Genomic DNA, 104,255 nt, shown 5'->3' with positions numbered 1-104,255 from the left:
CTCGTGGCTGCGCAGGAGAGATGAGGCGAGGGCGCGGGAGAAGGGAGGTGAGGGCGCGCGGCGGAGGAGGAGAGGGGAGGCAGTGGGGCGCGGCGGGGGCGGAGAGGGGAGGCGGGGTCGGCGGCGGGGGAGAGGGTAGCCGGGGCCGGCGGCGGGGGAGAGAGAGGTGTGGCTAGGGAGAGGGTTCGGGTGGACAGTGCGCGCGAGAGAGAGAGAGAGAGAGAGAGCGCGCGCGCGGGGTGGGGAGTTTTAGGGTTAGTGGAGTAAAAAGAAGAACTACGCGTGGGCTCAGACATGTCTGAGGCCGTGCGTGGCTTCCTGGACTGCGATGTCTGTGTATATTCCTTGGGTTTAATTTATAACTCACAGGAAAACAAAAACAAAATGAAGTATTACATTTTTTTTAATAAAGACCATGTAGAATATTATTTCATATATATATGATTAAATCAAACTAATCCTTGCTAGTACCTTGATTCATAATTTTTGAAATAATATTTTTGGTAATTCATTTATACACTACTTCCATTAAATAGATAAAAAAAACCAAAAACACATTATTTTGTCCAAATGGTATCAAATGAAAATTACATTTAGAACCTTCTATGTGATTCTTATGTTACAATGTAGAGCAAAATCATATTATATCCAACAATGAAAAATATGCCGAGAGTTACTGGACAGAAGAGATGAACTCCAAGTTCTGACTTACCTTGAACAATTCAAGCAAGGTACGATCATATCACACATTTAATGTTCATATTTTGATTCCAAGCTTGTTAGGGTGTAACATGAGTCCTCGATCGACCTCGCCTAATTTGGAGCTCATTTGGTAAGTCAAAAGTTTCAAAAGGATATTCAATTCCTATTCCTGTCGTTGTCAACCCACGGGAAAATACATATTCCCGTCGGCCAGAAAAAAATCCTGACAGGAATAGAAGTTTTCCCTGTCAGCCCGAGGAGAAAACTGACAGGAGGAAATTATATTCCTGTCGGTGTACACTTGACCGACAGGAAAATATGTTTATTCCCGTGTGTGGGCATCTAAACCGACAGGAAAATGTGTATTCCTGTGTGTTTAAAGCCGACCGACAGGAAAATATTTTGTTCTCCTGTGTGCCACGTAGTTCCTGACAGGAAATACCTATATTCCTTTCGGCCAGCTGCGGGCCCGACAGGAATATATGTTGGCCGACAGAGATATATCGGTTTGTGGCAGTGATATGTACGTACGTAAGTATACCCGTACGTAGATAGGTGTTGTAAACTACCAATATGGTCCTGCACCTACATGGACCATCTAGAGCGACAAAGAGAGGGAGAGGCACGGCGAGGCACAGTCGACCAGTGGGCACCAAAACAGCAAATGCATCACCACTGTTCGTCTATCTATCTATCTATCTCGATCTCTGGCCGACCGATCGACCAAGATCGATCAATCAACTCTGGCCGTCCGATCGTCTCAACAAGGTTTTGATTAATTAACGTGCCGAACAGCTAGATATAGTACAGTACTAGAGGTACTGCACCTGCCAATCACTGATCTGCTCCACCGATCCATATAGCTATAGCCGGCCAGGTACGTACGTACGATATGTACGTGCCTGCCTGCATGCATGCATGAATGTCGCCGGTCGCTAGCTAAGCTCGTTAGGTCAATTTGGCGGCATGCGTGCATGTGCCATGCATGCACATATGCAGTACAGTGCATGCATGAAAATATGTGCATGCATGCATGATGAGATCAGTTATAGCTTGTGTGTGGCACGTAAGAATACAGACCGGATGATTGCATCAAGACATTCATGGTATCCAAAGAGAGATGTTGTATATATGTTTGTGTGTGCATATGCATGGTCCCCTGGAAATTATTTTCTCCATGCCAATCATGTGCATTGGATATATATCGCCGAGCGGCTTGTCCTTAAATTAATCACACGCCCGTACTTGGGGATCGATACAGAACTACTGTACACATGCGTATGTATAACGACGTATGTGCTTCACTTGGCCGGATGTGCAAAGGGACTCGGTCAGTTGGAGTTTATACTTAGCGCAGAAGAGTGTATACTTGCACGAGACATTCTAGACCTTGGTGGCCCAGTTAATTGGGTGGAGAAATTAATGGCAGTCGTACACTCCTACTCTTTCCTTCTTTTTTGACAAGCAGCAGCGCTGCTTTTCATTAAGAGAAGAACAAAGTTATTTACAAGCGGGCAACATCAGGAGAAAAGGAAAGGTATAGGGAGGACCGGAATTAATGGGATGATTTATTAGAGAGGCCAAAACATAAAAAATATGAGGCTTATATGATGAAATTGCAAAGGCTATACGGGTACTAAAGTAAAAATTCCAAATCATAGGGGGGGCCAGGGCCAGGGCTGGCCTGGTCCCTGCCTCCGCCACTGAGGAAAACAATTTTCATTCGTGAGGGCAAACACTTTGGTGTCAACATTGCTCAATCCTCTAAAAGAGGCGACCGCTTTGCATCCGCGGCTTGCCAAACCCGGAGCTCGTCCAAAGCAAGATCACAGAGAGCGTACAGTTCTTTGCTTCGATTGGAAGACCCTTAGGTCACGCTCGAGCCATACATGCCACCAACCAAGCATGATGATCGCACCTAGGCGCACACGCTAACTGTGGATGCGGTAATGGGAACCATAGAGAGATGCGGCTAAGTGTGGATGCACACATTGGCTTTCAACGAGAGAGAAATCCTACTCTTTCTCTCTTTGTCTAAAGAGTTTCATGCACCGAACCCATTCACTCAAAAGTCCAAACTGATGAAAAGAGACACTATCTCCTAATGCATGTGTGTGTTGTAAGAGAGAGTTTAGAGATAAGTTCTGGTTGTTAGGTGAAGGATCATGATGCAATTTGGGTCTAGCCATTTGAAAAAAATTACCAGCCGTCGGTGAAATCTAGACTACACATTTCCCACAATTAATTTCCAGATGCACGTATGTCCTAGCTTGTAACTCTAGCTCCAAGTTGTTTCATCTTACTCAATCTAGGTACTGCATGCATGCTCATCAAGTTGGATTACTGTAGTGTGTGTAGCGGAATTAATGACGGTTTTTGGGAGAGAACTATATATCAGTGGCCACAGCCCTAGGCGGTCGGCTGGTCGGTCAAAAGCCCACTGCATGTGTGGACCAAGCTGCAGCTGTAGCTAGTTAAAGGACTTAAGGTTGTGCACGTACGTACCTGCAGTCATTTCATCGATGCAAATATTGTGAGTGTGAGTGGCTATACTTTAACACTCGATCTTCCTCACATGTGTGTCATTATCAGATTTAAACATAGAGTAAAAAATGGGCACACGCCTAGTTTTGTTGACCGTTGAGCGTTGACACATGCAAGCATATATGCTTTATCAAAACCAAATTTCATCTCTATGATGTACATTCATGCATGCAGACCAAGCTACAATATGTCAATGAGTTGATCGATCGATACAAAAACATGAGTAGTTAAATTTGTGATGCATATGCATGGGTGCATTAGTGCCATATGTATGAGTTGAGAGTTTATGAGAGACCAAATTTAAAGGGACCATATATATGCAAAATCTAGAACCGAACGTACAAGAGGCAAATTAAAGGGATCGATCCAATGGGTAAAGATCATGCATTGACGCAGATCCGAGTGAGAATTAACGAGAGAGATCATCAGGGGCTGAATTAAAAGAGGCCGGCCGGTTGGGGCGGCATGAATGCACGCAGCTTGCTAGCTATGGCCTTTTCCTTCCTTCCTAGCCTTCCTTTTCTCCCTCTTTATCGATCATATGGTGCTTCGAATGGAAGCAAGCTTGAAGAAAGGGGAAAAGGGGAAAAAAACCAGTACACACTACCTACCCAGATGATGAATAATGGATCGAGAGCCCGGCAGGGAAAGATTTTCACCTCGCCGCTCGCCAGAGACTAGAAGGCACAGTTCTCGGATTTCTCCTGGCCACCCCTCGCGCGGATCTCAAAGCAACAACAGCTGCTTTTCTCCTCTCTCATCTTTAAAAAAAACGGTCAGCCCAAATTTTAACAAACTGCCCGATTCGTCTAACTCTGAATTAACCAGATGGTGCATGATTTCAACTTCCGATCGATCCATGGCGTCGACGTTTCAAAATTTAAATTTCGAGAAGTGGGGGCATGCAACAACTTGTAGTCTGAAATTTTGAATCAGTTGTGCAGTATGAAAGTAACCTATGAATGTACATGTGCTCCACAAATCAACGGAGTAGAGGACAGGAACACAATTCATAACATATTACTAGATCCTATAGCAGGCACAACAGCGTCTGACAATGCGCCTAATGCATCACACATGCTAGCTGGTTTAGCCTAAGAGCATCTCTCACAATCCCTCGTTGGGGTCTTTAGTTAGCAAGCTTCACTGATGGTGGCCTGCTTACCGGCCATAGGTTTACACTCTCCTGGCTGTTCTTGAGATGAAAAAAAGAGAGTTAAGCAAACCAAATCTGCTATTAAAATTCAGAATAAATTGCAGACCATTAATTAGTAATTACTAGAGCATCTTTCCATCTTCTTGTAAAAAACCCCAAATAAAGAATGAGCAAGTGCGGGTCGGATGAAATGGACGACAGAGCTGGAGGTCAAAAGTACGACGACAGGTCAAACAGGAAACTGCATGTATCCTACTTTCTGACTTCTGAGCCGCTGGATCTGCTGACACTGTCGGCAGGCCAAATCAAGTGTTTAATCGCGTCCCTCAGGCCTGAGCTAGCTTAATTCCAATGGCGCCAACGGCGAGGGGACAAGGCCTGTCTTATTAAGGCTAGGCCGTTAATATTGATAATGAGCAATGAGGTTGCACAGAAAAACAGCTAGCTTTGTTTGCATGCGGATTGCCTATTTGTCTTGATGCGTTTGGTTTGTGTGTGTAATGATATGTCAGTGTATGTGTGTGTAGTAATATGTCAGTGTATGTGTGTGACAGCAGCGAGTGGTCACCAGCCGAATGAATGAATATTACTACCTGCGTAACTGCGTTATGAATATATAAGAGTAGTCAGGGATCAAGCTTGTTAATTCTGATCCCACCACAAAAATGGACAGTCAGCAAAGTCGTCCTTATATATACAACTATACACTTTGCTCCAAACACTAGGAAAGGGAATTTTAATTGATTACCGACTAACTTTTTTTTTTGAGCGAGATTACTGACTTACTATATGAACAATGTTCCACTATATATTACCTGCAAAAATAAAATGTTCCACTATATATATACCAGAGCAAACAGGCCCAATCCCATAGCCCAGGTGTGTTGTCGATGGATCCAATATGGGTGGCCCAAACCACCATTCACGCTCCAGCCTCCATTGTTATTCCTTCAGTTCCTTTTCTTCTCCTAGAAAGAAAACATATTTTTTTTCTCCATCAAAAAAACTAAGTACATTTTTAGCCTATTTCAGCTTCTTCGACCTCGGCTCGTCAACAGCGCTACTGTACTACTCATTTACAGTTTACATGTAACAGAATCATCTCTGAAGGTGAGAGGAAGTGACCCTGCGCCACGCCGGCAGGAGCAGCTCAGTCAAAGCCGCTCCTGCCGGCGGCGGCCAGCAACAGCCCACAGCGGCGAGGGTACTGTTCTCTGATTCTGACAGCCCTAAATTAAGGAGGATTTGCGTGCCAATTTCCCGTACTTGTTCAGTCCATCCCCCCTCCCCCATCCTGCCATCCATGACAGATTCAGGAACTAATTCCCCACCAAGCATCAAAGCATCTTCTTCTTCTTTTATCTCAAGGGACATGCATTATTAAGAGAAACTAGCACATTGGCGTGCAGTTGGTCAACCCGATGCGTAAGATCAAACTTCAAAACTCGATTCCGTGTCAGATCAAACTTAACATTGATTCAGCAAACATTCAGGATTTGGGTAATCAAAATTCAAAATTTAAGAATGATCACAGTTGGTCTTCACCAGGTCAGTGTAAGATCACACTTAACATTGATTCAGAGAACATTGAGGATTAGGGTGATCACATTCACTCTACACATAGGAATGGTATCATGTACAAATGGAGCATAAAATTACACTGCGTTCTTCAACTTCTAGTGTTTTCTTTCTCTATGCTTAAGTTCATACACAAAAAATGAAAAAGGAATGAACTTAGAGCTGTTCAGCAGCATCAGCAATTCATTTTCTCTACTGCCCCGTCAGGATTAAGTCAGAGCGCTAGAACCGATCCAGCAGCGGGACTGAATGTCACTGTACAGAAGAGATCTCCTGTCTCTGCTCTCGAAAGCATTCCGTGTATGTTGAGAGGTTATGGTTGTGTGTAAAAGAGCAAAATTTTGGTTACAGCTGTCATGACAATCTCTTGCGTATCGCTACGATGATATGGTTGGACATCTCGGTGCCCCGCAGAATGAGATACAACACAAATGAGGCGTAGGCAAGTACCGCTACACAGAGAAGTGAGCCGTACAACAGACCTCGTACTTCAGACGAGAAGAAATCCAACAAGAGATAGCCGTTGATTGTGATCAATAGTGCTGCCACTGTCCAGGTAACAGCCTGCATATAAATACAACTTGGTGAGAACATGGTCATATTTCAAAATGCAAAATTAAATCAACAGGTAGTCATTTTAGAACAATATTGCTCAATTGATCAAATTACGAGCTCGACGAAATGCAAATTATAAAATAACCCAGACAAACACAGATGAAATATCTACCCTACAGGATCAGTGGCTTATGAATTTGGCGCAGAAGGGTTTTGTCAAAGCATACACACAATTGCGTAGCAAAATCTAGAATCACGAACCAGAAGAACACAATAGGCTCTACAATTGCCATTTGAGAACGCTGACTACACTTCCACAATTATTTGCAAACCAGTGTGCAAGCATTTTTAACCATAAAACATACCTGCAACCAGAATAATCTTAAAATATACATATTGTTAGGATTAATCTTGAGTTTGAGTCTAATTAGGTTTTGTTGTTTCCTAGTTCTATTCGGGGCTTGCTGCCGTGTATACGAGTCCGTGTAGGTCTTCGTTAGTCCTAATCCATGTGGTATTGTGTAGCTAGCTTGGTTCTGTGTATATATATACAGACCAAGGCAGTACCTTGTAATCAGACCGTGGGATTTGAGATATAAGAGAAATAAAGAAAAGAGAGGCACGACAGGTGCCTCTAGCCAAACAAAATTCCAATCGCGTGCGTCTTCATGTGATTGATCTTTGGGAAAACCTAACATTTGGTATCAGAGCGAGGTTAAAGATTTGAAGACGTGCTTGCCCCGAGGAGGCGATGTGCTAGCGCCTCAGGGCGGGCAACGACGGTGGAGCGGTGTCCGCGGATAAGAGCGGGCAAAAGGTGGCAGTGCGCGAAGAGGTGTTTAGCGGATTGGATCAGGCAATCGGTGGCTGTGCAGTGGAGTGACGTTCAGCAGATCAGATAGGACTATCGTCGCAGTGGACCGATCTCCTAGTAACGGGAGATCATCCTGATCGTCGGAAAGTACTCGACATCGGGTCAAGCTGCGTATGTACGTCCAGGTCAGCGTCTGTGAGTCGTGGTTGTGTCCAAGTGCTCGTCTGTGTGGGACTCTGTTGCAGCGAAAGTGCGTCATGGTCGAAGGGCTGTCCAGAGAGGTGTATCACTGAGGGCGAAGACGTGCGTGCAGACAAGATGGCGGGTGTCATCTGTGTGTCTCGACGAGAAGACGGAAGCTCAAGCGTATAGTGGGGCGGTGTACCAGTGAAGGTGAGTCTCTTCAATGAGGACATGTCTCTGCGTGGAGCTATGGGTTTAGCTAGCACGTATTGCGCTAGGTGTGGATGGTGTAGTCCATGCAGGAGCTAGCGTGACTGGGAGTCTGGATCATACGTTGAGTGTAGTCGACGAGTCCTGAAGTTGCGGAGAGTCGAGATCAAGGGAGCACAAAAGACATGTCAAGATTAGGGGGAGATTGTTAGGATTAATCTTGAGTTTGAGTCTAATTAGGTTTCGTTGTTTCCTAGTTCTATTCGTTAGGGCTTGCTGCCGTGTATACGAGTCCGTGTAGGTCTTTGTTAGTCCTAATCCATGTGGTATTGTGTAGCTAGCTTGGTTCTGTGTATATATATACAGACCGACCAAGGCAGTACCTTGTAATCAGACCGTGGGATTTGAGATATAAGAGAAATAAAGAAAAGAGAGGCACGACAGGTGCCTCTGGCCAAACAAAATTCCGATCGCGTGCGTCTTCATGTGATTGATCGTTGGGCAAACCTAACACATATGTCATGGTTGAGTGCATAGCTTTCACCGGAAGATCTAACCATGCCACCAAATACAGGGTGCAAAATTATGAAGTTAAAAAAGCAGAATGATTGATCTTTGGGCAAACCTAACACATATGTCATGGTTGAGTGCATAGCTTTCACCGGAAGATCTAGCCATGCCACCAAATACAGGGTGCAAAATTATGAAGTTAAAAAAGCAGAATGGTTCGATCTGAGGTTAAGGATAACTTACTTGCATTTTACGGCCTATTTTAAAGACTCCCATGACTTCCTCCTTGGATACCAAGGTTATCAGTGGAATAAGTGCAAAAGGGATCTGAATTGATTGAAGCACATTGAGCCACTCATTCAGAACATCAAGTGCATCAGATGAATCGAAAAATAGAGCCACGATTATAGTCGGCACAATTGCAAAGCTTCTGGTGATCAGTGACCTGATCCATTTCTTTAACCTCAAATTAAGAAATCCACCCATTATGAACTGTCCCGCATAAGTTCCTGTTATTGTGCTACTCTGCCCGGCCGCTAATAGCCCAATCCCCCAAATGTAGAGGATAGGTAAAAACCCTCCACCAAACTTCTCTTGTAGATACTGCCCAGCATTTTCTAGGCCAATACTGCCAGCTTCTTTAGTGCCATAAAATCCTTTAGCAAAAACCGTTGTGACAAAGAGATTTATCATGAAGGATATAGCCAATGCTATCGTTGACTCTATTGAGTAGTATCTCAATGCTTCACGGACTCGGTATTCCTTGCTTGGATCTACTTTTCTTGACTGCACTAGTGCTGAATGGAGGAATACGTTGTGGGGCATAATAACACAGCCAACAACCCCAACAGCTTGTCTTATTGTCTTAGAGCTCAGTTTTGGAACCAAAATACCTGTTGATGAAATAATCTATGATCAGTGGACAGGATTTGCATGGGGCAAGTTGAAGCATCAAAAGCTAATTGATGAGATCCTTACCAATTAGCAGGTCCTTCCCGTTGGGCTTCGTATCAGTGAACATCCATGCAAAGGAGACGGCCATCGTTGCAATCAAAACTGCAAATACGGCTTCCAGTTTCCTCACCCCATAGTTCTCAAGAGAAAGGAAAATGAAGCTGACAAAAAGAGATACTGGGTAAATTGATGATTCAAGATAGCTACAGATATTTTTATCTTTGAATATAACTGGGCATACTAAACGCATGTAACTAATTGCAGTGATGTTAGCCCCATCCAGGTGCAAAGTGAAGGCATAAATTCATTAACAGTTCTTCTAGTATTATAAACAAATGGGTACTTAATTGTAAGTTTGTGACCATTTCGACAAAGTGTACGTCAGTTCATATTATAAGCAACGCAATCATCCAGAGAACTCCGGGATGAGAGAGAGAGATTCCCCCCCCCCCCCCCCCGCCCCCCCTTAATATCACAAGAGCATCTCCAACTTTTGTCAAAAGCAACAAAGTAACATAACAAAAATGCAGGAATTTTAAGCAGTGGCTGAGAAGCATCCATTTGGAAACAAGGTTGCTGACCTCTAAATCTTGTGAAATAAAATATCTTATCTTTGTATATGTCAGCAGCATTAATTCAGCATGCAAAAGACAGCGAGAAGGCCAGAAATCAATTGACATGGCAAATTTATCTGATATTTGCTCCTTAATGGTTCAGAACATTCAAATTTTCTACCAGCAATGCAAAAAAAGAATTCGTATCCAAATTTTGAACTTGCACTTAAAATGTTGTGAATTCTTGTGTCAGACCAAATGTCTGTCACCCTCATAGCTCATAGGGCAGCGTGAATTAAAAGTACAGTAAATGTACAGATCAATTATCACTTGTTATACTCCCTCAGTTTCTAAATTCTTGTCATGGTTTTAGTTCAAATTTGAACTAAAACCACGACAAAAAATTAGGAACGGAGGGAGTATCTGATAGTACAACCTGTGAGAAATAAGACGGGCAGGTGCCCAGGTTTACAGTCAAATCTACAGCAAACAAGCATCTAACTTTGTAGGGGTTCCCCAGATTAAAGTCAATAACTAACAGAGATCTAACGCCAAAACCTCGTTGAGATGTCAGTACTAACAGCTAGCTAGACCAAAAGGCTGACCTTTCCCTTTCCTTGGCTTTACAGACAAAAAATCCACCAATGGAGAAATCTCCAATGCTGGTTAGAAAAATTGCAACTTCTTTTGGAACTATCCCATGATTCAGCTACTACGCAATCAAACTACATCGATTGCTAAGCCAAAATTCAAGAACCGGAACCAGACAAGACAAGGACCAATTAAAAAAGAGAGGAACTGACCAATCGAGGGCGGTGATGACGACGCCGGCCCAGAGCGGCAGGTACCCCTTGCTGAGGATCTTGATGGCGATCGCGCTGCCGATGACCTCCTGTATGTCGGCGCCGACCATGGCGACCTCGGCCATGAGCCAGAGCGCGCGGCGGGCCCAGTCCGGGTACTCGTCGCGGCAGAGCTCGGCGAGGTGGCGGCCCGTGGCGACCCCGAGGCGCGCGGCGAGGAGCTGCACGAGGAGACCCATGGCCGTGGCCCACATGAGCAGCCAGAGCAGCGTGTCCCCGGCCGCGGCGCCGGCCTGGAGGTCCCCCTCGAGGTTGCCCGGGTCCAGGAACGCGATGCTCATCAGGAACCCTGGCCCCGTGAAGAGCCAGAGCTTCCGCCACGAGAAGGGCGGGGACGCCGACGACGTGGAGAGCTGCCCCTCCAGGTCGTCGTCGTCTTCGCCGTCCGGGTCGTCGGAGAGCGACACGATGACCTTCTCCGACGCCTCGAACGCGCGCTCCTCCAGGTCCTCCTCTTGCTCCTCCCCCTTGCCGCCGCCGCCGGCCGCGTCGGAGGCGGGCGTGGAGGCCGGGAGCAGGGCGCGCGCCTCGTCTTCAGCTCCGGCCCCATCGGAGGGCAGCGCGGCGGCGCCCGCGCCGTTGCCGGGGCCGGCGGACATCGAGATGCGTTGCGCGAGGTGAGGAGGTTGCGGACGATTTTGTGAAGCACGTGGTGAGCACGTGCCCGTGCTCGGCAGCACAAACAACCGGATGCTCTTTTTGCGACTCCGCTTGTCTTTCTCTTTTTGGTCCTTTATATATGTAGATTTTAGAATAGAAGGTCAGTACGGTTTAAGCCTGGTGATTACTCTTTGCTTAGTCACGGTGTTGATAATTAGGTTTTGTGTCAAAAGAAAAACATGTGCTAATTATGCTCTGCGTATACGCGACCTCGATCTCGATCTGATTATGATATCCCTTCGTTCAGAAATAATTAACTTGGATTTGTATTTCGTCCGAGGGTGTATGTGTACTCATGAAGTGGACGGCTCGAAACACCTGCTCTAGTCATTACTCCCTCAGTTGCTAAATACTTGTCGTGATTTTAGTTTTAGTGCAACAAGTATTTAGAAACGGAGAGAGTAAAATGGAGTGTAGCGCATTAAAACATACTAATACGTATAGATGTCAAAAATAATTTGAAAAAATCATTACACTACGTTAATGTTCAAGCTCCTTCAATAAATCATATTGTTTTTTAAGTACCGATGTTAATTTGTCGTGAAGAAGAAACACAATAATTCAGTGCTTAAAAGACCACTTTTAAGTCACATACTGACATGGCAGGAGGCTGGTATTTTTCCCAATCACGATTTACAACAAATACATAGAGAACCCAAACATTCCTCTGTTTTGCGGGAAGGACTACAAGATTCATGATAAGAGGTGTTTTTCCTAATTTTGTTGGCATTGAACAAAATAAAAATTTAGTACTGTACTACTACTACTATACAGGGACGTTTTGCTTTCTTTTCCACAAAATCTTTTCTGAAACAAAGTTCTTGACAACATAGTTCGTGTGGTGGAACCCCCAGCCTAAAGTCGCTTACGCATTGAGATCATCAACATGCTTTTTACATGTGGCTTGTAGGCACCATGCATTGTGTATGAGCTTATCTAGACGGTTTATGGACCGTTGTGTTTTTCCCCTTTTTATTTGATAAACATATGTCCTCCAACCGCATGATTGCACTTATAAAGACCGGGAAAATAATAGATTTATATTCCTTCCGTCCCACATTAAGTGACGAAACATTACATATACATAGACATTTTTTAGGTATAGATACATCCATATTTGAGCAAATTTAAATCACTTAAGACGGAGGAAATAGTAGGTACAATTGTTAGAATTTCTAAAAAATTTAGAACAACGATCTGACTTTATTTATTCAACAAGTAGTATTCTGGAGAAAAAAAAATCTATTAGTCTGCCAGTGAGATCATGGTTTGACAAAACCGTGTTTGAACTCTGAACAAACCTAGCTACCATCATCTAAAAAAAATCTTAGAAATCCAAACCAGAAGACAGCACAGCACAAAAGAGCTTACAAACAAATTCGTACGTGAATAGAGAGACAGCCTCCATAGAGAATCCCATTGCTAAGGTGTTGTAGCTTCATAGGAAAAATAAAATAATGGCATCTTCCGTCTGTTAAACGTCGCTGGCCTACACTTTTAGGAAACAAAAGCACCGAATGGTTAGACCTGATGATGACGAGGATGAGAGGGAATTTGGAATAAATTATGCCATTTAAACTACTCCTATACAGAATATCAGGACTGTTAGCCGGATCGACCAAGTATGATTGGCCTGGCCGGAGCTACGCATGTGGCAACACAAGAACACGCTTGATACACCCAGAAAATAAGGGCGTTTTAAGAAGAAGAAAAAGTAATATTATTAGCTTGGTATAGACCTAGAACCACGCAGACAGTTAATCCTTAGTTTTAATTATACATCTAGGAGTAGCTTTCCCCAAAAGCCAAATGGCTTCCGCTCACTTCGTGCATGCACGGGCCGGGTGACAACTGACCGGAGATCCCCATATATCCCATCCTATACTACTTGAAGCAGTGGTACCGCTACAGATTGGTATCCAGATCTGGTCCAAATCTGCATGATTTCAGCAAAGGGAATCGTCATCGTCCTGGTGGGCTGCCTGGCTTGTTTCGGGCAAATCGATGCTCTGCGGGTTTTGACATGCATGGTAAAACCGTGGCCTTTATTTCCCCCCAATCTCAACGGATGGCTGTGCCCTGTTTGACTGATCAGTTTCTAGATCAGGGACAGACAAACCCTTGCGACAACTGCTTTCGGTTTGGGATTTTGATGATCGCCGCCTGTCTGTCCAGGTGAATTTCCTGTCAGGTTTGTCAATCAGGAGAAGATCATACCATTCCTACGTGCTCTCTTATTTCAACCATGAAGTACCGTACGTACGACGAAATTTCGTCAGACTCACGTACGACACTACGTGACAAACATGGGTTGGGTATTAACATACATGGGCTGGACCTTGAGCACGGGGTTCAGCGCAGAGAAACAAACGAACGCAGCAAAAAAAAACGTCATACGTGAGGCAGTTTCGTTAGGATTTACTGTGTATCTCTCCGTCTCTGCAACCAGACAAACTCCTGGCGGAATACTGCATGTTTGATTTGCTGGGTTACGCCTGACTATATAATAAATAAGCTGGTCTTCGACGGATTTTAGTCATGGACTAAGCATTCATTCGTTGACGAAACCAGTATGACACTTCCTAAAGAAAAAAAAAACGGTATGACACTCAAACACATGCTGAAATCGTTGACAAAACCAATACGTGCCACACACACAAACATGCTGCGTACAACTTAATTTGTTTCAATTAGCTTTGTGGTTAATTTGTTTCTCATGTAAGACGCTCGACCACGAGTTTGTGTCTTTGTGATGATGTTTTCTTTTTCCTTTTTCCTTTCTGCTTTGCAGAGGGTGACTGCTTTGTAAGTGTCATAACTCACTCGCTCCTTTCCAAAATGTATAAGACAATCATGTGTGCAGTTAACGTTTTAAATTTTTGACCATTATTACTCTCTTCGTCCCAAAAACTTTTAGAGCGTTGACTGCAACGCAATTACGTGTCCTATATTTTGGACAGAAGGGAGCAAGCAATCAACCAAGTTGTCGGGTTCACTAGTTTTCTTTTGAAAGTTATCAATGGGATTGTGCATCGTGGTTGAGGGATCATGAGGGATCATGGAAGGAGTATGACCGAGATTCGAACGGAACACTTATTATGCTCTTAAGGCAATACGAATCAATGCTCACTCGGCTCCAAAATATAGAATGGTGTATGCTTCTCCTTCTTTTTGTCTTTAAGGCATTTGAAGAAAACTCGTATTACTTGTCTCAAATTTATCCAAATATGGATCTCTGTTTAAAAGTCTAGATACATGTAAAACTTGCATGGTATCAAATAAATACGCAATGAAGCCATGTTGCTATAGCTTTTTACAAACTTTGAAAAAGTTTTGACTTGAGAACAAAGATAAGACAGCATATTATGATTTGAAACAGAAGAGTAGTTTGCAAATCGTGTATTGCGTGACATCTTTAGCATGTACTCTTTTCGTTTCGCCGAAACGACGGAGTTTTTATTTTCGAGCCATTGGTTCTCAGTCAGTCCCCCCCGTTGTTTTCCTTTCCTTTTGCTGAAAAAGGACATTGGAGAGTTGTGTCGATCCATCGTCCCAGAACCCACGGGTCAGCAAAAATCGAGCCACAAGAGTTTCGCGAATTATTCCCGTGCAAATTCCGAAACACCACGAGAACGGCAGAGAGAAAATGACAATACTCGCTCTATCCTGCGGTACACGACACCGCGGGAGTGGTGAGACGGCGACGCGACGGTGCACGCGAGGCCACATGTCCCGATGTGGTGTTTACGCGGGGTCCCAAAAAGGGGGCCCACATGGCAGCGTGACACCAGCGTGGCGCTTATCCTGGGTCCAGCTAAGCGCCGACGAACCACCCCCACCAACCAAAGAAGACACCAGAGACCACCAGACCCGCCCCGGCACAGGGGGGAAGGGGGGAGACGGGAACAATAATCCAGCCTCCTCGTCGCCGGCGACGGCCGCCGACCGCCCGACCCATGCCGATCTCCGCCGGAATCATCCGCGCGCCGCCGCCGTACGCGTCCTCCTTCCGCTGGAGGCGCCTCCGCGTCCCTCCTCCTCCACAGCCTGCCGTGTCCGCGGCGGCGGCGGGCGGCCTCCGGCGCAGGAGGCTCGCGGGGGTGGTGGTGGCGGCGGCGTCCGCGGCCTCCGCCGGGTCGCCCGACGAGCTCCACGCGCGCGGGAGGCATCTCCACGGCTTCCCCGAGGTAGTCAGACGCCAACGATGCGATGCTCCCCCGAGAACCCGGTTTTTGTCTTGTCCGGTCCGTCCATTCGTGCTAGTAGGAAAAATAATAGACCTGCGCCTTTGTTCGAGTAGTAGCAATAATAACCTGCTGATTGATTCTGTGTGCGAGTAAAGCTCTGCGACTGTGCGATATAGTTTTACAGAAAGCCATGTAGATGTCAGCTGAAACGGAAAGTAGCCTCCCTAGAAGCAGTTAACTGTAAATTCGGTGTCTGCAGAGAGGTCTTAGGAGGTTAATTTTACCTCTCATCGACAAAGAATCGAATTCTTGTGAGCTCCCACTGGGTAACCTTGTATCTGTCTTATCTAGATAAGCATCAGCATCTCGTGGTGATGTTTGAGTCGCTACTGTTATATTACTGCCACTGTTCGTTACCACGACTGACCGCGATCGTATTCGTTTCCTGCCAGAAATCATCGCTCTGGGACTTGATACAGGACGTGGAACCTTTGGACCTAAGTGTCGTCCAGAAAGATGTCCCTCCTGAAACAGTGGACGCGATGAAGAGGACCGTCTCGGGGATGCTGGGCCTGCTTCCGTCCGATCAGTTCCGTGTCGTCGTGGAGGCACTTTGGGATCCCTTCTTCAAGCTCGTCATATCTTCGATTATGACAGGGTAATAATGCTTTCTTCCTGAACCATGCCTTTTTCGTGTTCGTCCACTGTTTGTTGGTGTCTAGTTGAATTTTGAGTTTGGTTGGTCAATAACAAGTCACATTTTGGCATGCTCACCTTTTGCAATTTCGTGCATATAAAAGTTGCGAATTACTGCTGGAGAACCACACCACTGTTAGTTGTAGGCTGGTAGCTTGCTGTAGCATTGCTCTAGTCTGTATATCAGATATGCTTTATGGAATATAAATTCATTTTTACTTTAATTCGGGCACATGTCAGGTTAGTTTGCTGCACTTTTATTTATACATGTGATACCAAAGTGCGTTTTCAGGCTGTGTACTATGAAATCCATTTTTTTTTCTTGCATAATTTCCTTGCTTGAACGCACGCCTAGCAGCCAGGCCGTACCTGTCATTTTGGAGTCCCTGGCTCCCTGCGCAAGATATTGAAATTCAGTCCACACACTTATGTGTCCCATGGAGCATTAATATAATTGCTTTTCTAAGCACCACTCAGAAACACATTTGTGAACTAGTATCCCAACTTTACCCGAATGATTTGGTATTTGTACTCTTTGGAACAATTTATCTTCACAAGTAGTCATTTTGAATTGTAAATAAATAAATTTTCAATTGAATCAGTATGATCATTCTGGAGTGAGTATATTGCAGAGTTTAAGAACTTCAATATATGCGTAAGCTTATTTTTCTGCATGCAAGAATATTCAACAATATACTATGCAACCATTGTACTATTATAAAACAAGTTAGCCGTCTTAGAGACTGTTCATTATCAGAGAAAGAATTTTCAAGCATGATGAAATTTTACAATAACATTGTAGTAAAACAACACAAAGGGAGAAAGGGTTACAACACAATAGTATTTCCTATTTCTTAGTATTATCAATATAACTATTAATTAACATACACTAATTAATGAGTAGGCCCCTAATTTTTGGGGGCCCTGTGCAGCTGCTCATGCTGCACATGTGTGCCATACGGGCCTGCTAGCAGTGATTCTCATTCCTCATATTCAGTTTTCCTCTTTAGCTACATTTGTTGTTAAAGGACTACATTTATTTTCATTATTTTGAAAAACAGCAGACGCAAGCAAATTGCTAGCTGCCTGCTTGACAGCCATATAAAGTACACTTGATTCTTCAGACTTCAACTTGAAACACTGATCTTTGTGACAATTAACGTCCTTTCACGTGATAATATTGGTTACTGTAACTAAAAGGGGGCACTACCATTTAGCGGTCCATATTGTAAAGTCTTTATTAATTCTCCTAACTTCAATATTACAGAAAAACTGAACTAGTTCTTGCCTCCTGGTAGTGTTAGTCCACTTAAATGTGCATTTGGTTAGCATTGCCTACTCACGGATACATACCTGATCCTGAAGTCACTCTGTCTCTCTTTCAGGTACACTCTATGTAATGCTGAATACAGGCTCTCTCTTGAAAGAAATCTAGAGTTGTCTGAAGATGAAACCGAATGCCAAGGAGACAGCACAAAACATAGTCACAATGACTTCGATTTTGGAGCACCTATGGCAAATTTCAGATTACCAGAAGATGATGAATTGACCCATGAACCAGAAAAGATCGATGGAAAAAATTTATCTGAAAATATGGCTGGACTAGATAACTTAAATACTCAAGCAAAAGAACACATTCTCCAATTGCAGTCTCACTTGGAGTCCATGGAAAAGGTAACATCTATCTCATACCTGATTTGGGAACCCAGATGTATGCTCTAATTTTATGAACTGCCCTGTCGATTCTATGCTTAAGAGTCATGATGCACTGTTAATAAATTTCTTCTGTTAGATGTCTGTTCTAATTTTATGAACTACCCTGTCGATTAGCTGTCAAAGTTGACATACCTACTATGCTTAGAGTCATGATGCACTTTTAGCACAGTTACCCTTTTTTTTTTACTAGAATGTCTCTTGATGCAGAGTTGGCTAGTTTCTGTAGTATTCAAGGTCATCTTACTCTATAACAAAAATTAGTTCCATTGTTATTTATAACCTTCCTGTCTTAAGCTTTCACTTGCCAATTGTTGCTGCAGAATTTTAATTGGACGCCTTTTCTATTTTCAAACTTGTAGGAGCTACGTGAACTCAAGAGGAAAAATTCCTCCCTGCAAATGCAACAATTTGCTGGAGAAGAAAAGAATGAGTTACTGAACTACTTGAGATCGTTGTCACCTGACACGGTTTGTTCTATCTTCCACCTTTTCATCCAGCGGTTATATGTTTCCTCTTGTTTCTGTATGTGCTAACTAACTATTTTGACAGGTTATCAAACTCTCAGAGCCCTCCTGCCCTGGTGTGCAAGAAGCTATTCATTCCGTGGTACATGGCCTGCTAGCAACTCTTTCCCCCAAAATGCATACAAAGCTCCCTCCATCTGAGAACATGACCTCTGGGACCCTAAATTTTGGAAAGGGGGATGATGACCGTGCTGAGCTTGTGGAGGATGTGTCGCTCCCATTTCAGCCCCTGATATCGATTCCCAGGGATCATCTCGCACGCCTCTTATTCTGGTAATTACAAACGGATCGATAGGTTTCCTTTCAGGTGTTGCTCTTTGAGACGTTGGAACACTCTGATCACCCGTGCCTGCAATTGTTGTTCAGGTGCATGTTGCTGGGCCACTACATTCGAGGCCTGGAGCGCCGGTTAGAGCTGTCGCAGCTCCTGGCAGCCTCTAGTGATGTGTGGTCTTGATTTCTCCGGTGACAATGGTCAAGCTTTTGCCCTTCGTTTGGGGTTCGTCTACCTGACAGCACAGAACAGTCTAGTGGTTCTGTATAATCTAAAACCAGATATACTGGAAAGAGGAGGGACGCGGACCCAAGAACCCGGCTCCTGCTCGCTGTTGTCGTGAAGCTTGAAATGGTGGAGTTACCTGCCTGTGAAGTCCCCGAATGATTGGCATGATCGTTTCATGGTTCTTCCCGCTTCCTCGTGTTTTCGTGCTGTGCATATGTTCTGGTAGTTTGACAGGTTGACATTAGTAATCAACCTCTTTGACCCTTTTGTCATTTGTAAAGTCTGGTCATTTATAATTCTGTTGCTGTATCTTAATGTATAGAGTTGAACCTTAAAGATGCACCCAGGAGCACAGTTCTCCAAAGGTCAACAATTTCGACAAACAACTAGCAATGGTAAATGACGTGGTTAATTACAGTTCTGCACATAAAAAAGCTCTACTCGGAAATTGCCTTCATGTTGAGATCAAAGATCCATTGATCTTACTAATAACACGTCAATTTCTCCCTTTTAGAAGAGCAGGACTGAGAACATACGATTTCAAATTGTGCGGCATGTCTACATACAGTAGAGTAGAATACGTACAGTATGTTCTTGTTTCAAATACTCCTAGCGATTGAATATACCAGCTGAACATTTTCTCAAGCTGTCAAAAAAATAATATTCGCGGATTCCGTATTCGTTCCAAGCTTCGGAAGACACCCTATGGTTCATGGGATATTTTTTCTTCACAAAAAAGAAGATTGGGTCTGTAGGAGGCCGAAAGAATACTGATCTTCCATGATTGTTCCTTCATAAACAACATCAATCTATCGTAAAAGCTGTAACTTTTTAAGCAATTATTGACATCGATTCTTTATAAAAGAACGTAGGAATGGGATCACGTGTAAGACTGGAAAAAGGGAACGAGAGGCATGTGGAAATGGCCTAAAAGTTGTCGGTCGGATGGTTCTGCATCATTCACGAAATTTATACTACTCGCTCGACTCCAAAACATTATTAGTCCTGCAAAAATTTGGCGAAAATTGGAGGTTCCAACATCTCCGTAAAAAATTTCAATTCATATATTCGAGACCTTCTTCTGCTCACGTTTTTTTTTGTGAAAATAGAATATTATTTTATTCCTTTGGCAATACTCCCTATCTCAAGGGGAAGTCAAATCCTCATTCCTTGAAAGAGAAATGTCCAGAGCCACGAATCATTTGATTGAAATGAATTCAGTAAGAAATCAAAACGAGCGCTTAAAATATACTCATTCCGTCCGGTAAGTGTCTAGATACGCATGCATCTAGACGCGTTTCAACATGTAGATACATGCATGCGTATCTAGAAAAGTCTGTAAAAAGTAATATGGATCAGGTGGAGTAATGTTTTAAGCAGTAATTGTTTTTTTCTTGCTAAAGGAGCATAATTGTATTCTTTTTGAGGAAATTTTACAAGCACACAGTATTGTAATTTATTTATAATTTTATACATGTAATTTATTTATAATTGTTGAAGAGGAAATTGCATGGCGGGTCCTTAAACTTGGCAGGTATATTAAGTTTCATCCATTAACTTGCAAACTTGAAAAACGAGACTTTAAACTTGGCACGCCGATTCATTTTAGTCCAATCAACGAATTCGGGCTAAATTCGGCCATGTTGGCGGCTAATGTGGACATGGTTGGCTCAGGCGGGTTCTTTCGTGAATTTTTGGACGACGAAATCTTCCATTTTAACCTCTTTGGAAGAGCTAGATCTTGAACCCATGGTCTAGCCCTCGTTTGGAGGAGGTGATAACTGCGATATTTTCACAAAATACCCTTCCTCATCCTCTGACTATTCTCCCTGTGGCCACGATATGCTCTCATCCTCTAGGGCCAAGTGATAGAGTCGCCTCTCTCGCCAGTGAACCCACTTCGGCCCTACATCGGCGGCGTTCTCGTGATCGGTGGCGGCCAAGGGAACGGGGGAGGCGACGGGGGCGGTGGTGTTGACTGCTATACGACGAAGCAGCTGACGGCGCTTCTGAACCATCGGTTCAAGACTTTGAATGATTTGGCTTTGTGGACCGGGTACGAGACCTAACTCTTCATGGGGTTAAACGGAATACTCCATCGCCTGAAAATTTGCAAAAAAGACCCCTTATGCCGGCCATGTCTACGTTAGTTGCCAGCGTAGCCGAATTAATCATGAATTCGTTGATTTGGACTAAAATGAACCAATTTGTCAAGTTTAAGGTTTCGTTTTTAAAGTTTGCAAGTTAATGGATAAAACTGAACATGCCTGCCAAGTTTGAGGATCTGGCATGCAATTTCCTCATTGTTGAAGGACACATGAGCATTTATACATGTACTCTCTCTATCCAGCAAAGGATGTCTTAACTTTGTCCAAATTTGAATGCATCTATATATTAAATTATGTGTAGATATATCCAAATTTTGACAAGCTTGAGACATTTTTTTGTTGGACGGAGAGAGTAATTCATTTGAGTATAATTTTATTGATGGATGAATGCGCCTTTCCGTGAAACCCGCCTCTAATCAAGGAACACAGTACGTGCATGTTCCCGGGTCCAGTCCACCTGAAGAGATCCGTGGGCTCTTCATTCTCGAACCCGCAGAACCGAAAAAAAAGGCCCGGTAAATAATTTTCGGAGAGCCGTGAGCGCGGGCGGGATCCACGTTGCAGGAATTTCGGATTATTTTAAAAACTTTTTACCGCCCGCTGGCCCGCCTGTTATTACCACGTGTGTTCCCTTCCAAATCCGAGATTCCCCAATCGAGCGAGGCAGAAACCCTCGAATTCAGAAGCCCAAGCAAGCGCGGCATTCTCCTCCCCACCTCCGGTTCGAATTCGCGTTTTGGCGGCCAATCGCGGCATTCTCCTCCCCCCGTTCCTCCAATCTCCTTGCATAAATCAGCCGCGTTCCTTCCTCGCCGCCACCCAAATCCCCCAAACCCTACCTGCCTTCCTACCTACCTACCGCGTTCGGGGAGCAGGAGCAGGAGCAGGAGCCCGTCGACAATGTCTGACAAGGAGAATGTGCTCCCAGCGGCGGCGGCGGCGGCGGCGGCGGGGCCCCGGGTAACCCGTGCCGCGGCCAAGCGCGCCGCGAGTTCCGGGGCTTCGTCGTCCGGTGCGGCGGCGAAGCGGAAGCGGGTGGCGCTCGGCGAGCTCCCCACCCTCTGCAACGCCGCGGCCGTGCCCGGCCAGCCGTCGCGCCCCGTCAAGCCCGCCAAGCCCGCGGCCGCCGTCGAGGAGGAGGCGCACGTGGACGAGGGTATGTGCGCGCCCACTACTCCACCCGCCGCCTCGGAGGAGGCCAGCGGCGGCGGGGACCCCCAGCTCTGCGGGACCTACGCCTCCGACATCTACACCTACCTCCGCTCCATGGAGGTACGGCTCTACTCCGAATCCCGATCCCCGTTTCTCGCCGCTGTCTGGCTCGATCCGTCGGTGCTTCGGGTGGGAGCGCGTTTTTGATCTGATGACTGATGGGGTCTCGGATGGGGGTACTGTAGGTGGAGCCGGCGCGGCGGCCGGCGGCGAATTACATCGAGACGGTGCAGACGGACGTGACGGCCAACATGCGCTCCATCCTCGTCGACTGGCTCGTCGAGGTCGTCGAGGAGTACAAGCTCGTGGCCGACACGCTCTACCTAACCGTCTCCTACGTTGACCGCTTTCTCTCTGCCAACCCTCTCGGCCGCAACAGGCTGCAGCTCCTCGGGGTCGCCGCAATGCTCATTGCTGCGTAAGTGCAGTCTCCCTCCCGTTCCAATGCGTTGAAGGGTTTAGGAAGATTTTGAGGATTAGGGTGACCTCGGTTTCCGGTGGTTGCAGGAAGTACGAGGAGATCACACCACCGCATGTGGAGGACTTCTGCTATATCACCGACAACACGTACACCAAGCAGGAGCTTGTCAAGATGGAGAGCGACATACTGAAGCTGCTCGACTTTGAGATGGGCAATCCTACCATCAAGACCTTCCTGAGGTAGCATACTGACCCAAATAGTTCATAATCTCTGCCCATCCTGGATTGTTGCTAACTGAATCTTTGTGCGTTTCACCATTGTCTCACTAATTTCAGGCGGTTCATGAAATCTGGCCCAGAAGACAAAAAGGTGACTACCTATCCTTAAAATTTCATTATACTCAGATTGCATCTGTTTAATTGTCCATTTCATCCTATGTGTATAAGTGTATTGTGGCCTAATGTTAATCTTGTGTGCTTGTTGCAGCGGTCCAGCTTGTTACTGGAATTCCTGGGTAGCTATCTTGCTGAGCTGAGTCTTGTGGACTACAGCTGTCTCCAGTTCTTGCCATCTGTTGTTGCTGCTTCAGCTGTTTTTCTTGCTAGGTTGACCATTGCTCCAGACTGTAATCCTTGGGTAAGAGTGGACAAAGTAGATTCAGGAAGCTTGGAACATTTGTAATTCAAGTTCTCAAGGCTAAAACTATCATGTATCTTCATATTGTTACAGAGCAAGGAGATGCAAAAACTGACAGGCTACAAGGCATCAGAACTGAAGGATTGCATCAGAGCCATACATGACTTGCAGCTCAATAGAAAGGGTCTATCACTAACGGCAATTCGAGACAAGTATAAGCAACACAGGGTACGCAGAACTCATACAGTTATGTAATCCTCCTCTAATATTGTTATTAATTGTAGTGTTGGTCTAATTCTACTATCATTTTGGAACAGTTCAAGTGTGTATCAACATTGCTTCCTCCTGTTGAGATACCTGCATCTTATTTTCAAGACTCAGAGTAGCTGTTCTTGAAGTGCTCCAGTGTAAAGCTAACCACTCTGAGCTTTCCTCAAGCTCCTGGAGTTGAGAGAGAATTACAGTTGCAGAGCAGGTCCTCAGTCAAGTTAGGGTGCTGGAAGCTATTTAGACGCAGGATTTGTTAAAGCCTAAGCAGGAGCTGTTTGAGTTCATTTAGGAGCTAGTCAATCACAAGTAGGAGACCAGGAATCCATGTTTTGTAGATTGTACTTCTGTATTATATCTTAGAATATTTTGCTTTGCTTGGTTTGTCCACAGAATTGTAATGTTTGATATATGCTGATCCATTGCCTGTGTTGATTCTTATTTTTTTTGTTATCAGTCAGTGCACTTACAGTACCTAATTTTCTATCAAAGGGTAAACTTAGAAATGGCCTCCATAAAGATAATAGCTTGCATGGATGATTATACTTGTTTTATTTGCTATTTAGTGTGATCATCTCTATTGCCTCGTAGGGTAACAGTCTTTGTTGCAAGAAAATTTGTTTGGGCCATTGCCAATTAATGATCAAAACATTTACTGCCCATATTATGGGTGAGAGATTATAACTGTGATGTCAAAGTTACCATCATACACACTGAGTTAACAAAATGCAAACCAGATATTGATGTCAGGGGAATTTGTTGGTTCTCTTCAGCCTGCTGCACAGAATTACCCTCTAATTGTAATTTTAAATTGACCATTGATGTAATTTGTTGTGTCTGCTAGTTGGTCATGTTGCCCAAATGAACGCATTTTGACTAAATAATTAACTTAAAGCACTGTCTATTGAATGGTTGCCTGAGAATAAGATTTTGCTATAGACATACTATTGTGCTTCAGGAATTGGCATAGTCTACTTCTGGACCTTTGTCTCAGCAATTGTGTGGTGGAGATATTTCAACGATTCAGTTGTCAATGACATTTTTGTGTATGTATGTGAAGTTTTGAATATGATATTTACCATATGCATCTAAATTCTGGACTAACAGTAGCCACAGTGCAACATTTGCAAGACACCTTAATTCTTCTTTGATCGCAACTGATGGAGCTGATCTGACTTCCTGGTATTGTTCTTCCTTTGTTATAAATGATTATACATGACTATTCTTGCTAGTGACATTCTTATGAGCAGTACTGTACTGTAAACTACTCCCTCTGTTTGGAATATAAGACTCATTTCTTGTTTGTAAATATAGGGCTTATTTCATATATTGTTGCAAAATAAGTGTGTTGTTCCTCTATACCCCTGATAAATAAAGCAATACTATACTGTCCTGTGAGCAGTACTGTACTGTAAACTACTCCCTTTGTTTGGAACTTTATTGTTTTCTACCGCTCTTTGGAGCTTCAGGTTCCTCTGCGTATTTGCACCTTTGAAATAATAAATGAAGCAAATCTTCGCTGAGCTATGTGGTACTCCATCCGTTCCATAATTCTTGTCTCAAATTTGCCCAAAAATGGATGTATCTATTCCTAAAAAGCGTCTAGATACATGTAATATTTTGACAAGAATTACGGAACGGAGGGAGTACTTTGCACCTTTTTCTTGAATTGGTTTTCTTGACCCCGTGTTATTTTGACCTGCTTGAGAATTGATATTATCTCTGCCCAGCTATTGTACTCATGCAGGCTAGGTTATGAAAACAAGAGCTGACTAAACTTGTAACATGGGTATGTGACTTATGAGACATCATATATGCTGCTTGTAGGAAGTGCAAACAAAAAAAATCCCTGGATTCCACACTGGTTTCAATGAGACTAAATATGATCATATTAATTATCTGGCTACAAAAATATTGCAGCAATGTTACCATGAATTCAGAAAGAACAATAATATCTTCAGAATCCAGTACCACCATATGCTTTGATTTGATTCTGATGGTGAACTGAACTTAATTGATCACTTCTTCATACCAATTTATTCAGAAGGACAAACTTGATGAGGACACTGTACTGGTCAAAGTTGATACATCAGCCTATCAAAGCCTGAGATTCAAGTCCATCTTACTTTGTTCTGATGGTTGGTCTGAAGGTTGTGTTCTTGATCTGAAGCTTCCTGGCCATGTTGAATTCGGTACCTCCTCGCAGGCAATTGTCGCCCAGGTCATGCCACCTTCATGAAACCTTGGTGCCGTCCTGATCTGCGCTTGCTGGCTTGACTTCTGAATCACCGAACTCTGGTTAATTCTCAGGGACTGCACAAAGGCGGCGTGCGCTTCGAGAGGTAGCCCCATCACCATCCTCTGTGCATGGTAGGAGCGCTTGGCGGCGCTGCGCTCCCGTTTGTGCGCGTTCTGGTGGCCACCCAACGCCTGTGAACTGAAGAACTTTCTCATGCAGAAGTTACATGAGAAAACCTTGTGTGGGGCAGAAGGCTTGGGCTCAGGATCAGGCTCCGAGCAGTTTGCTTCCTCCTCTGGCGATCCATTCACGCCTAGTGTGAGGCTCAGCCATGTGGCGCCGCCGTCCTGGTCGACGGTAAGCTGCTCTGGGCTCTCCTTGTTCACTGATGATGCTTCGTCTGCTTGCTCCATCTCCTATCATGAAATTGTCTCTTGGTTCTCCCTCTAGGTTTGTTTGCAGCTCAGGTGTGGTGCATCTCTTCCAGTTTTTAGTTTGCCTTATAAAGGGGGACGAGGTAGGAAGGTGCAGGGAATTTTTTGGGCTAATAATTGAGGCTTGTGGGGTGTGTCTTTGTGAGGAATCAGGAGGTAAAGAACTTTGTCCTGGGTTAGTGGATATCTTTCTTTGTTTTCTTATCGCTTCTTTCTTTCCAACCTGTCCCATGCATATATTATAGTGGAGCTTCATATCTCAGGAGCAAGGCAATGTCTGCTTCTGTCATCTTTTCCTGCACTTGACATAATGATTTGATATCTAGTTTCACACCATATATTAAGTTGTGTGCTCCTACTCTTTTTCTAAAAGAGAACAAGAATCACATTACAAGTCATGAAGTTTCCATGGCAAGCTTTCTTCCATTTGCAAGCATGCCTCATACAGGTGCCATTTGACTATTCAGCAGGCGGGGTGATGAAAGCGATTTTACATTAATAACAAAGTCGTGAATCTTGTTAGGGTTGTGGTGGAGTATAATCAGGAAAGCCCACAGTTTCAGGCTCTAGAATGGTGATTAGGTTAGGCCATAAGAAGCAATCCTATATTCTTGTCCCCTGAACAGTGTTGACAGATAATGTTGAAATAGTCGTGTACAATCTTTTCATTCACCCCCTATCTGTACCATATCTACCCTTTTTGCAAATTAACTGCTTGTACTGAAAGCATGATGGTTAGGTCAGAACTCACAATAAGCAAATATCAGTAGGCAATAGCGCCCAACAGCTGATTTCACCACTGTTCTCTAGAGTATTTTTCAAAACTAGTGCTGGTAAAATCATACATCCTTTCTGCGTCTGTGTTATCATTTATCAATATTATAACTATCCAATCTGGAAAGAGAGAACTAACATAAGAACTAGAGTTACAACAGTGAGGGCAGTTTTATTGTTTTATTCATCCAGTTATCTCTGCAGGAACCAATAATTGAGTTATATATGTATACCGTGGAAACTTTTATGGCCATATGCTGTTAACTTGTTAGGCATCATCACATTTGTGTGCTTTAGTGGGAGACTGTTGCTGTCACAAGTGCATTGAGAGAGGACCAGCTGTACTTTTTAGGTAGTCTTTTGTGGGGAGATGGAAGCTGAGTTCTTGCCATCTTGCTTTCCTCTGTTTGCGCAAGTGTGGTGATGATGATGTTAGCATTGGTATGCTTTTATTGGGATGGATAGAGCTTACATTTGATACTGAGTCAACTTGATCAAGATAGAAAAGGAGAGGCACCTAGTTTCCTTCCACATAGTTAACCATATCTGCAGGGGGCAGTACCAACATGTGTCGCTTTCAGTCAGATATGAAGATCTATCATATGTGCATTTCCAAGCACAATTTATCAGGGCCCCATTGGTATCTAGTTCCTTTCTTTGTCCACTCTCCCTGTTCTGTTTGATCATCACTACGGTGGAAGGTGTGGTTTCCTAGCCTTTGTTCCTGATCACTGCTTTTTCTCTGGCCTAAACAGGAACACATCGCTTGTTTGCAGCTGTTGCAAGTGCTTTGCTGATGTCATTCCAGGTACCCAATAGTACACAATCTGAATATGATGGCAAGAAATCCTATTTATTCAGATATTCTTCTCTTCAGAGGGAAGACAACTGGGTGCCCAAGCTTCCCAAACTGATTAGGCATGTGCATATTGGCAGCCAGCTCATACCCATCTGATAAATTAGCACAAGCTTCCCTAACAGGGGGAAAAGATTCAAATATATTCCTTTTCCTTGGAGTTCCCTGTGATGTTTGATCTCTCTTGTCTTCCATTTCATCTAGTACTGGATTCATGACTCATCATACATTGCACTGATGATGGTGATAGCAGAGATGCATGTAGCCATGGAAAAAAAGGGTTCCTACTTTTGATCATGTTTGGCCACAATAGCACCTAGGGCAAGCCCCGAATGATACCTCATGTAGGTCTAGAGCCAAGTGAAAGAAGGCGAGGAAAGAAGCATCACGTAGTGAGCAGTGACGTGTGCAGGTGTGCTCCTTGCTGCCAAACAGCCAAAGTACAGACTACAGAGAGTGGTTGGCATGAGTGCAAATTTATTTTGGAATTATCAGGCCTGCTACCTGTGGAAGTACATTGATACTAACTCAATCCTGTGTCCATATTACCTGGTAAGAGATTGACGTTAACGTCTTAGCTGAGAAGTCTCTTGTCTTGGTCTAGCAGGATAGAATGGATGCTTTTCATATGCAGATCTCCTGGCTAATCTCCACCCTAGAGTTCTGAATGGAGATAAGCTGGTGGCCTGGGCAACTGATTGTGGAATTGATGGCTGGGGAGGGATGTTTTCACAGTTCACACTTCAGAGAAACGGTTGTAGAAGTTAAGTTCTTTTACCCTTTTTCTTTCTTAAATATCATCCTAAGTACTTCAACACAGTGCAAGATCCACAAACATACTAGCACTCGTGTTAAAGTAGTAGTATGAAGTCATACAGTATTATTTTTTGTATGAATGTATCTGCTGACAAGGCAATTTAATAACATTTGCTCATTTAACATCAAAACAACACTGGGGGCAGTGGACTTGTGTATCATGTTCAGGCTATAGCGATGAAAAAAAGGCGAATGGATGCTGGAGAGGGGAATCTCCTTTTCGGTATGTTCTTTTCAGTCTTCCCAACGCTTTAACAAGCAGAGAAGTAGAATAATTAACGGTAATACGGAATAATGATACTAAAATATCGTTCGCAAAAGAGAGATGATATTAAAAGATCCACTGTAGAGAAGGGGTTAGCCATAAGATCGATCTCTGAATATTTAGAAGGCTATTTCTCTTTTTTTGTGTGGGTAAGAAGGCTAATGTTAACCATCACTACCAGATCAATCTCTGAATCAGAGAACATTATTAACCACCGCCAGAAGCATTTCTCATTCTCTGAATCAGAATGCTAATGTTAACCAGCATTAGATTAATCTCTGAGCCATCACCATTAGATTAATCACCATTAGCATATATCTGCAGTTGGGAACTGAAGTCCTAGATGATCTCACTTAGGAATTTAGCACTTGCCAAGCCTGGTGTTGTAGAGAACTTACCTTGGATAACAACTGTATGATTGTTGGGGTCAATTTTACATACAGCGAGGTGGTTTGAAATAAACGTACTTCGTCCGTCCAACAAAAAATGTCTCAAGTTTATCAAAATTTGGATGTATCTAAACATGACTTAGTGTATTGATGCATTCAAGTTTGGTCAAAGTTGAGACATCCTTTGTTAGACGGAGAGAGTATAAAACTTTCCTTTGTAAAATTTGACTGCTGATTCCGCTAGCCTTTTTCCTTGAACTCTTCAAAGGTGCTGCTCTACATCATTCTTTTTGTACTCTTTCATCTTTCTGGTTTTAGTTCCATAGAGATGCATAGTAGAGATCTGAATACTTCAAGAAATGAAAAATTTACTGTTTTTGGCCATCACTGAAATGGATTAACACTATTGAGATCTTGCAATGTACCGCGTCGTGAACTACATCTCGCGGCAAGTACTCACTCCGTTTCATAAATCTTGTCTCAAATTTGTCAAAAAATGGATGCATCTATTACTTAAAAACGTCTGGATACATGTAAGATTTCGACAAGAATTATGAAAAGGGGGGAATATTATATTCTTAACAACCACAGGTCTCATTGCAACACTACTAGACAAGCCAAATCCAGGTTTTGGTTCAGAAACTGTGTTCAGCACATCTACCGGAAGCAGAAAGCACACGCTCGACAAACTCCCGGGGACGGCAGACTGCAGCCAACGGCGTCGCCATTGGCATCGTCAACCCAGCACCTTCAGCCATATCCACAGCCCCGACAACATCCCCACTCAAAGCACTGCACGAGTGCTGCCAATGTCAAGCTGACAACGCGCATCGCCAGACCTTCCCCGGGGAGCATGGGGGCAGTGACCATATCCGTGTCCGAGAACCGCTCCGGACTGAACTCCCCCGACATGTCCCACACATCGGCATCACGCTGGATCGCCCACGCGTTCACGAGGGTCATGGTGCCAGGACGGACGCGAAAGCCACCGACGATGCAGTCCTCCATGCCCTCGTGCGCCGGGATGACCGGGCCGACGGGGCAGAGCCGGAGTGTCTCCTTGACAACGCATTGCAGGTAAGGGAGGTTCGGGATGTCCGGCTCCTCCACCAGCCGGCCCGTGCCGATGCTGGCCTCAATCTCGGCCCTCGCCTTCCTCATCGCCTCCGTGTCAGTTCCTTCAGTGAGCAGTGCCTGAATGACAGAATGCACACGTGTTGTCACGTTGCAAAAGAGGCTGCCCGTTTGATCTAAAAAAAAAAGTCTGCTCAGCTCAGTACTACTACTGCTCACCAAGACGATGCCTTTGATGATGGTGTCAGTGTATTGTTCAGGATCAGCTTCTTGCTGCTCCAGGAGAACGTCAATGACACCCTTCTTCATCTCGACATCTCGGCCAGCCATCCGGCGGTGCAGCGGCGCCTGGGAGAGCGTGGCCAGCGAGCGGTGCAGCGGCGGCTTCTGGAGCAGGTGGAGGTGGACCAGCAGCGGGAGCGACGACGGCGGGCTCGGCGGCGCGTCGGCATCCCCCTGCCGCCGCATCATCAACCGGGCGAATACGGCGGCCGCCAGGAGGAGGAGTAGTAGTACAACGGCGCTGGCCATCCACCCCGTGACCGCGTCCATGGCTGGCATCGGCATTGCCACTATGGGGTTACTCGGGAGTGGGAAGCTCTGTCGCCGGCATACTATGATATCCATGGTATGAATCGATGGCCTGCCCTCAAGGAGAGCCATGAATTTGGGGATCTCGTGATCATAAGAAAGAGACTTGACGGAGAAGTGAAAGAAGAGTACAGGGGACACCGAGTTTGCTTCGTCCATCTCCCAATCAATGGCGGCCCTCAAGGCGAGCCAGGAATTTGGGGATATCGTGGACAGAAAGAGACTTTTTTTTTTTTGAAACTATGGACAGAAAGAGACTTCACGGAGAAGAGGAAGAAGAATACAGGGGAGACGGAGCAGCCTTAGCTTGTCTTCGTCCATCTCCCAATCGTCACATCGTAATCTGAAATCACACGGCCCACGGCCCAATACGGCGACCACACACGCCGCTTACACGTCCAGGCCTTTTACAACACAAACTTCGCTAAAAAAAAAACACAAAACACACCCCCTAAAATAAAACACACACACGCACGGTCCTTGCTAAGCCACGTAACTCGTCACTGTAGCGCAGTTCAAAAATGAAAGAAACTGGTCACTGACTCACTGTAGCGGTCGGGAGATGTGCGTTGCCGGAGTAGTGCGTACATGCGCCGCGACTTGCTTTGGTCCGATTGATCCTTGGAAATGGATTGTCTTTTTGAAGGAATGGAGATGGATTGTCAGTCAATATTTCTTCTGCTCTGCAGGTTCTCCGTCACAGCCACCGAGGGCACACTGTTGTGCGCACGGGGTTAAGCTGCAGATGATGGCCGCACGTTGTTGCGAAAGTTTTTAGTAAATATATGTAAATGAAAATTGAATAGAACGTCAGCGTATTTAAAATTAAAAACATATAATGAAATTGTAGATTTTTCACTTAGTGGGAATAGTTTGATGGAAACTACCATGCATGCATGTGCAAAAAATATGAGTTTTTTTTTAAATAGGTGTAAACAAATTAATAATTGATGATGTGGCATGCTTGCATGTTGAGAGAAATCATATAGTGGGTTTATCCTATTTAGATATAGAAGATTTGTGTGGCGTGATTCGCTTTATGCACACGGGGTTAAGGTTATTTGATTTTGCGGGCACCGTAGACTCGTCGTCCAAAAGCGGCGAAATTACCGGCACCGTCACCAGAGCCGTTCGCTCGCGAGTTGAGATTTGCGTTTGCGTTCACCAAAACATCAAGGATTGTCTGACTCAGGCTGGCTTGACGGTCAATCAATCCCGCGTTAAGCCATGACAGGAAAGAAAGGCCTGTGTATGCGTGTTCTTAGAAAGTGTGTGTTTGGGTGGGGAAAATAATAGCTACAACACGTGGCTATCCAGTGAGGGAAACCAGCGTTCCCAGTCCTGATCGGGATCACTGCTTTACCGGTACGACAAACAGGTCTAGGCTTGAAATTGACCGGGATCAGCAACTACAGGGTGCCAATTTCAAAAGTTGAGAGGTCAACGGCTCCAACCCACGCTCAACTCTTCCCCGCCCTTCCCAAGCCTCTCCCGGCTAGACCAAGTCGCCCACCGGCCGGATCCTGCGGTCTAGTCGACGGATACGGGCTCTGCAAGGTCTGAATCGGGAGGGGCTCCTCCTGCCGCCCGTCCGCCTCGCGGTTGCCGGCGGCGTTAGCCCAATGGATCTCCGCGTTCGTCTGCTGGTGTGCCTCTCCGTGCCGTGCTGTCTTGGGACCCCAACCCTTGGCCGTGGGGAGCACCACCTACTGCTTCCGGCTCCCCACTGTTCCCCTCCATCTCTGCCTCCGGGCGGCCACGACCGCCCCCATTCCACCTGCCATCCCATGCCAGCCCCTCGCAGCCATGTCCTCTCCACCCTCCCCCTCAGATCCAATGAAATACAACCCGGTGTTACATGCTGATTTGGGAGATGATTGCTCTTCTATTTTGTCCTCATCCCTCCCTCCGTCTGGTGTGGCATTGTCATGCTCCTCGGTAATCATAGTATGCAGTAGGCAGCTGTGGTGACGGCACCGCCTAACGGCTGGTGCCGTGGTTTGGATTTGAAAGTCTATACACCATGTGATGATGTATTTCAGGATCCATGGTCTTGCAGATGACGACAATGGAGGTGGCATCCTCCAACCGGAGTTGGCCGTGATAGAGTGTGTGTGCCAGTTAAGTTTTTCAAATCTGAGAATCTGACCTTCCACCTTTCGACCCCCATTCATATGTTAGCTCTTCCACAATCTCCATCTTGCTGCTTTCAGGTAGCTGTTGCCTCCATCAACTAGGTGTTGTATGGTATACTTCATCTATACTCAACGAGGGCCTAAAACCATCCCTCTGTGAGATAATATCTTTAGTGATACCCTTTGATATCATGTCATTGTGTGCCTTCTTCTCCCCATCTTCCTTGGGAAACGACCGCCTTTTTGGTGGAGTTTTTTTGTTCTACTCGTCTTCCTTATATTTTTCAGATGCTCTCCCAATCTCCCGGGACTATGCCGTCCTTCCGGTGGTGAGTACTTGGAAACGTGAATGTGACGAAAGTGCAACTCTTGGTTCAATGCTTGGTGGTGGCTGTCCTTAGTTGCTGGTCACGTTTGCTATAGAGCTCTCATATTTTCCTGTATTTTTTTTATCTTGCTGCTGCAAGATGTAATAGTTATCGGCCAAGGATGGCTGATTAAAAGGTAGCTATCTTTTGAGTAATATAATTCAGGTGGAGAGACTCCTCTCGAAATTTAAAATGGATTTTACTCCCTTGTAATAGTATTTTCTTCTCGTCCGGTATGAAGTGACTTTGTTTGAATGAGCATGTATCTAAACGACAAAATACCGGACCGAGGGAGTGGCAAAATCCAGCTAAAATCCATCTCCATCGATCAATCCAATGAAACGAATTCCCAAGACGTAACACATTCCGTGAAAGGTATCAACAAGATTGTCCAGGCATACCCACAGGAATCTCTTCTACTAGCATGCAACGGATCCCTCTACAGTCCAATACGTACTGCCGTGCTGCCACTAGGCACTACAATACGTCGCCGCACGTGTCCTTTGGCCACTAGCATACGTGTCATATACGATTACCACTACATAGGAGTACCTCTTTGCAATCGAGCACGCTGACAGAACTTCAATTCCCAGGCGGCCGGTGGCAATGCCGATGCCGATGCCGCCTGAAGCCATGGACGCGGCCACGGCCGGCATCAGCGGCGTCCTTCTCCTGCTACTCCTCCTCTTAGCCGGCGCGCTCGCCGTCTTTGCCCGGCTGAGCCTCGGCAGCAGAAGCAGCAGCAGCAGCGCGCCGAGCCCGGCATCGTCGCTGCCGGTCCTCGGCCACCTCCATCTCCTCAAGAAGCCGCTGCACCGCTCCCTCGCCGCGCTCGCTGCCCAGGCGCCGCCGATGCCGCTCGCGTCGCTGCGTCTCGGCGCGCGGCGTGCGCTGCTGGTGTCGACGCACGCCGCGGCAGAGGAGTGCTTCACGGGGGCCCGCGACGCCGCGCTGGCGGGCCGGCCGAGGCTGCTGGCCGGCAAGCACCTGGGCTACGGCCACAGCACCGTCGTCTGGGCCTCCCACGGCGCCCACTGGCGCGGCCTCCGCCGGTTCCTCGCCACGGAGCTCTTCTCCGCCTCCCGCCTCGCCGCGCTCGCCGCCGGCCGCCAAGCCGAGGCCGCGGCCCTCGTCCGTAACCTCCTCCTCGACTCCTCCGCCGCCGCCGCCGGAGCCGGAGGCGGAGACGGGGAAGAGATCTGTGCTGCTGTCGCGCTCCGGCCCAGGCTGTTCGAGCTCGTGCTCAATGTCATGCTGCGCGCGGTCACCGGGCACGCCGGAGGCGTCGGCATCGGGGACGACGGCTGCGTGCGGCGGCGACGCGTGGCGTTCCAGGAGATCGTGGAGGAGTCGTTCGCGGTTAGCGGCGCGCCGAGCTTCGGGGACTTCTTTCCGGCGCTGCGGTGGGTCGACCGTCTCCGCGGCGTCGAGGCCGCGCTCGCGGGCCTGCAGAGGAAGCGCGACGCCTTCGTCGCCGGCCTCATCGATGAACACCGCCGGATTCCTGGCCGAGACGTCGACGAGAAGAAGAAGAAGGGTGTCATTGACGTCCTCCTGGAGCAGCAAGAGGCCGATCCTGAACAATACACCGACACCATCATCAAAGGCATCGTCTTGGTGAGTACTAACAATTCGAAAATTATCCTCTTAATTTGTTGAGCACAACGAGAATTATATATCCTCTTTAATTTGCTAGCATTGATTCTATTCAGGTGCTGCTCTCTGCCGGGACAGACACGTCGGCACTGACCACAGAATGGGCCATGGCGCTGCTGCTGACACACCCGGAGGCGATGGAGAAGGCCAGAGCCGAGATCGACGGCAACATCGGCACGGGCCGGCTAGTGGAAGAACCCGACATCAGTAACCTCCCTTACCTGCAATGCGTCGTCAAGGAGACCCTCCGTCTCTGCCCCGTGGCGCCGGTCGTCCCGGCGCACGAGGCCATGGAGGACTGCGTCGTGGGCGGCTTCCGCGTCCGCCGCGGCACCATCGTCCTCGTGAACGCGTGGGCGATCCACCGGGACGCCGACGTCTGGGACGCGCCGGGGGAGTTCAGGCCGGAGCGGTTCTTGGACGATGCCGACATCGGCATGGGCAATGCCGCGCCCATGCTGCCGTTCGGGCTGGGCCGGAGGCGGTGCCCCGGGGAAGGTCTGGCGGTGCGGCTTGTGAGCTTGGCGTTGGCGGCCATGGTGCAGTGCTTTGAGTGGGATGTTGTTGGGGATGTGGATATGGCTGAAGGTGCTGGGTTGACGATGCCGATGGCGACGCCGTTGGCCGCAGTCTGCCGTCCCCGGGCGTTTGTCGAGAGTTTGCTCTCCGCTGCCGGTTGATTGAGTCAAAGAGACTGGATTTGGGTTGTTCTGTACAACGTAACATGCTTGTGGCGAGTGGCGACCGATTTGCTCTGCAGCAATGTCTCTTTTCCAGATACGAACGTCTCCGTTTTGTAAAAAAGGCATCTTGGTTTTGTCCCAAGTCGATATTTTTAAAGTTTGACTATGTTTATGATAATATAAACATTTACCCATGGAGATCGATCCAGAGCCTACATAAACACCAAGACAGTAATCGTTGAACTCCATAGCGCCACCATCGATCAAGGCCATGGAGATCCCGCTCCCATACTACGCCTTGCTCTTCTTGCTGTCTCCTCTCCTTCCTCTCTTCCTCCTGCACTTGCTCTCCTCCCGTGGCAATTCCAGCAATGGCGGCAATCCGAAGCCCAAGCCCATCCCGAGCCCGCCGGGCCTCCCAATCTTCGGCCACCTCCACCTCCTCAAGAAACCCCTCCACCGCTCCCTGGCCGCCCTCGCCGCGCGCCACGGCGGCGACACGGGCCTCCTCCTCCTCCGCTTCGGCAAAAAGCCCGTGGTCCTCGTCTCGTCCCCGGCCGTCGCCGAGGAGTGCTTCACGGCCCACGACGTGGCCCTCGCGGACCGGCCCGGGCTCGCGTCGGGCCGCCTGCTCACGGCCGGCTGCCCCAGCATCGCCATGGCCCGCTACGGCCCGCTCTGGCGCGCCCTCCGCCGCGCCGCCACCGTGCACGCGCTCTGCCCGCGCCGCCTCGCGCTCTCGGCCCCCGCGCGCGACGCCGAGGCGCGCGCCATGGCCACCAAGCTCTGGAGGCTCGCCACTGCAGGCACCGGCGCCATGGTCGGCGTGAAGGCGGCGGCGAACGAGTTCGTGGTGAACGCGATCGTGGCCATGGCCGCTGGAGGGAGGCGGATGGGGGAAGGCGAGGTGCGGAGGTTCGTGGAGATGACGGAGGCCGGGATGGCGGCGGCGGGCGCGGCGAACCGGCAGGATTTCTTGCCGGCGCTGAGGGCGGTGGACTTCGGGAGGACGGCCAGGAGGCTCGCGGGGCTCGCCGAGGAGCGCCTCGCGTTCGGCCAGCGGATCATCGACGAGTACAAGCAGAGCGGAGCCGCCGGGAGCTTGTCGGAGCCGAGGAGGAGGACGCTGATCGGCGACCTGCTCCGGCAGCAGGAGCAGGAGCCGGAGTCGTGCGGCGACGCCGTCATCCGCGGCACCTTGCTGGTGAGTTTTGAGTGAGCTAAATCCGCATTCGTCAGAACGAAGATGACACGGCCGTTGACTCAGGATCTGACGGCGCATGATCGATCGATTCCTCTAGTCTTGGTTTTGTTTCTTTCACACTACTCCTGCTGCAGTGTTAGGTGACAGAGAGCACATGCTTAAGTACCAAATGACAACAGCTAATTAACCTGATGTGTACCTGCTGACAATAACCAAGTACTACTGATTAAGCAAGTAAATTAATTCATGTTGATGGTAACATAGGATCTACGTGTACAGCTATAGTACCTAGTAGTTGCACAAATAGGTGACCCTCGGGTATTCTTTGACCCTCTTTAGTTCAAACAAATGAACTAGTTTTTCAAAAAATTGTGTCATTTTAAATTTTTAGTTCATTTGGTTGAACTAAGAAGTATCAATGGGTACCCTGAGGGTCGCAAACTTACAGCTCTATGCACAAAGACCAGGTCAGCACAGGTCACCATTTTTGCTGATCTATGTCATTAAGCAAGTTAATTGATTAATACTCTACCTATGCAAAGCTATATATGAGCCCATATAGTACTCCCTCGGTCCCACTATATGAGACACGCACGTGACACAAGATCGTCAATTTAACTACCAAAATATAAATTACATGACGTAAAAAATATATCATTAGAAAGTTCATTTGATTACGAATCTAATGATATAGTTTGTATGAAATATAATTTACATTTTTCTAGTTAAATTTGTAATCTTGGGATGCGTGCCTCATATATTGGGACGGAGGGAGTACGGTACTTCTACAAATACCAGGTAACCATAGTTTGTTAATCTATCTATCTATCTATCTATCTATCTATCTATCTATCTATCTATCTATCTATCTATCTATCTATCAGAGTCTAGAGCAGGGCATTGTGAACCAGGCCACAAATATTGCTTGGCCTAGTAATTTTTTTGTACTTTTGTGAAGTTTATAAATGAGATTAACTGATCCTCTTTCAACATTAAAATGTGCAGAGCATGCTGCAAGCAGGGACGGACACGTCATCCAGCGCGATCGAGTGGGCCATGGCGCTCCTCCTCAACAACCCGACATCGCTCGCAAAAGCCACGGCCGAGATCGACACCGTCGTGGGCGCATCCCGTTTGCTCCAGGAACGTGACCTTGCCGTGCTCCCTTACCTCCGAGGAGTCGTCGCCGAGACCCTCCGGTTGTACCCTGCCGCCCCGAACCTCGTCCCGCACGAGGCGTCGAGCGACTGCGGCATCGCCGGAGGGAAGCACGTCATCCCACGCGGCACCATGGTGTTGGTCGACGTGTACTCGATGCAGCGTGACCCCGCCTCGTGGGAGGACCCGGAAAAGTTCATGCCGGAGAGGTTCGCCGGCGGAGAGTTTGACGATGTCGATGCCGGCGGGGACGGGAGGCGAATGATGATGATGATGCCATTTGGGATGGGTCGGCGGAAGTGCCCCGGGGAGGTGCTCGCGTGGAGGACGGTGGGAGTGGCGCTAGGAGTGATGTTGCAGTGCTTGGAATGGGGAAGGGTGGGGGATGAGAAGGTGGACATGAGCGAGGAGTCGGGTCTCACCATGCACATGGCCGTGCCTCTTGTGGCCATGTGCCGACCCCGTCAAGAGATGGGTGCCGTGCTTCGGAGTCTCCAGACGGTTTAGATGAAACTCGCCTCCCCTGTTTCAGCATTGATTCTCCTTTGCTCATACCCAACCAAGTGCAGCTGAAGCAACGAGCAATTTCCTTGGGCTTCTCTTTGTTTTAGCAACACTAGCGAGGAGCCCGTGCGATGCCACGGAACAACAAAAGCTGAGGTAACACGTGTCAAGATCTAATAGGCCAAGAGGGGGTGAAGTGTTTAACATGTGATCGGCCAACATGTTAAATTTGAAACATTATGCAATATTTAAAAGCTGAAGCCAATTTCTTATTTAATATAAAATAATAGTTTGTTTCTCATTTGCCATTTCATACCAAATATTACATATATCATACACCCAAATAACCCCCAATGCTACAATACTAAATCCCCATGTACCAAAATCACAAACATAGATTCTCAAATACTCCCTCCGTTGAACTAAAACAACAACAACAATTTAGGATCGTTGGGAGTAACTGCATGGATGTTTTCTTTCTTATAGCCGACTTGTCATCAAAGCTAATATGCTCCTTCTCTGCTGAACCTCTTCCAAGTTAGATGACATATCAACCTGACATCATGCAAATAAGAAATGGATACGAATTAACAAAGTTCAGACAACAAATACTATTACCATGTAAAAAACATTTTAAAAAAAGAACTTGAGCCTTCTATCTTGTTACAGTTGTAATCTGAATACTGCTAACTGCTAAGACTTTGTGATCCAAAATCCTCAAAACAGTGAACATGTACATGAAGCTCTATGCTATAGCTGCTTACAATGACAGAGTAAAGATTTATATAGTTTGCACAGAAAAGAGATTCATAAGACAAACCTTCCCTTATTCATAAGACACACCAACAGTCCAAGGTGATGGAAGATTTTGAAGGAACTTACACTGCAGCTCTACCGGTGCATGTTCTCTTGGGCCCTATTTAGAAGAGAGTATAAAATAGCTCATTCCCATTTACTCTGTTGCAGGATCATTAGTTCAACTTGTGATCTTATCAATTTTGTTAGAATCATAGAAAGATTGCCAAATGATCTAACAATGAACCAAAGCTATTAGGAATCACAACCACATAGAAGTATTAGGATTAAAACCAATTGCCGAGCTCACAGCTGCATATCAACGAATATGTCATGTGCAAGATAGTGGGATGTATCAGATTAGAATAGTTAAAGTAATCACACAAAAATTGGACAAAAACATTATTTTACATAGAGAATGGATACATTTTCTGTACCAAATGGGTCTAGCACAGAAAAAAAATAGTTTTTCGTCAGTCTTTTGTTCTAGTACTAATATGATTGAGATTTACATAATGGTCAGAGGGATTACCACAAAAAAAATAGTTTTCCTTGAGCCTTTTGTTCTAGTACTGATATGATTCGGGTTTACATAATGGTCAAGTTTACACATTGGAGTTGGTTACACATATAGTCTATAATGTAATGCCGTATGTCCATACTAAATAGATACTGCAATCTAACAGCTATCGTCACTGTACATATGATCAAAACCGAACTAAGAAGGATCAGACCATGTAAAATTCAAGTTATTGCAGAAGCAATCTGCTGTCATTGTACTTATCGGAACAGAAAATCTTCAAACTCGTGATAATTCAAGTTAATATAGAGACATAATACAGGACAAATTAGATCAAACCCGTCAGATAATTTATATCAATTGGACAAAAACTCATGCTTTGAGTGCATAAAAAGCATAGAGTACCAAACCAATGCAAGTAATGCAACAATCAACTCCAATTAGTTTGGGTTCTAACACCCAGATTTGAGCAACAAATGCAGGCTTGCAGCTCTGCTCACCCAGGATCCAATTTTGGCTCCAAGAATCCTACCATACCATAGAAGGCCCAAATCAAATCTATCGTCTGCAGCTAAATTAAATTGGCACGCGATGCAAGGAGCACCACCACCGGAATCAGCATCAGCAGCATAGTTGGGTTGGGTTTGGTTCAGTAGGGCAGCATGAGGTGGGAGATCTTGCCCTCCTCGCCGGGCGTGGTCGCCATTCGGTCGGTGGAGCGGAGCCAGATGCAGACTGCGAAGAAGCTAAGGATGAACGGGCGTGGGGGTTGACGAAAGGTTGGACGAATGAAGACGGACGAACGGCAGCACCGCCTCGCCCCCGAGCACCAGTTCACCGCCGCCGTCAACAACGCCGTTGTCGCGCTCCTCTAGCTCGCCTTGCAGTCGGCACCGGTGGCGACCCATGGGCGTGGGCATGAGGGATTTGGGATCGAGGTGGAGGGGAGTTGTTTTTCTCTGTTACGTATGTGATTAGTGTGCGTCGGACAGACTCGAGCGAGGGAAGAGCCAAGCGAGGAGGGGGCACGACATACGGCCAACGCGCAGTAGAGGTGACTGGTGGGGGTGGATGCGGCACAGAGGGCGGAGCCCACGGCCGTCGCGAGGGGTGAGGGGAGACAGTGGTCGTGACAGCCGATGGGAGGAGCGGGAGAGCCAGAGAGGAAGTGGCGCGGGTGCAGGGGTGGAAGGCAGGAAGGGGAGGACGGCAGTTATTCTTCTTTGGTGGCGGGGTGTTTCCTTCGTTCGCTGTGCGGCTGTAATTTGAACATCGGTGTAGTTAGATCGGACGGTTCACGGTGAGTGGATGGTGAGCTAGGGTAAACTGTGTGTTTATAGTAGCAGAGATAGAGATTGGGCCTCATCGACAAGTTGCAGGGGGTAGAGGCGCAGAGGACACATATATATTAAGGCCAGTTTGACCAACCGATCTGGCCCACCTGCCTTAATCTGTAGAAGCGTTCTAAATTACTAGGAAAAAAACTACCATTAGAATTTTCCAACAAGATGAGATGATGCCAGACAGCATAATTTCTGCCAGCAAACAAAGGATGCATCATATCAGTATGTTGACATTGATTATCAATAGCCAGATGCAAGTATTGGCCAGAGCCACTGGTGTCCATTTTGTTTCAGCCAGAAAAAAACACAAGGAATGTTCAACCCTTGCCTGCAACATTTGTGCTCCAAAAGATGGTATCACAACACCACTATATGATTTCTTGCAGTTACTCCGTCGACATGTCACTTGTGTGATAAAAATCATAACCATAAACAAGTATTTTTGAATTCAAAAGCAATGATATCTACTTTATTTCACACAAAAATTTTTATCAATGGACTAATTGTTGATGTTACTCTAAAAACCTAACTGCGATCAAAGTGTCAGTCAAAGAAAACAAATTAATTCTTATTTTTAAGAACAGAGTGAGTACGCAGACTAGTTCAGTATATACAGCCTACCAGCTATTATCCCAGCCTATTGTGAGCATCTTGTAACAAAATGCAGACAAAGCCTGACCAGCTTTGAGATGCAGGCAAACGTTACTCACAGCGATATCGTAAACCAATGCATGCCAGAAAATTCATAAACATCGCTGGCCCGGTAATTAACAAGGTACTGTCATTTAGCAATTTTTCCCAAGAACATACACCCAGATATAGGACTCTACATCACGATGTCATGTAACCAACAAATGCTTAACCCAAACGGCAGGAAAAAAAAAAGTAAAACAGAAGTCCTAAACTTTCTTGTACCATATCCCGCTAAGTCGAACCTGTGACAGCGCCAATTACTAAAGATCACAGGAGTAAGGCTAACAAGAACAAAGGATTTACATGCTCAGCGGCACAAGGTAACAGCAAAGCCCCCTCCAGAATCAGTGAAAGCGGCTCGGGATCAAACTATGCACCCTGATCGGGTACTTGTAGAACTCCTCGTTTCTAGGATCCGAGTACCCTTTCCGACGCCGCAGGAATGGCATGAACCATGAGAGCCCTCGGTCGGACTCGTGGCCCCTGACCTCCAGTGTGTTATCCAGAAGAGATGCAACCATCAGCGCCACCGTTGGGCCAGAAGCAAACACCGTGTTTATGATGTCATTGAACTGCGATAATAAGAACATAGAATGGATGTAGAAATCAGAATCCACGTGCAAGGAATTCAAGACCCGACCTGGCATAATTAAACACTCAAGTGAAAGGATCGGAGAATATACCCATCCTGCATTTGTTCGGGCAGGTCCGCTGCCAGCAGATGCGGTATATTCAGAGAAGTACTGAGGGATCGAGATGCCAAGGAACAAGGATAGTCCAATTATGTAGATGTTCCTCATGGAGTTTTTGTTTACAAATTGTCCGTAAGAGATTCCCACGGCAGCTGGAATTAACAGAATACACTTATTAGGCAGTACTGTAATAAAAACCATACATGACCGCCAAAAAGAAAGTTCTGACTCACCTACAATACCAAATAAGATGCAGTAAATTGCTGCAAAGATTGGCAATGGAATTGATGCAAAGAACGCACCAAACTTTCCTGCAAAAATGGAAGTTCCCAAATATGAGCAAGAATTGTTTTCTCTTTCCTTTGGTAATAGAAGATGATAACAAAGTAGTACCAAATATGGAGAAGAATATCATAAATCCAGTTGATATCTGGATCACTCTCCTACTTCCAACTTTGGTTAATCCAAGAAGCCCAATGTTTTCCCTGTATTATATAGAAACACAAGTGGAATGCTTTCAGCTGACAAGACAATAGCATAAATAGTTGTACATGAAGATTTTGTCTTCAGAAAGACTGACTATTTTAGGGTGCAACGTGGTAAAAGTGCATAAGTAAAGTAATTGTATACTCCAACTTGAAATCCCTAGCCATATCTATGTGTACTTGTCCGCAAACTTTACCAGTGGGTGCATGGGCCACTGTCAGGATTGCACCACCGTTATCAAGTTATCACTAGATGAACAGTAGTTGCCAATTAGCTGTGCCACATGGAGCCTACAGATCCACTACAATGGAAAGTTAAGCGACCTAGATCTGAAGTCAACAGCTAGCGAAGACTCTTCAGAGAACTTAGTGGGCAATTTGGGCAACTTTGCATAGTCATCGAGAGGGCGATAGAAGGGTAAAGAGGAGATAGCAACCAAGGCAAGCGTAAGCAATAGCGGCGACACATTCTGCTCCGATTTCTTTATCATTGCTGATTTACTTCAATGTTGGGCCGGCCCAGCTAGCGCAGAGGTGGGGTATTAGGTTTTCGCTCTCCTTATAAAGCCACCACACAGAAAGAAGGGATATTAGGTTTTCACTCCTCTCCCTATAGAGCCGCCGCACACAATTCATCCATCATAGAGCTTCGTCGATAGAGAAGACGACGGATCGTCGTCACCTATGACCTACCTACCTCGACTGAGGTGCCACAAGGATTTGCAGACAGCAAGGCGCTTGTGTTACCCACCCAAGAAGCAGATCTAGATGGGGGTGAATCCACCGACCAGTTAGTCTCTCGCCTCCTTTCTCTGTTTTGCTACTTGGTCTATGGGTGTGTTTGGATGGTGGTCAAATAGCACCATACCAATATTTTGTCCATGGCCAAAAAATTGGTCTTTTTTCTCGAGAAAATGCAAAGTTTGCGTCTCGATGCATTGATAGAAGAGAAAGTTATGCACAGGCCCAAGAAAGGGCAAACACCCCCAGATACAACACAAGGCACTACTCGCCCGGGGTCTCTAGAAGAACCACCCCCGCATGGATCCAAAGCCTAGCTTCTGATTTGACGGTCGAGAGTAGACACACCAAGTTAGGACGCACGTTGTCGAAGACGACCACATTGCGCTGTTTCCAAACCCACCAGGCAGTCAGGGCGACCAGGGAGGCGGTGCCCTTGCGGGCTGCCCGAGGAGTGGAAAGCGAAGCTACCCTCCACCAGTCCACACATGTTGCCAAATTTTTTGGCAAGCCAATGCCTCTTTGCCAAACGTAGTTCATTTTTCTTGCCAACGTTGGCCAACTCTTCTGCAAACAAAACCATGACCAAATTTTGGCAAGCCAATTTTTTGGTAGGGTAAACTTGGGATCCACCATGCAGCCAGGGTGACCAAGGAGGCGGTGCCCTTGCAGGCCGTCCGAGGGGCGAGGAGTGGAAAGCGAAGCGACCATCCACTAGTCCACACAAAAATTGGTCTTTGTTTACTTTGTTGCCAAAATTTTGGCAAGCCAATGCCTGTTTGCCAAATCTAGTTGATTTTTCTTTCCAACATTGGCCAACTCTTCGGCCATCAAAACCATGACCAAAATTTGGCTAGCCAATTTTTTTGGTAAGGGTAAACTTGGGATAGAAAACACACCAAAGATCTCGATCCAGGTCTTCTCTTTGTTTTGCTACTCTTTATCTCCTCCACTACTATTTCTTTCTCAAATTCGAACATTCGATTCCAAAGTTGATTTTTGAGTTGGAAGTTTTGGATTTCAAATTGAAACATTTTGTGGTTTTGAGTTAGAAGTCAGTTACGGCAAGGCGACTAGGGCTCTCCGATCAAGCTTGTGCTCTTCCTCACAGATCTTGTCTCCTCTGCCATGCCCAGCCTTTTCCATCACCAGATCCATCGAGGCCCTGTCACCATCAAGCACCTGATTGAGTTGATTCAAGTCCTCGCTGAGCTCTCATCAATAGATCCAGAGGCAACACGGGGAGGTGAAGCGGTGAAGGTGGGGGTGCAGAGGGGCAGTAGTCGGAGAAGAAAAGGAAAACATTATGGGAGAAGAGGTGGCGGAGTTGGAGAGTCTGGCGCTAGGGTTGGATGCTCTGGCACTAATGCACCAGATCAGGTACCTATACTTCTGACAAGGAGAAGCCTTTCCCACTCTTTTTCCCCCTTGCATCCTCTTTCTCTTCTTCATTATGTGGGTTTGCTGCCTTACTAGAATGTTTGAACAGTAAATCTTCACCACAAATTTACATGAAACTGTTGCAGAATAATAGCTACATGAGATCCCTTACACTGATACAGATGAACCACACGGAGCGGCAAAGATTCCTTCCAGGAACATCCCAATGCCCTGCATTTAGACACACAAATATCAGCCCATGAGAATTTGCACGAGTCAAAGCAAACATGGCACAAAAATAGTTACATCATACTGTAACAACTCACACTAGAAACACTCTAGCAGTTCCATCAAGTCAAAGCACTTTTTAAAGTAACAAAAGAAATTCATTCATAAATCAGAATATTTACGAATAAACCTACTTCATGTCTCATTAACTTGTTTGAAAGATTAATTAGCAGAAATGTTCCTCCTAAGTTCATTTCAAATACACATCTTACTTTTAGTACTGGATCAATGTGGGGCAACACTGGCCTTTATAAGAGAAATTATGAAATAAAGTCACCTGCAAACCAATACTTCGACTAAGAACATGAGCTGGGGGTGGTGTAGCACCAGCTAGACGTGCAGTTGCGAAGTGTGCACCAGTTGACTACACAAGAACACAATTAGACACCAGAAACAGAATACACCAAAAGAAGATGTAACTAAGAGAAGAGCCATTTGATAATTAGTATTGGGCCATAGTCTTAACCTCAAAGGCTGAAACAAGTACAGCACCCATCATTCCGAATGAATGACCTGGAGTGAAGATAGGCGTGCCCCATTGAAAGGGTAATGGAATTTTGATCCTAAAAGCACATGCATGTAAAGAATGGGTTATGGCTGCTTGCAACGTTTACAGTTCTTAACATTAGATCATAAGAAACATCCTTCGGAGTTATACCATGGTGCAGATGACATAAGGTAAGACTTGTCAGTGCGGCAGTGCTGCTGTGTCTTGAGTGAAACATGGTTGTATGCACCGGCAGCAGTAATGATAGCTGCAAAGGCCCACACAATGGTGATACAAAGAAGCAACGAATACCTCTCGAACAAGAATGTTGTTCGCTCATGGAAATGCCTGAAGTAATGTGGCACATACTGCAAACAGCAAATTAAATAGTTGGTTTTCTAGGTAGGTTCATAGATCATAACATAACTAAACAGAAAGTAACAGATATTAATCAAAATATACTACTCCGTGTAAGGGACTAAGGCACTACCTGTTGCACAACGACTGCAAGAATTAGCATTGGCAACCCGATCTCCACACATTTTCCAACCTATAATGGAAACTTAACATTATACATTATATGTTCAATTCCTTTTTATGCTATTTAGTCTTGATGCAAAAGTAAGGAAGAATACCTGGGGAAAGCCAAGTTGAAATAGTCCAAGACCGACCACACAAACAACAGGGGTCATAATTACAGGACTGAATTTTCTGGAACAAAAATCATGTGAAATAAAATAGCTTAACAAATCTAGAATGAAAGGAATTTTATTTAAGTTTGAGAACAAGGACTACAAGGTGCGTACTTCGCATATGCCCCCCATACTGTGCTGTATCCAAGAATCATGTTGAGGACAGAAGCAACAATTAGCGCCCCTTGAGCTGTTCTTATTGTGTGAACAAATCTCTGCAAATGCATTGATAGTTAGAAGCGCTCATATTACAATGTCCTAGATAATCAATCGATCCTAAAGAAATGAAGAGACCCCAAATAACATTTTCCAGAACCCAACGAAGAGCATGGAAACATCGATTTAGAGAAAAGTAACTGACAAAATTCAGCCAAAGAGCACCACACTACCTGTTGATTACTTGGGAAATCTTGTTGACCTACTTCTCTGGCTATAGACAGCACAGGGACAACAAACGCGAAGGACGCGTTCATGACGGTTGGAAGCCGTGTTCCAATGAGTGTCTGGAGCAGTGTGTTGATACCACCCATAAACAGGAACGACTGAATCACACGAGCTTTGTCCCCCTATCAGTAACAAGAACAAAAGCCCGGTGGGTGGGGTGGGGGGGGGGGGGGGGGGATCAACACTAAATCTTCAAAACAAAATAAATATAATTCTACTTGTTACAAAACAAATTGATATACTTACAGGAGAGCCACCCATTGCTGGAACAATAATTGATGCCAGCATGACGGTTGAGCCCAGCATCACTAAATAGTGGAGGAATGCAAGTGCGGCAACCTGAACTGAAAATGAAGGTATAAAATCAACTTAGCACAAGCTTTACACATGCTAATCATATCTAGGATCCACACAAGGAGTTCAATATCCAGCAGTACAGGAAATACATAATATCTAGGGCCGTGTCTTTTATTTCAAAGGAGTAACCTGGAAAGTTCTACAGCAGATGCAGCTTCTAACGGCAAGGTACAAATTGTGGAATCACTCATTGCAGAGGCCGGGGGTCACACGACCTTTTAGAAAGAAAAATAAGGGGGGTGATTAGTGGTGTCATTCCACACTTGGTGGGTGACGGTCTCGAGATCCTTCAATGTGCCGATGACATGATCCTACTTATGGATCACGATTTTGATAAGACAACAAATCTAAAATTCATCGTTTCTGTTTTCAAACAACTTTTTAGGGCTCAAGATTAATTTTCATAAATGCGAGCTTTACTGTTTCGGCCAAGTGAAAGATTTTGAAGGGGAATACACTAGGCTGTTTGACTGTGAGGTGGGATCATTCCCTTTTAAATATCTGGGCATTCCAATTCACTGTCGCAGACTTCGCAATCGAGATTGGAAGAATACGGATCATCGTTTTGAAAAGCGGTTGAAAATCTTTTTTATGAAGGTTGCTTAGAACTGATTAATTCAGCATTGAGCAGCCTTCCAATCTTTAATGATGTCCTTGGAGATTCCGAAGGGGGTCAGAAAGTGGTTAGATTTCTACAGGACGTGCTTTTTTGGCAATCTGACCAACATAAGAAGAAATATCGGTTGGCTAAATGGTTAAAAATAAATGTCCCCTAAGTTAATGGCTTCATAAGTTTCTAACTAAAAGTCAACCCATGGATTCTCATTTTTGGACGGGTCATATGCGGGTCAAGGAGACTTCCTCCAATTTGGTGAGTTTCCAATTGGTAACGGCAAAATAGATCATTTTTTGGACAAGTGGTGTGGGCCTGTGGGGATACGACGTTATGTGATAAATTCCCACGGTTATTCAAAATTGCGCGGAATAAACATTTAACGGTGGTGCCAGGCTTGGAATGAAATTATTGAAAACGTAGCAACGGTTCAATTCTCTCCTGCACTGGACTCTTCTCGGCAGAGGCAGAGCCTCCTTCCCGCAAGGAATTTTACGGTTAAATTGATGTATTCAGCGCTTATGGATACTTTGTTTCGACTTAAATCAAAAATGTTTTGCCACTTAAAGCTTCTGCTCAAAATCAAGGACTTCTTTGGTTAATTTGTTGAGTAATCATCCTGACAAAAGATAATTTGGTCAGGCGTAGATGCAAAGGTGACACTCGATGCACTTTCTGATTTGAACAGGAGACTATTCAAGGTCTCTTTTCGATTTTCCGATGGTGAGGACAGCAGTCCACTTAGCTTTCAACGTTATCCCACCCAACAACATATTTTTGGTGATTGTTGCGCGGGTTGGATAAGACCTTGCGTTCCCTCATTTTAGTGGGGGTCGTGGCTGTTTTTGGTCTATTTGGCTATGCCAAAATGACACTGTTTTTGATAATTAAAAGAATCAATCATGCATGCCGGTGTTGCTCTTATGTACCAACTGGCTGCGATTGTGGGCATTGTTACAGAAGGCACAACACAAGGGACTGATGGAGTCTGGCGCCAAGCGTCCAAAGTGGATCACCAAGGAGTTACATGCCGGTTTGGGTGGTGTGTTAGCGTGAGGTTGCTTAGTTTGTAGGTCAGTTCATTGTGTGGCCTATCACAATTTTTTATTTGGTCACTTATTTTGTGTTTTTGGCGAATAATGTAAGACTTTAGGCTACATGCATCTCGTGTGCAGAGGCCAAGGGTAAGAAAGATTCCATTGTCTAAAAAAGGGGAGTTTTCTTTCCGATATACTTAATGTGGCAAATAAAAATATTGCCGCTTACTACTCCATCGAAGAATTGGTTGATGGGAAACTTCAGCCAGACCCTAATAATCATACTCCAGTTATTCAACATCAGGGACAAGGGACCGTAATAAGGCAGATGGAACTGATGCATGGTTTCGGTTCTTTTATTTGGTATTGGTCCCTTCTCTTATCGGCACGGGTTCCTAATTTCTCTTGTGCCGACGAGGGACTGTCCCTATCCGCAAAAAAAATACGAGGGACAATCCTTTGCCGTTCGATGGTTGCCAACTTGCCATGCATACTGAAATCCATCTTAACCTCCATCTCGGAGCCCATGTTGTGACGTTGTGGTCTTTGGACTCACAGCTGGCAGCTATGATCAGCGGCAGCGCTCTGTTACTGTGGTGGAGCAATCAGGCCATTCATGGGGCATTGTTATATCGACTATTGCCCAGTGGATGCACGACCTCAACGTTCTCAGGCACTGGCGAACCGTTCAACCTCCAAAGTCCCAGCCCTTTGGTGTATCAAAGGGAGGCCTGAAGTTCTACTGCTCTTCCTCCTTGCTGGTGGCAGCCGGTAGCATCATCTTGCCAGCAATAACAGGTGGTTCTCCGGCCAGTGGTGGAAACAAGCTGTCGACATGTCTACAACAATGTGGAAAATAGATGGGATGCGTAGCCACACTGCAAACAAAATTACTACAACAATGTGGCCAGTTTGTAACTTTGCTACTTTACGGCTTTTTCATGTGGATTGTAACTTCCTGTGGGATGAGATCTCAACTTGAGATAATATAAGCAGGATTCTTTCAAAAAAGAAATCTACAGCAGATGCAGCTTCTAAGTTTTAACGGCATGGTAGAAATCGCAGAATTGCATTGTCAAATTTCTTCAGAAGTTAGGAATTTAAAATCCATTAGGCTTCATGCATCATTCAATGCAAAGGCCGGGGTCATACCTCCATTTAGAAGGACAGAAAAGAATTTAACATCCATGGAGTTTTCTTTCCCATACTTCAATGTGGCAAATAACAATATTGCCGCTTATCATTTCCATTAAAAAATAATTGCCTCTTATAGCACTTGATATAAATTGTTGTGTCTAGGTGCGTCCCAGATTCAGATCTGGACTCGTAGGTACAGCTCTTCAGAAATTAACAAAGTATGCAATTACAAACGACAAGATTTCTACATCAATAGGGGGTTTTACAAGACAGATACATCAACGAAGTCAACTACTCAACTGTATCTGGGAACTTAAACAAAAACAGGAATGAACTGAACAGAAAACTGAGATAAGAAATCATTTGCAAAACAAATCTGACATGCTAAAACTACCCCACTGAACTACTAAATATCGATCTATATATTATCTCCAGAGAACATCTACAAGAATTGTGGAAAACAGAAAATTTCATGAACCCGAACTGTTGCAAGGAACATACGATTCCTCGCTCAGATACACCTCACATAGAAAATAACTAGAGCAGAAGAGTTAAAACGGAGAAAGGATTTCTTACCCCAGGAAGGATTCGAGTGGACACAGTAAGCAAGATGGTGGAACTGCTCGTGCGGCGGGTGCATGGCGCCGGCGCCGACAGGCGGGTTCATCATGGGCTGCATCCCCATCGGCGGCGGCACGCCCACGGGCGGTGGCGGCGGCTGGTTCATCTCACCCATTTCAGCAACGAAGACTCAAGAACTTCCTCTCTGTATCTAACTGTCTCCTTGGACCAGACTGCTGCAAGCAAGAAACAATCAGGATAAGTTCTTCACGCCTCCCCCTCTTTATCCTCTCCACATTGAGCGCACAGTCTAGGTTGTTCGCACCAGTGGGGGAAAAGGAAAGAAATTTATGCAATTAATGAGTAGAGAAGCCAGAGAAGAAACAGATGGCAAGGAGTAAAAGCACTCCAAGATTGCAAATTTCTCTTCCGATTGGGGAAAAAACGGCAACAAGTTTTAGTAAAAGATTGAGCTTTGGTATTTCTTGTATACTTTCCTAATCCTCGACAAATAGACCCAAGACTCCATGAAAAGGAATCACAGGCACAGATGCAGAAAATCTTGGTGTGGGGGCGAAAGACCAAGACCCATGTTGATCCATCCCCCATAGTGTTATCCTACAATCTGGCCAAGAAAGGGACAGAACAAACACAGAGAAGAAAGTGAAGCATCAACAGATGGGCCGTCGACGAGAGCTTCACTTCACTGATTTCTGCAAGTTTGTCCCAAGAAAGAATCTCCAAAGAAATGCAGTGAAAAGGATGCAAGAATTCAGAGAAAAAGCAAAAGAGACTCCACATCAACAACAACATTAAAATAAGAGAGGCAAGTAGCACTAGCACACACACAGAAAGCGAATCAAGCACTGGAACGAAAAGAAAAGCAGAGGCAAAGAAAGAACTCACGGATTTCAGAAGCCCTGGATTCTCGTCCCGCACACCTCCAGGAAAGCGCAAAGATTTTTTCCAGGGGGGGGAGCGCAGAGAAAGGATAATCAATCGGTACTCCGGATACCAAAAGCCTTGACCCTTTATTTATTTCTTTCTCTTTCCGTTTCTACTTATCTGCTTTCTACGGCCTCTCTGGAGTCGCGAGGAGCGCCAGCGGCAGCGGCGGCAACAGGACAAACACAAGGTTTTGTAATCTTGCGGCAAAGAAGGAGGAGAGAAAAGGCTTGTGCAAGCTTGGAGAATTGACAACCTTTATTATGGCCACGCTAATTTCTTCCTCAGCACTCCACTAAATCATTCACACTGACTTGGGGAGAGACAGGGATAGAAAGAACTTGTGAAAACGATGGGTGTGTGTGGCCACTGAGGCACCGACTGGAGCTTGGAGGTTTGGATGGATCTAGGTAGATGGGGAGGGAGGATGGCATTGAAAAATCATCGGTTTTTGAGAGTCGTATTGAATGGAGAAACAGATTCCGAGGATGGGGAAGGGTGTCTCAGCAGCAGAGCAGCAGCATTAAAACTGGTGACGTGTGATGAGGCTCTTCTGCGCCGCTGTTTGCTACAGGCAGGGTCGTCGGTCCCGTTTGGAAGTGAGTGATCTTTGGTCAACTATTTTGTTGAGAGGAGTAAATAATAATAAGTGTCGCTTATTTATTATGAACAGGAAGGAAGGAGTATCATCCGTGGCCGTTGACTTGATCTTGAACGGCACGCGCATTTCACTTCGAAAGTGGTGCCTAAACTTTTCTTCAGGGATTGTGTGGTGCCTAAACTTGCTCATGTTTACTTGACATGGCGAAGGGTGGAATTATTTCGGACAATTTTTGAATCAAACAGCTCTGGCAACTGACGATGGGCAGCAGAAGATGGATCACAAGGGCAGCATTAGCATTTCCTGACAAGTTAAGCATGAGCTTCCGGGGCAGGGCACCCCTCTCCCACTGCTCAATCATTTCTTTAGCGTATTTGACCAACAGTACGTGCTTAAAAACGGTTTGACCGACGCCTTGCTTTACACTGCTCAGAGTCAGATGGTTTTGCTTCACAAACAAACAAATTTGTATGCTACTCTACTACAACTAGAGTAAATTGATTAATCAAATTGGGTAAGTAAAGACCCCCATGATCCTGCCACTACGCTGCTCCAGACTTGTGGAGTGATTTTGAATTTTAAATCCTGGTAACGGTTTGATTACTAACGGACCTTGTGCTGACCAGATCACATGAGTTGTAAAACTTTGTCCATTTGCCCAATGGCGCATGGTAGAGGCTAGAGGCTTTGGATGGAAAGAAAAAGGAGCATGAGCCAAGGTACATACAGCCCAGCGCATCAGACCAGACAGTGGCATGTTCCATCTTAGCTACTGCTACTGCACAGTTTATACTGTTCTTTCCTTCGCTTAAACATATTTTGGTCTTAGAAAAGATTCTCGGGAAAAAGTAACTCATATTTTGCTCTCGGAAAAGGACTACTTGGCGGAGTTAATTTATTTTGACAGCAAAGTCCATCTTTGGGTTGTTGGAAAAAAGTTTTTTTGTCTTGCTTTACTATTTATTCCGTAAATTTTTTGTTTAATTTCCAACTTATAATTTTGCCTTTTCATTTGAAGAAAAAAATTAGAACTTTTAATTTTTTGCTTTTAACTGAAAAATAAAACTCACCTGATTCGTGGCGGCGTTGACTCCTCCAACGGCTCGTAGACTTGCGCCGCCTCCCGCCGATGAGCAACGAGCGCGTTGACAGGACGGCTAGATCCGACCATGGGAGGACGAGTCGGCAAGGCCGCCAGATCCGGCGATGGGAGGACACGTCGGTGAAGACTCCACGAGCGGGGCGTAGACTTGCGCCGCCTCCCGCCGTCGAGCAACGAGCGCGTCGGCAGGACTGCCATATCCGACCATGGGAAGACACGTTGGTGGAGACTCCTCCAGCGGTGCGTAGACTTGCACCGCCTCCCGTCGGCGAGCAACAAGCGCGTCGGCAGGGCCGCCAAATCTGACCATGTGAGGACGAGTCGGCGGGATCGCCAGATCTGACGATGGCTCTAGCGGCGCGTAGACTTGCACCGCCTCCCGCCGGCGGGCAACGAGCGCGTTGGCAGGGCCACCAGATCCGAGCATGGGAGGACGAGTCGGCGGCGCCGCCAGATCCGACCACGGGAGGAAGCGTCAGCGGGGCCCCCAGATCCAAGGATGGGAGGACGCGTTGGCGGGGCCGCCAGATCCGACCATGGGAGGACTCGACAGCCCGAATCCAAACCACATGAAGGCTCGACAACTCAGATCCAGGTCGTATGAAGGCCCGACAGCGCAGATCCAAGCCGTAGGGAGGCTCGGCGGCACAGATCGAAGCCGTAGGGAGCTCTGGGGGCGCATATCCAACCTCCCTCTAGCAGCAACGTGGCCGCTACTCGGAGATCGTGGTGGCCCAAGGAAGGACGGCGGCGGCACAAGGAAAGGAAGTCGTGGCAGCGCGACGCCAGGAGAGCGGGGCAACAACATCGACAATGAGATGAGGGAAGAGGGGAATACAACACGATAAAAGAGGTGGGGTGCATGTTGGCGAGAGAGAAAATGAGGAGAGAGAAAATGAGGACGAGACAGGAGAATTGAGGTAGGAATTAATGAGAAATGGAGAAGGGCCAGAGGGAGAGTGAAGGAGGAGGTGGACGCATGTCGGATGGGGTGGACAACTGCGAAAGAGGCAAGTCCATGAATTACTAGAAACCACGTAAAAAAATAAAAAATCATTATTTCAAAAATGGTATAAGAAATGTTTATGTAGCAGTACTGCCTAATTGCTTTTATTTGCAGGATGGACAAGTCGGCACCGACCTGGCAGGCAGGAACTTGACTGCACATGCATTTTGGTCTTTTGGACTCCGGGCTGCACATGCATTCTTGCTGAGAAGTGAGTTGTTTTCGTAAACTGAGTTTCGTTAAGAAGCCCGTCGTACATCGGAAATGTCGTTTTCGTCGCACATAGGATACATACATCATATCGAACTATAGAAAGTATACGCTCTCATAGAACGACAGGGAGTATGGAAAGGTACACAAGTACGTGTCACATGGGCCGTATCTGTTTACAAAATGTACCGTATTGCTAGTACTCCTATGCTATTCTGCCGGTCCTTCCGATTTGGTAGTACACTATATGAAAAGGAAGATCTACATTAGAAAGCATGCATTACTCAAACGGCCGCTTTGTTTCATGAAGACATTACTAAAGGACATGTGTGTTGTCTGCATTTATATTTCGTAAAATATTACTTCCTCCAATTCCGTGTAATAATAAATGTTTTAGACTTAATACTCCCTCTGTATGAAAATCGTTTATTTCGAGACAAAGGAAGTAGTAAATTTGTATTAAATCCAAAACATTTATTATGCAACCGAACGAGCGTGTGCAGATAATATTGTCGTTGCCACTGTGTACAGCCATACAGGGTTTCCAAAGGAGACAGATGCTGAAATCAAATGGGCGATCGATGTTGCCGTGTCAAACATTGGCATGTGGTGCTGATCAATCAAAGAGAGGAGGGCAAGAGAGTGTGAAACTTGCGATGGGTGTTACGTGTGCCAAATCTTTAGACAAGCTAAGATAGGTGTCATTTGGGATAAGATTAGGATTAGCTCCGGCAAGGAAAGGCAAAATGAGACATCGCCTTTTTTGCGAGTGCCCGAGTGGTGACGACCACCAGACACCAAGCTTTTTAGAGCCATCAGCGTCAGCTTTTCTTTCTGCTGCTGCCTTTGGCAAACGTCCTTGTCTTATGTGACCTGGAAGTTATTTGGAAAGAAAAAGGGTAGTAGCTCTTTTTCTAGCCAGGGTAATCTGGTAGCTGAAATATACTACTGAAGCACCGTGCTGCCAGGATCTTTTGGGCCTAATTCCAACAGGGTTGCTAATTCGGGCCCGGAGACAAGCTACTTTGCTGACGTATCAGGTGCAACGTTCCCTGCTAAATAAATAAACCGTATCAGGTGCAACCTAGAAAACGACTCATACGTGGACTGCAGAGACAGAGAAAAGAGTAAATTAAAAAACCCCACCGTGGATAGAGTTTTAATTCGGTACCGTTTACGTTTTAGTTATTAAAAATCATCGGATTACACTAAGCGTTCGATTGCTAGCGAGTAACCCAAAACTGACGAGACGGATCCACGTGTCGGGTCCTAGTTGGCGCAACGTCAGCTGTTGGGTTATTTGACTGACCGAATCGTCTCCTACGCACGATTTCGCCGCTCTGCAGCCCCGCGCGAGCCGCCGCCTTCGCCTCCGCACGCGCACGCGGCCGCCGCTATGCAGCTCTAGCTTATTGGTTCCAATCAGCTTCCATCGTTGTCGGACACGGCGGAGTCCCCGGAAATCAATCCAGCTTCATGTCCACGAACAGGGGAAATCAATCCAGCTTCATGGTTCCAATCCCGCAGAACATGGGAAATCAATCGTGGAACAGAACAAGGGAATCACGGAGCAGTTCCCGGACACGGCGGGAGTCATCACGTCCATTGTTGTCGACCCGGACGTGGTGTCGTTGGACGGGAGGAGGGACGCCATTGAGACGGAAGCCGAGGTGAAGGAGGACGGGAAGATTCATGTCACCATGCGCCGCTCCAGCGCATCGCGCCCGGACGTCTGCTCGAGGATATCCATGGGGTTCTTCCCGGCCGAGTAATTTGACATGCCCGTATACCCGCACCTAGGTCGCCCGCCTAGTTACATAAGCCCATTAAATCTTGCCTAAGGTCCAATCCAATATACTGTATTTGGTATATAAATCCGGATGCCCTAACCCCACTGACCTAACCCTAATCCCCAAACTCCCCATCCTGTCCGCCGCCAGACGCCTGCCCTCCACGGCTCCACCGAGCGGTCGCGCCTGCTCCTGGCCGCCTCTCCTCCATTTCCGCTGCTGCCTCGCTTCCTCCCCGAGCCTCCTCGCTCCGCCAGTCCTGCGCCTCCGCACCTCCACCGCCTAGCTCATCCCTTGTCCCCCCCCTCCCCCCCCCTCACGCGCCTCTAATTTCTCCCCAAGTCCGAACCGAAGCCACCCGCAGGCCACAACAACTCCTGTCGCCCCCGCTCTCTCCTCCCGACGCGGCGCAAGGGACCGCCCGACCCGCCGGCCTCGCCTCCCTGGAGGCGGCCGAGCTCCAGGATTCTGTGGGCGACCACCAGAAGGCCCTGGACCTCGTCCTCAAGGCGCTCGGCCCCCTGCAGGAGTCCCACGGCGGCTGATCACTCCCCCTCGCGCGCGCTCTGCGTCTCCGGCGCCCTGGCCACCGCTCAAATGCTGTTTTTTTTTGGGCGCTCCAATGCTCTTGTTGAATGCTTCCGTTAAACGTTCGATGCTAGTTAAAACGTCTTTGAGTGCTGAAATAATGGTGTTTAAAGGTTTCAACGGGTCGGGTAAAAATACCCACGGGTAACCCGTACCCGTGGCGGGTGGTGGGTATGGTAAAATTTCATACCTGACCACGGGTACGGGTAACGGTTAAGGGTCGGGTCCTCGGGTACGGGTATGGGTATGGTAAAACCATACCCGTACCCGAACCCAACGGGTGCCATCCGGATGGAGAAACGTCAACATACAAAAGAGAGATTTATAATTCTTGATTTAGAAGTGTCATGTATCCATTTGTTGTCATTTCTTATATGAATCAACGAAGACACATCGTTGTTCTAAGAAATGTGTTAGGTGCAACTAGACTTTTGTACCTAAATCTTAGTGCCGCCCGAGCATGCGCTTCAAAACATCCAGCTAAAACTTGTTTAAAAATCTAAATGCAATCGAGTATATGTCTTTAGGACAATAAAACTGAACCCTCCCGGACACGTCTCTAGAATTTTCGACCGTCGAATGGCTACCTCTAGCCATTTCTGACCCTCCGAGCATCCATACCGGGTATGTTGTCGTATGGTTAATTGCTGCTAGTGAAGAATTGTTTTTTTTAGAGGTGCTAGTGAAGAAAAATGTGAAGCTTCTAGTTGATTAGGCCAATTTCATTCAGTTTGACGGCCCATTGGCTAATCACTCACACAAAAGCTAATCACTCCCAGCCCCTCTCGTTTCTGGACCAGCGCAAACCCGTACAAACATACAATCGAGTACTCCTACGTATTTTTTAGGGGAACAATCGAGTATATATTATTTTTTTGAGGCAACAATCGAGTATATGAACACGACACTCGTCTATCAGGCTTGAGTTGAACAGGCCCATTTAATATAAGAAAGCACAGGCGCCCTCTGGGCTTTAGGCCCACAGCGAGCCCGAGTTCTCCTGACATGGCCACCGGAAGGAGACGAAAGGAGGTTCAGGTTTCTCGACACGAAAAGACAATCCGGTACTACTACTACTACTACACCGTGTGCAACTCAAGTAAAGAAAGATTAATTAACTTGAGTTTGCTGCCTGCAAAAAGGGGAAAAGGTTGGGTTAAGCTAGCATTAGCCAGTAGCCACAACACGTGCCGATCGGCAGTACGAGTCTGCAGGCCGTTTCTGGAAAGCTTCCCTTCCTGGTGTGCTGTGGCTTGCCGTTACAGGGCACTTCCGGCCACGAGTTTCAGGTGGCAAAATTATTAACGCCACGGAAGCATATATTGAGACGACGTCAGCGTTTTTCCAAGCGTCCGGTCACAGGCGTGGCCACGCTGCACGGCCTGCAGGCTCACTCCGCGTGGCTGAGCGCAGCGCATAGCTTCATTTTGTTCAAGTTTCTCTTTCCGTTTAGAGATTACCTCATTGTAATTCACGAAAGAAAAATCTTTCGCAAACTATAGGTCCATCTACCGTCAGCCATGTCCTAAGTTTGCAAAGTCAAATAAATAGGCGCGTTAATTTGACCGCTTGTTTGTTTACACGATTGTGCCGGTACATGATAACATTGTAGGCACATTTTAGTAGTAGTAGAGTGGAGTATGTGTGTCTAGCTTGAATTATGGAAGCATAAATGTGTGCGCCAAATCTAATTACTTTCTCTGTCCCATAATTCTTGTCGAAATATTACATGTATCTAAACGTTTTTTAAGTAATAGATACATCCATTTTTGGTAAATTTGAGACAAGAATTATGGGACGGAAGAAGTACTGCTAATTGGGTCGAGATTACCTGATTTATCCCGCAGAAAATTTAAGAGATTAGTAGTCCCTAAGATTTAATCATGTTGGTAGACGTCGACACACACACACACATCCATATCCGTCTGGAGTTGGCGCCGCAGGGTCTTCTTTCTCCACACCATTCCACGCCTAATTTCCCATGACGTCGTGGACTACTCTGGGGTCTGGACCAAGCTCTACATAAATGGCGATACATATATCCATCTATCCAAAGTGTTTGACCCAAACCAAAAGGCTCCCCCATCTCCTTTTCTGAATTGATCAACAGCTAGCCACGTAGTACGTGCAAACTAGTACTCCAACCGTCCAACGCCTTCCCGTCTATGTATAAAACTAACCCAGTCCGGTTCGCTGCTCACTATACTCACTGCTCTGATCTCTTCCTCATTTTGCTTCCACTTTGGTTGCTCTGCAGTTGTTCAGGAGTGCAAGGAAGAGCTAGCTACGTACGCACACGTACCCTTGGCCATGGCCGTGGAGCCGGTCCTCGAAGCGGCGGCGCCCGTGCTGCCGTCGCCGTCGCCCGCCACATCGGCGTCGAAGCGGAAGCGGTCGAGGCAGATCATGGCGCCAAGCGAGGAGGAGCAGCTAGCGCTGTGGCTGCTCATGCTGGCGCGCGGCCACCGCGACCAGGAGCGGCTGCACGGGTGCGCCTTGTGCGGCAAGGCGTTCCCCTCCTACCAGGCCCTCGGCGGCCACAAGGCCAGCCACCGCAAACCACCTTCCCTTCCGGCTCCGGCGTCGGGCGCAGACGAGCAGCAGCAGCCGCAGGCGACGGCGGCCTCGTCGGGGTATGTGTCCGGCGGCGGCAAGCTTAAGGCGCACGAGTGCAACGTGTGCGGGAATGCGTTCGCGACGGGGCAGGCGCTGGGCGGCCACAAGAGGAGGCACTACGACGGCACCATCGGCAGCGCCAAGGGCGCCTCCATGGCGACAGCAGTGAACCGAACCCGGCCGGGGTTCGACCTGAACCTGCCGGCGCTGCCGGAGGCGGTCGTCGTGGCGGATCATCGTCAGGACAAGTTGCTCAGCCGGGGTTCAACCTCCTCCTTGGAGAAGAAGCCCAGGCTCATCCTCACCGCGTGAACACAACAATTGACTTGGCAAAATGGCAATTGCTTGGTTGACTGTGCATAAATCATAATACTTTGTCAAAATTACTCAACCCGTAAGATATAGATTTATAGGTTAGCGTCTGTTGATTATTTAGTTGTTGCGGACAGACAGATAGCTGGTTGGGTGGTGACTATTCATAATTCGTTCATTGATTAATTACAACGTTTGTGTTGTGTACATAACGTTTGTGATTATAGGAAATGTACTGCTCACTACTTCATCCATTGTTCATATTGTAGGTTTAGCTAGCTGATCAGCCACGTACAATTCGGAGTACATTGTTTCTTTCATTGGCTTGATCGGATGATATTTGGTTATGTTCGTATCGATCTGTCCATTCTATGGATGCATGATGCACGTACGTGTATCGTAAAAATTGATCGAGACAGACAAGTGACACACAAGTCTATTTGTTGCTTGCCGTGTCTGCTGTAGCTAGCTTGCTAACGAGGATGAGAGTTGATTCCGTCAAATGACCGTACGTGTCCGTAACAGCAAACCGAGATGTTCAGCTGGTTGCCGGAAGCTTAATGCGTGCTGACGTACCGTCCGTTCGTCAGAAACCGAACTACGCTAGCTCTTCTTCTTCAAATACACCGATTATATCTATTGTAGACGTACGCACAACTTCATGCACACGTAACTTGTAATTAGCTTGTGTTGGAGTGTGTGTGTCTCTCTCTCTCTATGTGTGTGTGTGTGTTTGATCAATTACTCTGTGTTCCAGTTTGGCATTTGTGACAAGTTGATAGATAAAAAAAAACTCCATTTCCTCAAAATGTATCTTTTAATGTTAGTTCTGCACGTATGTGTCACTGAAAATTTACGAAATTTCGTGGCAAATTTTAAACAAAATTAAGAACTTTCATGCTAAATTTCGTGTCTGAATTTTCACCTAACTTCGGTTTCGATTTCCTATTAACTAGCATGTGTACCTAATTACTCCTCCCGTTCCGTAATTTTTGTCGAAATATTACATGTATTTAGATACTTTTTCAAAATAGATACATCCATTTTTGATAAATTTGAGACAAGAATTATGAAAAGGAGAAAGTACTAAGTAATGAATTATATGAATTAGTCAGAGCAGAATCAAAGTCGAACACGCATCGAAGTCTCGTGCGTGCATATTTATGTATGGGTAGCGAGAAAAGCGTGAACTCATGAGTTTCTCGTCAGATCGCCACGTTTTCCATAGAAAAGAAGTTTCTCGCCGGCACGCGCGCGTGTAACAAATTTCTCGATGCTCAGCGATCTAAGTCATCAAGCTTGGCTTGTGAGAAAATGGGGGCTTGTACAGTGTCAGTGTCTGGCGACTAGAGTAGAGCTAGACTGGGAGTACTGTGTCCACTGTCGACTGACTAGGGACTAGGGGATGCATCGAGTCTACTACAGTATAATCTCGCAGCTTTAGGATTGTTCCAAACTGATGGGCTATACATAGAGCAGATTATATACAGTACTCCGTATTTTTTTTTTCGAGCGGACGCAGATTTTATATATGGAACGTTAGTTATGCGCTAAAAGCTGGCCCATGGGAAGTCCTAATGCAAGCAGAGTTAGCCCTCTAACAATAGCCACCAGGCCCACTACCAGAAAACTGGCCTGACGGGACCGAGTCATCAACTTAAGTCCAGTTAACCTGAAGGATTGTCTCTCCAGAAGGAAGAGCCGCCACCCGCCAGGGAGAAACCGAGCGAGTCCTTTTTTTTTCTTACACGGGCACGAATCATTAGCATGGAGATGGAGAGAACCTGAAGGGGCAAATAAGGTGCCGAGATTTCGGAGCTGTTTGGTTTAAGTCCACGAATGACTTGCTACAAATTTGGTTGAGGTTTTTTTTGAGAGGTGACGATTTGGTTGAGGTTTTGTTTGCTCATGAATTGGCAACTTTAACAAAAAAATTTTACTAAAGTTAGCAGTGGGACATTGGCTTGGCAGAAAAATTGACTTTCATTTAAACAAGAGTCAAATTTTGGTCAATGATGACCAAAACTTTGGTGGGTGAAGTTTGGTAATCATCCCAAACATACGCTTCGGTCACGGCCGGGGGATTGATATGAAGAATAGAAGAGTTAAAGGCTTAATTAACTGCAAGTCTTTTTTGCGAGTAGAATTAACTACGAGTGTTAGAACACATCTCTGATCCAGGCCATAGGTGTGATACTCTATTGGTTGTATCGTTTGATATAGCTTGAGATCAATAAAAAATTCAATTCGAAAAAGAACACATCTCTGAAAAAACCGCCAATTAAGAGCAAAGTTGGCAAGTGTTTAATTACTTAGTGAGAATTTGTAGAACGATGATTTGCTGGATCGACCGACCTTTTGTGCAGATCTGGCTCCTTCACTCACTGCAATATATTCCCGGCATCCGGCAGCGGCGGTCGGCGGGTCACATGATGTCAACTGCAAACGGAGTACTAGTATATGGCATCACAAGCAGAAGCAGGGTTATATAAGTGATTAACTATATACTATATTATCAGCTTTGGGTTTGTTTATGCAGACATGCCATGCTAGCTCGACCAACATAGTCTTTCTTCTTTCAAGCCCATCTCCTTTAGGTGCCCATTGGATGCTCCTCTTTTCGGATTTTAAAGTATTGCTGCGATTGTACTTACAGTTAAAGTTAGTTGTGGTTATCGATCGGCAGCAGTTAACCGTTCCAGAAATGGGGTTTAATCTTTTGCAGAATCTACAATGCACGTGGGTTGGTTAGCCATATTAGCAGCCAAGAGATAAGGAAAGGAATTAATGGATGGATGGATGAATTCAGCTAGCTCTCCTACAGCTACATGCATGTATATATGGCAGGACCAGAGAAAATTGGAGCTAGCCACACACATACATGCATGCATCTAGGTTCAAGATCAAGTTTTTTTTGCTCTGGGGAATGACGATGACCAAATCTAGATGAGATTGATTAACTGGCTAACTGACTGCTAGCTAGCTTTGCTTGCTTCGAGAAACCTCAGGGAAAAATCCAATCAAATCTAGCTGAGATTGATTAACTGGCTAACGGCTAGCTTTGCTTGCTTCAAGAAACCTCAGGGGGAAAAATCCAATCTTTTGGCACTGTCCTCAACTGGGCAGGGCTCTTGGAAAGATCCATTTTTTGTGAACATGCATGCACAGTGTGTGTGTGTGCTTGCTTGCTTGTCCAGACTCTGCATGCAGAGTAGTGAGACATATACCAGACACATCTTGCAGAGAGGAGGAGATCATGTGAGATGGAAGATTTGGTGTAATTTGGATCTTACTTCGTGTCCCTAGCTAGCAGCTAGACACCATGTCCATCTGGCATGTATGTAAACATGATGAGTTGATGACTAGCTATGACTGTAACAGAAGCTCTGTTAATTAGATCAATTAGACTAGTGTGGCAAAAGCTCTGCTATTATACTGATTGTCTGATTAAGTAAGTACTCCGTACTAGTTAGTGCCAAATTAAGTGCCAGGCATCTCTGCATGTAAGTATGAGATAGCAAAGAAGATATATATAGTACAAACATAGATTAGACACTGTAGTTCAATGCATGCACTGGATGAGGGAGGAAGTGTGTGTCTGTACATATTATACACACACATGGCTGCCAACTTGTTGCCAACAAGTCGTGCATGGGCGATGGTGATCAGTTGATATATATATTCCTCCCTTTTAAGCTGCAAGCATCATGCATGTGAGCCGGCCAGTGACAACTACTCAGTTAACATTCAGAAAATTTTAAGAAAGGAAAAACATTTTTAGTTAAGAAAAAATAATCGAAAAATCGCAAGAAGACACTATTATCTAAGTTAGCATCTGGCTGCAACAAAAACAACAACTAGGACGAAACCAAGTAGGTGAAGAAAGAAGTAATCAGTGGTGCTCCAGGCCAAACCAGAGAATGCACAAGCACAATGCCAATGGACACAATGACAGGGAGAGGGATCCAAATCTCACTTTGACTTTTAAGGCTACCGAATGATGCATGCCAATGTCCTGTCAGTTGGCCACACACTGTACCACAATGACATGACAGTGGATGGTTAACCTGCTCAGACCAGTCTTGCTTTTGGAGGACAAATCTGATTGATGAGCCATGGATGGATGGCATGGACACTGAAAAGTGGGTAGGGCATGGCTGCCATGCTGAACATGGACACATCCTTCTGTGGATGCACAACCATGGAAGAGAAGAGTGCTGCTCTGTACAGAGTCTCCAGGCCATGCATGCAATTGTGTAGGTAGGTCTCACTGCTTTCCCCCTCATAGGACACCCTCATTTGCTGGCTTTGTTCCCATTTTTTATATATAATGGGTGGATCATTGCTTATCTGCAAAATATAGATGCTCATGGATCTAGAGATGTATGAGTTGATGCCTGTGCAGGGCAGATCACAAAATATAGGCTTGGGTCCATTGGGACTTGTGAGTCAATCTTGCAGAATGGTTTGCAAGAATCAATCCTAGATCTCACCAATACAATGGACCTAACAATACTCACACATGTGTACCTGTACAGCTCATCTCCAAACCTTACAACGAAAAGGAGATGGAAAGAGAGGGGCAAATGTGTAATGAAGAAGAAGGGTAGTACAATGGCATGCCCTCATAACAATGGACAGATTCCTGATCATAGGCAATGGACACCATGTGTCAAGCAAGGTCCGTAGTGTGACAGACTGAAAGTTGCTGCCTACCATAACATACAGAAAAGCTTTGTACTTTGTGTTTGTTTGGCTTCATCATTGCCACTACTACCTCTCATCTGAATCTAAGCTTATGATATTTCTAAAGTTTAGGTGCAATTAACAATGCGTTTGGGTTTTTTAAGGATTTGGCAAAGTAAGAATGCAAGAGAGAGAAAAAAGTAGATTAGATTTTGGGAGGGGACCAAGAAGTGAAGTGAGTGAGATAGCCCCAGGTGGTAAGAGTAGACCACGAGGGCAATATATACTTAACAAAAGGGAGCACCATCATTGGGAAGCGGTTAGGAGAAAGGTGTGAATGAAATCTTCTAAGAACCATAATGGTTAGCTGTAATTGAAAATTAAATTGCTTTTCTACCAGAAGATTCAGTCTGGTACATTAATTTCTAGTCAAATCTAGACACTGAGAGAGGCTAAAGAAGAGAGGCCGGTGCTCAAATTAATGGCCATGGTAAAGATCCGATCCATGGAGATGGAGGATGTAAACAAGTATAGGTTGGTCAAAGGAGTGAAGAGAGGTGATACACCATGATATATATTTCACCGAAAGCTTCTTTAACATTGCATCAGGTGGTTTCACCAATATCTTATGTTTCACCTTCAATCACAATATCTCTGAAATTGGATACTATTTGTGATAGTAGTGTTTGGAGATCTCATTTTGAGCATCACGAATTGAGCCCGCCCAGGCCCGACCCAGCCCGGCCCGGGGTCTTATTCAAGGGTGAGCAAGATCACCATCAAGGAAGTTAAGCCCTCCATTTGCGATGTTTATCTGCATACATAATTGCATGAGTTGATATGATGGTCAAAAATGCATGCACCGATCGAGTTGGCCTAATTTGGGTCCCAACGTTGATAATTAATTAGAGCGGCAATGCCGGCAATCTTGACAACTGATTAGCATGGCAGGGTTCATTACACACTTGAAGGCGATACCCGACAGGAAATGTCATAGGTCGCAGCATGGGCTTTTCTCTGAAAGGAATTGATGCATTATGATCACCTTTTCAAAACGAAATATGCCTTTTATTTTTCTTCCTAAGAACTATTAGTCTTAAAGGCTTTTTCTTAGGTGTCTTATTCTTTCCTCGGAGAATGATCTGGCTACAAAGAGTATATGCTGCCGTCAGCTGCCAATGGAACCTAAATAGGAAGCATCAACTTTCACTGGTAAACAAAAACGGCCAGAAGGCAGAGAGAGATAACAAAAGTCAGTATGTTCCACTTTGCATCAGAAATTTTGTCGTTGGAATAAAATATTCTCGTTATACACTAAATCAGATTGTAAGCACCATAATTCAAGGTTGAACTAGATACAATATGTGGAACCCATATATATTAGCACATCAGGCCCAAATGTAAGGGTTTAGGGTTCCACAACAATTGACGGCGAAGCCATTCTACCCGAGAGCGGGAACATGATCGTCATAAGCACGAGGAAAGGTGAAGGATGTATGCAACTTAGCTGAAGCATATCTTAATGTAGGGTTATATGTTCTCAAATTTATGTGTAACTTGTTAGCGATTGCATGTCGTGATGAGTTTACTCGATGCGATTTTGTATTGCTGTAAACTTGGGTGTATAAAAGATCTTATTTGATTATATATAGTTCTCGAATAAGAAAATACACGAAAGCATGATAACATCTTCTTGTTCCACGTTACATATATTTATGCTACATGTCTTGGCCGCTGATGTAAGATACCTAGGTGGAAGCTCATACGACGACAAAAAATCACTTGACATAAAGTAAAAATTTGTAATCATACTTCTCTTAATCCTCCTTCGGCACTCAACAAATTCAAGAGGCTTGATGGGGTTTCAGAGGGATTGGGGGAAAATGACAGGGTGCAAATTTTTTTTTCTTCCCTCCAAAGCCCTGTAAAAAAAACTTGTCGGTGTGTGTGAATGTAATTAAGTAATTATATAGGGACTGAAACGTATAAGTGACTATAGAATAGAAGCATAAAGTCCCGGAAATTTTGCCGAGCTCATGACTCCCGTTGCTCTCCAACTCCAAAAATCAGAAATTGAGTGCTCCCAGAAGTTCCTCATATCCATCGAGAAGGCGGCTCCAAAATCTATCTACAAGCTACAGCTGCCCGCCTCAAATCCCCGCCCCCACACACGGCGAGCTAGCTCACCCGCGTCGCCGCTCCCGTTCTTCCTCGCCGGGACATCGCGTTCCTGCCGTCTCCGCCCATTTGGTTTCCAGGTATGCGGTTGTTTTCGTCCGGGGATTTAACATCCGATCCGCCCCTGCTTGGAATGTGATTTTCCCTCGAGCGAAAAAGGTTCATATTTCTGTGTCGGTATTCCTCGCATTGATAACTTTGCGCATTGTTTTTCTCAGTTCGCGAATATGTAGGTTTGAGGCTTTTTGAGCCTGCTCTGTTTCTCGAAACAAATCCCAGCTTTCTTATACACTTTGTGGTAGATTCAGCTCTAAGTATGCAGTTCATACTCTAGTCCAATTTCTTCAATTTTCTACGCAGTTGTTTATTTTCTCTTGTTATTTCTCCCAATCTTGTTTTGGTCCAACAGGAGCAACTGTTTGTACAAGCCTGTTGTGATCTGTTGTATTCTGCAGTTCTTTGTTTATTCCCTGATTGACTACCTTCATGTGCAAATTCCTTAAAAAAAGTCCAACTTTGAATTATTTATTTTGTGTATGTGCCATTCATGTGGGTTTCTGCACTGCAACCTGATAAGATTCCAGCCTCACTAGTGCTTGTTCCCATGGTCTCCCTACACCCCATCCCCCATTGCCTCAGCAATTATTCCCACTGTCCCCTCACCCCCAAGGTGCTTTGCAGGTGCTGCTGCTTGCTGATCCAGCTTTGGAGGAGTTCTTGGATTCCTGACATTGTGCCTTCTTGGGCCCAGAGCTTGATAAGATTTGTTGAATAGTTTGGCAATCTAGAGAGGGGGAGAGAGAGAGAAAGCCTACTTGGCTACTTGGTGTCTTGGCCGGGGCTTTGCCATGGAGCAAGGGGGACACCAGGACCTAGATCTTTACAGCTAATAATTGCTTTTTAGTTTTAGGGGTCTTGTCACTTGGTGCTTCTTGGTGCTAATCTGCGGTGATTGCTGAGGAGAAAACGAAAGGAAAAAGGGTGAGAGCAGTGAGAAGAAGAGTAAAGGAGAAAGGGGATTCAGCTTATTCTCAGTGTGTCAAGATGAAGTATATGAAGCTTGGATCAAAGCCAGACGTCTTTCAGACAGAGGGGAATATCAGGTGAATTAATTCTTCAATGATTGTTGTTCACAATTTTTAAGATCATCTCATTTAACAATTTTTTGATTGATTTGATCACTTGTGCTCTAGCTTTTATTTTGTGAAATCAGTATTCCATGAGTTTTAGTGAATTTGTGTTGAGATGATCTGATCCATTTGTGCACATAAAAACGGATGCACAACCATATTCCTGATTGAACTCTAATGTCACTCTAGTTCTCTATTTGGTCAAAGTTAGCAGGGATCTGCTTCTCTCATTTGTGTACGTGAATCATTTATTTATTTATTCATTCATTGAGATAATCCCTTGTTATTTATTTTATTATTATCATTATCAGAAACCAACACAACAGGTACATGTCCTAAAAAAACACATGGTAAAAAAAAAAACTAAATACTGCCAACATCGGACAAAGATACCAGAAACTATGATCTCTTTAAGAGTTTTAATACAACAAAAACCAGTTCAACTTTATGTTGTTAGTCCGTAATCTATGCTGCGGTGGGATTGTTAGTGAACTTCAAAATTGAGGACAGTAACAATTTTTGTTTGTCTTCCAAATATTCTCAGTACTTAGCTTCAAACTGGACTAAAAAGTATGATTGCGGATTTTGTTCGAGGAAGATCCTTATACTACATATGTCAGAATTTTTTTAAGCTTGATCTTATTAAAGCTTATGTAGTTTTTGATTGTGCGATATCATGTAACTGGGTCGACTCTAAAAACATTTGCAGTGAAATTTGCATTATTATTATTGCCCTATTGTTCATTTGACAATGATTGGCACCAAAAAGTTCTTTGTGAAAGGTGGTGTTTATTGTGTTAAGCAGTGGGTTTCATGATCGCGCTCAAAAGGCTCTCGATTCAATTGATCTCCTTTATAGATACATCATCTGTGATTCTTGTCCAGTGCCAACTGTTCTTAAACTTTCTGCATACTTCAGAGCATGTGCCAATTCCCCCGTATCATTTTTTATAGCATGTTTACTACTCATGGGTTGGTTGGTTGGTGGCAATGTGGTCCATTTTGAAAATTAAATTCTTTAATTTCTATAAACTGTTGCAAAATCAATTGGTTGTCAAATCATTTTCCTTGGACCACTTAGCAGTCCGATTAGTTATACCTGTCATATACACAGGCTACTTTTTCTTCACTTTATAGCGTTGCCCTTCGTACTTTATTTAGCCCCACATTCTATCATTCCTTTTCTTACCCTTAGTTGATTCAGCGGGTGGATGAGTTTGTCATGTCATTTCAACTTATTGTTCGGATTCCAGGGACCTTCTTTTTCATGTCCGTTCTTTCTTGTTCATGTTTCCAAAACAAGACTTTTACCCTTTATTGTGGGTGGTGATTTGTCCTCACAATTATTGTGGTTCCGATTCTATGAACCACACAGTTAATTCATCATCACCTTTTGCTGTTTCTGATGTAGCTTTGCTGGTGCAGCATTACTTACCTCAGTAGTTACTGGGTACTCAATTTTATCAATCAAATAAATTAAGACCACTCAACATTTCTGTGTCAGAAAATCATTAAGATGCCCATGTCACAAATGATGTTTGTCTATGATGCTGTTGTTATTGAAGAATATTCGTGCAAAGGCATCTACAGAAGATCAATACTTTAGATGTTGAGCTTTCGGTTTTCATTTTGCTTACTTCTATGTTGTGTTTTCTGTTCCCTTCTCGATTTGTATTGTATGATTCAAATGTTGAAATGTCTTTTTCAGGTTTGTGGCAACTGAGCTGGCGACGGACATTGTTATCACTGTAGGAGATGTCAAGTTTTATCTTCACAAGGTACAAATTCTCTTTTGATCCATATTGATCGCAGTTTTTTCCTTGGTTAAAGAAATCTCATTTAGCTTGTCAACTAGCATGTCACTGAGAAAAGCACTCACATTCTTGTTCGAAATGTGTGCACAGTTCCCACTTTTATCGAAGAGTTCCCGCTTGCAAACGTTGGTAGCCTCTACAAACGATGAAGGCAACGATGAAGTAGACATTTCTGACATCCCCGGTGGACCTTCAGGATTTGAAATATGTGCCAAGTTCTGCTACGGTATGACCGTCACGCTCAACGCTTACAACGTCCTCGCAGCCCGCTGCGCAGCCGAGTTTCTGGAAATGTTCGAGACGATTGACAAAGGGAACCTCATCTACAAGATTGATGTGTTCCTGTCGGCGAGCATATTCCGTACCTGGAAGGATTCGATAATTGTGCTGCAGACAACGAAGTCGCTCCTGCCCTGGTCAGAGAACCTGAAGGTGATCAACCACTGCGTCGATTCCATTGCGTCCAAGGCTTCCATCGACCCGTCAGAGGTCGAGTGGTCATACACCTACAACAGGAAGAAGCTTCCGTCGGAGAGCGGCTCCGACTCGCATTGGAACGGCGTGAGGAAGCAGCCGATGGTGCCCAGGGACTGGTGGGTGGAGGACATCTGCGACCTTGAGATGGGCTTGTACAAGAAGGTGATCCTGGCGATCAAGGCGAAGGGGAGGATCGCTGCCGAGGTGGTCGGAGAAGCGCTGCGAGCCTACGCATACCGAAGGCTGTTCAGCTCCCTGGACAATGCTGTCAACAATGGGCTTGACTGCACAAGGCACTGTGCAGCCCTTGAGACCATCATCTCTCTGCTGCCTGCTGAGAGAGGTTCAGTCTCATGTGGTTTCCTGCTGAAGCTGCTGAGAGCTGCATGCCTGCTTGGGTCCGACGAGACCCTCCGTGGCGACCTGGTCAGGAGGATCGGCTCGCAGCTCGACGGAGCTTCGGTCTCGGATCTTCTGATACCTGCGAGCTCCGGCGAAAATGCCATGTACAATGTCGACCTGGTCTTGGCGATACTGGAGGAGTTCATGGCGCAGCGCCACGGTGGTGGCGATGAGGAATTACAGGACGACGACGACGAAGAAGAAGTCACCATGGATGGCGAGAACCACCGCCACCTGGTCTCTTCCGTCTCCGGCGACTCAGATCTTGCGCTGGCAAGGCTGATCGACGGGTATCTTGCTGAGATCGCGAAAGACCCCAGCCTTCCTCTCCCAAAGTTCATCGCTATCGCTGAAACGGCGCCCCTCGCTGCTCGGCCAACGCACGATGCGCTCTACCGCGCCATTGACATGTACCTCAAGGTACAGTACAATTTGTGTCCTTCTTTTGACACACAAAATGGATCTTATACTCAGATTCGTGTTGACTGAAATGTTTGTTTGCTGATGATGCAGGAGCATCCGGGTTTGTCGAAGAGCGAGAAGAAGAGGCTGTGCGCGCTGATGGACTGCAAGAAGCTGAGCGCCGAGGCGAGCGCGCACGCCGTGCAGAACGAGCGCCTCCCGCTGCGCGTCGTCGTGCAGGTCCTCTTCTTCGAGCAGCTCCGGCAATCATCGGCAGCCGCCGCCGAGCTCCCGTCCTCTGCTCTGCGCTCCCTCCTGCCCAGGGAGAGCGGCAACTCCTACGGCAGCTCCAGGTCAGCCGCCACGACGGCGACGACGGCCGAGGACGACCAATGGGGCACTGGAGCCGGCGATGCCGGATCGTTCCGGTCGGCGGGCGGCGGCGCCATGGCCACGAACAAGAGCGGCGGCGGCGGCGATGGGGGCAGCAGCAAGAACGGCGGTAAGGCGGGGAAGGGGATGATGCCGAGGAAGATGCTGAGCAAGCTGTGGTCCGGCAAGGCGAGCAGCGGCGGGGAGCACAGCGGCGGTTCCGACACGTCCGAGAGCCCCGGCTCCGCCGCCCACCTCGACGCCATGGCCGCCGGTGATGCCAAGTCCACGCATTCGCGGAGCACCAGGCATTCCGTCTCGTAGCTTTAATTTGTTGCTTGCTGTCTTTTCTTTTCTTCGTTTGATTGTGTTTGTTTTCTCTGGGGCGGAGCCATGGATCGAGGCCGAGCTTGTAAATTCGCCTGGTTTCGCCTCAAGAAGACGACGATGATTTTAGTTGATGTGTACTTATTTTGGTCGCAGTATACAAAGCAAAATCTGAATTCAAAGATTTAGTCGCGCGTTCTTAATCTTCCGAGTTGACGGCACAGTCACCTGTCTCATCAGCTTGACAGTGAGGCCAAACCAGCCTGAATTGCGAAAAATTGCTACAGTAAAAAATATGGTAAACATTGACATGATGCAACAAGTTAGAGGGACAATATGCCACAATGTTTTAAATGGGGTAAACACTATCACTAATTTACAAATAGCTGTACTATAAGAAACTCAGACATTTCACAAATTCCTTGCAATAGGAAGCGCGGGCGCACACACAACACATGACGATCGATACATAATCCATGACATGCTGATAAACCCCAAAACCAAATGTTGACCGGTCGATCGACACACACACTTTGCACGACAGGCTACATCCGAGCGACGCAGATCAGATGACCTCCACCCCGGACAAGCCGAATCCCAGCTCCTCCGGCGAGACCCAGAGGAGAAAGCACAAGTTCCTCCCTCCCTCCCCCCCATGGCAAGCCGGCGCGGAAGCCGCTGCGCCCTGGCGTGCAGGGCTTCTTCTTCACCTGCGACGGCGGCAGCGAATCCGTCTGCCTTTTTTTCTGCATAAATTTTGCACCCTGTATTTGGTGGTATGGTTAGTTTTTCTGGTGAAAGCATGCTCTCAGCCATGACATATTTCTGGAGGGGCGTATGTTTTGAGATTACACTTTTTAGGAATAGATACATCCATTTTTGGGCAAATTTGAGACAAGAATTATGAAACGGAGGGAGTAATTCATTTCACATACCCAAGGTTGTGACATTGGCACAGATTCTCCGCTTAAGTGAAAAAAAGTGTCTCGGAGCATTTTAGATAGTTCTGAACTTCTGATGCTCAGTGCATACCTTACATAACCTGAACACAAACTGTAAAGTCTAAGCAGTTATACAGTAGACGCGGTACATGTCATTACATGCTTCTTCTCCTGAAAATTATATCCAAACAGTCGATTTCTTGCAAGAATAGTCTAAATATATTGTTCTGTGCAATTATTTTCTGGACACAATAGTCCAAATCGCTAAGATAAGTAATTGGCTTGGTAAGCTACTCATCAAGATAATTTATTGCAGGTTCTAACTTTTAAAACTAGCAAATGCAATAAGGCATCTTTTTAGGCAATTAAGTGTTCCTCTTTTTTTTCAAACAAGCTGGATTCTCAACCCATCTTTTAGTACAACAAACCAGAAGAGAACCTGGTTGAATTTCCAACATTATTTGCTATTTTTATCCATAATTCCATATCCAGGTGATCAAGATTCTTTCCAGTGTATATGCAGAGAAGCACCAAAAGCTCTTATATAACTTCAAGATGGCTTCTGCAAGCTCTGGGAGAGAGTTACAGGTCCCAAAGAAGTTGCTTACTGTTGCTGATTTTCTTTTTGAGTCTCTCTTTCTAAGATCACTTCCCCTCTCATTAGCATCTTGGTTTTACAGATTGCGGAATGTTCGTCGCCTTGAAGAGCACGCTCGTCTATGTAAGATGCACTTGGACTACCGAGAAACTTTGGCACTCGTATAGATCACTAACTTCTACAGAAATGAATTTCACTGCAGTTTGATCGTTCTGATGTTGATGGAAATGCTCAAAATGGACCTATTGTCAGGTTGTCTTTTGTGTCGTTGATTGATGCTCTTGGGCTCTTGGCACGTAAGTACCACATCATCATGCTAATTCATGTATACCCTCATATTGTTATTTACTAAATTCATGCAATGAATACAAGTACGATTGTTCCTTTTCCCCCACAAACATTATAGCCAACATATCACAACCTGATAGCTACCCTGAATTAGATGAATAACTAAGAAAAGGTATTGCCCTGAATTCACATTATCAGGTTAATTAGAGGAGCAGAGGCTTAGAGCATGGTGCAGTCTGCGGTCTGGAAGGAGAAGCGGCCCCTGCGGAGGTCATAGAGCAGGTGCATGTCCTGCTGTTGGAAGTTGCCGATGATGCTGTCGTACCCTCCTTCCAGGATCATCATGCACGCTGCCGCCTTGTCCACGGGCGCCCAATAGCTTGCCGCCGGCACCGCCATGTCCGCACCGCCACCGAAGTGGAACACCAGGGCCGGCACCACCTTCTGGAACCCCTCTCGCGCCACGCAGAGCTCCAGCCCGCTGTCCTCCGGCGCCGGCACCAGGCTGCCGTTGCCCAGCTGCGCGGCCACCTCCTCCTTCAGCGCCTCGTAGGCGTGGCTGGCGAGCTGGGTCAGCGGGCTGCCGGTGTCGATGATGACGCCGCCCGCCCAGTATCCCTTGAACAGCTGCCGGAGCTGGAACGTTGTGCTGTTGACCGCCGGCAGCCGAGTCTTCCCCACGGTGATGCCCTCCAGCGGGAGGTAGTAGAACGTGCTGTAGGGGTAGTCCTTGGGGCTCTTCACGAACGGCATGGAAGCACCGCCGCCGCCCAGGCTCGCCGATGCTCCGACGAACAGGTGGCTGGACGCGCCGCTGCTGTGGAAGTAGGGGGTGAGGCAGTAGGAGAACCTGGTGGCGCCTATCTGGGACACCAGTGACAGGCGGCCGCGGCCAAGCCCGATGAGCCCTGACGCATCGTTGAGGGCTCCGGACGTGATGCGCGTCAGGGAGACGCAGCCGAAGGCGAGGCTGGTGGTGCCGGACTCGAAGGCGAAGGACTCCGTGCCGAGGGAGCCGATGACGCGGCCGGCGCCGTAGCTGGCGATGAAGGTGCAGCTACCGTCCAGGCCGCAGAGGTGCACGCCGTTGGCCGCGCAGAACCCTGCCTTGTCGGCGCACGGCACCGGCACGAAGGTGGAGGATTGGGAGAGGTTGTAGTACGGGAGGCCCTGCTTGGCGCAGCTCTTGGGGAGGCAGGTGGTGGCGCACTGCGTCCAGATGAGGTCGCTGCCGGTGTCGATCAGCGCCTCGGTCCGCTGCGGCGGTGAGCCGATGAGGTACGACGCGATGTACTGCCGCGTCGCGCGGTGCACCTGTGCGCTCACGTCGTCCTCTGCACCGGCCATCAGCCGCTGCTGCTGCTGCTGGCGGCTGACGGCGACGGCGCGCAGCACGCGCTCCTCCGTGGTGTAGCCGCCCTTGTCGTCGACATGGGCGAGCTTCATGCGGAGCCCTGCTTCTGCTTCATTGCTGCTGCTGCAGGCGACAAGGGTAGCAGTAGCGCTGCAGCTCAGGAGCACGAGCAAGAACACGAGACTTGGCGCCATTCTTCTTTTTTGCTTCTCGTTTTGAGATGTATCCAGTACGGCAATCCGATTGTCTCGGTATACGTATGTATTTATGTAGGAATGTATGTGGAATTTTGTTTGATTGATGGCAGAACAAATTGTGGAGGATGGGTCGTGGATGTGTAGAGGATGGAGAATGGGTGGCGACGGACCAACAGGTGAACTTACAAGCTTACAACTCACTCTCAAGATGCTGACACATGGTGGCGTTTGCAGTGTTGTCAATTGCGTGCCAATCGTACCTGCAGTCCGTGGGGTTCAACAGCTTTATATGTTTTTAATACAGCTTTAACAAATTTTTGTGTAAATTCCAGCAAGTTTTGGGGGGTTGTTTGTTTGGTGCCATTCCTGTTTGTTTAATGGGCCACTCAACCAACTATGTTTAAACTGCAAGTGTGCATCTTGGTATTATGCAGAGGCCGGAGTTTAATCTTGTGTGGGTGTATCTGCTTAATATGACAGCTGAGTACCAATAAAACCTTTTTATTTTTGGAAATAATGTTTCTAGGAAATAGCAGAACGGAGAATGGATCTACATTTTGAACGTTTGCTCTCCGGTCTTGGAAGCCAACGCGTTGTGTGGAGAAAAACAAGGAGTGACATCTACGATAAACACGTCAGAGAAAGAAAATCACTGGCCAAGTGGCCAGAGTCATTTACATTACGAGAAGCATACACAAATGCCGGCGTCAGCCCGTCGCCAACTTGAATTGGACTGGAGCAAAGTGCCTGCGTAGACCCTAGCTAGCTAGCTGCAGCAATAGGCAAGAGCCTGTGTGCAACAACACAAATGTAGTACTGCAGCAACAAGCTGCCGGCAACTGTCCTGGTCCAGAGCAAGCAACGTCGACGTAGTAGCAAGTCTCCAGGGCGAGTCAACCTGCCCGGCTCGTACGTTGCCGGTAACACCTTACACCACCCATTTCTTAGCCGACTCAGCTGTCAGCAAATATATTTTCTTTAGGGAAGGACTGGGTCAAAGCTCCAGTAATGGTTTGTAAAAGGACTTTTTTGGTTTTGTTGCCCTGTCGGATTATTATTGCCGTTCACTGGGCCTGACCATAATTGTACTCCCTCCGTTCGAAAATAAGTGAAATAGATTTGTATAAATTTGTATAAATTGTTATACAAATCCACGTCATTTATTTTGGAACGAAATAAAAATGATAAATTGTATTTCAAGATATCCAGAAAAAAAAAACGTCGCGATGTTGCTCTTCTTACATGGAAGTCCTCGCTGGTCTCATCTCAGCAAACTTGCCTTCATTTTATTGAGAACGACTTTATTTGTTAGTAAAAAAATAATGGATCAACACAATCGAAACGAACAGAAACAAAGCGGTGTGGCAGCTTCCGTCGCATGGGTTTTCTTGACACTTTTTTTTTGGAGAATGGTTTTTTTTTGTTGAGAAACTGGAGAATGGTTTTCTTGACACCTGGATCAAATACAATCGGCTTTCTTCGATAGTAGGCCCAAGAATTTTCGTTCTATAGGACACAATCCCAATTTGGGCCCAAAACCCGGCCCATGGGCCTCCCCGACCAAATACCCAGAACCCCAAAGCCTGCCACGGTCACCAACTCTTCTCGTGCGCCGATCGAGAGAGCTTGGCGTCGCATCCATCCATCCATGGCGATCCTGGCCTGCCTCCTCACCGTCGTCCCCACGATCCTCGGACTCGCCATCCGGCGGCTCCGGATCCTCCTGCGCTTCCCTTCTCCCCATGCCGCGGCGGGGTTCTTCCACCCGTACACCAACGACGGCGGCGGCGGGGAGCGCGTGCTCTGGTGCGCCGTCCGCGCCGTCCAGGACCTCTGCCCCGGCCTCCCCTGCGCCGTATTCACCGGAGACGCCGACGCGTCGCCCGACGGCCTCGCCGCCCGCGCGCTCGACCGGTTCGGCGTCCGTCTCCTCCGCCCGCCGCAGGTACGGCACGGCTCCGATCGCGTGCGGTTTCTTCTGTAGTCAAAACTGGATCTTGTGGGCGCGTCCTAGCTGCTTGCTTGCATTCTTGCAAGTTTTTTTTTAGCTTGCTGTTGTTCAAACGATGTGGCGGTACTGAATCGTCGATTATTGTGAAATTTGATCTGGATTACCTCCCGGTTAGTCTGAGTGTTCGACACTGCATTTTGTTGCCGTGAAGTTCAGTCAGGGTAGGACAATGCTGCTGTTAGTTTAATCTATGATGCATAATCACTTGCTCCTGGTAGAGTTTAATATTTAGTGAGAGTGCAGCTTCGAAGTGGGAAAAAAATGCAGGCTACTGCTGTGCAATTTCATGTATAAGGATATATTATTGTAGTTACCTTTTCCATTCTGAAAATTGTTGAACACAAATATGGCGTACTGGCAGTAGCATAAAACTTTTGAGCTGCATTTTCAGGTTGTCCACTTGAACAAGAGAAAATGGATCGAAGCAAGCACGTATCCCCACTTCACGATGATAGGGCAAAGTCTTGGCTCAGTATATCTTGCATGGGAGGCTCTTAATAAGTTCGCCCCACAATTTTACTTCGATACAAGTGGCTATGCTTTTACATATCCATTGGCTCGGCTATTTGGTTGCGAGGTCATCTGCTACACTCACTATCCCACTATCAGTTCTGATATGGTTGAACGTGTTAAGCAGCGCAATTCCATGTACAATAACAACTCTCGGATCTCTGGAAGGTATGCGAAGAACTTAACTTCAGTTCTTCCGTATTGCAGTGTCAATGTGTATAATTCAGAAAATAGTGGTGCATTCTTTTATCTGGGAATTCAAAATCTTACCTTGCATGATTAAAAGGGTGTCTGAAAATGTTAGTTAAACATATATGTTGTCTACTTCTCTTGCTCCAATCTACTGTATGCTCTTTCTCAAAATACGTTTCTTTGTGGTTAGGGTATAATCTGGATTGATAGGATTTTGCAACTTGTTAATAATATTTTGCAGACTTCTTTCTTAATAATGATATTTAATAACATGAGTGAACTTAATTTAGTTTTGGTAACCAAAAAGTTCTTTGTAGTGCCGTAGTTGCATATTTGTTTTACCTGTCTGCCATAACCTACATACAATTAATTGATATTTGTTGTCTCCATGCAATTATCACCAATGAAAAACTAACTCGGTATTCTTTGCCGCAGCATTTGGTTGTCTAGGTGCAAAATACTCTACTATACCATATTCAGTTGGTTATATGGTTTAGTTGGTTCCTGTGCACATCTTGTGATGGTGAATTCCTCATGGACAAGATCCCATATTGTAAACATATGGAAGATTCCTGAGTGTACAAAGAGGGTATACCCTCCATGTGACACTTCTGCCCTGCAGGTATGTCCAGATTCCAGCCATGTACGTTCCTATATTTTTCTCATCAATCCCAATCAATCAGTTGTGTGTTGTGATCATGTGATCACATTATGAAAGTAAGTCATCGCATAAAATTACTTAGGCATTCTTTATCATGTCAGTGGAAATGATTTGGTTGGTAATCATAAGATACATTTGTTGTATACAGCAGATGCTTCCCCTGGAACGATCAACGATGCCTCCTATTCTTATATCAGTTGCACAGTTCCGCCCGGAAAAGGTGTCTCAACATACAATTCATGAAAGTCTTACCGTTCACTTGCTAAAGAACACTGACCCTTTTGCTCTCTGCTCCCTTCAGGCCCATGGTCTTCAGTTGGAGGCATTTGCACTTGCTCTTCAAAGGCTAGATCCGGACTCCATTAAGCCAAAGCTTCAATTTGTTGGTAGTTGCCGGAATAAGGAGGATCTTGAAAGATTACAAAAGCTTGAGGACAGATCCGTGGAGCTTCGCATAGATGAGCTTGTGGAGTTCCACAAGGATATCTCTTACAGGTCTTGTTTTCAAACTAGTACTAAGAACGTTTCTTCATCTAGTAGTTAACAGGTATATTTTTGGATGTAACAGGGACTTGGTACAGCTTCTAGGTGGCGCCATTGCTGGACTCCATTCAATGACAGATGAGCATTTTGGAATAAGTGTTGTTGAGTACATGGCAGCTGGTGCTATTCCAATTGGTAAGTGACTGCATGAGTGACTATTTAAATTTAGTTAATGTCCTTTGCTTCATTTTGCGCCGCTTTGCATGGCTGCTGGTGCTATTCCAGTTGTCTAGTTCAAGGGTTTAGCTTGTAATTGCAATTATTTCGAAAGTGCCACAGTTTTGTTTTCTTGAACAACAAATCCATCTTTGAATGCACTTCACATTCCGAATTTTGGGGGTAAAAAGTAAGATAAAGATGGATATCTAAAGCCATGAAAAGCACCACTGCACTTGGATCTAGTCCTGCAGAAGGCTTGTAACAATCTCTACTTTCTGCAGCCCATAAGTCTGCAGGACCAATGATGGATATTGTGCTAGAGGAGGACGGCCATCAGACAGGATTTCTTGCCTCCGATAAGGAAGAATTCACCGAGGCAATCCTCAAGGTTTTGAGGATGCCAGAGACAGGTAGGCAAGAAATGGCGGCAGCAGCACGAAAGCGCGCACAAAGGTTTTCAGAGAAGAGGTTTCATGAAGATTTCACCGACGCGGTTCGCCCAATTCTATCAGCAACTGAAGGTCGACACGTACAGATGTCTCCTCTGATAGAGTAATAGTCTGGAAATACTGACAAGTTCCACATGTAGTGATTCTTAGCTTTTCTAGATTATCACTAATGATTGTGTTATGTGCACCATATATATAGAGGAACAGATGAATGATGTGAAACAGCGCTGACTATTTTGGGTGCTGTACCATTTTTTCTTCCTTTTTCTTATGATCAAAGGCCCTATAGCCCAGAGAACTGACTTGATTCATTCATTCATCATAGAACTTGAAGAATTCAAAGTCCAAGCTAGAAAACACATGAAAGAACACGGAACCATATGTGAACAGGTTGGCAACCTTAGAAGGCATTAGCCGGTATCAGAATGAGTTCTCCATTATACTTGAACTCTGAATGTTCTGAAACTTCCCAACGGAGAAATCCTCGCAAAAATTTCTGCTGCTTGCTGACCGACTGGCATGTGGGCCCAGAGGGCCATGAAAGTTTGCTTCTGCCGTTATTAAGCTGTTTTCTCAAAATAAATTGGTAATCAAGCAAGTCATGGCCAGGGGGGCTTCTCATATGAGCCATCTGCCATGCATGTAGTAACATACAACGAATACCACACACAACCTAAGCTGCAAATAACCATGAACCTCAGCAACAATTCAAGGTGATCAGAATCAAAATAAACCTATGTCATGTAGCAGATTGGTGCCAGATCCAGGGAGCTCCACAGCAGCACATCGCCGTCGCCGCCGTTTTCCTCTGTCGACGACGATGAGCTCGCCGCCTCTGGCGCGCTATTGCTGCTGCTGCTGCCTGAATACTCCTCTTGGCCTGAAGCTTTACCATCATCCTCTGCAGCAGCAGCAGGAGCAGCTGGTTCTTGCACCGCCAGTTGCTGCTTCTTCCGGCACGCCTCCCGGAGGCCGGAGAGCTGCTCACGCGCGGCGGCGACGCCGGTGCCGGTGCCAAGGCGCATCCTGAGGCACTCGGGCACGCCGCTGAGCGCGTAGAGCGACGCGGAGATCTTCCTCTCGTAGTCCATCCTCCTCATCGCCTCCTGCACCGCCGACACTGGCTCGCCGTCACAGCCGCCGTCGCCATGGCCGTGGCCGTCATGGTCAGCCGCCTCCACCGGCACCGTGCCACCGAGCATCTCGAAAGGGGAGCAGAGATCGCTGTCAGCCGCCGCCGCCGTCGACGACAGAGATGGGGCGTCCATGAACTGAAAGTCTAGCTCTTCCTCTTCTTCTTCTTCATCTTCTCCTTCTTCCTCCATTTCCGGCGAGTCGTTGTTGCACTCGTCGCTCAAGAAGTCGTCCACGTGGAAGCCGCCGTACTCCTCGTCGCGTCCGCCATGGCCATAAGCTTCCTGCTTCTGCTGCTGGTGATGCAGCGGCGGCGCGGTGGAGGCGTCGAGGAGGAGCTGCTGCTGCTGCTGGTTGTTGCGGGCCTTGAGGCGGAGGAGGAGCAGGTTGGAGACCTTGGACGGCAACGCCGGCGCCATGGCCGGCGCCGGCTGCTGCTGCTGCTGGACCTGAAGCTGCTGCACGGCGGCGATGGGCGGCGGCGAGGGGCGTGGCCAGAAGTTGGTGCGCGTGTTGGCGCCACGGAGGAGGCAGGCGGCCTCGTCGTAGGCCCTGGCGGCCTCCTCGGCGGTGTCGAAGGTGCCGAGCCACACGCGGATCTTCTGGATCGTGTCCTTGATCTCCGCCACCCACCGCCCCGAAGGCCGCTGCCGGACGCCGACGAACCGCTTCCGGCCCCTCTGCTGCTGCTGCTGCTGCCTAGCTGACGATGTCGTCCAGGCGTCCACCGTCGATGACGGTGGCGGTGGTAAAGGGAGAGGGAGAAGCGGCGGTGACCGGTTATTATTATTTGAGATCACGGCGGCGATGTCGATGTCGGCGTCGGAGGCCTTGCGCTTCCTCGCCATGGATGATGGAAGCATTGGATGATGATGATGATGATGATATGATCCTAGCTCCAGCTGCTTGATGGCTGTGGAGTAAGTCTGGAAGTGAGGGGAGGGAGGAGTATATATAAGGGAAGATAAGGGGAATTAGCCAGGTAGTGAGGTTGAAGATATATTTAAATGCCTTTTGGTGGCTTATGTTTGTGCTAGTCTAGCTCTAGCTCATTTGTGTGTTTGTTTTATTAGCAAGTTACGTTATGTGTATGCATTACAGTTTTGGGGTATAATTAATCTATTATGCTCAATTATGTTGTTAGTGATGATGTATTAGTATTGATTGATTGGGGATGCATAAGAGAGCCTAGATATATACTAAATTTGTGTTACATTGTTTAGTTTTGTGTGGGTTTAGAAGGGGGGACAAGGAGATCTAGTGATATTGAGATTGCATTGTAGTTAATTCATGTGTGTAAATGCTGTGAAAAGTTGGCTTTGCTTAGGTACGGATGATCAAGCGTGTGTTTGTTTGCGTTGTCCTAGTCAGTGGCAGCTGGATGTGACATATGGGATTGTGGTGGTGTAGAATTGGAAAGAGTTCAATAGGCCTTTTGGATGCTAAGTATGAGTGTATTTCTTACCTTTCTCACGGGATTAAGCTTCGGGTTTGGTGCATATAAATTTATCGTGGTATCGGAGCCAAGAAGTCTTGAGTTGAAGACCTGGAGTGTTCAAAGCATTAGGATATGTATAGTGGTTTATCCTTTCTTTTCGGACGGTAGAGTGTTTACCTTTAGGGGTTGCCCTTTACATTAATTACTGTGCTTACTAAGGCTGTGATTTTTTTAGATTGGAGGATGGTTTTAGATGAGAAGATCTCCGATAGTGTGGTAACTCCTACTCCTTCGGATACATAAAAAGTGTCGTCCAATTGTACTAAGTTAGTCCAAATTTTATACTAAGTGAGCGACACTTTTTATGAATCAGAAGGAATACGTTCTAGACCTTAAACCTTTGTTTGCTCTTCTCAGGCTTCACTTCTACGGCTCTACCTCAGCAGCTCATTAGTGCCTAAAACACAAAGGTGCCGACATGGCCGTCCGTATATAAGCTGAGATTCACGACCACACCATCAGAACAATAGTACTCCCTACGTCCCATATTAAGTGACTCAAATTTGTCCAAATATGGACGTATATATGTCTAAAAAACGTTTAGGTACATATAATAAAAAATCACTTAATATGGAACGGAGGAAGTAGCTATCAATGCAAATACAATATTATGATCATGACCATAGAAGAAACACCAGATCCGATGTTTATGAAACCATGATTCTAATGACCGCGACTACTAGCCCTACATATGTAATGGAGTACAAATTAATCTTAGAAAAGTCACCGGGTAACTAATTTGTGATTTTGCACCGCCTTATAATTAATTGTTCAAAGTTAAATTTGCTAACCTTTTTGTTAACATGTACACACATTACGGCGCCATCATCGATCTTTGCAGGGTTACAATCGACGTAGACCGTTGTCGGGGGTGAATTTGGTGTGTTGTTCTTGTCAGTAGCTTTCACTTCACCGTAATATAACAAAAAGGAAGGGAAAATTGGAGTATGTAATGCAGAGAAAGCCAGAAAGGGACCTCTGCGTACATGCATGCATACGGCACTTGATTTGACCAAGTCGTTCGACGAGAGACATCCAGATATCACCTTTTGGCGATTAGCTCATGTCCTAACGTTGGTTAATCAGTTAATCGAGAGCGTTATAACCATCCATGACGCGCATATGGACTGATATAGTATGTGTATCGGGTGTGTTATCGGTGTGTTATATATGAACCCCTGAATTGATCAACTGGCTAGAGCTAGCTCTAGCTCAGGAGTGTTTACTGCTTCCGATCCATATTAATTGTCAAAATATTACATGTATCTAAACGTTTTTTAGACATAAATACATTCATATCGGACAAATTTAAAATAATTAATATGAATCGGAGGGATTAGTACAATAAACCAACTTGCGTTGGTTCTTTTTAGTGTCATTGGCAGCGCATGCACACGGCTTGGATTGCAACGTCAATTGCGAGACAATGATCTAACTAACTTTGTACTCCTAGTACTAGCTTTGAAAGTACAGTATTTTCTTCGAAAAAGGAAGGAATTCCCAGCCTTTGCATCAATTAATCCATGGACATAGACATGCATCTGTTTTTAGCCATTAGAAAGTATTTAAATAATTATTTCAGGATAAAATATGATTTCATATATTTTCGCAAAATAATATTTTTAACCCATCCCAGGATTTAACGGGCACATGGGTGAGTTCGGACCAAGAGTCCAACTCGGTGCAACATCAGCTCCGAGAGGTGGGCCTCACTTTCAGTTTTTCCATCAAAGCACGCTCAAGTGACCGATCACTCAAGTGACCGATTAGTGCGTGGGTGACCGACACAATGATGGTAATTTAAAAAATAGTTTTCTAGAAGGTTGTCTGAATTGTGGTAGTTTTATGCAGTGTAATCAAAAGTACTTAGCTTTAATTTGTTGCTGCCAAGTGTCGTAACGAAACAAACAGGCCTTCTCGGTATTTCTTCTCTCTCACTTTCTCTAGCCAAATCATTTCAATCCCAAATGGAGGGGGAAAACAAACTCAATTGGGCATATGAGGCGTATTTAAAATCAACAAGTGATCAACAACTAATTCACTAATAATATATGTATTATACTCCCTCTTTCTTTAAATTAAGGGCTATATTGTTTCTTTTGACCGAATGTTTGACCAAAGATTACTCCATCAACATTTGACTTATGTGAAACAAAATAATAATCATAAACAAGTATATTTTTTAATACGATCAATGATTTCAATTTTATTTCACAAAAAATATGTACTGAGGTCAAAGGTTCGGTTAAAGAAAACAATATACGTCCTAATTTAAGGAGAGGAGTATGACACAAATTGGATAGCATCAAGTTTTATATTACCATATTCATGTTTGTGATTTTGTAACTACCGACAAAATACGGCACTGGAAAATTTCCGAAGAGTGACAAGCAGGACTTGGTCATGCAACGAGTATTTTTGGCAGCTAACTGACAGGGTGCCAAATTCTGGCATCACGATTCCCGAGGCGTCATGCCGGGCTGTGAAGACCGTGGAGCTCATGAGCGCTCACATCCAATGAAAGATGAGATCAGCCAGCTACAAGCGACCAAGGTAGTAAAAATTAAAGAACCCTAGAGTTGAAATTCTTGGCCCAATTTAAATTAAACTACTAGTACTATGTTTTTAGGGTAGAATTAAACTAGTAACTAATCAACCCCCTTGCAGGTTAATCCGGCTGTCAGTTGTTTTTCTTCTCACCCGTTTGCGTTTTGTCATGCATGACGACGACGGTGTCTCCGATGCAGCTTCCTGCACGAGTTAAGAAAGATAAAAGATGTTCCAAAAGTAGTTTTTGTATATAGCATATGCTAAGCTCTTGACGTCCCCGTCGTAATATGTTTGTACCTATGTGATACATGCAACTTCTAGCGATTTGGCACCGGCCCCCACAAGATATCTTTTTTCTCCATCTTACTACTATGTTTCTGTGCAAAACCTATTCTGAAACCACTGTATGAAGACCATGCAAAATTGATACTACAACATATCAAGATGTCACAGAATTTCAACTTCGAATTCAACCGAGAGATGATCCTACAGTCATGCCAGCGTGTGAAAAGGAAAAGTGTACATGTTGAGCAGGCCCTATTTAGCAGCTGGACATCACATCATCTTGGTCCTGGTCAAGTCTACCTAGCAGTGATCTTATATGGGGTGACGAGGTCAAGATTGCAATTGCAAACCGGGAGATGGGATCCATGGATCTGTGGTCAAGAAAACAAAAACCAGGACACATGATAGGGCCTCCAGTGCCATACATTCCATTTGTATATATAATTTGTGTCACATCACAATGCCTTTTCATGCATGCTCTGTGACCCAAGATGCGTGAGCTCATGTTTTCATTAATAAATTAGGAGATGACAATGACTTGATAATTAAATGATAACAACTTTTCTGCAGCAGAATATCATCATCAGCATGCCTTTCAGGCATTAGGATCTCCACTCTTCCAAAGGCTATGAACAAGACAAATGGCACAACATTGTAGCCGTGGCTCTTACACAGTGACCATGTCTATTTGACATGAGTTCCTACTTCCTACTTACCACATTAGGATTAGACATATGTCCCGAATTTCATATAAATGAACAGAAAACATGAGAGCCAAATGGCACAAGATTGCTTTAGATTACCAGAATATGCACCACCTTTGTATTCTCTCCAAGTGGCAACCAATCACATAATCATCTCTATGGGCTCAGACAAGCAGTAGAATAATCAGTTTTCAAGGAAACAAAATTAAAAGTTGCTCTATTGAAGCAGACATCAATCAAGACAAAAGTGAATAATCCTACGTTATATTGCTTCTCTTCGCCCATTTCTGACTTATCTGAACTATTCTTTTTTGGGATCATTTTGACACCGGTTGTATACATTCAACTGATGCAAGCAAATCTTTGTGGGTTACATTTGGGGCCCATAAATAAACAAGCGAAAAAAATATGGAGTGCTTAAATAGGTTGAATTGAAGCAGTATGATTTTGGGATGGCAAGACATTTTCAAAGCCAGTGTGAATGTAGAGTATGAGCTTGTCAAATGACCTCAGCACATAACCGTGTAATGACCCAATAGAGGCCATAGAATACCACATCATTATCGGTTCCACACGATTGCAGCCTTTTGTGTATAAACAAACTTACAATTGACGTTAAAGTTTATATGGTAGCATAAATATAGTCAGAACGGCCAAATTTAAATGGCAGATAGCACTTAAGCAAGACAGAAAAAAAAAGGTAAACCAGCTACTCCTGATGGCACTGCTCCAAGTGGCAAACAATGCCATCTACCAAATAATATGAAGTAAAACAACATCCACATAAACATACAGTTAAGTGAGAGTACATCGCACGGAACTGCAAGCCCTAGCTTCTGTCGAAGGTTCAAAACGTTTGCATTGCCAACAAAAAACTTAAAAGAACAATGCTTTTATTCATCTCTACAAAACAAGCACAAAATTTGATATTCATACTATGCACAACAAACTCACTGGAAAAATGTACAACAAAGTGATACATCAATCTATATCCTAAATTCTGCTTTGCGGTGTAACAACACAAGGAGCACAACTGTACTGTTATGTACCTGATCATCAAAATCAAATCAATCCACACCATGAGAACCAGGACGCCACCCATGACTTGCTTGGATCTAGACCGAAGACAACAGTGGCGCAGTACGTTCGTCAGAGTTTGAAGACCGCTGGATAGGCTTCAGTGCAGGGTCACAGTAGGCTGTTTCAAGATTGCTGAAGAATTCTGCCATCTCTGGTTTGCTTCGCTCTTGTTTATCTTTATTTATCAGTGACTGCATGAACAAAAGTGAAACATGAAGAGTTCATATGTCATAGAAGCAATAGCTAAAGAATCAGTGTGAAAAAACAGTCAGTACCGTCTCTAAGATAAATGGATGCACAAAGAGAATGGCATCACTACAAAAGGATAAACTAATAGAAAAGGCACCTCGGTAGAGTATGCTTTGAAGATGGGAAAAAATCGGTTCCCACAGTATGCATTGAACAGAAGTGTCAGCACCGGAAGAGGCACCAGCAGACTTGATCCGAGTGGAAATTCCTTTATCCCAAATACTCCAATTGAAATCAGATGCATCAGCACAAGAGAAAATATTGTCGCATTGTGCACAATGGGCCAAAACTTTCCACCGGTATCATACTTGGGAGAATATACGTTGCAAAGCTGCATTTGTAGTAGCAGAGTTAGGAACCATAAATAGCTAAACTGCTGAATGAAAAAGAACACATGCATATTGTACAAATGGAAGTTTTATTACCCCCGTCCTCTGCATACAAGATGCATATAGACCACTTCATTACAAGGTTTATTACAACCGCAAAAACATTGAAAGTAAGATAAGTCACTCCCCAAAGTTAAGTAACAATTAGCATGTGGAATAAATAGTGCCTTTGTTTAAAAATTCCACACAATAATTCTGTGGTGTAGCAACTACTCAGAAACAGGTGTAGCCAGGACACCTTACTAATGTCAGCTTCCAATGTAAAAAAACTACACCAGGGTGGAAGGCACCCCCCTGGCTTTTATACTGAAGTCTAACGAGTTTCAAGAATACACGCCAGGGGTTCCATGTTTTCCAGAAAGGATCTTACTAAATTTCACCACTAGATCACCTTCCAGAAAAATAACATTACAATTATGTCAGGCTTGCATCATATGCCTTAGACCACACCATCATGATTTTATCTGTGCTCCGTTGGTGACGACAGCAATGAATTGCAACTGTGGAGGTGTGGCAACCAAATTGAAGAAATACTTATGCAAACTGTAGTTCACTACTTCATTTCCTAAATTTGAAAAGAATATTTGAACCGTTAAGCACAGGGAGATTACACTACAACTGTAGAAGCAGGTGAAGTACAGCAGGAAGCTAAAAACGGTGTATAATAATAATAAGAGAACCAAGCATAGCTTGGGTGGTCAGGCATCCAGGTGTGCTGGTAGCCCACTAGAGTTCGATCCTCGAAGGTCGCACTTTGGTGTCTCACTTTGTAAAAAATTATATATCTATATACTGTCGGACTGCAATCGCGCAGCTCTTACAGTTTAAAGTAAAAAAAAAATACGAAATGCTTTCACCTGATTACGAAATATGAAGTAGCCAAGACAGAAGTAAACCAATATAAATGGGAGGATGAGCGGAGCTACAATGAAGTATGTGAGACCAAGAAGTCCAAACAAGAGAATACGAGGAATTTCACTATGGTAATGCATCGATGGAGCTTCTGAGTCATCCCTCTTGCAACATTTTGCACAGCTCCCCCACAAGTGATAGAAAAGTGCAGCAGTTTGAGTGAGTTCTGATGTTATACTTGTCCATGAAGTTACCACATAGGCAATAAAAAAGGAAGCCTGCAGAACAATCATAAACCTAGTTTAGCAATGCACAAGCTAAGATAGGGACTAATACCATACAACACAATTGAAAAATTGTTTAAGGAAGCAGGGTATCTATTGAAGTAGCCACAGTTATACAGTAGAAAAATCTACAAACAAAGGCATTTACGAAGTCTAAGGTTGCATGCAAATGATGAAGGCTATTGGTTGAAGAGACATATGGCAGAGCTGTATCAATAAAACTGTATCATCCATGTCAACAGAAAATTTGTAGTCCATGTCATATGAAGCTTATAAATGACAGTGTGTTCTCAGAAGCAACTTGCAACAACTTTCTTGAAGAATACTTCAAAAGAAAGATTAAACATGTTATCTGAAGAGTGAAGACAATCAAGAAGCATACGCTCTACCTGTGCAGGTACTACAATTGCAAGCCTTGAAGGTATTTCCTTTGGATCAAGGAATATATCGAGTTGACGAAAGGCTGAGCCAGTAAGAACATTTGCAAAGAACACAGTCCACATTGTAAACCGAAGCATTTTCTTGCAAGCACTTATCTCAATACCACTAACGGAAACCAATCCTTGCATGGTCGAAAACAGCTTCATTACTGATGGAACATAAGAGGAAAGGAAGTGAAGAATGACACTGGGAAGATATCCAGTAACCAACTGACTGATAATAGTTCTGGAAAGAACAAATAAGACAAAAAAAGTCAGTCTGTTAACCATTCTGGTACACCATACATTGGATAAATAATACCAAAATGATAAGACTGGTCCTTGAACAAATGCCCTTTCAAGATAATAAAATGCAGAATCATGGGAAAAACACATAAATCTATGAAAGGAAACTAACATTTCCAGAATGTTCCTCAGGAAAGGCAACCATGTCTCCAGTTGTTCCATATAGGTAAGTCCTTGAACAAATGTCACAACTACGAGAAACACGATTATCAGGAGAACTGAAGCTACAAAGACTACAAACTTGGATATCCATCTTTCCATGAATGATGTAGAAAAGGAAGGCCAGTAAACATCATGAGGATCAGGAGCATGCTCAGTTTGCCACTCAGTTGGATTGTCTGACTGCCTAATGTAAATTGCATTTGCTGCAGCATATCGAGATTTGAATGAAACAAAAGCAGCAGGTATTTCCTGAAGAAATATTAAAATAATAAGTATAGGTAAGACAATATCAAAATGTTAGCAGTTCATTTTACTAGTGTAAGAACCAAAGACAAACTGGGGAAAGGTTGAGCAATAAGAAACTAACTAAAGATGAGCAAAACAATACACCATAGTTGACTACAGCATGATCAAACAAAGTACATAATATATATACCTGTTTCCTAGCAGCATCTGATTGTTCCATTCTAACATTTTCTTCTAGGTCTTCGAGCCTTTTCTGATATTTCCCGAGAAGATCATTTCCCCCAAATAATCCAAGAAACTTTCTTGGAGGGTTTTCAGTAGGAGGTCGATATCGTACATATTTTAAGTTTTTTAGCTTTGTCCAGATATTCTCGGTATCATTCTGGACAGGAATCGAGCAGACAATCAAACAAAGTGAAACATGAGATTACATTCAACATGCTAGAATAAAGTATTCCTTGTGATGTTTAGGAAAGCAAACAAACTAGTGTAACATTACTTTCAGATGCATATAGGACAGACAAGGCAATTATTGTTCTCGTGAAATAAACTGTGCTAAGGAGTGATAAAAGAAAGGCTAAGAGGAGACAATGGATTTCATCAGTGCGACTCAAATAATTTGCATGTTTTTTTTCTCTTCCACTCTGTGTATAGTAAATTAGTACTCCCTCCGATCCTAAATTCTTGTCGTGGTTTTAGTACAAACGACAAGAATTTAGGATCGGAGGGAGTAGTTATTATACGTATTTGTGAAATTAAGGACCTAGAACAGTTCTGAACAGGCATGCCATCCAAATCCAATATACTGCTTCAAGGATAAATCCATACAATAGTCCCTAGAAGAACAGTTATGTGTACAATAAGCTCGTGATGAACTTGATCTTCAAGAAGATTGACCAGTACAAATATTGCATACTGAGTTTATTATAGGTATCATGTTGCATGAAAAACAATTTAACAGATGCTGAGTTGCTGTAGTTAAAACATACACTCAATGAAGGACTGAATTCAGAAGGCAGGGGTTGATTGTAATGGGAACAAAATGCAGGGCTTACAAACTAGACAGCCCGCATGAATCTTTTATTAGGATCATTGACAAAACACGGGTACCTGTTCATAATAAAGCAATACAAATGTATTCAAAGGAACCGATGTCTTACAAGCAGGCGACGAAGTTTGCCAGTTTGATGAACAACAATGTGTGACAAATAGGTGGATGAATGATACTCTTTGAAGAACTTTTCAACAGCATCTGACACAGAACCACCATCAGTTATAGGGATAGCTCGAACAAGAACTGTGAAATGCTGAGGTAGTGGCTTTGACGTCATAAAATACTCAAGCCTCTTGCCAGAAATGTATTTGTATTCCTGCAAAGATAAAACATAAATAATGCAAATAAGGTGATGTGAAACTAGTGAAACACTTAAACTTTACAAACAAGGACATAAGAGACAGATGTCAGACCCAGGTATCCAACGAACCGATACTCTGATATAAATAAGTAACCAATAAGAAGTGTTAAGTTACTTACATGATACAGTAGGTAGCATGCAACTCCAGTTATGATATACAGAGCAGAAAAGTGAAGCCACAATCTGTCGACCAAATTACCAAAGGAAGGAATGAGAGTTGATAGCTGAACAGGTAAGACAATTTCCAATACAAATAGCAATTATACTCCATCCAAATGATACACATCCACATCAAGCCTTGGAGAATGTCATTGACGTCCAGGCTACCATGACAGGAGCTGAATCCATTTTTTTGTGCCTTATAACATCTAATTTTCAGGGCTTTTTTACAGTGGTATAACATGTTGTCTCAATGTACACCTCATAAACACAAAAAAAATTCTATGAATATCTGAATTATCTGCGGCTACCTGATTTTCATTAAAATGGCTATTTAACTCAACCAGAACACAACAACACAAAATAATTTGGTCATGTAGTATTCATGGTGAAGAAGAAATTAAAGATCAGGCTTATCGATACACTAGACAAGCCCTCAGAAAAGCAACTCCTTATCATATTGACCACCTCAACAAAACATCACAATAACCAAGCAATCCATGAAACTAAATACTGCAAGGTCAAGATTCAAGGGGTTGCCCTCCTAACACCAAGCAGAGCACATAAATAACAGTCTTAGGTATTCCTCCGATCCTAAATTGTTGTCGTTGTTTTAGTTCAAATTTGCACTAAAACAACAACAAGAATTTAGGATTGGAGGGAGTACAAACTAACCTGTATGAAAAATGAATCTAAAACTAAGTCCAACTAAAAATTAGAGAACAGGGAGCTAATTAACCAGCGAAATTCACCTTGAGACACTAACGAAACCAGACCATGTAAGGCCCCAAATAAAGTGCAGCAAAACTACGAAATTAAGCATCAGGGGTTGAAAATTGCTCACTTATTGGATCCGTCCTGGACGTTGGAGATGCTGAAGAGATCCACGGACTTGTTGGGTATGTCGGCGAAGTCAATCAAGCGCAGCTGGTCCCCCATGAAGTTCACCGGCAAGAGCACCCCGACCCCCACCACGGCGGCCACCGCGAAAACCCTAATGCTGCACCACACCCGCAGCACGCTCGGTTCAGCAAGCCGGAACTAAGGAAACGAGGAGCGGAGCGGAGAAGAGGAAGGGAATGGGGACGGGAGGGACCTGAAGACGAAGATGCGGACGAAGACGACGCCGTCGAGCCCCGCGGTGGCGTGGACGTCGTCCTCGGAGCGGCACCACGCGGAGATCAGCCAGGACTCGAGCGGGGCCGCGTAGGGGCGGCGCGGGGAGTAGACGGAGACGTAGGGCGGGCGGCGGCGGAGGAGCGAGTAGGCCGAGGCGAGCAGCAGCGTCAGGCCCAGGTTGATGCCCACCGCCGTCGCCAGCGCCGACACGATCATCGCGCCGGTCCAGAACCCTCTCGAAGCTTCCCTCCGCCGGCGGCGCTAGAATCCTTTCCTCCTCCGCCGGGAGGTCAGTGAGGTTTCAAACTCGTCGGAGTCCACTTTGCCGTAACTGGATTGCCCACTGCACACGCGAAGGGTGTAAAGGTAACGGGGTACTAGCTGTGCTATGGGTCCGGGTTGTCAGTGAGGCACGTGGCGTGTGGGTTGTGACGCGATGGTCGGCGTGGGTCTATCTGGAAGGGGGACGTGTGGCCCCGGATTCGGTGACGTGTATATATACCTGGAGTGTGTACGTGTGTATTCTTGGAAGACGATGCTTGTTAGAATACGTATTTGCGTCGGAGATGCGTAGAATACGTGTTCTCCTCGTTTGAGACCGGCAAGTCAGAGACCCAAAGTACTCTCGCGTTTCATAAAGATTGGCACGGTTTTGAACTAACTCTAATTTAAAACCGTGGCAATCTTTATGAAACGGATTGAGTATGCGTTTTTTTTTGTTCTTCTCGCAGATTTGTCTCATGTAAACGGGTACGGGACCCCGTTCTCTGTAAACTCCTGGACAAGCTTATGCTCTAAAATATGTCGAGGCTTGGCGGAGAGGGGTAAAAATGAAAACTCTTGCCTCTTTGCAAAGTGTAATAACATCAAAAACCTTGCATGCATGCATAATACGTCCTCCGTTCAGAAATAAGTGACGTGGATTTGTATAAATTCAGTCATTTATTTTGGGACGGAGAGGATATATCTTTTTTCAAGACATGCACGATAAATCGACATTAACTTCTTTTTTTCCCATTTGAATGCCTGTATTGAATTGGTTTTGGAGACTTGACGGCCTCAGTTCAAATTCCATGTGTAATCGGTCAGGAATTTACATTACAAGCATGCTAGAAACATACTCCTCTACTCCTCTTCCCCCGCAAAAAAAAAAGAAACATACTCCTCTTACGTTGGTTGGTTGAAAAAATTCATCCAAGTTGGAGCTATTGTGTTTTATCACAACGTTGAAACATTCGTACTATTAATTGATGCACGTGAGATGGAATAGTGGATGAGAAATTACACTCGAGGGCCGAGGACGGCTGTGCTGGAACACGAGGAAGAAACAAATAATAACTGAATGTAAGCCGACAATCGTCCAAAATAGACGAACGAAGCCGCCTCGCACGCACGCACGTTTCCTCTCGCCCGAAATCGTACTCTCACGAGCCAAACGTCAAACGTGATAGAGTAGACATTTAAAGAAAAAAAACGTGATTATTACGGCAGAGTGTAGACACACAAGCAGTTGGATCTTGTCAAGATGAAAAATTTGCATTTTATATATCAAGATGTATATTTGGGACAGTTCCAACTTCACAAATTTGATGAAGCTTGACATTTATAACTTAATTTTTTCATGAAGCAGGAATGGTTGAGTTGTCCTAAACACATCAATAATGGGTTCATGTTTTTTTTACGGGCCAAGGCAAGTGCTCTGCCGATTCATTAAAGAAAGAAGGAAAAACAGCGTGATACAAGGAGAAAAAACAACAGCCTATACGGACCGAAGCATCAACCAAAACAAAAACAGGAAACAATCCGGTGATGTCAACACGCAGCCCGACTGTACATAATCAAAATCACAAACCCCTGATAGAACATAAACTCCTCATTTCTCCTTCGATGATGTTCTGAAGCGTCGGCGTGCTTGCTTCATGTTTTAAACACATCAACAACTTCCAAGGACGGAGCCACGGAGACCATCAGTCTATTGTGACTTGTGAGTTACAGACAACGTTAAAAATAATACGTTAAATATAGACAGCCTACATACAAAGACAAATAATATGTCTAGAGGTTGTCTATAAGATTGTCTGTAGCATCTTACTCTATTTTCTCACTCTCTTCCACCACCTCAGCAAAATCACTTCTTATATAGACACCTAAATCAGCGCCGTTGTTCATGTCCTTAGGTAACGGGTTCATTGGTATTAAAGCATGTTATTAGTATAATGATTGATCGAAGGTTTTCCTAATTAACTCCACCGGCAGAGTGCCAGGTGACGGCAGTCCTTAGCTGCGTCCCATTAAACCCCTACATAAACACCCACCGCCCCAAAGAGAAACACCAAAGACATTGTTTGACCGGACTGCATGCAAGAAAACCAAGCCATGGAGATCTCCCTCTCGCATGCCCTGCTCCTACTAGCTCCTCTTCTTCTTCTTCTTCCTCTCCTCCTCCTGCAATTGCTCTCTTCCCGTCGCCGCAAGAAGAGCAACGACCACCCCAGCAATGGCGCCCTGAACGGCAATCCCAAGCCCAAGCCTATCCCGAGCCCACCGGGCCTCCCGATCATCGGCCACCTCCACCTCCTCGGAACCCCCCTCCACCGCTCCCTCGCCGCCCTCGCCGCGCGCCACGGCGCCGACGCTGGCCTCCTCCTCCTCCGCTTCGGCAAAAAACCCGTGGTCCTCGTGTCCTCCCCGGCCATCGCCACGGAGTGCTTCACGGCCCACGACGTGGCCCTGGCGGACCGGCCCGGGCTCCCCTCCCGGCAGCAGCTCACGGGCGACAACTGCCCCGGCATCGGCACGGCCCGCTACGGCCCGCTCTGGCGCAGCCTCCGCCGCCTCGCCACCGTCCACGCCCTCTGCGCGCAGCGCCTCTCCCTCACGGCCTCCGCCCGCGACGCCGAGGCCCGCGCCATGGCCACCAAGCTCCTCCGTCTCGCCGGCGCTTCCGGCGGGTTCGTGGTCGTCGGCGTGAAGGAGATCGCGTTCGAGTTCGTGGCGAATTCGATCATGGCGATGGTGGCCGGCGGGGGGCGGAGGATGGGGGAGGAAGAGGTGCGGCGGTTCAGGGACATGACGGAGGCCGGGCTGGCGGCGGCGGGCGCCGCGAACCGGCAGGATTTCGTGCCGCTGCTGAGGAAGATGGACTTCGGGAGGACGGCCAGCCGGCTCGCGGCGCTCGCCGAGGAGCGGCGCGAGTTCGGGCAGCGGCTCGTGGACGAGTACAGGAGCGGCAGAAACGCCATTGCTGGTGATGATGACGAGACGATGAAGTCGCCGGCGCCGAGGACGGTGATCGGGGACCTGCTCCGGGAGCAGCAGCGGGCGCCGGAGGAATGCTCCGACGTGGTCATCCGCACCGTCTGCCTGGTGAGTGAATGCTTTAATTGGAAAATTTATACGTACGTCATTAACTTGTCTTACTCAGATCGTACTCCCTCCGATCCTAAATTGTCGAAATATTACGTGTATCTAGACGTCTTTTAAGAATAGATACATCCATATATAGACAAATTTGAGACAAAAATTTAGAATCGAAAGGAGTATTAATGAGCTAGGCTGATGTGATCGGTGTACCCAACCAGCTAATTATATTAACTTGTCTTACTCAGACGTATACTGAACTTTGTACGGATTGGACTAGCTAATTATATCTAGCGTCAATAATTCAGCGTAGTTCAAATGTGTTGATATGGTCGATCTGCCACTACGAGTTTAAAAACGGCTAAATTCTTTAGTTGCTCTACTAACTTACTTGTCTGGCTAAGATGGTGCTGATCTTATTCACAAAAATTTAAAATGGATTAAGTCTTGGTTAGTGTACTGTCAGTGATACCCATTTGTTAAACAATCTGATGTGTACCTCACTGCTCATTTGCTAGTGACAATAAGTCGGCATTAGCTGGTGTCATTCGACTCAAAAGCATGCGTAATTAACTGGTGTAGCTTCAGCCCCGGCCACTTGAGTGTACATAGTTGGTGGGGTTATTAAGAAATTTTCAACAAATATGTTTTCATCTCAAAATCCTGAGTATAGCTATGTTATATATCCAGCAGCAAACTTTCTAAGAAAAAAGTTGATTAGTACTTTACGACAAGAGCCATACATGCAACTACTCACGTTTGTTGTATTTACAATTTTTATGAAATTAACAACATCTCTACATGACACAGAGCTTGCTGCAAGCTGGAACGGACACGTCATCCAGCACGGTCGAGTGGGCGATGGCACTCTTGCTCAACAACCCGACCAAGATGGCAAAGGTTACAGACGAGATCGACTCTGTTGTAGGCGCCTCCCGCCTGCTCGAGGAGCGCGACCTCGCATGCCTTCCCTACCTTCGAAGTGTCATCACCGAGACCCTTCGGTTGTACCCTCTCACCCCGTACCTTGTCCCGCACGAGGCGTCGAGCGATTGCGTTGTTGCCAATGGACAGTATGTCATCACGCGTGGGACCATGTTGTTGGTCGACGTGTTCTCCATGCAGCGGGACCCTGCCACGTGGAATGACCCGGACAATTTCATACCGGAGAGGTTTGCGGACGACAATGATGATGCCAACAGGGATGGTCATGACAAGGGAATAATGCTGCCATTTGGCATGGGACGGCGAAAGTGCCCGGGAGAAGCGCTCGCGTGGAAGACGGTTGGTATGGCATTAGGTGTGATGATGCAGTGCTTTGAATGGGAGCGGATAGGGAAGGAGAAGGTTGACATGAGCGAGGGATCGGGGCTCACCATGCCCATGGCCGTCTCGGTCATGGCGATGTGCCGACCTCGCCGTGAAATGGATGGGGTGCTCAGGGGACTTTGAAAACTCTGTTGTTGGCAATGGCAACATGAAGTTGTAATCTTACCAAGGGTAGCAGCAACGGCCGAAACATTTCAATCCAAAACATTGTGTGCGTTCATAATAATAAATAAATATTTTTACTTTTTTTAAGGGACTAACACCTCTATACTTAAAATACCCCGAAAACAGAGCAAAATCTTTTCAAGGAAGAGAGAAAATATGAAAATTGACCATTTATCTACTATGAAGCTTGTCTACTTTGGCCCCATTCAAGGCTATCAACGTCAATCCCATAGTAAAATACTTTTCCCAAATTGTTTCATTTTTGTGAGAGACCAATTGTAATTCATGATCCCTCATCCTCCATGCCTCCGCAGTGTTACCACTCTCCATTGTGCCGTTGCTCCGACGGGATTAGCATTTGCCTCTTCGCCGTCACGGCAAATGCTCATGTTTTTCGTCCATCGCCTCGTCCTCCACCCTTCCAATGCTCTATGTTCGAATTTTGTGTTCCATCGAACATTTTTTTTGCATCTGTGTCCATTTCATATTTGCTTTCTGTTCATTTGCGACGACTGGTGCATGCTTTCGTATTCTAATCCACCTTCTCTAAAAAAAATACGAAAACAAATACTCACTCCATTTCAAATTAACTGTTGTGGATTTTTATATATATATTTTTTGTACAAATCCACGTCACGTCAGTTAATTTGGCAGTGAGGGAGTACTATTTTTTCCACCTTCGTATAGCTACCTGGGCCTCGTGGGCTGATGTGTAACGACGGGTACGGGTTGCAAGAACGAATTAGGGTACTAAGCCTCTGGAGCTAGCTGGGCCTCTTGGGCTGCACCAATTCTTGATCGATTTCCCTCGAAAAAATAAATGAAAAATAGGGACATTGGGCCTCTTGCCTTCTTTGCCTACGAGCTAGCTAGATCGATTTCTCTCAAAGAGAAGAAGAAGAAAAATAACTAGATCGATGAATGTCGAGAAACACGCGGCGCAAGAAGCTTTTGTGGAGAACGTGCCGATCGATCGAGAATTAACCTGATAAGATCATGTACGCTTTTCATGCTAGCCATATATATTTGCACACGAGACTTCCATGCGTGTATGGACTTTTGATTTTGCTCTGATCTATCAATCGATTGATTCCCCAAAACCCAAATTAAGTCGAGGCTAACAACGTGTCGACGGACCTAATTAGTTTTTTTTTGGTTTTACGTGCTAATTAAGCTACTGCCTCCCTAGAGTAGTGCTTCCTGTACTGTTGATCGTTACACGTCTCTTCTCCTTTTTTAGACAAAACTTCGATCTCTTCTCTTTAGATAGCTAACCTAAATAGAGAGTTGGAGTTAGCTGGACATTACTGTGCGGAAAATTCGATTCTTTAAACGAGAGACGAAGTCTAAGTTAACTGTCTAACTCGGCAGGTAACTAGTACTAAGTGATTAAGCACACGTGCTAGTATGAAGTCATAATCTAGGTGAAAGTTCAGACACTAAATTTAGCATGAAATTTCATAATTTTCACTGACACATACACGTTCAAAGATACATTTTGAGGAAATAATGTACTGCTCCGTATATGTTCTCTATCCCTCGAAAAAACTTGTCAGAAGTGCTCATCTGCTTTATAAAAGCAGAATATATATACAACACATGCTAGTTAGTGGAGTACTAGTAACAAGTGTAGGCGCGCGTATTGGTGGCCGGGGGTTTCAAATTAACCGTGATTGCCGCTAGCTGGCAGCTCTTTAATTTCTTCCGGCAACTAACCACAATACGTACTCCGTATTAGGCATCCGGCGAGATCAGATTAATTCTTGGTGGTTGTTACGGACACGTACAGGCATGCGAATGCGACGGAATCAACTTATCCCTGGTTAGGTAGCAGACACGGCAAGCAACAGCCTCGTCTCGATCACTCAAGCAACGACAGCATCTCACTCGATCAAATTTTATGAATTATGATACATGTATACACATCTATCTATCATCCATGGCATGGGTAAACAGAACTCAACCCAATTCGATCAGTATATCTATACTTGTATCTGAGCTAAGCTCCCTAATCTAGATGTAGAGCTAACTGCTGAACCTAGAAGGCTGCAATGAACTAATGAATGAACTTATTACACACAAACTAATCAATGAATGGGTCATCACCAACAAGCTTATCTGCCTATCTATGCACAAGAACTAAATTAATCAAGAACATCTATCTTCTACTGAATGAACTTTTACTAGGTATGCAAACGGGATCCCGCGAAGAATCCACTTCTTCAATTCTCACATCTCCTATTCAAATCTTGCGATTTGAACAGGAGATGTGAGAATTGAAGGAGTAGCTAGCTAGGCCTTTCCCGGATCCCGTTTGAACCCCTAATTTTGACCAAACAAGTATGCACATGAGTCAACTAATCAATCAATTCCCATGTCAATTGTGTTCACGCGGTGATGATGAGCCTGGGCTTCTTCTCCAAGGAGGACGAGACCTCGTCCTGACGATCCGCCTCGACGACCACCTCCGGCAGCGCCGGCAGGTTGAGGTCGAACCCCGGCCGGTTCGCCGCGGCCTTGGCAGTGCCCTTGGCGGCAGCGCTGCCGATGGTGCCGTCGTAGTGCCTCCTCTTGTGTCCGCCAAGCGCCTGCCCCGTCGCGAAAGCCTTCCCACACACGTTGCACACGTGCGCCCTGCCGCCGCTGCCGCCGGACGCCGATCCCGACGAGGCCGCCGTCGCCTGTGGCTGCTGCTCGTCAGCGCCCGCCGCCGGAGCCGGAAGGGAAGGTGGTTTGCGGTGGCTTGCCTTGTGGCCGCCGAGGGCCTGGTAGGACGCGAACGCCTTGCCGCAGACGGAGCACCCGTGCAGCCGCTCCTGCTCGCGGTCACCGCGCGCCAGCATGAGGAGCCACAGCGCCAGCTGCTCCTCCTCGCTTGGCGCCATCTGCCTCGACCGCTTCCGCTTCGATCCCCTCTGTTCCAGCTTCGACGCCGGCGCCGATGCCGATGCCGATGTGGCGGGCGACGGCGACGGCAGCACGGGCGCGGCCGCTTCGAGGACCGGCTCCACGGCCATGCCCAAAGCGTACGCGTTTGTGTAACTAGTTTCCTTGCAGCCCTGAACAACTGCAGTCCGCAGAGCACAACAAGTGGAAGCAAGTTGAAGGGGATCAAGAGAAAGCGAGAGAGCAATGAGCAGTGAATATTGAAGCAGCTCCTGAGGTGAGCTGACTTTATATGGATGGGCGGAGGATCGATCCACGGAGCAGCAAACTGATGTAGGAGCGAGTGGTTTGTACTTGCACGTGTGCGCTTTGCCTGTGACTGACTGTTGAATTGAAAAAGGAAAGGGGGTCAAACGCACACTTGGAACAATCCAGGAAGCTCTGGGTGGTATATTGCCATTTCTGTGTGGAACAAGCCATGGCGCTTTGTGTGCAGTCCACGGGATGGAAAATTAGGCGTACGTGGAATGGTGTGAGGAAGACAAGACAGGCGGCGCGGCGCCAACTGCATCCCAAACGGATATATGGATAATTGGATATGTATATGTACGTACGTACGTACGTAGGTGACGTGTATGTACAGTGTGTGTGTGTGGTGACGCCAAAGGCCTCGATCGACGACGAAACAACACGCTACGTATAGTTGGTTCGTGGCACTGGTCAGCTACTATACGATCAGGGGTTTTGGTTGCCGAGGGGTGTGAATGAAATCAACATAGGCTCAATACATAATTTGTTTCAAAACATTTCTTTCCTTTTGATTTAAAAGATGATGCTATTTTGTACAGGACCGACCAGCGCATTTTTTTTTTCTTTCCTGCCTTGGTTGGACATCATAGCGTCGGAACAAGCCGGCCCATCCGAAGCCCAGCAGCTGTGTGGTGAGGGTGGGCTCCCAGGGGCGGCCCCGGAAGAAAGCCCGCTGGGGAGCAGCGCGCCGGGAGGCCCGGATACTTCTTCTTTTTCGTGGCGGGCTCGGCTCACTGCGTCCAACTCATCGTTTGGGCCCATTCTAGCTCTAATCAGATCCACGCCGACGCGCACATGTGTGCTTCTGAGGCCCGGCCCAAAGGCCAAACGAGGAGCACGCGACACAGCCGGGGCTGGCGGCTTGTTATAGTATCTGCTTAATTGCTGGATAATCGGAGGTTCACATTCTTGCGATGTTGCTAGTTTGAGTGGTCGGGCTGAGCTAAAATTTGGACGGCGTTTTTAGGACTCTCGGTCGGCACTACAATTAATGCTGTTTTCACACGATCTGCGTCAACGGATTAAGATCAGTAATCTCAAAACTGAAGGAGACTGAAGCTATGTTTCCTTATTTTGCTGATTTTAAGTATATACTATCTTATTATCGTTGTTGATCGTGATAGCAAGTTCGTAACTTGTAGTGGTGTCATTATAGCTGATTTTAAGTACTCTGTATATACTCACTTAATGGTCAACTCATAGTAGCGGCATATTTGTACCTCATGCAAAATTTGAGTGGCAAATTTGAAACAAAAAAATTCTCAATGGCATTTGAGCATCCGGACAAATTTTGAGTGGCAAATACGAAATTCTCTTTTTTTTTTCTAAGAAAACAATCTTTTTGTCGTTGTAGCTACAGCTTTATCGTAACATAAGCTCCCATTCCAGCGAGAGCGCCCAGCGGTTGAGCGACCAAATAAACCCAGATCTTGGTATATCTCCCTGTAACAATCGCCGGACCAATTGTACGCGCTGGATTCATCGAAGCTCCTGTTGATGGTCTGCTCACAGAAATCTCATGACAAGCTTAATTGCAACTATATATATAAGACCAAGAAATGAAATAATTAATTACTATGAGTAGTTGTACGTACCCTGCGACAAGAATGTTCATCACTATGGTTGCACCAACTGCGAGTCCAAGCAACTCTTTGACCTAAATATTTCCACGTCATTTTATGTCTGAGGAGATGGATGGGAAATTAAATCCAGAACAATATATTATTGATCATTTTATGCACCTACTGCATGAGGGTCCGTGGCAACAGCAGTGATGACGAAGAGGAGGATGAAGGTGACGATGAACTCGACGAAGAAGGCCTCCGCCGCGCCGACCCCGACACCGGGGACGGTGGCGATGCCGGGGTGGACACGGTGATGGATCACCTTGCACACGAAGAAGCTGGCGGCGGTGGAGCCGAGCACCTGCGCTGCCATGTAAGGGACGAGGTGCGCCGGAGGGAGGTGGCCGAAGACGGCCATGGTGATGCTGACTGCAGGGTTCATGTGGCACCCGGATATATGGACGAGGGAAATGACGAGCACCGTGACGGCCAGACCCACAGACACGGCGATGCCCATCAGGCCCTGCACCTCGTCCATGATCATGATGGAGGACACCTGGGTGAACATCAGGATGAAGGTCCCCAGGAACTCCGCCATCACCTAAAGAAGAAAGCAAGATCCAAACATGTATATATCATCATCTTGGTTAATTACCTCAATAAATGTACTCACTCCGTTCGGAAAATAAGAGGAAATAGGTGAGAAGATATGCATATGTATTTACCTTCTTCAAGAGTGGCACCGCTGCCATGTTTGCTGGGATCTTAGGACGGCGCCCGAAAAAGCGATGAGTGACGATATTGGCATCTTCCTCATGGTTCATCGGCTCCATTGGCACGATCATCGTCGACCCCATTGCCAAAATATTTCAATCGGTTAATTTGCTATACATCGATCGGATAGGTCAACGCCTCTTTGCAATTATATACATATGAAATAAAATGCACGCATGTGACAAACGACGACTAATTAAGCAACTTGTTGACCATCATATCGGTGCAAGCATATTCCTTACGATCCGTAGAGTATAAGCTTATCAGATTTGACAATGACAATGAACAGACATCATGTTAATCAAATGTACACAACTTGTCCTTAGTTTGACCGATATGTTAACAAATAAGTATTACTACCCACTCAATAAGGGAGAGTTCATTTCAAAAAAACAAGAAGGGAGAGTTGACATTCTTATTCTATTTAGGATCGTCTTTCCCATACATTATTACTCTACCGTGGCGAGAGAAAAACGGCATCTCGTTGAGTTGGGTCGATCCTACATAATGCAAAAAAAAAGAGTTGATCTTCTGCACTAGCTGTCATCAAGCTAATTAAATCCTCTCATTGAGTTGGATCGATCCGACAAAATGCCAAAAAAAAAGAGTTAATCTCGTCTACACTAGCTGTCATCAAGCAGCTAATTAAATCCTCCCGTTGAGTTGGAACGATCCAGCCTAGCCATGATGTTGCTGTTGCAATGACGCTGTGTTTTACACTGTTTATACTTTACACGCACGTCTTGTTTGCTATTTCCTCCGTTTCTAAATATAAAAAGTACTACTTTGTTCTAAGTCAAACTTCTTCAAATTTGACCTCCTACCACCGACGCGGGCGAGCGAGCGGCGGAGGAGGCCAACGCAAGGGAGCCCACAGCGGCCGCCCGCGGCACCTCCTCCCGACGCGCCCCCGGCTACCACCTTCTTCCCCCGGCGCGGGCGAATGAGCGGACCTTCTTCTCCGGCACGGGCGAGCGAGCGGCGGCGGAGGCAATCGGTAATTCTACGATATATTTTGAACCGCTTGTCGGCATGATGCAAATTATACGGCGTTGGAAAGCTATGAACCAGGCACAACTTTTTTGTTTATAACTTTTTTGCTAATTCTTAACAGTTTAAGAGCAGTTTGCAAATTACCGTCCGCCGGATTACGACCAAACAAAAAACAGCGGACGGTATTTCTATGATATAT

At 45.7% G+C, this 104,255-nt stretch overlaps 16 protein-coding genes and 1 pseudogene across 20 annotated transcripts; 8 read left to right on the top strand and 9 right to left on the bottom strand.

Annotated features, from left to right (window-relative positions):
• Nucleotides 1-5,897: 5,897 nt before the first annotated feature.
• Nucleotides 5,898-11,331, bottom strand: LOC100828548 (metal transporter Nramp6). The gene is made up of 4 exons (XM_003579195.3): nucleotides 10,564-11,331; nucleotides 9,231-9,367; nucleotides 8,496-9,145; nucleotides 5,898-6,544 (listed from the first exon to the last, which is right to left on the bottom strand). Exons 1-4 carry the CDS (start codon nucleotides 11,220-11,222, stop codon nucleotides 6,335-6,337), a joined length of 1,656 nt encoding a protein of 551 aa, XP_003579243.1. The 5' UTR covers nucleotides 11,223-11,331; the 3' UTR covers nucleotides 5,898-6,334.
• A 3,784-nt stretch (nucleotides 11,332-15,115) lies between these two features.
• On the top strand, nucleotides 15,116-19,333 carry LOC100835780. The gene is made up of 6 exons (XM_003578403.4): nucleotides 15,116-15,470; nucleotides 15,923-16,128; nucleotides 17,552-17,840; nucleotides 18,242-18,349; nucleotides 18,432-18,679; nucleotides 18,773-19,333. Exons 1-6 carry the CDS (start codon nucleotides 15,240-15,242, stop codon nucleotides 18,861-18,863), a joined length of 1,173 nt encoding a protein of 390 aa, XP_003578451.1. The 5' UTR covers nucleotides 15,116-15,239; the 3' UTR covers nucleotides 18,864-19,333.
• A 2,311-nt stretch (nucleotides 19,334-21,644) lies between these two features.
• Nucleotides 21,645-24,026, top strand: LOC100834254 (cyclin-A3-2). Its single transcript, XM_003578398.4, has 7 exons — nucleotides 21,645-22,288; nucleotides 22,414-22,646; nucleotides 22,736-22,888; nucleotides 22,985-23,018; nucleotides 23,136-23,285; nucleotides 23,379-23,513; nucleotides 23,603-24,026. The coding sequence occupies exons 1-7, from the start codon at nucleotides 21,917-21,919 to the stop codon at nucleotides 23,669-23,671; spliced, it is 1,146 nt and encodes a 381-aa protein (XP_003578446.1). The 5' UTR covers nucleotides 21,645-21,916; the 3' UTR covers nucleotides 23,672-24,026.
• A 1,320-nt stretch (nucleotides 24,027-25,346) lies between these two features.
• Nucleotides 25,347-26,420, bottom strand: LOC100838234 (zinc finger protein 7). Its single transcript, XM_003578411.4, has one exon. It carries the CDS (start codon nucleotides 26,202-26,204, stop codon nucleotides 25,650-25,652), a length of 555 nt encoding a protein of 184 aa, XP_003578459.1. The 5' UTR covers nucleotides 26,205-26,420; the 3' UTR covers nucleotides 25,347-25,649.
• Nucleotides 26,421-29,810: 3,390 nt separating this feature from the next.
• LOC100828246 lies at nucleotides 29,811-31,407 on the bottom strand (annotated as a pseudogene).
• A 2,426-nt stretch (nucleotides 31,408-33,833) lies between these two features.
• On the top strand, nucleotides 33,834-35,989 carry LOC100827628 (cytochrome P450 81D11). Its single transcript, XM_024462744.1, has 2 exons — nucleotides 33,834-35,110; nucleotides 35,206-35,989. The coding sequence occupies exons 1-2, from the start codon at nucleotides 34,100-34,102 to the stop codon at nucleotides 35,827-35,829; spliced, it is 1,635 nt and encodes a 544-aa protein (XP_024318512.1). The 5' UTR covers nucleotides 33,834-34,099; the 3' UTR covers nucleotides 35,830-35,989.
• An 84-nt stretch (nucleotides 35,990-36,073) lies between these two features.
• LOC112272315 (isoflavone 3'-hydroxylase-like) lies at nucleotides 36,074-39,495 on the top strand. Its single transcript, XM_024462745.1, has 2 exons — nucleotides 36,074-37,036; nucleotides 38,042-39,495. The coding sequence occupies exons 1-2, from the start codon at nucleotides 36,104-36,106 to the stop codon at nucleotides 38,699-38,701; spliced, it is 1,593 nt and encodes a 530-aa protein (XP_024318513.1). The 5' UTR covers nucleotides 36,074-36,103; the 3' UTR covers nucleotides 38,702-39,495.
• Nucleotides 39,496-42,073: 2,578 nt separating this feature from the next.
• On the bottom strand, nucleotides 42,074-52,345 carry LOC100826596 (nucleobase-ascorbate transporter 3). Of its 2 annotated transcripts, none has more exons than XM_010238805.3 (15): nucleotides 51,870-52,345; nucleotides 50,979-51,196; nucleotides 47,505-47,602; nucleotides 47,204-47,380; nucleotides 46,929-47,029; nucleotides 46,758-46,833; nucleotides 46,613-46,672; nucleotides 46,294-46,490; nucleotides 46,102-46,198; nucleotides 45,913-45,999; nucleotides 45,520-45,578; nucleotides 43,135-43,226; nucleotides 42,975-43,052; nucleotides 42,733-42,893; nucleotides 42,074-42,621 (listed from the first exon to the last, which is right to left on the bottom strand). In XM_010238805.3, exons 2-15 carry the CDS (start codon nucleotides 51,136-51,138, stop codon nucleotides 42,394-42,396), a joined length of 1,671 nt encoding a protein of 556 aa, XP_010237107.1. In that variant the 5' UTR covers nucleotides 51,139-51,196; nucleotides 51,870-52,345; the 3' UTR covers nucleotides 42,074-42,393. The 2 variants fall into 2 exon arrangements, with proteins under 2 accessions (XP_010237107.1, XP_003578422.1); XM_003578374.4 differs by having other exon boundaries at nucleotides 50,979-51,199; nucleotides 51,870-52,344.
• A 6,884-nt stretch (nucleotides 52,346-59,229) lies between these two features.
• LOC100827022 (zinc finger protein 1) lies at nucleotides 59,230-60,484 on the top strand. The gene is made up of 2 exons (XM_003579191.4): nucleotides 59,230-59,372; nucleotides 59,463-60,484. Exon 2 carries the CDS (start codon nucleotides 59,516-59,518, stop codon nucleotides 60,131-60,133), a length of 618 nt encoding a protein of 205 aa, XP_003579239.1. The 5' UTR covers nucleotides 59,230-59,372; nucleotides 59,463-59,515; the 3' UTR covers nucleotides 60,134-60,484.
• Nucleotides 60,485-66,846: 6,362 nt separating this feature from the next.
• On the top strand, nucleotides 66,847-72,124 carry LOC100844319 (BTB/POZ domain-containing protein NPY4). The gene is made up of 5 exons (XM_003578347.4): nucleotides 66,847-67,077; nucleotides 67,679-68,100; nucleotides 69,836-69,905; nucleotides 70,032-71,240; nucleotides 71,334-72,124. The coding sequence occupies exons 2-5, from the start codon at nucleotides 68,042-68,044 to the stop codon at nucleotides 71,916-71,918; spliced, it is 1,923 nt and encodes a 640-aa protein (XP_003578395.2). The 5' UTR covers nucleotides 66,847-67,077; nucleotides 67,679-68,041; the 3' UTR covers nucleotides 71,919-72,124.
• Nucleotides 72,125-73,771: 1,647 nt separating this feature from the next.
• On the bottom strand, nucleotides 73,772-75,506 carry LOC100846762 (aspartic proteinase nepenthesin-1). Its single transcript, XM_003578355.3, has one exon. The coding sequence runs from the start codon at nucleotides 75,294-75,296 to the stop codon at nucleotides 73,968-73,970; it is 1,329 nt and encodes a 442-aa protein (XP_003578403.1). The 5' UTR covers nucleotides 75,297-75,506; the 3' UTR covers nucleotides 73,772-73,967.
• A 1,382-nt stretch (nucleotides 75,507-76,888) lies between these two features.
• On the top strand, nucleotides 76,889-80,103 carry LOC100841990 (GDP-Man:Man(3)GlcNAc(2)-PP-Dol alpha-1,2-mannosyltransferase). Of its 2 annotated transcripts, none has more exons than XM_010238804.3 (7): nucleotides 76,889-77,244; nucleotides 77,702-77,988; nucleotides 78,448-78,634; nucleotides 78,822-78,893; nucleotides 78,975-79,168; nucleotides 79,242-79,351; nucleotides 79,657-80,103. In XM_010238804.3, exons 1-7 carry the CDS (start codon nucleotides 76,948-76,950, stop codon nucleotides 79,929-79,931), a joined length of 1,422 nt encoding a protein of 473 aa, XP_010237106.1. In that variant the 5' UTR covers nucleotides 76,889-76,947; the 3' UTR covers nucleotides 79,932-80,103. The 2 variants fall into 2 exon arrangements, with proteins under 2 accessions (XP_010237106.1, XP_003578387.1); XM_003578339.4 differs by having other exon boundaries at nucleotides 78,825-78,893; nucleotides 79,657-80,082.
• LOC100826710 lies at nucleotides 77,347-83,310 on the bottom strand. Of its 2 annotated transcripts, XM_003579190.3 has the most exons (4): nucleotides 83,248-83,310; nucleotides 82,424-82,504; nucleotides 80,559-81,871; nucleotides 77,347-77,440 (listed from the first exon to the last, which is right to left on the bottom strand). In XM_003579190.3, exon 3 carries the CDS (start codon nucleotides 81,819-81,821, stop codon nucleotides 80,559-80,561), a length of 1,263 nt encoding a protein of 420 aa, XP_003579238.2. In that variant the 5' UTR covers nucleotides 81,822-81,871; nucleotides 82,424-82,504; nucleotides 83,248-83,310; the 3' UTR covers nucleotides 77,347-77,440. The 2 variants fall into 2 exon arrangements, with proteins under 2 accessions (XP_003579238.2, XP_024311046.1); XM_024455278.1 differs by lacking the exon at nucleotides 77,347-77,440 and having other exon boundaries at nucleotides 80,076-81,871.
• Nucleotides 83,311-86,758: 3,448 nt separating this feature from the next.
• LOC100838426 (CSC1-like protein HYP1) lies at nucleotides 86,759-93,019 on the bottom strand. Its single transcript, XM_003578327.4, has 10 exons — nucleotides 92,653-93,019; nucleotides 92,401-92,556; nucleotides 91,517-91,580; nucleotides 91,143-91,352; nucleotides 90,173-90,364; nucleotides 89,687-89,985; nucleotides 89,239-89,515; nucleotides 88,571-88,843; nucleotides 87,422-87,655; nucleotides 86,759-87,266 (listed from the first exon to the last, which is right to left on the bottom strand). The coding sequence occupies exons 1-10, from the start codon at nucleotides 92,889-92,891 to the stop codon at nucleotides 87,111-87,113; spliced, it is 2,100 nt and encodes a 699-aa protein (XP_003578375.1). The 5' UTR covers nucleotides 92,892-93,019; the 3' UTR covers nucleotides 86,759-87,110.
• Nucleotides 93,020-94,846: 1,827 nt separating this feature from the next.
• LOC100826397 (isoflavone 3'-hydroxylase) lies at nucleotides 94,847-97,616 on the top strand. Its single transcript, XM_003579189.4, has 2 exons — nucleotides 94,847-96,041; nucleotides 96,846-97,616. Exons 1-2 carry the CDS (start codon nucleotides 95,034-95,036, stop codon nucleotides 97,485-97,487), a joined length of 1,650 nt encoding a protein of 549 aa, XP_003579237.4. The 5' UTR covers nucleotides 94,847-95,033; the 3' UTR covers nucleotides 97,488-97,616.
• Nucleotides 97,617-99,394: 1,778 nt separating this feature from the next.
• LOC100826089 (zinc finger protein 1) lies at nucleotides 99,395-100,923 on the bottom strand. Its single transcript, XM_014902498.2, has one exon. It carries the CDS (start codon nucleotides 100,544-100,546, stop codon nucleotides 99,917-99,919), a length of 630 nt encoding a protein of 209 aa, XP_014757984.1. The 5' UTR covers nucleotides 100,547-100,923; the 3' UTR covers nucleotides 99,395-99,916.
• A 1,057-nt stretch (nucleotides 100,924-101,980) lies between these two features.
• Nucleotides 101,981-103,159, bottom strand: LOC100825775 (aquaporin NIP3-3). 2 transcript variants are annotated; one of them, XM_024463045.1, is made up of 4 exons: nucleotides 103,015-103,159; nucleotides 102,467-102,890; nucleotides 102,320-102,381; nucleotides 101,981-102,226 (listed from the first exon to the last, which is right to left on the bottom strand). In XM_024463045.1, the coding sequence occupies exons 1-4, from the start codon at nucleotides 103,144-103,146 to the stop codon at nucleotides 102,050-102,052; spliced, it is 795 nt and encodes a 264-aa protein (XP_024318813.1). In that variant the 5' UTR covers nucleotides 103,147-103,159; the 3' UTR covers nucleotides 101,981-102,049. The 2 variants fall into 2 exon arrangements, with proteins under 2 accessions (XP_024318813.1, XP_003579235.1); XM_003579187.2 differs by having other exon boundaries at nucleotides 102,003-102,226; nucleotides 102,471-102,890.
• Between the last annotated feature and the right edge of the window lie 1,096 nt (nucleotides 103,160-104,255).

Source organism: Brachypodium distachyon, chromosome 4 (genome assembly GCF_000005505.3).
Source record: "Brachypodium distachyon strain Bd21 chromosome 4, Brachypodium_distachyon_v3.0, whole genome shotgun sequence".
Classification (NCBI taxonomy): domain Eukaryota; kingdom Viridiplantae; phylum Streptophyta; class Magnoliopsida; order Poales; family Poaceae; genus Brachypodium; species Brachypodium distachyon.
Note: the sequence above shows the minus strand (reverse complement) of the source record. Positions and strands in the feature narration are given on the sequence as shown.

What these genes read in the sequence shown, in the direction of transcription:
- LOC100828548 (XM_003579195.3), bottom strand. Translation starts at nt 11,222, where the DNA reads ATGTCCGCCGGCCCCGGCAACGGCGCGGGCGCCGCCGCGCTGCCCTCC. An exon ending in CGGGAAGGACCTGCTAATTG is followed by an intron (nt 9,146 to 9,230) that starts GTAAGGATCTCA and finishes TTTCATCAACAG; the next exon opens with GTATTTTGGTTCCAAAACTG. An exon ending in AAATAGGCCGTAAAATGCAA is followed by an intron (nt 6,545 to 8,495) that starts GTAAGTTATCCT and finishes ATTTATATGCAG; the next exon opens with GCTGTTACCTGGACAGTGGC.
- LOC100835780 (XM_003578403.4), top strand. Translation starts at nt 15,240, where the DNA reads ATGCCGATCTCCGCCGGAATCATCCGCGCGCCGCCGCCGTACGCGTCC. An exon ending in ATATCTTCGATTATGACAGG is followed by an intron (nt 16,129 to 17,551) that starts GTAATAATGCTT and finishes TCTCTCTTTCAG; the next exon opens with GTACACTCTATGTAATGCTG. An exon ending in CTCGCACGCCTCTTATTCTG is followed by an intron (nt 18,680 to 18,772) that starts GTAATTACAAAC and finishes ATTGTTGTTCAG; the next exon opens with GTGCATGTTGCTGGGCCACT.
- LOC100834254 (XM_003578398.4), top strand. Translation starts at nt 21,917, where the DNA reads ATGTCTGACAAGGAGAATGTGCTCCCAGCGGCGGCGGCGGCGGCGGCG. An exon ending in CCTACCTCCGCTCCATGGAG is followed by an intron (nt 22,289 to 22,413) that starts GTACGGCTCTAC and finishes GGGGTACTGTAG; the next exon opens with GTGGAGCCGGCGCGGCGGCC. An exon ending in GCCGCAATGCTCATTGCTGC is followed by an intron (nt 22,647 to 22,735) that starts GTAAGTGCAGTC and finishes CGGTGGTTGCAG; the next exon opens with GAAGTACGAGGAGATCACAC.
- LOC100838234 (XM_003578411.4), bottom strand. Translation starts at nt 26,204, where the DNA reads ATGGAGCAAGCAGACGAAGCATCATCAGTGAACAAGGAGAGCCCAGAG.
- LOC100827628 (XM_024462744.1), top strand. Translation starts at nt 34,100, where the DNA reads ATGCCGATGCCGATGCCGCCTGAAGCCATGGACGCGGCCACGGCCGGC. An exon ending in TCATCAAAGGCATCGTCTTG is followed by an intron (nt 35,111 to 35,205) that starts GTGAGTACTAAC and finishes GATTCTATTCAG; the next exon opens with GTGCTGCTCTCTGCCGGGAC.
- LOC112272315 (XM_024462745.1), top strand. Translation starts at nt 36,104, where the DNA reads ATGGAGATCCCGCTCCCATACTACGCCTTGCTCTTCTTGCTGTCTCCT. An exon ending in TCATCCGCGGCACCTTGCTG is followed by an intron (nt 37,037 to 38,041) that starts GTGAGTTTTGAG and finishes TAAAATGTGCAG; the next exon opens with AGCATGCTGCAAGCAGGGAC.
- LOC100826596 (XM_010238805.3), bottom strand. Translation starts at nt 51,138, where the DNA reads ATGGGTGAGATGAACCAGCCGCCGCCACCGCCCGTGGGCGTGCCGCCG. An exon ending in TTGCAGTCGTTGTGCAACAG is followed by an intron (nt 46,491 to 46,612) that starts GTAGTGCCTTAG and finishes TGCTGTTTGCAG; the next exon opens with TATGTGCCACATTACTTCAG. An exon ending in GTCGAAGTATTGGTTTGCAG is followed by an intron (nt 45,579 to 45,912) that starts GTGACTTTATTT and finishes GTCTAAATGCAG; the next exon opens with GGCATTGGGATGTTCCTGGA.
- LOC100827022 (XM_003579191.4), top strand. Translation starts at nt 59,516, where the DNA reads ATGGCCGTGGAGCCGGTCCTCGAAGCGGCGGCGCCCGTGCTGCCGTCG.
- LOC100844319 (XM_003578347.4), top strand. Translation starts at nt 68,042, where the DNA reads ATGAAGTATATGAAGCTTGGATCAAAGCCAGACGTCTTTCAGACAGAG. An exon ending in TCAAGTTTTATCTTCACAAG is followed by an intron (nt 69,906 to 70,031) that starts GTACAAATTCTC and finishes ATGTGTGCACAG; the next exon opens with TTCCCACTTTTATCGAAGAG. An exon ending in CCATTGACATGTACCTCAAG is followed by an intron (nt 71,241 to 71,333) that starts GTACAGTACAAT and finishes CTGATGATGCAG; the next exon opens with GAGCATCCGGGTTTGTCGAA.
- LOC100846762 (XM_003578355.3), bottom strand. Translation starts at nt 75,296, where the DNA reads ATGGCGCCAAGTCTCGTGTTCTTGCTCGTGCTCCTGAGCTGCAGCGCT.
- LOC100841990 (XM_010238804.3), top strand. Translation starts at nt 76,948, where the DNA reads ATGGCGATCCTGGCCTGCCTCCTCACCGTCGTCCCCACGATCCTCGGA. An exon ending in CACAGTTCCGCCCGGAAAAG is followed by an intron (nt 78,894 to 78,974) that starts GTGTCTCAACAT and finishes TGCTCCCTTCAG; the next exon opens with GCCCATGGTCTTCAGTTGGA. An exon ending in AGCTGGTGCTATTCCAATTG is followed by an intron (nt 79,352 to 79,656) that starts GTAAGTGACTGC and finishes TACTTTCTGCAG; the next exon opens with CCCATAAGTCTGCAGGACCA.
- LOC100826710 (XM_003579190.3), bottom strand. Translation starts at nt 81,821, where the DNA reads ATGCTTCCATCATCCATGGCGAGGAAGCGCAAGGCCTCCGACGCCGAC.
- LOC100838426 (XM_003578327.4), bottom strand. Translation starts at nt 92,891, where the DNA reads ATGATCGTGTCGGCGCTGGCGACGGCGGTGGGCATCAACCTGGGCCTG. An exon ending in GTCCAGGACGGATCCAATAA is followed by an intron (nt 91,581 to 92,400) that starts GTGAGCAATTTT and finishes TTTGGTCGACAG; the next exon opens with ATTGTGGCTTCACTTTTCTG. An exon ending in CATGCTACCTACTGTATCAT is followed by an intron (nt 91,353 to 91,516) that starts GTAAGTAACTTA and finishes TTATCTTTGCAG; the next exon opens with GAATACAAATACATTTCTGG.
- LOC100826397 (XM_003579189.4), top strand. Translation starts at nt 95,034, where the DNA reads ATGCAAGAAAACCAAGCCATGGAGATCTCCCTCTCGCATGCCCTGCTC. An exon ending in TCATCCGCACCGTCTGCCTG is followed by an intron (nt 96,042 to 96,845) that starts GTGAGTGAATGC and finishes TACATGACACAG; the next exon opens with AGCTTGCTGCAAGCTGGAAC.
- LOC100826089 (XM_014902498.2), bottom strand. Translation starts at nt 100,546, where the DNA reads ATGGCCGTGGAGCCGGTCCTCGAAGCGGCCGCGCCCGTGCTGCCGTCG.
- LOC100825775 (XM_024463045.1), bottom strand. Translation starts at nt 103,146, where the DNA reads ATGGGGTCGACGATGATCGTGCCAATGGAGCCGATGAACCATGAGGAA. An exon ending in CGGTGCCACTCTTGAAGAAG is followed by an intron (nt 102,891 to 103,014) that starts GTAAATACATAT and finishes TTTCTTCTTTAG; the next exon opens with GTGATGGCGGAGTTCCTGGG. An exon ending in CACGGACCCTCATGCAGTAG is followed by an intron (nt 102,382 to 102,466) that starts GTGCATAAAATG and finishes GGAAATATTTAG; the next exon opens with GTCAAAGAGTTGCTTGGACT.